General features: G+C 46.7%; 1 protein-coding gene across 1 annotated transcript; it reads left to right on the top strand.

The window, feature by feature from the left end:
• Positions 1-28,035: 28,035 nt before the first annotated feature.
• On the top strand, positions 28,036-126,548 carry LOC119399282 (protein farnesyltransferase/geranylgeranyltransferase type-1 subunit alpha). Its single transcript, XM_037666099.2, has 3 exons — positions 28,036-28,389; positions 93,253-93,492; positions 122,359-126,548. The coding sequence occupies exons 1-3, from the start codon at positions 28,060-28,062 to the stop codon at positions 122,722-122,724; spliced, it is 936 nt and encodes a 311-aa protein (XP_037522027.1). The 5' UTR covers positions 28,036-28,059; the 3' UTR covers positions 122,725-126,548.
• Positions 126,549-144,179: the final 17,631 nt, after the last annotated feature.

Here is a 144,179-nt window from a genome sequence, read left to right as displayed (position 1 = left end):
TTTCACTGTGGCTTTTCATGTGTTGTCCGCGCCATCTTAGAGTTGTAAAAAGATTAAATAGTAAAGAGATAAAAATAGAGATGTACACCCCGTGATTATGTGACAACAAAAAAACGTGGCGCTCGGTAAAAATGAGGAGTTTTTTCACAGCTCTGTCCGCGGTACAGTGTTGCAAGTGAATCTCGGTGTCGTACGCATCGTGATGGCGCAGCGTGGCATGCCTATATATTGGCTTCGTGAACTGAGAATAAACAGTTGGTAGTCTGCGCTCTTTCCTGTCTCCCTTCTTCTTTCCTGCTGGTTGCGCAGTAAGGGCGCGTTTACAAGCAGGAGTTAACATGAAAATCATGAAACGAAAGTAATGTATACCATGACTTACGTGCCGCGCTCATGGTGCACTGGCGGACGTTTCGCTAGCTTGATATACACCAAAACTGGTATTGCGCGACCTCGCTGTGTGACGAACATAAAGAGCAGGAGTTAATATGAAAATCATGAAACGCATGCCATGTATAACATGACTTACATGCCACGCTCATGGTGCATGGCAGAAGTTTCCCTAGTTTGATATACACCAAAATTGTTATTGTGCGACCTCACTGTGTGACGAACATAAAGAGCAGGAGTTAATGTGAAAATCATGAAACGCATGCCATGTATAACATGACTTACGTGCCACGCTCATGGTGCACTGGCAGACGTTTCCCTAGCTTGATATACACCAAAATTGGTATTGCGCGACCTCACTGTGTGACGAACATAAATAGCATGAGTTAATGTGAAAATCATGAAACGCAAGTAATGTATACCATGACTTACGTGCCACGCTCATGGTGCACTGGCAGACGTTTCCCTAGCTTGATATACACCAAAATTGGCATTGCGCGACCTCACTGTGTGACGAACATAAATAGCATGAGTTAATGTGAAAATCATCAAACGCAAGTAATGTATACCATGACTTACATGCCACGCTCATGGTGCACTGGCAGACGCTTCCCTAGCTTGATATACACCAAAATTGGCATTGCGCGACCTCACTGTGTGACGAACATAAATAGCATGAGTTAATGTGAAAATCATGAAACGCAAGTAATGTATACCATGACTTACGTGCCACGCTCATGGTGCACTGGCAGACGCTTCCCTAGCTTGATGTACACCAAAACTGGTATTGCGCGGCCTCACTGTGTGACGAACATAAATAGCATGAGTTAATGTGAAAATCATGAAACGCAAGTAATGTATACCATGACTTACGTGCCACGCTCATGGTGCACTGGCAGACGTTTCCCTAGCTTGATATACACCAAAAGTGGCATTGCGTGACCTCACTGTGTGACGAACATAAATAGCAGGAGTTAATATGAAAATCATGTCATGTATAACATGGCTTACGTGCCACGCTCATGGTGCACTGGCAGACGTTTCCCTAGCTTGATATACACCAAAATTGGCATTGCGCGACCTCACTGTGTGACGAACATAAATAGCATGAGTTAATGTGAAAATCATGAAACGCAAGTAATGTATACCATGACTTACGTGCCACGCTCATGGTGCACTGGCAGACGCTTCCCTAGCTTGATATACACCAAAACTGGTATTGCGCGGCCTCACTGTGTGACGAACACAAATAGCAGGAGTTAATATGAAAATCATGAAACGCATGCCATGTATAACATGACTTACATGCCACGCTCATGGTGCACTGGCGGACGTTTCGCTAGCTTGATATACACCAAAATTGGTATTGCGCGACGGGACTGCGTGATGACCGTAAATAACAGGATTCAATATGACAATCATGACGCGCATGTCATGTACTGCATGATCTAGACGCCACGCTCATGGTGCGCTCGCAGCCGTTTTGTTAGCTGGATATATACCAAAATCAGTGTGCCATGACCTGAGTGCGTGTCGAATATAAATAGCTGATCACGAATCGTATATATGTACCAGAATGCACGTTTCATTAGCATGGCATATACCAGAGTGTACATGCATGCATTCATGGCAAACTTGCGATATATAGTGAACTAGATTTCACGACATGAATGACTTCGTTTGCCTCAATGACAAAGAAGACGATATATGCAGCTGTTTGCTGGCTGCTTTGCATTACTTCGATTTCCACATTGCGTGGGATCTGTCGGCTTTTTTTTTATGTTGGCCTAATGCCTCTACTTCGATGAAATCTCTTACTACAGGGAGAAAAAAAACGTTAATTAATTCTCAGCTCAGTTCTCTGCCCTTTACTGCAGACTGTCCTTAATTTTTCCCAGTATTTATGTTTGCCCTTTCTCTCTAATTTTCTATCTAACCGTCTCTTACTTATTTCAATCGCGAATATGTTCAGCTTTCCATTGTTGTCCCTAAAACCTAAGGCTTCATGTAGGCTCGTGCCCAAACGTACACTTGGGTGGATATGTCCACATTCAATCAGAACATGCTCCGCCGTTTCCTTATCTTCCCCGCAGCATGTGCATTGTTGTTCTCCTTTACTGAATCTCGCTTTATAACTACGCGTTCTAAAGCAACCCGATCTCGCTTCAAACAGTAAAGCGCTTCCCCTTGAATTATCGTAAAATGCCTTCCTCATTATTTCATTTTTGTCCTTTCGGTAGTTACTCAAAGCCAGCTTTTTTTCTCCATAGCTGCCTTCCAGTAAATCCTCTCCGCCTCTCGGACTTTTCGCATAACGCTCTTTGTTGACATATTGCTTACACTACTAGCCGTATATCTACTATTGAGCCTCTTAATTCTTCTTCTCCACTGTGTGTCCACGCTCTTGCTATACAAATAACGGAACACCTTCTCGGCCCATCTACTCTCCTTCATATTGCTTAGCCTTTCTTCAAACCTTAATTTGCTCTGAGCTTCCCTCGCCTCAAAACCTGCCCATCCCATATCGCCCTTTACAGCCTCATTTGTCGTCTGCCCGTGAGCACCCAACGCGAGGCGTCCCACGGTCATTTGATTTACATCCATTCCCGACTGCACCTCAGCCCTCATGCACACTCAAGGAGGTGTAAACCTCCTTGTGCACACCACTGAGTTCCCAAAAGTAAGCACCGGAACTATTACACCTTTCCACAGACCTCGAAGCACCTCGTACCTATTGTATCCCCACAACGGTCTGTGCTTCATTATTGCAGCATTCCTCGTTCCTTTTGCTGCCGAGGCTTTTACAGCAAAAGCTGTTATGATATCACAGCAAGGGCCGTTTTTGGCGCAGTAGTTGTCCGCCGCCGCCGGTGTCCGTAACCACTATCGCTCGAAATAAAAAAAAAGAAATGAGAAAAAATTTCCGAGATGGAACGAGATTCGAACCCGGGCCCTCTGTGTGGGAGCCCAGTATTCTACCTCTGAGCCATGCCGGTGCTTGCAACTGCTTTGTCAAAAGACCCTATGCAGGCTTCATGTCGGGAAGGAACCACATTAACATATGTAATGTAGCGTGGTAGAAGAGTAAAACAACAACTAAGCGTCACATCAGGACGTCTTGAGGAGCTAGTTGGTTCATACTATGCAGGACAATTTGCGCTAAAGTAGAAAGGACAAAAAAAGCACTTTATACTCACCATGTACAGCATGAATAACAGCGGGGACAAAGGACATCCCTGTCTCAGCCCCTTGCTAATCTCAATTGACGTTCTCTTTGCTACTCATTCCTTTCCATTCTATTCAAACTGTATTTTCTCGGTATACCTCCCTCAAAAGCTTTATACAGTCGTCGCCTATGCCCATTCCTTTCAATATATCCCACAAAATTTCCTGATTAACGTTGTCGTATGCCCCAGTGATGTCTAGAAAAGCCACGTACAAAGGCCTATTTTCTATTTTAGATATTTCTATACACTGAGTGAGAACAAACAGGTTAGCGTCTAACCGCCTGTCGACTCGAAATCCGTTCTGAAGTTCTCCCAAAATATATGCCCATGTTTCTATTTTCATTTTTACTGCTTGCATCGCCAAGCTGGATAGTACCGATGTAAGTACCGATGTAATGGTAAAGGTTAGGAGGGTTGCACAGGGGCGTGGCCCGCGAGATGACGCCAGCGTCGAAAAGGCAGCGCGTCCATCTTTGTGATCCCCCTCGCCCTGCCGGCCCGGCAAGCAGTCCTGCGCCTCCTCTATTTTTCAGTGCCTGGGCGAACACTCTCCTCGGGCCGTAGAGCGCGCTCTCCGCGTCCGCTCGCCGCTGCCGCGTGTTGGCGCTGTGCAAGTAGAATAGGGGAAGCTGGCGCTGAACGGCCGCGCGTACCACGAAGCTCACGAATTCGTGTTCGCATCCGAGTTTAATTACATTTGTCCTTCTTGCAGGCTTTCACAGGTACAGGGGGATGGAAAAAAACGTGAACATAGCGGCGCGCTGTTTTTTATCACGCTTTTACCGTGGTGGCAATAAAAAAGTCACAGTTTCGCCGCAACGGCGAAGCAATGAATGCGATAGCAATAAATTGTAATGTAACGCGAAGAACGGAAAGCAGCTCGAAATTGCCAGCGCGTCGCTCGAGCCCAAAGGACGCACGAAAAGAACGCACACAGGACGAGCGCGAACTAATGCGTCACAGCTCCACACTTGAAGCGCACTGCTCAAACATAAAGCAGGACGCACGAAACGAACGAACAGGTACACACAAGACGAGCGCGAACTAATTGTCACAGTTGTTACTTATTTCTGTTTGAACAGCGCGCTCCTTTCGCAAACGCGGCCGCTGCAGCGAGCGAAGCAAAGCACCCCGCCGGCCGCCCCTTCTTTCCTCGAGATAAGCGCACGAAAGCAACCACGCCCTGTAGAGCGAAGAGCAACGGCGTTCGCAGAAGCGGGGCGACGATCTTCAAAGCACGCCACACGCGCGCACGTCGCGCTATCTATGTGGCCACTAAGAAAGCATGCTGAATTACATGGTGTATATAAATAGCTCGCCGTTAGCAGGCTGAAAGACGGTGCTGTCGTCGCCTAACGTCTAACGCGGCGGGCTGCAAAGCGAGAGGTCGCCCGTTCGATTCCGCGCGTCGGAAAGAATTTCTTAATTATTTTTCGTTGTGGCTTTTCTATATATATACATACTTATACATATATGATGAATGACGGCGACGGGGACGGACATTTTCCAGCCGAGACTGTCCATATAATTGCTATCGCAATAAAAGATGCTTCATGAGTCATCCAGGCTATTACCACTTGAAAATAAAAACGAAACAGCAAAGAATGCAGATACCGCATGTTCGCATCTCTTTCCGTCCCCGCTGTACGTATTCCGCAGGCAGTCTGTCAGGCCGTGCTGCCGGTTCAATACTTGCATTCGAGTTTGATAGTATTCGCGTTTTATTTTCTATTTCAGGCTATTCCAACCGCCCCAATGCCTTAGTATGTCATACTGTTGTGTTCCACTCTGCAAATGGAACTGAAAGAAATCACGATTGTCTTTTTTTTATTTCCCTTTATTGACAAAGAAAAAAATCTCACAGGGTCCCTTATGCATTCATCTAAGACTACTGAAAGGCGAAAGCCATCTTCTTTTTCTTCCAGTCAATGTATTGAACATTCGCTGCCTCCCTCCGAGATAGCCCCGCCACGGTGGTCTAGTGGTTATGGCGCTCGACTGCTGACCCGAAGGGCGCGGGATGGAATCCCGGCCGCGGCGGCTGCATTTTCGGTGGAAGCGAAAATGTCTGAGGCCAGTGTACTTAGATTTAGGTGCGCGTTAAAGAACCCCGGGTCGTCAAAATTTCCGGAGCCCTCCACTACGGCGTCTCTCATAATCATATCGTGGTTTTGGGACGTTAAACCGCAGATATTATTATTATCCCTCCGAGATATTTCTGCGCCTAACGTGGCTTTTTTACAGCCTCAAGGATCAGAGGCAGTGCAAGCTTTCTGCACATCAGCGGAGGCATGCACTGCCTCCGTGATCGGCCCATTTTGACCAAGCGAAGATGTAATATGAAGATGTCACGTTATGTGACGTCACGATGATGTCGCAAAATTTTATTCTCTGTGACGTCATATGATGGCGTCATCACGTAATTATGTTTTGCATCACTCGTGCTGACGCCGCCGAAGGTCAATTTTCGCGTTTGATGAGGCATCTAAGGCTTTCGCCTTAATACACTGTTCGGCTGTTCCATGAAATTTCAGCTGCCGCTGGCGTTCGGTAGAGGTGGCTTGCAGTAATTAGGCGGGATAATTGGTCTTCTGATACATCTTCAAACTACACTAGAACATGCAGCCGTCGTTTACGACGCGAAGATTTCATAGAATATAAGAAGCGATGCCTTAAGGATGCAGTGGCGTCACTCTTTGCAGACTACCCTTCACGTTTGCAGCCCAAGGTAACAACTGAACCAAGCATAGCAAGTGTCCCTAAACGTGACCGTGTTGCGTCCGAACAGTCAACGAACGCATGTACGTAGTACCAGTAGCAACGCTGCCTCGCGATCGCCGCCTGCGCTGACATTAGGTCGCAGCGCTGACATTAGGTCCCGAAGCTGAACAGTCGGAGCCCATGGACACCACACGCGCTACCGGCGAAACAACCGACAATCATTATGTACAGTGTCACAATAAATGGGTGAACAAGGCGTAGCAGGCGGCCCCATGCGACAAAAGCGTCCAGGTCGACAGCCATTCGGTCTCTATACTTTGCTCACTACCGAAAAGAGCAAATGGAAGAGAAAAGAAAGATACCTGAGGCTACAACAATCCATCGACAAATACAAAGACGAGCTCAAGCAACTGACAACAGGCAGCGCCATTTTTTACGCCTTTCACATTGGCTCAAGTTGAGAGTCGGCACTACGACTTTATACTTGAACGACAGCGTCCGTTCACACATCGGTCAGTGTTGCAGGAAGCGCGCGGTATATGTAGCTGTTTTTGTTTGTACCACGATTTAACTGGTTTAAGCTTTGAAATGGTCGAATCACTTGGCATAGTTCCTCTTTTTCTGGCACCAGCTGTTGCTTTCTCCCGGTGGCAACAAATGTAATTCTCAAAAGCTTTACGAAGGGAACGGGCGATCACGTATATCCCTGAAAGCAGTCTAGTGACATTTCATGCTATTTAGCGCATGAACTGCAGGCTTGCGTATAGTGTGCTACACCAGTAGACGGTAGCACGTATCAGGGAACTTTAGGCGCCCGTGCTTTCAGTATTAGCTCTTGGCAAATGCTGCTTTCGAAAATCGACTTTCAGACAGTCAAAAACCGACTCTCACTCAAGCAAACGTAACGGTGACAAAACAATTTTTCTCGCATCCCTGGCATGCGCTCTCTGGTATCGGGCTAGCAAACGACGCGCGAGCATAATAATAATAATAATAATAATAATAATAATAATAATAATAATAATAATATCTGGGGTTTAACGTCCCAAAACCACGATATGATTATGAACCACGATATGATTATCCGGAAATTTCGACCACCTGGGGTTCTTTAACGTGCACCTAAATCTAGGTACACGGGCCTCAAACATTTTCGCCTCCATCGAAAATGCAGCCGCGGCGGCCGGGATTCGATCCCGCGACCTTCGGGTCAGCAGTCGAGTGCCATAACCACTAGACGACGCGCGAGCATCTTGATCAAATAGCCGCGCAAGACACATGCCTTCGAATGGGCTGGTTGCCCAGAACGACAAGTGCTTCATGATTCCAGTTTACAAGTGTTCATTATACTCTAAACAACGCGAATACAGCCGAAAACTGAACCATATAGCAGCTTCGAATGCAGCCATGGCATTCGTTTCCGCGAGCGACGACGCGACGGCAGGTCTACTACTGTGGCGGCGCCCGGCGGCTAAAAGCCGCTAACGCCGACGGTGGGTTCCCATTGCGCTCCGCTCCTTCGCCCAGGCACAGAAAAATAGAGGAGGCGCTGAGCAGTCACATGAACGTGGTCACGGGTGCGCGTCCGTGCGAGATACCTGAGGTCCAACAATGGTGAACTGTGCCGTATTTGGTTGGTACAACCACTCCAAAAAGAAGCCTCGTGACGATAACGCGTCTGATGTCGCCTTTTTTTCCATACCTAAAGTTACTGTAAACCAATGCAAGCACACGAAAGACGTCACGCAGCGATGAAGAGTGGAGTGGTTCCGACGCATCAATCGAAAAGACTTGGATGGCTGCCTGTGAGTGTCGAACCTGAAAAAGCGGTGCAACATCAACGTTGGCAGGTGGCCGCTGTGTCATTCAAATAACAACAGCAAAAAACAAAGTAGCATTGGAACAAAACTAGAAAAATTTGGGGAGCTTAAGAGTCGAACGCGACAGTGATACCCTTAGTTTTAACAGTTTTTCAGATGAAAAAACTATTTTTCTTAACCGCACTCGTTTCGAAGCACGATCGCTAGTTCTCTCGTGTTCGTAGGACACGGTAACCTGTTGAGGTCCGGGTGGAATGCGAGTACATGGCCGCTTTTGGTCGATCGGCTAGGATTCAATCAACCGAGACCGTAGGTTATCTCTGGATGCGCAACTGCCTGACGCGCGTCGTTGGGCCCTGCAGCAAACATCATTTTCGATCACAAGCGGCTTGGGCTCAAGCACGATAACGAACTATGCCGCTTGTTCATCCCACAGGTGCTTGCAAACGGTGAAGCCCTTCCGCACAAAGAGAATTCATGAAGCGACACTACCGCGGCGACAAAAATGGTTCGTCCGAGCACTGCGCAAGGGGAATGTGAAGCATGAGAACCACTCACACTTCTGACGACGACGCGGCAGCCGTCTCCGAGGTATCGAACTTGTGGCTGTTGGACCCATCCACTACTCACGTAATTGTGGGCGTCCATCAATTTATAGGCAGTCCCTTGTTCCAAAGCTTGTGCCGTCAACAAGGTAGTCCTTAATGTCCGTGAGCTCGATACGATGATGACACTTCACGTCACGCACAGCTTCAGCGTTGCTGAAGTCGAACGGGTCGATGCCGCCGCAAAGGTGAACCTTATGTTTCTAGTTATTGGGTATAACCATAGGCGTGCGCAGGGTTCCCCATCAGGGGCGGCGAAGGCTCATTGCAGCGCCCCCCACCCTACTAAGTCAATGTATGGAGCAGATTTTGCGCCCCCCCCCCCTCTTAGGTGATTCGGGGGGGGGGGGCGGCTGCCCCCCTGTGCGCACGCCTATGGGTATAACGTTACGCAAAAATTGACACGGACACAAGAAGAGACGTTGCAACACACACGGGCGCAAACTTTCAACAATTTGTTTCGCAGCAGTGTTCCCCTTTTTGTACTTGACGAACATAAATGCGCATGTCCCAAGGAACAACATCAGACACGTGCGCACCCACTCAAAAAAGCAATTCCTTTTGCTGACAATGCTATGGAAGCCTCACTGACGCAACTATCTTTCAATTGTGAGATATTATGGGCTTCTATAATCAATCGCGTGGTTTCATTTCTACTTCTTGCGATTATGATGCACTCATCGAACATAGGCTTCAAGGGCGTAGCCAGGGGGGGGGGGTGGTTCAACCCCCCCCCCCCGAAATTTTTCAGTTTTGCTTGCGCATATATACACGCACACATATAACCGCACGCACAAACATACATAAGGTATGGTTGAACCCCCCCCCCCCCCCCGAAAACAATTTCTGGCTACGCCTCTGATAGGTTTACATCTACAGTCTCTGAAATGGATAGCCAACCAACCACCTGACTGATTTTTAACATTATTCGCGTGTTCGCGCAGCCTGTCGTTAATGCAACGACCTGATTGCCCAACATAATAGCGGTTGCAAGTTAAAGGAATTCGGTACACAATACCTTCATTGTATGCAACATACTTGGTGCGATGCTGCTTACCGCAAAACTTCTTTTCTCTGCCTTTCTTAGTAGTTAATTGGCATAGCTTAGCGAGTTTGTCGGAGGCGGAAAATAACACTTTACAAACGACCCGGTCGGCTACCTTCTTTAAGTTGTGCGATATTTTTGTGAATGTAAGGCAATACCGTGGTTTTCCCTTTTGCTTTTTCTTTCTGGGCTTGTTGTGTCGCATTACTAGCAACCTGTATATTCCTAAGCAGCTATTCGGCAACAGAAACCAACAGCTGTCTCGGGTACCCAACTTCATTTAGATGAGTGCACTGTTGGCTGAAGCTATCAATTTGGTGGGAGCATGATTTGTCTAAGGCGTTCTTGAAATAGAGCCGCGTTGCAAATGAAGTTCTGCTCAGGGGGGTGAAACTTCGCGGTTTTTCTGTCCCGTGACCGCAGCGATCCTAATGTTTGGGGGCTGTACTACCTACGAGCATAAGTGAACGTTGTTGTTTCATTTTATACTTATTACCAGGTTACTTATTAACTCCCGAATTTTTAATACTCAAGTGAACCTAAAGGTTGCAGTTCGAGGTTGCGAAAATACGAGCGCCACCCGCAGTGGAAAAAGGGAACTGTGCCGTCCTATCTCTCACGGCGAAAAAGGGGCGTTTCTTGTCGCGCGCCTATGTATGCTACGGCCTGCGGTGTCCCAAAGGCCGCTTTTACCACCGTAAAGTTTAAGCGAAACTGGCGAAACCTTTGCAAGGTTCAGCGAAACAGACGCATCAATGGATTCGCGCCGTTATCACAAATTGTGCTGTGTTGAGTGGTGTCGAAATTGTTCAGGCCACACCGGCATAAAATTCTTTCGGATCCCGGTGGACGAAAGGTACGATCTGCATGATGCTCGTTTTGTTTTTCTACAATTGCACGGCATATCAGGATGCGGTTGCAGCAGTACCTGTGTAGTTTAATTGAGCATGCACGTGCATTATTTATTTATTACATTCTGATTGTCTGCTCTGCGGCTTGAATTATACTGTACGCTTGAATTTACTGTATGAATGGTACGTTTAGGCAATAAAAGATTCCAACAAACTCTCCTCTTTATCCATGTCTAATTTATGTGTACACGTAAACAAAAACAAAGTCTTACTTAGAATAATTGGTGCAAGAACAGGTGGATGGGCAAACCTTAATCAATCAGAACGCAATGATTACCGTTTTATCATGTGGCGGGTTGCGCAATAGGAAGAAGGTCGCGCACTCGCCATCTGAATACCTTCCACTCGCTCAATTTGGCTTGCTGGTGCATCCCAATTGAATTTGGCGCTAAATCCCCCCCCCCTCCACCACTCGTATCCTCAGTCCTCATCAAGATGGCGTCCCCCAGTGCGTGTCTGCAATGCGCCGCCATGTTTTAGTACCGCCCCCAAACACCAGGCGTTCGTCCGGCGCTGCGAGCGAGTATCGCGTAAGGTCCCTCCATAATTTTTTAGTATCGCGTGCCATGGATGGTATAGGAAGTTTCACTCCCCTGTTCTGCTTCAAGCTTCTGCTTGGTGCTGCGGCACCTTCTCGGCCCGTGGCAAGACAGCAGTTGTGCGATGCGCAGCACAAAAGCTGCTGGCGTTCTTGAGGAACACTCAGCTTAACCAAAGCTCAAGCTCGGCCAGGGGGCGCTGCGTCGCACGCGTTTCGCCGCCTTTCTTGCAAAAACCGGTCGCTTCTCTCCCCGCACCTGCCTTTTGACTGCGCTGTCTCGGTACGTTCACGCACCCTGCACGCGCTGTCCTCTGCTCGCCGTGCACGTGCAGTTTCACGTGTTGCTTGCTCTGAAGGTTTAGAAAGATCGCAGAGATTGGAAAAACGTTTTCACGGTGGGAATCTCACCAGAGGAGGGCGGTTGATCGACCACCTTTGCGGGGCCGAGCAGGTCGTCAAGGATATGCTGTTTGTGCGAGCGCTACGCGCGTGCCGATGCTGAACGGGCTTAATTCTTTGACAAGAATAGGGAGGTGACTGCGCGAGTTCTGTAATTATGTTACCGGTAAAACGCACCTTTCGGCAGTCGTGTCTACTCGGAGCTGTCAGCAAACATCCACCACGCTTTCACGTGCGTTTTCTATTGAAGACTTTTCGATTGCTTGGATGCCAAGTTTGTCGTGCGGCTTTAAATTTATTATGAGCTTAGTGTGAAGAGCATAACTTTACATCTGCCCTGTTGAGTCACTGGCTGCATCGCAATGCGCAGTGTTCAGTTTCGTGGGAGTTTCACTTTTGCCGAGGTTTGCATCGGATGACAACAACGTTGGATCGCAAGTTTAATGCCACCTTGGATTTTTTAGAGGTCCCTTTGACAACATATAATGATACGCGCAAAAAAAAAAATAAATATTTCATGCCCACTTCGACCACGCATGTTTCTTGCAGAGGCGTGTTTCATTTCGAATAATATCGACGCCTGATCACGCATCGTGTTCGCTTATTCGAATGTCGCTTTGGTTGTTTCGACAGCTCGCTTGGCCAGCATCATACTATATATACAGAGGCGTAGCCAAGGGGGGGGGGGGTTTCAAACCCTCCCCGAAATTTTTCAATTTTGCTTGCGTATATGTACACGCACACATACAAACGCACGCACGAACATACATAAAGTATGGTTGGACCCCCCCCCCCCCCCCACGAAAAAAATTTCTGGCTACGCCCCTGATACTATACAATACCCACTGGGATCGCGCATGTTTATGATTATGCAGAGATTTGTGCCCGGTGATAAGTGCATCTGAATTCGCGAAGCCATCGAAAATTTAATTGCCGCCTTGGTTCTTTCTTCAGCTCGTTTCCAAAGCGGCAACTGTATATTGCCGGCGGCTCACGCGCATGCAAGGCTTTTTATTACGTGCCGAACGCATGACATTAATACGAGGCACGCCGTGGTGGGGAACTTCGGATTAATTTCGGCCACCTGGGGTTCTTCAACGTGTACGTAAATCTAAGTACGCCGGTGTTACTGCATTTCGCTCCCATCGAAATGCAGCTGCCATATGCATGAGTCGAACACATGACCACGATCTTATCAGCGCAACACTTCAGCCTGCTAAGCAATCACGGCGTGTCGCATGCAAGGCCAATATAAACGCTCAGTGCAAACATACAGCTTAATTCTGTTTACAGGGAGCCGCGACGGCAAATGTACCGCAATAAGCTTAACTAAACACTTAGTACTCACGGTACGTTATTTAAACTGTGGTGTAATAAGCCCACAGCTCCGCTGCTGTCACATTACAAGTGGTTGACTTGGAAAGCCAGCGCGCAATCTCGAAACGTACAGCTGCTGTCTATTTGTTCTAGCTTCGGTTCACAAACGCACTTCTTTTTCAAATGAGCACGATCATCGCGTTTCTCCCCTTTAATAGTTCGTAATACTGTGTACGACAAAAATTGCTTCAAGGTGACAAGACCGCGAAAGCATCGCCTCTGCTCCTCGCACTGCTTGCATTGGAAACGGTAGAACTCAGTTTTCGGCTGTTCGTCATTTTTAAACTTTTGTGACAGTTCACAATGCAGCAGGACTGCATGCCTGCTTTCGAGTACGACGATGGAACGGCACCCATAGCGTGAAAAATGCGAGATAAAAGCCCCGCGGAGCACGTTCTTCTTGCGCGCAATGGGAAAACCAAGCAAGAGCGACCCGTCCGAGCTACCGGAGCTTTCCCCTCTCTCCGCTAGGGCGGCGGACGGCGCTGCGCAAGCTTGAGCGGCTAAACAAGGAAGCTTTTTTTTTCTTTTTTTTTTCTTCGAGCCTGGTGGCAGACATGTCACCGCCCCGTTTTAAAGGGGACGCTCATAGCATCCATCCATCCATCCATCGTTGGAGGCCTATGGCTCTTTTTATGCATATATGTGCGTTTGTGACTGTACGTACTATTTGTGTGTATATGGTGTATATGTAATCATTGTATATACCATAGTCATCACCCGACACCTGTAGTAGCAAGCCAAGCGACAAACCAGGCTAACTTCTCCGGGAATTTCATTAAAGAATATTATCTCTCTCTCTTGAAGCAGAGATTTATAATTGCCCGCTTGACTAATTTGGAACGCGCGGAGTTATAAGGGAGAATGAGTTTGTTAGCTCGGGGTTCATACCTCCAACACCAATGATTGTCATTAAAAAAGAATCTAATCAGGGGCGTAGCCAGAAATTTTTTTTCGGGGGGGGGGGGGGGGTTCAACCATACTTTATGTATGTTCGTGCGTGTGTTTGTATGTGTGCGTGTATATATACGCAAGCAAAACTGAAAAATTTCGGAGGGGGGGGTTGAACCACCCCCCCTTGACTACGCGACAATCTAATGTCTAAAAACCTCAGGCTTAAGTCTGTGGGCATCTCGTGGGTGATCTGTAAAGGTTTCAGACATTTTTCCGCGATTGACAAAGCCTTTGATGCCTCTGGGTCAAAATCGCTTGAACTGTATTCTAAAAGAAACAGAGCTTCTTCAATTTTATCTGAAATCTACATATATTAAGTGGGAGGACGGCTGCTTTCTTCAGAAGAAGGGTATATGCATTGGCTCCTTCATAGCGATCTATTTTTATCCCAACTGGACAAAACACTGGCAGACGAATTGCTATCTACAATGGTGTGCAAGGGCTTCAGATACGTTGATGATTATATGTTTCTTTTAGAATGCAGTTCAACCGATTTTAACCAAGAGGCATCAAAGGTTTTGTCAATCGCGGAAAAATGTCTGAAACCGTTACAGATCACCCACGAGATGTCCACAGACTCAAGCCTCCGGTTTTTACACATTAGATTCTTTTTTAATGACAATCATTGGTGTTGGAGGTATGAACCCCGAGCTAACAAACTCATTCTCCCTTATAACTCCGCGCATTCCAAATTAGTCAAGCGGGCAATTATAAATCTCTGCTTTAAGAACGCCTTAGACAAATCATGCTCCCACCAAATTGATGATAGCTTCAGCCACCAGTGCACCCGTCTAAATGAAGTTGGGTACCCGAGGCAGTTGCTGATATCTGTTGCCGAAAAGCTGCTTTGGGATATAAAGGTTACTAGTAATGCGACACAACAAGCCCAGAAAGAAAAAGAAAAAGGAAAAACCACGGTATTGCCTTACATTCACAAAATATCGCACAACTTAAAGAAGGTAGCCGACCGGGTCGATGTTAAAGTGTTATTTTCCGCCCCCGATTTACTCGCTAAGCTATGCCAATTAACTAATAAGAAAGGCAGAGAAAAGAAGTTTTGCGGTAAGCAGCATGATTGATCTCATAGAGCTGAAACAAAACTGATTCCCCCGCCTTGCGAACTGCGTGCCCCTTAGTCAAAAAGTGGCCCTTCTCAAAGAAAGCAGCAAGTATGCACCTTATTCATGCGTCCATTAAATCAAGCCACCTGCATTTCCATGGTTTAATCGCATGATCAACGTCTCGCACGCACGTACAGCCACGGGACTAGGCTAGGTACATCTCGCTTGGAGTTTCCTAGGGACAGCACCAAAAAGTGGTCTGGCAACGCGGGCATGTTTTGGTGGCTTTTTAGTCGCTCCCCTAAAGCGCCACCAAAACATGCCCGCGTTGCCAGACCACTTTTGGTGCTGTCCCTAGGAAATTCCAAGCGAGATGTACCTAGCCTAGTCCCGTGGATCTACGTGCGTGTGAGACGTTGATCATGCGATTAAACCATGGAAATGCAGGTGGCTTGATTTAATGGACGCACGAATAAGGTGCATACTTGCTGCTTTCTTTGAGAAGGGCCACTTTTTGACTAAGGGGCACGCAGTTCGCAAGGCGGGGGAATCAGTTTTGTTTCAGATATGAGATCACTGCGCAGGCATAGCCGCAGAGTGCATTAGGTTTCATTTTTGTGTTAACCTTGCTAGCGTATCAAGCGCATTAGTTTACGAAGCTGGTTCTTTTTGGACGACGAAGTTTGAGACATGACCGGAACTTGTTTCGTGGTTATAGAAAAGCCAGCTTTTCCCAAAAGGTGCCTTAGAAAAAACGTTTAGCTCCAATATTCCGCGATATAGACACCGAATAGTCAATATTATTTCTTGTTTTAAGGGAGTGTCTAGCGTTACGTCTACGTAACGGTACGAGCCGTTGCAGTTACGTCTGGACGTAAGAATAACTAGTCTTAAAAGTTACGTCCAGCCTGGCAATACAAAACAGCCCGTTAGACCTACCGAACCGATTGGCCTCATTGGCGCAGCGGCTAGCGTGTCGTGCTCGGAACTGCGAGGACGTTGGTTCGAACCTCGCTGCTGTTTTTTTTTTTTTTTTTGTCTTGTCTCGGGTGTTCTGAAGTCTGTTGCCACAGAAGCGCGACGCGGCTCGTGGATTACGTGCGCCTCCGCCTGCCCCGAAGGGGCAGGCGGAGGCGCACGCAGGCGGAGGCGCGCGGGCTAAACAGCGCGTGGCCGCGACAGCAGCCAGTAGCGCGTGACCGTGACCAGTGGCGCACAGACGGGGGGGGTTTGGGGGGTTGTAACCCCCCCTGAGGCCGACCTGACCCCCCCCCCCCCGTCACTGCTTCACGGTCATTGTCGCCGAGAATCCAGCGTACACGTTCACGGGCCTTTCAGACGTTATTTCAATTCAAGAGGTGGTCTGAGGTCGATTTTCTCTCATTTACTCGAGAAATACGTTGTATTCACCCATATACTCCTAAACTGAAAGAGCGCAAACCGCGTGCTCTGTGGCTCTGCGTTCACTTCCAGTGAAGCGGCTTTGGACGAAAGAAAAGATGCTTTCACGGGTCGTCAGTTTGACCCGTCTTCTTTTCTTGCCCCCTCTGATTATTGCAATAGAGCAAGGAGATATTTCGGAATCTCCGAAACAAGCTATTGTTTTTTTTTTTATTTGTTTGATTCTCGGGGGAAGTCTAAAAGGGGATGTGTACAATGATAATGCGCCGCGTGACTTTGCCACAGACGTCGGTGCACAGTGCATGTGACATGAAAAAGTATTACGTATAGCAGCTCATCCAGCTGTGTACGCAGTGCTACATACATGTTTGTCCAGAACAAGAGTTCGCAGTGTTGTTTACCGTTTGTAACGTTATTATCCGGTTCACACGGGCAAATCTAATGCACTTACCTGCACACATGCAAATTATACCTGGTTCACTGGGACGCTTCTAATGTAATTAGATTAAGATATCAAGTGCCTAAATACCATTAAATTGTCGGTGTCACATGGCTTGATTTAATGGCACTAATGGCGCGACGACGAAATTGCGCAATAAATATATGTTGGTTTTGTCTTGAATGTGCAACTTCTTTCAAATTCTACGTCATAAAACTCATTTTATAGAAATAACAAGCGCTTTCATGTACATTCAATGCCTTACTCGCTATGGAAACGAAACTCGCTTAAGCGTGATGAACATTTCCTGTTGCGATGCCGGTGGCATTCTCGTTACTTTTTTTTAAATCCTTGATATTATAGTGAACACGAATTGTGTCCGTCACGGAGCACCTTTGTTTTCCTTTAAATAGTCAATAACGTACGCTCTCCTTGCCGACAAACGTTCTTTTTTCATCATATAGATGGGCTCTACAAAACCACCCATGTAACACAAAACCTCTAAAAGACGTCTCGAAACGGCTACGGACGGCTATAAACGTCTTGGTTTACGAGAAGATCAAGAATAGATATTTTTGCAAAATAAAGCACAATTGCCTCTCAAATATGCCTGCGTACTGTTTATTACCGTTTTCAACAGCTACGACATAACCAGAGTACATTCTGCCTATGAAACACAAAACCTCCATAAAACGTCTTTAAAACGTTTAAAACCTCCATAAACCTCTATAAAACGTTTTATAGAGCTTTCGTGTTTCGTGGGTGGGGGAAGTGCGCGCGCAACGACTATATAAATGATTCTTCAAATGTTTTGTCCACGAGCGCAAAGACGCCAAAACGGCATGTCTAAAGAGCGGTGACTGTCGCTTTAGTGAAAGAAGAGACGCAGAAAACAAAGCCCTCAAAATAATTGGTTTCGCTCCGCAAGGCGCGTTTCTATCAGCAGTTTAAGCCAAGGCGGCTAAGGCCGCGCAACGCTCGCGCAACAGCGAACGATGGCAGAAATACCTATTGGCAGGAATGTTCACTATAAATATTGAGCAATAGGCGGGATTATTTTGTGAGAACCGTTGTGTCTTTTCTGTTGAATAGTGACGCTGTGCTCAGCTCGGTCAAGTGAAGGGTGAGGCTTGTTTCAGAATACTTGTTCCTTCCTCCCCCTTTCCCCTCTTCCTCCACTAGTTCGCACCAGCCGCCAGTTCGCGGCGGCTGCGGCGGCTCGATCGGCAGCAGAGCTAGGCGACGGCCGGCGGTGATTTGCGTTTTGTGTAGCGTTGTCAGCTTTTGTTTGTGAACGGATTACGGGCTGTTTGGCATCAAGTAACGGTGATCACACTGTCTGTCGCATATTTTCCATCAGTGTTTGGTGAAACAAGCTTTACTGTGCTTTTTGCGACGGTACGTTCGTCGGTACGTTCGTTTCAAGAAGCGATTGTTCTGCTCACCACCTTCGTTGCAGCCAGACAAACAGCTAAGAACGTGTGCACGTTCGGATAGAGTGCTTTTTTCGGTAAGTGCACCTGACCTTTCGTCGTTTTTACTGAAAGGTTTTAGCATTGTGATTAAACTGTGAAGAGTTCTTTGCTAGGTTGAACCGCGTGGTCGAACGCGAAACTATAGTATACGCGCCGGTGCGAATCGTAAGCCAGACTGACTCACCCTATTTTGAGTAATTATGTTTTGCGCGTTACAGCTCGTGGCTCCACGCACGCACGCTAGTGACAGGCCGACATAGTTTAGGCAAGCATGCTTACAACTACGCCGGCCTGTCGCTGACAAAGTGCAAAGCTTCTACCGTAGGCGCCTCGCCTGTAGGTGCGGTTATGATTGATTGTCGTTTCTTAATACATGACAGCATTTTATCATATCTGTAATTGGAAATGTTTCTTTAGAGTGACTTGATGATCTGTTATTTGTTGTAAATCCTACGTAGCTTACTTGCTTTCTCTGTATGCAGCTTTTCTTCACTGCTGTTTGTGCAAGATATTGGGCCTGAGACCACGCCAGCTAATGCGGAAGCCAGTGCAGTTTCTTTGACGAGACTTGGAGTGCATTCATGCAGAATTTTATTTACGTCGCTGCCGTGCCACTCAGCTTCACCTTGTGCGGTCACCTTCCGGCGTGTTTTGTGCCACATTTGGTTGTGCTTTATTCATTAATAAACCGATTTGACAACATCATGGGATAATTTATTGTTGCTGAGAAGCGCGATTATTTATTTGCGCGCCATCCGCTAAACATCATTTATGTAGTACAGTATACGATGTTGATCCCCTGCGTACGTGTTCAAATTTATTATAAACCGATGTCTTTTACATGAAAATTGGATATGCATGGTGTGCTGAAGTAGCCAATAATTCACGCGGCATATATGAGCGACCGCAACAACTTGATTCGGTCCGCAATAAACGCGAGTAAACTCAGCGTCGAAAACTTATATATGCAACAGTGGGGACATGCGTGGGTGAACAGGTATGTACGTGTGTTAGTGATATTGCTTGATTGTTTGGTCACTTGCTCGACGACTGACATAGGAAGTGTGAGAAAAACAGGAAAGTGCTCTCGCGGGAGCTCTTTCGGTCCCTTCAATCTCTATCTTCCTATGGTAGCCGTCAGGCTGCCGACCAAACATCTGCAAAGACAGTTATATTAGTTTATTTTATATTTCGAAAGTCCAAAATTTCGAAAACGGCGAAAAAACAAGAACGTCTATAAAACGTCTTATCTTGCTCTTTTCAAAACGTCTTCTAAAGACGTCAACTAGCGGGACATTAGCACAGCTATCAGACGTCGGATAGACGTCTACGGCTACGGGAATGTCTTGACCAAGACGTCTATTAGCCCTTTTTGATAGCCGTTCAAGACGTCTTTTAGACGGGAAATAGCTTCTTTTGTGTTACATGGGCACGCCCTCTGGATGAAGCTTTTTCATCTAGCGGCCGTGACAAAACACAAAATGAAAATGAAGGCACTCATTCAACGGCAAGCTCTAAAGTATATAGCCACGTGTCACCGCTAAAATGCCCTTTATATTCACGGTCTTACCAATTAGCGCCACTTTTTACGTGCAGACGAGCTCTAACGTAATTCTAATTGGCAGGACCGAACCAAGGTAACTATCGATCCTCCAAAACGAAAAAAAAAAGGAGAAAAGCATTTGAAGCACTTGGGCCCTTCCAGAGACATATGGTGCGTATCTTCTTTTTCTGCCTTATCACAATGCATTAATTTTGCTAAATATGCAAACTTTCTCATAAAGGTTTCACTATTTGGAACCCTTTGCCCATGTCTGTCGCCATGGCAAATATAACAATGAAACACATCGAGGAACAAGCTCTTAATTCATTGCAGCCGCAGTCAAAACTCTTTCACAGATACGTCTCAACGACTGTCATTCGAGCGTCAAGAGGTCATAAGTCACAATTATTCTCTCATCTAAATTTATCCAACGAGTTCACCCTTGAAACAGAAGACTCCCTGTCGTTTTTAGATGCCCTTGTAATTTGCAAATGAAACTGTGCAAACACACCTACACAAGTCGATATTTTCAGTTCACTTTAGAACCCCACAAAAATCCGCAATACATCAGTAGTAAAGATATTAATGCGAAGAGCCGGAACGCACTGCAGCACACAACTTTAGAAAGAAAAACAAGAAAAACGCGATATATTCAGGAAACGCGCCAGGAACGGCTACCCAAAATCTTTTATTCAGGAAGCATTTCGCTTCCAAAAACACAACGACGCAAGCTGATAAATCCAGTAACAGGTGTCCCCTAATCAACATCACGATAGAAATACATATCTCCGCTATCCGTGGCGCCAGCAAAACCATCGCCCGTTTCCGCGGCCGGCTGAGTCACGTGACAGTAAGAACGCGAATGGCCCGTCGGCTCTTGCGCTTTGCCGCCTTTGTGCCATATACACGTGCAGTCCGAAACGGGAGGGATAAAGACCTGACCGAAGCCAGTTCGAAACCGCTAACGGTGGAACGGTGGCGCGCGCGCGACTTCAAAGCGAAACGACATGTTCGAAAAGCCGCCGGCGTACTAGGCTGCCGAAAAAAGAAGAAAAAAAAACGGTCTTGTTGACACCCCAGTCCTCCGAGCGTGTGGCCCGTAGCCGACGATGGGGACCGGCGGTTCGTGAAAATGCAGCCTTACGAACACAATAGCGCGTTCTCTGCCTTCTCCTAAAAACCGGCCACCGGAAGAGCGTACCCAAGCCATCTTCAACAAAACTGATTGTACTGGCTGCGACGCGAGCTGCATCAGCGGAACTGAGAGAGACGGGAAAGACGTTCCCAATCCATCGCAGCTGAAGCCAATTACCGGAAATGAATGCTGGCAGGACTTCGCTTTTCCCCGCGCAAAGCACAAGAAAAAGAAAAGGAAAAAAAGATGCATGCGTACAGCCTCACAGTCCGGCACTCCTAGTATCCCCCTTTCCCTGTCTCTCATCTAACAGTGCACCTCGACACATCCCCACCCCTTTTTACTCTTCAACTCATTCCCACCGGTCAATCCCTCGCACTCCTCTGTTCTTTGACCGAAGAGCACTGCCGCCGCCTGCCTCACCCTTTCATACCCACCAAACAAGAAAAGAAGCCCTGTTCATCCCTCCCTCGACCGCTCAAGAAGGAACCGTATGTATTCCGAAAAGTAGGGGAAAATGTTCACTCAAAGTTCCAAAGATAAGAGGGCGTCGGCGGCGCTTCGAAAAGAGTGTTTTTTGTTTTCTTCGGGGCTTGCGTTTTCTACAGGCAAATGGTGTCGCCAGCGGGGTGGCCGCGCATTTTTTTTTTAACTTTGTTGACAGAGGACGGACGAGCTGTATTGAAGCGGCGAGAAGAAAGGCAACCTCGTACGCGGCTCGTTCGTCAAAGCGACAGCAAACCCGGGAGGCCGTACAGCTCGAGCACATGGCGATATTCGTTTAAGCACATACACTGTGGTTCCTGCATTTATGAGCAAGCCTTGGCGCAAGTAGTGTGTGCGTCGACAGCCATGCCGCAGTACCGCGCGCACGCAGGGACCCCAAGCAAGCACGAATGCTATGCGAAAATCCATACGTTGCGAAGATGGGAGGAGTAAGACGACGGGGCAGAATGAGTAATATATTTCAAGGACGCGTGACAAGAAAAAAGGGCTTTGGAAAGTGCGAGAGTTATATTGGGGTGCCACGTTTTCTTTCTCTTTTTTTTTCAGACAACTCTCGCCCTCTCTCTTTTTACCACTTCTTTTTTCTATGTTGTACATCGGACGGAAGCTACGAAGTTTGATGTGCCCCCATGCACACGTTCAGTTCGCTTGCTAGAACTTGCTTCTGTGTCTGCTGCGCGAATCTGCGTCGAATGAGCTACCACATCACATGCATTTCGCTGAAGCGCCAGTCGAACACGATCCTCACCTACTTCCCGAAAAAGAGTCCGTGTTCAGATTCAAGAGATGCAGCGACAGCACCGGAATGCCCGATTGCGGCCAAAAAGGAAGCGATGACTCAGCACTTATCGCCTTCAGATGCGTCAATCGATCAGTCACTTGTCACTGAGGATACTTCAGTCGCCGAACCTGTGCGCCCGAATGACATGGCAAAACGGTAAGCCTGGCTACAGTGCAGCTGCATTGAGCTGCACGGATATACTGTTTATAATGAATGCCACAAAGCTTATAGTAAATATTTACGATGCACTTTCAGATTTGTAGTTTGGCGAGGCTTGAAGGAAGTATAATATAGGATGTTCTGCTCACATTGTGCACAACATTCTCAGTTGCAGAGTTCTTTAATCGCTAAAGTTGCCAATGGAAGCTTGTTTGTATGACATTTCCTGATTACTGTGGTAATCGGACACAAGACACGATAAATGGGACACAAGAAAGGCACACGGCGCCGGGTGTCCTCGTGTGCCTTTCTTGCGTCCCATTTGTTTGCGCTAACATATATAGTAATAATTTTTTTAACAGCAATGCGCGACCGCCAGCAGGCCGGCACGTCAGCACCCTTATCACTACCTGGAGCTGAAAAACTAGCAAAAATAAGTATTTGCCATTGCCAGGCATCTTTGTTGGAACTATATTACGCGTTGCTTTATTCAATTTGCCATTTATTTTCTCCGTGCGCTGCTTCACTGAACAGTTTCTTGGCCCTCTCAAGTTTTTCAAGGTCTTGCTGTAAAACGCTGAAAGATCATCATCATCATCACATTTGATATTATTATTATTATTATTATTATTATTATTATTATTATTATTAGCAGTAGTAGTATTGTTATTACTATTTGGTATCTCATATTTTCTTTGTCGTTGCAATCCTCCAGCCTAAACAACGAAATGGTGTATTATGCAATGTGCCTGCACCCCCCCCCCCATCCCACACTCCTGTAGGCTTCTCAGAATTTCAACCCCCCCCCTGAGAGAATTCCTGGGTGCGCTACTGACCGTGACCCTGCCAACCGGCCATTGAGCGATAGCGAAATGGCCGCACTCGCGAAGCGAGGGCGAAGCCACGATTAGTTTTCCGCGCCCGAAGGGCGCAGAGGGCCTTCACTGAGCAACAGGAGAATAATGTACTCACGTCTGTGGAAAACCACATCCGAACTAAAGTCCCTAGATTTTTCCCTGCTCTTCAACAGGGAAAAATCACAGTATGTACGTGTGTACTAGGCGCAGCGATGCAGATTGCTTATTTTCTCGTCAGATCAGTGGAGTTCCCGGTGCCTACCGAACACATCGGGGTGATGTATAGGACCAGACAACACTTTGCGCCACTGAAACCTGGCGATACTCTTTCCGGCAACTAATTGCGGCCACAGGTAGCAAGCTTCACAGCGTGGCATTTAGTTTTCGTCGCATTACACCCCTGTGTAGCGGTAAAACTTACAAAGCAATTCCTTCATTGTGGAGCGCAAAGAAATCTGTGCTGCGCACGCCGCCCATATTTTGACTCGTACCCTGCTTGTTTACGCCATGCTTGCACTGCCCCTTGGATTCAATGCACTATATATTTACATTATATACACGTGCTACAAGATGACAGATTCACTATAGTCAGCTTTATGGCATTGCAGCTGTGTTATGCCACAAAGCATGTACTGCGCATCGGTGATTCGTTGTGCAGCGAAGCCCACCAGCAGGGAAATCGTAACTGCCACATACGTTACCTGATGCTTTGTCTTCTTTAATTACAAAAAAAGGCGCCCATGCAGTCTCCAGTCACCGTACGAGCACCCAAACGTCTAATAAATGCGCAAGTGCATAGCAAAGGTTTCTTCAATTCTTCTACCGGCCAGGCAAACGAATTAGCAGCAACCCTCTACATTAGAGAACAGACCAAGCCACTTCTTGGAATAGCTTGGAATAGTGTAATGGAGAAACTTAATTATGCCGACAGAAATTATTACAAGATACCAATGAATCACGTGGCCTGAATTCAGCGTGATCGCATAGTGTCAACTTGCTGCAAAATTGCGACGAGGCGCCGCTACGGATGTCTACTTCAAACGCCAGCTGCTACATTTCGTGCCAAATAATAAATGCGCAGATGAAGCATTTCTTAGCGCTGCTGATAGTCTTAATGGATGAATAAACTTTATTTCGGTCCCTCTTAAGAATCTGTATAAATTCAAGCGAACACACGCGAGGTAACATAAAGCAGGGCATACACAGACATTTTAACGCAACGCACACTCTCGAGTGCCTCAAGTTTCACCTCACTTGACGACATCGGACACATCGGATTCGAAGGGGATCGCGAATAATTCGATATATCCATTACTACAAATGGAAAATACGCCTGTAAGCTTTCAATTAACAAGTCTAGGACAGTCTCATGAGATGACTGATTTTTAAGTTGCTTCGAAGCCGTAAATGTTTTATCAACCACTTTGCGGCAGCGAACCCTTCTCGGCCACGAAGGCCTAGAGCTTCACAGCGTGACATCTAGTTTTCTTCGCATAACGCCACTGTGCAGCGGTGAAGCTTAACAAGGCAAATCCCTCATTCTGGAGCGCACTGAGTTATACCAGGCGCTTACATCGGAACACCACTGATACCTTGAAGAGTGAACTTGTTGGCTAGTTGGTTCAACATAACTTAAGGGAGCAGCGCGAAAGACAGGGACAGAAAAGGCACACACCCACCCACACGTAGCGCAGTATGTGTGGTTGTGTGTGGCTTTTATGTCCCTGTCTTTCGCGCTTCATCCAAACTGACAGCAGAGTCGATGTCTTAGCAATCTCAGTCACTTCTAGGCGAACGCTCACGAGGTAACACAACAAAGCATGACACAGATACACAAAATCTTTAAAGAAGACACGCCATCAAGTGCCTCTAACTTCAAGTTTCAACTCGGCCTCTCGTTGCTCTCGTCTGCTCTCGCCAACTTGACTAGGGAATTTCTGGGTACACCACGGCGCTAGTTTTGCTCGGCAGCACAATGTAGCCAACATGAAACACGCTTACACCGCTAACATTGGGCGATATTTAGGTGGCTTTTTAGTCTCGTGCCACGGTCACGGCCGGTCTGGAGGCGCGCGCTCGCTCCAGGTTAAAATAAAATTTGCTGGAGTGGAGGAGGCGCCCCTCAGCTGAAGCCGCGTGCCGCCATCTTGCCATAGGCAGAAAGCGCGCCTTCCGCAACGCATGGTGCAGCTACAGTGTACTAGAAGTGCAGCGGCCGCATAGATGTTCTAGCTGTTCTCTGGCGTGGTGGCGTCCGGACGTTGTTGGATACATTGTGCGTTGCGTACGCCTGTATAAATCGAGCGAGAAGGTACTCTGGGATGAAGTTTCAGTTGTAAGCAGAACATTTCGAGCTCGATGAAAACTTCTCTATATGCCGGAAAACATGCTGACAGCCCGCAATCTGTCTCTAATTTCACATCTGACGGTCATTCTTTTTTCCTAACCGGTTTCGTAAGGACTCAAATGTTCGGAGCACGTCGGGGCAGGCTGTTTGACGGGAAGTCTGGAAGCCAAAAGACGGCGATCGCATATGTTAGAGGCACTTTTCGCCAAATTGTTTCGACCGGACTAGGCTGCGACCTGGGAGTTCTTCGACTAGCTGTGCTTGACGCATTTGTAAAACACTTGCAAAACCCAGTGATACACATTCTTGTGCTTGTTGATACCACTGGTGCGGAGCGCGAATAGGAAAATAACGCACCGCTTGCTATTCATTGAAATTATATAAATAGGCGAGATTCGCTATCGGTTGCCCTGTTCGTGCTATAAAAGGGTAGCTCGCAACTACGAGGGTACGTCATTTGGGCAATATACAAGGACCAGTTTTTTCTTACATTCGTGCATTTTTTTCGTTATATTTGTATTTGCTTTATGCAGTGCAGCGAGTAAAACCAGCAGGTCTGAACTGTGCAGTGCTCTTTCCAGCTGCAAATAAAGCGACCTAACCGATCGCCCAGGGGTACTCCGGCCGTTAGATGCGTTCAAAGTGAAAAAAAGTTGTTGAAGATATTTGACAGTTGCATCACTTATACGGCAGCATTACGAAGAAATGCTTCATGTTTTCCTAGAAGAGATAAAACAGCTCAAGATGAAAATTCTGCAGCAGAAAAATTGCACACTAACCAAAAAGACCGAGGCTCGATCCTCAAGCGATAATAAAGGAGATCAAGGATCAAAAGCTCATGTCTGAGTCGGGCAGGGCGATGTTCACTGCAGCCTTCCCCCATACATACAGCAACCCCTAGGGCATGAAAAGACCAGAAAGGCACGTTTCCCATTCCGAGCTGCGGGCGTTTGCATTAACGCTGCACTTCTATGCTCCATCAGCTTACGAGTATGTACGCACGAAGTTTAATCGCGCGCTGTCAGCAGAGCGCTCTATACGAGAACGGTGCACAGAATTCCATCAAAGGAAATGTTGCTTCACAGATGAGTCACTGTCTCGAAAAAGCTAGCCCATATGCCGCACAAAAAATGTACTGTACTTTGATTGTTGATGACAAATGAGAAAACAAGTTTAGATTGTGGGCGACTAAACGGTTAGATATATGCGGACTTTGGGACTGGAATACATGATGACAGACTATGCTCGTTGGCTTAAACTTATGACTTATGCCACTTGGGCGTTTTTAATTGATTCATTGACAGGGTGAGACAGAGCGGCCGAGCCTACGAAATAGTATCGAAAAAGCTTTATCTATTGAAATAGTGTCGACTGCAAGCTGAATGCCCTTGAAGCACGTCCATGCAAAGCCAAAACTATTCGTTTTGGAGATTTTGAGCTTGTCTTGAGAAAAGAGATGGCTTTCAAGCCTTGACGAATATATATCCTTCTCGATGAGCATATCGAGTGTGGTGCTTTGGACCCACATTTATATTCCGCCCAAAGAAAGTGGCCAAACTCCATATATGCATATGACTCCTTCACATGACGAACGAAATAAACAGGAAAATGAAGGCCGAGAAGTGAGGTCTGCTCTTACGAGGATAATTATTTAAAAAAAAAAAAACAGTGATACGGGCCCTTCGGTGTGCATGCTTGCAAGGAAAACGCCAAAAGAAACAGAATAAAACTGACCGCATTCTTATCTGCGATTTGGCTTCTTATTCTTGACAACTTCTCCCTTAATGTTCGCCATTATAACCATTAAAAACCACGGCGGAAAGACGCGGTCAGCGCGGCGGGCGCGCTTTGGCTCCCGTTTCTTGCCTATGGCAAGATGGCCGCCGCGCGCGCGGCGCGGCTTCACTGCGGCTCATTGATAAGTATAGGCGGCCTCCACTCCAGCAAGTTTTATTTAAACCTCCTTGGTCACCACCAAGGAGGTTTCACCCATAGTATTGTAGGAAACTCTATGGTTTCACCCACCACCCTAAAACCGGGCGGGAGGCGTGTGTGTATGAAGGCTCCCATCACCAAGGCAGAGCGAGCGGCGTCCGGAAAACAATAGAGAATTTTATTGCTGGGTTCCCGCGGGCTTGGGGGCGCGCGGGCCCTTGCGCTCTTTTGTATTCTCCGTGGATGCGGCAGGGAGTACAAAGGAACGCAAGAGCGTGCGTACGCAGGTGGTTTGGGGTCCCCAGCACTAAAACTCTAGTGGCGCAACTCTGCTGGTAGCACATACAATAACTCTAATCTGCTCTTGGCATCTTTCTCCGTCCCAATGTGCACTTGAAAAAACCCGCGCCCTGGGTCACGTGGTTGGCGGCGATGGCGGACGACAAGTGGGTGCTGTACCGGGAGCGGCCCGAATGGAAAGACGTGACGCCTGTGGCCCAAGACGACGGTGAGCGTCCGGTGGTGCGCATAGCGTACTCGGAGCAGTTCCTCGATGTGTTCGACTACTTCCGCGCCGTGTTGCGCTCGAACGAGCGCAGCGAGCGGGCCCTGGAACTGGTCACGGACGCCGCCTCGGTGAACCCGTCCAACTACACGGTGTGGCACTATCGCCGACTCCTGCTCAAGGACCTGGCTGTCGACCTGGCCTCCGAGCTGAGCTATATCCACGCCGTCATCGAAGAAAACCCCAAGAACTATCAGGTACAGAGCCTACTCGAAAAGTGCTCGGCTTGAGCGCAGTGACGGCACAAAACACCTACGGCGCGTGTTTTGGTTTCGCGGGTGTGCCATTTTTGTGCTTGATTAATTTTATACCAAAAGCTGTATACGGCGAAACAGCGAGAGCGCTGACGGTGACATGCCGCCTAGTATGCGAAATGCCACACTTGCGATCATTCTTGACACGAGGCCAGCACAATGCGTACGCCAGAGCCGAATATGCGTGCCCTTTGTTTATTTGCCACGACGCTGAGGATGTTCGCTTGTTTCTTTACTTCTTCAGCGACAGAACGCGCCTCAGCCTGCTCTAGTCTGCGAGCACTGTCATAAAGACTACCACTTTTATCTCTGGTAGCCGAACCAGGGCCAGTGTTCGGGTCCACATCTCTGGGGAGAGCAGTACATGAAAGACAACAAAAACAGCACGAAGCACAGGACGGAGATGGACCTGTGCTTCGGGCTCTTTTTCGTTTTCTCTGTACAAACCGGCCCAAGTAAGCACTGCACTACATCAACGACGCGAGAGGTAAAATCATGCCAGCACTCAAATGGGCAGTTGGGGCATGACACCGCTATCAAACATCGATTGGAACAATCGGTAACAACTCACAGGGTTACGATAACTAACCTGCATGAAAAGGTGAAGGAGGCTCATGTCGGCAGCCATGTCCCACCCAAGCAGCAGTCTGTCGAAGGGATGCTTAAAGGGACACTAAAGGCAAATAACAGTTTATGTCGGAATGAAAGGTCAGTGTTTGAGAACATCAGTATTATCAGTAGCAGTGCTCTACTAATCGAGAAATTAAGGTAAATGTAGGACACGACATGCGCCACCAGTTTTGGAACGAGCCCGATGAGGTCAAGAGTCCCGAGCATAGGTCGGCAAAAAAATTGGAGCTCACTCAGACTCACTCAAAAAGTGTATTTTGCCATGAGGGCTCTCTTGCACTCGCCAAAAGTTTCCTCAACTGGACTCACTCGAACTCAGACTCGCGAAACTTTTTTCGACCGGACTCATTCAGACTCACGGCTTGACCTGAGCCTGAGTGAGTCGACTCACGAGTCTGTTAGCGTAAAATCTGCTTTTTCAATAATGCGTTTCAACGCTCTTTAATGCCAATATCTCACATAATCAGTGCTCCATAGTATTCTTTTTGATCTTCCACCTTCAAGTACGAATAATCAGTGCTTTGAATCCAGTGAGGGCATTTTTATCAAGAACTTACCATGAAAGAGTTTGCGGAGGGATGTCATGGCTCCCCCACCCCATACATCACGCCTCTGATCGATAAAAATATATTGAGTTGGTGCATGAACGCTAGTGTGGTTAGATACAGTGGCCAGGGGGTGGCACGCCGGTCCCATGCCCCCCCTCCGAAAATTTTTTTTTGCCATGTCATACAGAGCACAAAATGACACACCCACTTCAGATCAAGGAGGTGCCCCCCCCCCCCGCCGAAAAATATTTCTGCCTATGCGTCTGGATATGTCTGAATGGACTTACGTATCAACGTAAGCCGATATAAGGCTGATATTAATGCTGAAGATGAGTAGATAGGTCCATAGATTGACAAAAAATGGTGGAGCTAACTCAGACTCACTCAAAAAATATATCTTGTGCTTAGGGCTCACCCAGGCTCAGACTCACCAACAGTCTCCTTGACTGGACTCACTCGGACTCATACTCACTAAAATTTTCCTCAACTGGACTTGCTCCGACTCAAGCTCACCAAAATATTACTCACCCGGACTCACTCAGAATCACGGCCCTGAGTCTGAGTGAGTCAACTTATGATAAAATAAGAACATTCCGAGTATTGCAAGACGTAACAAAATGCTGCTTGTGCGTTTCTGTTTGATTCATGGAAACAAGAACTTGCCATTACAGTGGAGAACGGCGCGGTTTGAACAAAAGTTCCGTTTTCGCAGGGCTGCACTCCGCTCGCTTCTCAGTGGTAGTTTCGTTATTGCGTACTGCTGCGTGTGCCTTGCACGCTTGTGGAAGTCACTTTAACAGGAACTCTGACAGAATGCCGTGTCCACGTGACGTTGTGCCCTTCAGAGCAGAGACCACAGCGTAGGCTACCGGGCAGTAAAGGCGGGCAGCATTGGGCGAGGCAAATGCTACGTTGGGAGGCCTTTTCAAGCACGCGATTTGAAGTGCGCTGTTGCTGTGCGGGCCACTAAAACGAGATTTTGATTACAAATGAACATTTCCTTGGCACAAAACAAGCACTGCGAGTTTTCTGGAAGGCTATTTCAACGATCAACGTCAACTTAACATTTGCCTTTAGTGTCCCATTAAGCAATGCCTCCCCCCCCCCCCCCCCCCCCCCTGGCATCAGTTGACAAAGCTGGTTGCCAGGCCAGATGCTTGAATGAATCCAACGGTGGCGCTTGCTCGTTGTAAGCCAGAAAAAATGATGTTTCCATGGGATCACACGCATGTGTCTACAACGTAGAAGCTGAATGCACAGACAGGCCTCTGCTCACATTGAAGAAGCCAGGTGACGAAATCGGCAGAGTTCCAAAAAAAAACCTGCACGTAAAGGCGAGGTTAGCTCATTTGGACAACAATGTCATGCCTGTTCTGTCGCAGTTGTCACCTTATAAGAGAATTTAAAATTTTATTTGTGTGTTTGGCCATTTCAATGTCGGGCTTGTTTTAAAATGTCGAGCATTTCTCTCATTGCAAAGGAGACTTTTGATGAAAAATGGGCGACTATGCAAGCACTGCATCTTGGCAAGCAGGGAACTTGAGTTGCAACCGGAATTTCTCCTTTTCTGCTTTGCTCGTCATGATACTAGAGGTCTTTTTTGTAATGTACTAGCACATTTTGTGATGTTATGCCTAGGAACTGTCTGCCTGACTAATTCTGGTGAGCTAGTTAAAGAATTCCAGGTTGTCGTTCTACAGTTATGCCCACTTGATTTTTGCATCCAGAAGGTGTCTAGAAAAGGAGGGAACATTTGTGGATCCTTTTCTGGTTTGAACGAGCCAAGCAGCTAGGTTGAGCTTTGCAGCAGGAAAGCCATTGGCAGAAAAATTTCCAGTGGAAAGGAGAGCCAGTGCTTTTGTGCCATCACAGTGACGATAACGTTGCAGGATTTTTCACTTACTTGGACAGCAGAGAACACAGAGGCACGACCGCTACTCAAAAGTGTTGCAGTTAGTTGCCATATTCAAATTCTGTTTAGGCGACCTTTCCTGCACTGCTGCTTTAGCACTGGTGTTTTGAACACGGGCAGCCGCAAACTCCATTTAACTACCTCGTCCCAAGGGAGACTCCCTTACACCGAGGGAGTCAAACAAAGCGTTTCACAAAGGGAGTTTGGCGATCTCCGTTAGTGGTGCAATGGAGCACTCTCGTCCCCAGTAATCTGTAGCTATGAAGAAAACTAAACCCAAACAGTGGCACCCCGTAGGGCCTGGCCCACCCAGGGGAAAGTCGCCTTTTCCTATCTCTCACTTTAAATCGTTCCTGTCCTCTCTTCTGTTTACTTCCAACTTTCTTGGTGGCAAGGGTTAACCTGGTGTGGCTATCCAACCTTAGGTAAACCATATCTGGTTATAGTGGTGGTGTACAGCTGGTGTTGGCAGGATTTGTACAGCATTTGCTGCCACGTCCCCTTGTTGGTCTCGGTGGTGGGTGGCTGGCACTGCTGCCGAAGAAAATGCACGTGCTATGTTGACCGCATCTTTTCCAAAACCAGATCTTGCCCTGAAAAGTGTGTGGACCAAAGCAGCAGTGAATATCTTTGCAAAGGCCCATGAGCCATTCCCTTAATACCACGTCATCCACAGAGTAGATTCAGATAAAAAAGCAAGAACAATATTCCTGTTTTCGATAGCAAAAACCCTGTCTCGCTAGCTAGGACCAGGATAAAACTCATCTAACATGGCCAGTGGCAATCTGCTGCTCCAACTGCGAGACCGCAAACAATACGAAAATCTTCCCAAACTTAAGTCCTTCAGAAACATTCCTGTCACAATCACTCCACACCGATCCATCAACACCATCCGTAGTGTCGTTTCATTTGAAGATCTTTTGAATCTCGCTGACTCCAAACTTCCTGGCGACTGGAAGCGACAAAACATCGTCAAGGTACAGAGAATTAAAATGAGGAGTGACAACACCGAAAAGCCTGCCAAGCACGTTATATTATCATTCGGGTCAAGTGAACTTCCAGACACCGTAGAAACAGGATACGCAAAACTAAGAGTCCAGCCATATACACCCAATCTACGTAGATGCTTCAAGTGCCAGAGATACGGCCACAGCTCCCATGTTTGTAAAGGACTTGTGCGCTTCGAAAGAACACACAACTGTGAAGATGCAGCTCACTGTGTCAACTGCGGTGGTGACCACCCAGCGTACTCACGGTCTGGTGCTGCGTGGAAAAAGATGTTATGTCATTGAAATTCAGGGAAGCCAGGAGGAGATGCTCACCATTTCATGGAACGACCTATGCCGATGCGGCGCGTCAGGGGCCAGCGTCGCACCGGCCTCCGCCACTTGCCCGGCCTGTGCAGGGTGAGCCATCGGCTGTGGCGCCTGCCTCCAAGGCGGCTGTAGTTCAGTCTACAACGCCGACTTGCGAACAAAGCCCGGTGACTCCAGGGTTGTTGGGTCTCAAGGCCTCGTCTCACCAGGCAAGGTCCGAAACTCGGACTACAAGCTCGCGCGTGTGGGCATCGAGTGCCTCCCAGGAGGCAATGGGCACGACGTCGGCACCTCTGGTGTCGAAAGAGCGGCGCAGCTCTTCTGACCGTGCCAAAAAAGCAAGAAACCCCATCACGAGGCCAGACGATAGTCCTGTTTCCTGAAAGAAAAAGCAATGCACGTGAACACTCATCACTCTCTCACAGTACACACACCATTTTATGTTTAATATGGAGCTACAAATAATTCAGTGGAGCATAAGAGGCCTTCTTCGAAACCTCGATGATGCACAGGAACTCATCCGCTAGCTTCGTCGAAAAGTGCTGTGTGTACAGGAGACATTCCTAAAATCGAAGCATACTAATTCCCGCCGTCACTACGCCATCTCAAAGGACCGTGATGCTGTGGCGTCATCTGGTGGCGTAGCAATTATGGTAGACAGAAGTGTTGCATGTACACATTTAGGGCTTCAAACAACCCTTGAGGCAGTTGCCATACGAGCCATTCTTTTAAATAAGCTCATCATCATTTGCTCACTGTACCTACCACCACGTTATCAGCTCCATAAACGTGAACTAGAAACATTAACAGATGAGCTCTCAGAGCCCTATTGGATTCTTGGGGATTTCAATGCACATAATGTTCTGCGTGGCGATTCTCGTTGTGATGCTTGAGGACGTCTTAATGAACGGGTCATTTTTTCCTCTCGGTTATCTCTCTCGAATACGAAGCAGCCCACGTATTTTAGCCTCGCAAACAAGTCGTACCCCGCCATAGATCTTAGCATTTCATTGCCGTTGCTTTTAGCCTATTTTAAATGGAATGTTTTTAAAAAGTCTTATGGAAGTGACCATTTTTCAATAATACTGAGCGCGCCAAACCAAAACAAGCGTCTTCTGCAGGCCCCTCTGTGGAAGCTCAAGTCAGCCGATTGGGAACGGTTCCGAACTTTTACTTGCCTGACGTGGGCTGAGATGTCTGCCCTAGCAATAGAAGACGCTGTCAAGTATTTTACAGCTCTTCTGATTGACGCTGCATCTAAATGTATTACCGAAGGCAGCTTCCAAACACAGTGTTCCCTGGTGGAACGATGAATGCAAGAAAACACGCAACAAGCAAAACACAGCGTGGAGGTTGCTCAGGGACAGCGGAGAACCTAGAGAATTAAAAAAAATGTAAATTCACAAGGAAGGAGCACACGCTGGCAGGCCTGAAGACAGAGCTGGCAAAAGTTTTTGTCTAGAGTGAAGGTAAACTCTGGCACAGGGTTAATAAGGTACACGGGCAAGAAGCACACCCTTTGCTTAACGTGCTGGGTGTCACCTCAGAAGACCAAGCAAACCTCTTGGGTGCACACTTCAGCATGTCTTCAGCTCGTCGCACTACTCTGAAACTTTCCAACGCTATAAAGCAAGAATAGAGGCACAGAAACCAGAACGGAAGTGTACGAAAGATGAAGAATACAATCAACCTTCCTGCTTAGCTGAGCTGCAGGCGTCGCTAAACTGCTGCAGCAAATCCTCCCCACACTCCAACCGGGTAGTATATGAAATGTTGGTGCACCATCTCCCGAAACACGGAAAACTCTGCTTTCCCTTTACGTATGGTTTTTCGGCATGATTCCTACTTCCTGGAAAGAGGATATTGTAGTTCCTGTTCAGAAACAGGGCAAGGATCTATCGTCTGTCTCTAGTTATAGGCCTGTAGTTCCGACAAGTTGCCTCTGTAAGCTTTTCGAAAAAATGGTAAACCGCCGACTAATACATTTTCTGGAATCAAACAGATTGCTTGACCCATATCAGTGTGGTTTTCAAGAGGGTCGATCCAGCACTGACCATCTCGCATGCATTGAGGCACAAATCTGAGCCCCGCAGGGGCGTCTGCACAAGCAGAGCAGTGTCACCACGGACCCGAGCCAACGGGGGGGGGGCTGTACCCTTCCCACACCTAGCCGTGCGTGGCTTTGCCGTGTCTGGGGACAAGGGGATTCTGGGGGTTCAGCCAACGCCTGGTGATTGGACCTTTAAAGGGCCCCTAAACCACCTCCGATATTTTTTGAAACATTTCAAGCAAACACGCGCATCATGTGCTGAATGCCGTCACGATCAACGATACCACACGTGACAGTGCTCTCAGCCGCGGGCGCACCACAAGTGCCAAGGAACAATGCCTTCTCCCCTCTGGGCCTTTCCGGCCTCCCTAGTGACGCGTGTGACGTGAGCATGTTGAATTTGTGATGCGGTCTTCAGGCAATGCTGCGATTGGTCAAACAAGAACCTACGACTTCCGGTTAGTCTGCAAGCAGCTGCCCGCGCTCCTTGCTGTTCTTCCTCGTGTTGCCGACGTGTGCGCGCTTGCGAATCGGCGACTGCGGCCCGTAACGCAACTGCCAATTTGCTGGCTACCAGTGCAGTCACGTCTAGCGGTCTGATAAGCTGCGTGGACTAATCCGAAAGTGTTTTGCAAAGGCTTTCGCGCATCAGAGTGCGGTGCTTGGCTAGAAAAGCGCCGACTGGAAAAACGAAAAGATGTGACACGTGTCACCTTACGGGTCCATCGTGTTGGCGATCCTTTGAAGGCGTGCACGTAACGCAGGGTCTATACTGGCACAATTCATAGGAGCACTGGCCGGCATGGCAGCAACAGCAGTTAGCGGAGAAGCACGAAGTTGCCGGAGTCGCAGCTATCGGAAGTGCCTGCTTTCGAAGAGCGCATCAGTGATGATGGTATTTCGCGTGAGATTCAGAGGGGCACTCGGCGAGGAGAGCAAAGCGGCTTTGGGAAAGGAGACGAGCAGGGTGTAGCGATAGAAAGAGTGAAACGAGTGATCGCAGTGTTTCGATCATCAAATGCCTGTAACTCCACTGTTACGGCACCATTTCGAAAAATTCTCCTGGCTACGTGTTCGTTGCAGACTTGTGCACAAATGTCACACCACAAATAAATTTCGACCTCTGGGTGGTATAGGTGCCCTTTAAGGGGACACTAAAGAGCAAAACGATTTTTCTCATATTAGTAAAGTGCTCTTTCACGATACCAAAAACACCTTGCTTGCTGCGAGAAGACGCTTAGTAAACGAGAAAACGCGTAAAAACAAAAAATGGGTGACGACGCCACCTTGATGTTTCCGCACCATTCGCCGTGACGTCACGTTTTGACAGCGCCTCCTAGGGACTACGTAGTTCTTAATGGGTAAAAATGAAGTACAACAAAGTTCGGGGTAATTTTTTGAGCCAATGGCACCAAAATACGATAAATAAACTTTGAAATCCGTGACATCATGCGGGGAGATTTCAGTGCGAAATTTTAAAAATGAAACGTTGAACTGGATTTTCTCCTCTATTAATAAACCTATGATGGAGAAATTAACAACTTCAGAGTTCTCAGAGTAGAATTTATCGATCTAAACCGATTCATTGTTTCTCTTTAGTGTCCCTTTAAGGCACCTAGGCAGAGGCGACACGCCCCTTTGGCCCCGGCTTCATGTAGCACGTAGCCCCGGCTTCACGTAGACCCACAAAATCGGCAGTCGCCTTTTTCTATCCCTCTCTCTGATCTTCTTGTTTCCTATTTTATTTCTTCTCTGTCCGGTCTCCTACTCCCTCCAGTTCCCTGTTTTCGTAGGTGGCCTGGGTTAACCTTGTGCAAATAGCCAACCTCGGTCTATGCGCATTTTGTTATAGTAGCAGTGTACGACTGGTGTCTGCATGTTTTCAATATCATCAATCTTGTAGCATCTCTATGTAGGGCTTCATGGTGAATGGCCGCCATAACTGCTGAATTGAATTCCTGCAACATGGCAAGTTGGGCCAGTTGGTTAACGTTCGTGTTTGAAAATTTTGTTGAAGAGCACTGAAAAACACAGACTAGAAGAAACGGACAGGACAGCATTTACACTCACAGGGGAAGCCTGTGAGTGTAAATTTACACTCACAGTCCATATAAAATCTGTGTTCTTGTGAAACAAATTGTTCAGTGGTTTCGCTCGGGCCGCAAAATTTTTTATGAAGTTTCTGAAGTGTCCGGCAAGCCCTAGGAAAACTCTGAGCGTGTGTACACTATCTGGCTTCTTCATGTGCCTTTTACAAAGCTCCACGGATTCTTCCTTAGTGCTTTTAGTAAATCCATCCAGGACGCGTCCAAGAAATGTAATTTTAGATGCGACGCATCTCTTGCTTGGGGGTATGTAAGGCGGCGTGGTAATCCGCACGTGCCGTGGTAGTCCGCACTCACACTACGCATGCGTGCCTCTCCTCCTTCCCTCTCTCCGACAGCTGTGCTTTACTGTTTCCACTTCACTACCAGCGCCTGCTTGCGCTTCTCCTGCGTTCTCGCTTTTGCTTTCGCGGCGCATGCGCTACTCTCTGTGCTACTGTCCTCCTCTAAGCGGTTAGAGCGCAGCGCGCGTTCAGTGCAGCGCTTGCTTCGGTTGACTCCACTTGACTCCATTGGTGCTTCCGATGAAGCGTGATGGAAGCAACAGTCCCGTCAGTGAGTGGGCCGACGCAAGCACGCATCAGCATCAGCCCAATTGCGTCCACTCAAGACAAAGCTGCGAAGCGAAGTGCAGCAAACTACCATTCACGGCACATGCATTGATCACGTCTTCACCAATTTCAAGATCCACCCACTGCACCCAGATCCCCTCACGGTTTACTTCAGCGACCACAAAGTCATCCTCATCAAAGCAAAATGTACACCTCAAGTACTAGACGCTGCTCAATAAAGACCTTCGTTAACCGTTTCACCTTCGTCTACATCGTTAATAACACCGTTAATAACGATCCGAGGTCAGTAGCATGCCCAATGAACGCCAACGAAACGCGATCGTGCAAGTGCTCCGGCTTCGCCTCGCCTCATGGTCCCCTTTAGCGGGAGATGGTGTAATTTTTTTTGTCTTGGGGAAGAACTCACTCTTCTTAAAATTTACTTTCAGTTTAGCTTCGCTCAGTGCGATCAAAACAGCAGTCAGATGTTCAGCGTGAGACGATTCATCTTTTGTATAGACTAGAATATTGTCGACATAGACGTTGCAAAATACTCCAAGAAAGGGTTTCAAGACGCCATTCATCATCTTTTGAAACCAGGCAGCGCTGTTCTTCGACCCGAAAGGTAAGCGATTGTACTCGTATATGTCAAAGGGAGTGACAAAGGCCGTGTACATTTTCTATTCCTCTTCGAGTGGTACCTGCCAAAATCCTTTGCAAAGATCTCTTGTGGAGAACACTTTGCAACCTTCCGTTTCCTCACTTATTCCATTAATTCTTGGCATAGGAAAAGGGAATTGGTCCGTTTCGTGATTCAAAATTCGGTAGTCTGTACATAGTCTCAAAGATCCATCTTCTTTAGGAGCCAGCGTAATTGGTGAGGCGAACGTAGACACCGCTGCTCGTACTATGCCAGCATCTAGCATATTTGGATCTCGCTTTTCAACCAAATTTTCTTCTCGTGTGACATGTTGTAAGGCTTTCTCCTGACCGGTGCAACGTCTTTCAGCTTGAAAGGAACTGAAAATTTTGTTTTTGCTGGTGGATAGTTGCTTAAAGGGACTCTAAAGGCAAATAACAATTTATGTCAGAGTGAAAGCTCAATGTATGACAACTTCTAAAACGGCAATATTATCAACAGCAGTGCCCTACTTACCGAGAAATTAAGCTAAATGTATCACATGATGAGCGCCACGAGTGGGACATTTTCGAAGTGATCCCGATGACGTATGAGAGTCTGCCTACAATAAATCACTAGTAATCAAACTAGCAGCAATAAAAAAGAACCTTCCGTGCATCGAAAGACGTAATAAAGTGCTGTTTGTTCGTTTCCGTTTGATTCATGGAAAAAAGAACCTCTGTGGCGTTGCCATGGGGAACGGCGCGCGTGGTTCAAAGGTTCCGTTTTTCGCCGAACTGCGCTTCGCCCAGCGCCCTGCTTCGCTCACGCGGTCGCGTCTCAGTGGTAGTTTTGGGATCGCGTACTGCCGCGTGTGTTTTGCGCGCTCGTGAAAGTCGCTCTGACAGAAAGTTCGACAAAATGCCGCATGCAACGACGCCGGTACTACGAGCCCTCAGCAGCATACCGCGTTCATCGGGGCTCAAGTCGCTGAATTGGAGCCCAGTGTCGCGAGCCAATGTATCGTTGTCAAGTTCTCCATCCACATTCATTGCGGCGATTGCGGCAAGCTTCGGTGGCTTCAATGGCCGTTGTTGCTGCTGTGGGTCCCGCTACTTTCGCTCTGCTGCTACTAGTGTCGGCGGCCGTGCATTAAAGGCAGGCAACGTTGGGCACGGCAGCAGTGACGTATGAAAGTCTGATTTCAGGCGGGTGATTTGAAGTGCGCTAACGCGATGCGGACCACTAAAATGTGATTTTATTTCAAAATAAGCACTTGCTTGCTGTAAAAGTAGCACTACAAGGTTTCTGGACCGCTATTTCAACAATCAACGCCGACTTAATATTTGCCTTTAGTGTCCCTTTAAGCAGACAAGTTCGGGGAACTTGCGGCAGACGTCGTCTTCACATGTAATAAGGCAATCTGCGATACTCAAGGAGGCGCACGTCTCTTTTGCCACAGTCACTTCATCATTCCAATTAAGGTTTAACTTTAGGGTCTTCATATCAGGTCGGGAAAGTAAAAATTTGTAGTCACACCCTTTTACTACGAGAGCGTCAATGTCAGCATTCTGGCCTTGAAAAGAGACACTTGTTCTCACCCATTTATCGTAAATTTGTCTCGTCCCATCAAAACTTTGTACTTGTACCGACCTCCCTCGAATAATTTCTTTCCTCTTTACAAGTGCCTCATTTATGACAGACACAGATGCCCCACTATCTACGAGAGCATCAACGTCTTCACCGTTTACCTTTAGTTTGATATACAGAATGTTAAGAGCCGTTAGAAAAACAGTCTCCAATTTTGTCGTCAGGTGGGACTGTGCACCCTCTTTTATTCATTTTTGTTTCAGCTGCATCTGGACGCAAAGAAGCCATATGCTCTTGGTCGTTACTGGCATCGGAGATTACATTGACCACTCGGTTTCGACCATGCCAATTGTCAGGATCACGTGACCTCTAAGGTGCCCTGTCGGGATGGTAATCTGGCCGACATGGGTTCTGGGAATTCGAATCAATTGAGAGGTTCCTGAAAGAAACTAGAAGTTCCTCGACAGTTTTTGGCGATTGCACTTGTGCCTGTCTCTGGAGTTCCTTAGGAAGGCCGTGAATAATGAGCGGAACTATCGCCGACTCTGGAAGTTCCGGGTTTGCCATTTGAAGAAGCCACCTTTTCTCATAAAAATACTCTAGGGGCCTTCCTGATAGAAATTTGTAAAAAATTGCTTGGTCCCACCTTTCAACGGGGTTTTTGTCGAAAGCTGCCAGGAAGCTGCTTTCCCATTCATCCCATGTGTCTGTCTCATGTCCAGCGTAGTGAAGCACGTACCACTTTCCAGCCAGTTCGGTAAGGAATGGACGCATGTTCCTGATGCGATCACTGGATTCTTGCCACGAGTTGTCCTCACACGCGTGTTCGTAGAGCTTGATCCAGGTGTCCGGCCTTGTGCTTTCACTATCAAATGGATCAGGCTTTGCTATCTCCTTGTTGGGTCTTTGTTGTGCCTGGATGACGGCAAGAAGACTATCCTCGAACTGCTGCTGTCGCTCTGCGTGCTGCTGCTGACGGTGGAGCATTTCGATGAGGCATGAGCCAATGGAATAATCTTCTTTGCTTGGCGCAACCCTTGACGACGCTTTCAAAAGCGGCCGCATGATGTATTCTTGAAACTCGGAGTACTTCAGTTTCATCTTCACTGATGGTCGGTTGTCGATCTCCTCCGGCATCTTCCCGGCTTTCTGAGCGACGAACTCACGTAGTTCGGAAGTCGTGATACTTTCAGGCAATTCATATGTTTCTTCATCCAAGTCGCACGTCGAAAAATATGGCCTGTCACTTGAACATCGGGATAAAGTCAAATTTATCCACATAGTTGCGTTCTTAATCCTGTCGACAACTGCGCCAATGTAACATTCCAACACTGACAGAGACAGGAGATTTTTATTCTTCTTCTTTTTCGTTCCCCCGTTTCCCCACCAAAGCAGTTCTTCGTCGTCTTTGCGTCACTACACCTATTAGATGACCACACGATTTTTGCAAAGCAGACATGAGACAAGACTTAACTATTCCCCTCTTTACTAACTTAAAGTGCCCGGACATGTAATCTAGCACTGGCTTAGCACTTCTTTGGTGGGAGCACCAGCAAATGTGTTCCCTATGAAGGACCAACTTTAAATCCAAGAACTGCAACTCGTTATTTTTACGCAGCTCTGTAGTGAAAATAAGGCCCATGGTTAAACACCTTTAAAACATTCACTACCTCTCGAGAGGAATCTGTGTTATGTGTGAATATCAGGAAGTCATCTACATACCTGAAGGTATATTTAGCAATTCCAGAAATGTGCCGCTAAATTCCCCTGTCAAATTTACTCACAAATATTTCACTAAGAATAGGTGTGACAGATGACCCTATGCATATTCCAGATCACTGGATGAGTAACTGATTATCCCATGATACAAAAGTATACATAGAACGGTAACTTCAGGAATGCTGCTATGTTGACATGAGATCTTTCGCAAAATTCCATTTCATCATTTTTAGTAGTTATGCATTCCTTCACAGTCACCATCAGTTTGTCATGAGAGATAGAATAAAACAAATCCTGAATGTCAATGCTGCAAGCGTAGCTATGGCATGGATTACATTGTGAAATAACCTTGCCAATTGCACTGAATTTTTTAGGCGATAAGGATCATTCAAAGTGAGGCCTTCCAAGTTTTTCTCCAAATAACAGGACACTACATTTTGCCAGGTATCCTTCTCAGAAACTATAGCCCTAAACGGAAAACCAGACTTGTGTGTCTTGATTGAACAGAACACCTCTAATTCCAGTTTTTTTGCCTTCCTCACCGGAGATGCCAAATCATGTAAATTCATATCATTCAGGAGAGCCTGCGCTTTTTTTACGACACTCTTGCTTTCTTCCAAGGCTGGTAATAAATTCTTTTGCATCGCTGCAGCACCCTTTTCACAAAACTCCCCTCTATCTAGAATTACAAGAAAGCCTTCTTTATCGGCAACAGCTAAATGCAATTCATTCCTAGTCATAAATTCACAGACCGGTTACAGTTCATCTTGATTCTTACTAACGTCCACACACTCAGCACCGCACCTTGCTTTCTCGTAGTCGGGTGCTTGCCTGGATACAGTCCTCGCAGTGGCAACCTTCTCGGCACTGTTCAGCACTGGTTCGATGCAATATTTTGGCCCAAAAGCTAGCAGCTGTGTGTAGGCTTGGGGCACTTGAGTCTGGCTCAAGTTGAGAACCTGTCCTTCCTTTCTCGCCGTGTTTTTCCTTGTCAGTAGATGAGGCATAACCACTCGCCACAGTCCTTCCGCTGTTGCGTCGCAGAAGGACCATCTCAGAATAACGCAGAAGGACCACCTCAGAATAGCATGCAGTCAGAAGAAAGAACAGAATTGGCATCGATCCTACAGGGAATGGTGCAAGACCAGCAATGCAACAGCGGAACCTGCTTCTAGAACTCCGTGACAAGGTACAGTTTGTGAAACCGAAGAACCTCGTAACTTTTGGCGACATTCCCGTAACTATAACACCCCACAGATCCATGAACTCTGCACATGGAGCCGTATCAGACGTGGATCTCCTTGACCTAACCGAGGCTGAACTCCTCGGAGGGTGGAAGGATCAGAACGTGACGAATGTGAAGCGAATTGTCATCAGAAGGAATAGTCAGGAAATCCCCACTAAATACTTGATACTGACCTTTGCCACTAGTGAACTTCCACAAAGCATTGAAACTGGCTACACAAAGACACTTATCAGACCAAACATCCCAAACCCTCACCAATGTTTTCAGTGTGAAAGATTTGGCCATGGCTCTCAGAGCTGCCGTGATCAACCTACCTGCGCAAAATGTGGCGTCCAAGGCCATGCCTCGGACACCAGTAATGAAACTCCACACTGCGTGAACTGCGACGGCGACCATGCTGCATATTCACGTTCTCTCCCAAACTGGAAAAAGGAAAAAGATATATCATTGAGGCTTCGAGAGAACATCTCATTTAAAGAAGCACGAAGAAGGTGTTCGGCCTTTCACAGCTAAACTTATGCTGATGTGGTGTGTGAGGGGGCAGCGTCGCATCGGCCACCACCACTGTCCCGGCCCACGCAAAGTGAGCCACCGGCCGTGGCGGCTGCCCCCGTGGTGGCAGCAGTCAAGTCTGCTCCACCTACCAAGCCACAGATCCTGGCGACTCCAGGGTCGTCGGGTCTCACGACCACGCCTCGCCAGCCGAGGTCGTAAACACGAACCAGCAGCTTGTGTATGCGGGCGTTTAGTGCCTCACACGAGGCAATAGACACAACTCCGGCACCCCTGGTGCCGAAAGAGGGGCATAGCTCCTTGGAGCACACTAAAAAAACTAAAACGCCGATAACGGGGCCCAACGATGGCCCTGCTACTTAAGTTCCAACTTTCCGCTTAAACAACAGCCACTTCCTTTTCGTACACACAGCGCTGCTTGACTTCCAATATGGAAGCACAAATTATACAATGGACTCCTTAGAAACCTCGACGATGTCCAAGAACTTTTGCACAAACATTCACCAAAAGTTCTGTGTGTACAAGAAACACACTTAAAATCAAACGTACTAACTTTCTACGCAGTTACAAAATATTCTGAGAGGACCGGGATGATGCCATGGCATCATCTGATGGTGTAGCCGTTGCAGTTAGTCAGGGAATAGCATGTAGACACTTACCACTCCAAATGTTCCTTGAGGCAGTGGCTGTTCAAGCGGTTCCTTTGAGTAAACTGGTCACCATTTGCTCTCTCTACATACCTCCACACTACCACCGGCAAAAACATGAATTCCAGTCCTTAATTAATGCACTTCCAGAATCTTATGTGGTTCTTGGGGGACTTCAATGTACATAGCAGCCTATGGGGTGACTCGCTGCAATGCGTGAGGTCGTCTCAATGAACAGTTCCTTTTCTCTTCTGGTGCCTGTCTCCTGAATCAAAAAGAGCCAACATATTATAACCTTGCTAGCAACAACTACTCATCCATAGACCTCAGCATTACATCTCTATTGCTTTTACCCCTACTAAAATGGAAAGTCATTAATAATCCTTACAGAAGTGACCACTTTCCTATAGTTATGAGCTCGCCAATGACGACTGAATGTCCTCCACAGGTTCCCAAATGGCACATTGACAAAGCCAATTGGGAACAGTTTCAAAAAGTTACTCGCTTAAGTTAGACTGATGTGTGGTTTAAGCATGGATGCAGCCGTAGAGTACTTTACAGCTTTTCTCGCAGATGATGCAACTAAGTGTATCTCACAAACAACTGGACTGTCCAGCAAACGACGCGTGCCATGGTGGAACACTGAGTGTCGAAATGCACGCAAAAAGCAAAACAAGGCATGGAGGTTGCTTTGGGACTCTCCGATAGTCGAGAATCTTGACAGTTTTTAAGAACATAAAGTCTCAAAGGAGGAAAACGCGCCAACAGGCAAGAAGGGGAAGTTGGCAGAAGCTTTTATCAGGCATCAATTCATATACACAGGAAGCTAAAGTCTGGAACATGGTTAGTAGGGTAGCAGGACGACAAGCATATTCACTCCCTCTAGTAAACGCACAAGGCGACAGCTTGGAAGACCAGGCAAATTTCCTCGGTGCACACTTCGAACAGGTGTCCAGCTCGTCCCAATATACTGAAGCATTCCAACAATACAAAACAAGAATAAAAAAAAACAGAAAATAGAGTGAAAATGCACAAAACACGAGGAGGCATACAATGAACCTTTTGAGCTACAGGCATCACTGAACTGCTGCAATAAATCCACCCCAGACTCTGACCGTGTAGTATGTTGTTATGAAGGAATGGGTTTATTTACAGATGAGATGAAATGATATAGAAGCAGGAGGAGCGTAACTGCGGGTCACGACCAGTCCAATTCCCCGAACCACACAACCAGCGCCAGCTCCACTACTCTTGTAGCGACAGAGAAGAGACCGACACCCGTGTTGCCCTGGTTCAACACTTCTTCCTTCTTTTATTGCGTGCTCTCGAGCAGCCCCGCCTTACGCCCGCTTCTTCGCGCGTATTGTGCACGGCACGGCGTTTCCCGCCAACGTTTTCCCGCGGTAGATTCAACATCCTTCCGGGGCCGCGCTGTGGCCGTTTGCTTGCGAGAGGTACAGCCGACTAGCAGTGCGCCGGACTTGCTGGTGGTTTGGGTGGGCGCGTTCGAAATACCTGTTGATGCCGTCCCTGCCTGGAAACGCCTCGACCACTCTGACGAATTCCCACTGCAGCGGTGACACGCTGTCGTCATTGACATTGACGAAGACACAAACGCGCAGTCGCGACGAAGACGATGGCTCGCAGCGATCGGAGCGCTCGAGGCGCAAGCCTTCTTTCTTTGTTTCCACAGTCGGAAAAGTTCCTTGTGTTTCACACGCCTTCGCGAGTCCTGCATAGTGGAACCATGCCAACAGTCGCAAGTTCTTGCTGGTAGCCCCTCGACGTGCTTGCTGGTTGGGAGGTGCGATCGTGTCATAGCCCGTGCTTCTTCAGATTCCACGCAGAGTTGCGTTACAGTGTGGTCATCTACTGTCACGCCTCCCTGATCTTGAGATGTCAGTGAGAGGCAACGTGGAATGCGAAGGCCAGAAAGCTGAGGATGTTCCGATGCAGTCTTCTTCCACAAGTCCTCGACGTCAGGTGGTAGAGGCTCCTCCCAATCGATGCCTTTATCGAGCATGTTGTCCAAAGACGGTTCACCGTATTCATGGGATGAGGCATCGAACATGGCAGAGACCTTTGTAGTCACGGCCTCCCTTCGGACTACCGCATGAGGAGGCAGGTAGTAGACGGTCTGTCCAAGGGGTGCCGACGGCACTACTCTTTCCGTTTGGCCTTCCTTAAGGTACTCACTGATGGTGGCATGGCATCCCTTCAGAACTTCTGGGTGATGTTCCAACCGCTGAGGCTGACGCTTGAGCCTGGTTTCAGCCACACTTCGGTTAGTACAGGACGTGAGACCTGGCGTCTTGATCATGAGCGTCACGACGTAGCGTCCTGCACTCTTGTGTATTGCGATACGAAAGTGAACGAGTGCTGGGTGCTGGCTGACGTCGTCTTCTTGTCCGTCAGTTATACCGATGGCGTCCAAGCGCCACATCTCTGATACATCTCCAGGTCGGACTTCAGTGTGCCAGTCGTCGGAACAAGCCAGGAACAAGGCAGTTGCACTGATGTTACGCGGTGTCGAAGGATGGTAGATGTTAGCGCACATTCCTTGAATGACCCAGCCAAAAATTACACCATTTCCCGCTAAAGGGGACCATGAGGCGATGCGAAGCCGGAGCACTTGCACGATCGCGTTCCGTTGACGTTCTTTGGGCATGCTACTGACCTCGCGTCGTGGAACGTGAAGAGGAACGCTACGCTCGTGTTGGCTTCCCTTAGCCCGGCCGTTAATTCTCACAGGGCGAGCCGGGAACGCAGTCGGCAGGCGTGCGAGAGGGGGGCAGCGTAGGAGAGGAGAGAGAGGGGGAGGGGACGCGCATGCGCTGGTGCTCATCGCGGCGTTGCACAGGAGAGAATTTCGGCATGTCTAGCCCGCGTTCCAGAGGAAGAGTGGAAAGGGGGAGGGGGGGAGAGGAAGTGGAGAGAGAAAGTGGGGAGGGGGTGTGGAGAGGAGGATGGAGAGGGTGAGTGGAGAGGATATTCGCATGCGCAGTAAGGGCGGTCACGCCGCACACCACCACCACCACCGGATTGAACTCCGCCATAAGATAGTTCGCATCTAATATGGTCTCAACTGCACACAGATTGTCGGTGAAGCGCTCGACGCGTCCGGTCACTACCCTCCAGTAGTGGTCTGAACCGATCAAAACGCTTATCGTAGAGTCTTGAGGTTGGTGCCCTTGAACTTCGTCAGCAAAGGTCAGATTGCGGTCACGCAATATATTGATGACGTTTGGCTCTAAAGCTGGACCCTTTACTGTGCAGACCTCTGGCACCTCCAGAGCTTCAACATCGATGACGATCGGCTCAATACTGTCGCGGGCGAAAGAAGACAGACAACCAGGAGTCGACGTCTGCCCCGGAACCAGAGCAGCAAAAACGTTCTCTTCTTTCTCACACCCAAAACGTGTATGTGCCACAGCGGGATGGTATGTGTCATTACCCCCTCTCCCAAAGAAGCACCGTCTCGATGCTTTATGTGCGGGCAAAAGAGAAAATGGAGAAGGATACTATACAAGCGAAATGAATGTGTCGCGGCACAAAATAACGTAGTCTGCTGCTATCAAACAATGAGTCAAATAACAGGAAAGAACAAAACAAAAAAGAGAATACAAGAGGACACGCGTTAAGTCGTCAATGGAGTCAATGTCACTGCACAATCGAGTCACAGCGAGAAAAGTACGGTTTCAGCCTAGAAACATGGATGACTTCAGTTTGTGGAAGACGACGGGAACGTCGCGAGGTGCCTTCTGGGAGAACCTCATAAGTAACATCGCTGACACGTCGTACAATCTTGTAAGGGCCGAAGTAGCGGCGCAGCAGCTTTTCTGAACGGCCGCGCTGTCTGATGGGGGTCCACACCCAGACTTCATCACCAGGATTGAAGGTAACTTCCCGGTGACGAAGATTGTAGCGGCGTGCGTCTGCAGTTTGGCGACACTGAATACGGCATTGCGAGAGTTGACGGGCCTCCTCGGTGCGTTGAGCGAACATCGCAGCATCCGTGGAAAACATTCCTGGGTTGTCGGGGAGGAGCATGGCGTCGAGCATTGTGGTAACCTCTCGACCGTGGACTAAGCGAAAAGGGGTGAAACCTGTACTTTCTTGAATTGCAGTATTATACGCAAAAGTGACGTAAGGCAGGATATCGTCCCAGTTCTTGTGGTCAATGGCTACATACATTGACAGCATGTCTGCAATCGCCTTGTTCAGTCGTTCAGTCAGCCCATTTGTTTGTGGGTGATAGGCCGTTGTTTTGCGATGTTCCGTGCCACTTAACCTCAAGACTTCTTGCAGCATCTCTGCAGTGAAAGCTGTCCCACGGTCAGTGATGACGACAGCTGGCGCTCCGTGACGAAGGACGACGCTGTTAACGAAAAAATGGGCGTCTGCTGCGGTAGCTTTTGGAAGTGCCTTTGTTTCGCAGTACCGTGTTAAGTAATCGGTAGCGACCACAACCCACCGATTTCCAGACGAAGACGTAGGGAATGATCCCAGCAAGTCCATGCCAATCTGATGAAAAGGCGCCTTCGGTGTGGCTATTGGTTGTAGCAGTCCCACTGGTCGTGTAGGTGGTGTCTTACGCCGTTGGCAGTCGTGACACGTTCGAACGCAGTGCTTCACAGCCTTCGTGAGACGTGGCCAGTAGTAGGAGCGGCGAATCCGTTGCAACGTGCGCGTATAGCCAAGGTGTCCGGACGATGGTTCGTCGTGACAAGCACGTAAAATGTCGTCACGAAGCGTGGTTGGCACAACTAGCAGGTATGTAGCTTGCGTATGATCAAAGTTCTTATAAAGGACTCCATCCCGGGAACAAAAGGAGGCTAGCGAGCGTGCGAAACTTCGAGGAGGGTGGGATGTGCGCCCTTCCAGGTAGTCAATGAGCGGGCTGAGCTCCGAGTCGTCACGCTGTTGCTGAGCCAAGCTGGTTGCTGACACGGCAGAAAGAAAAGTGTCGTCGTCTTCAAGGTCATTGTTGGCATTTCCGACTAGTGCACGTGAAAGACAGTCAGCGTCGGTGTGTTTCCGCCCAGACTTGTGTACGATGGTGATGTCGAATTCTTGTAGCCGAAGGCTCCATCGTGCTAGACGACCTGAGGGATCCTTGAGATTCGCGAGCCGACAAAGAGAATGGTGGTCGCTAACTACCCTGAATGGGCGGCCGTACAAGTATGGCCGAAACTTTGTTATGGCCCAGACAACAGCTAAGCATTCTTTTTCCGTAGCAGAATAGTTTTTCTCAGCAGGTGATAAGGTTCTGCTCGCATAAGCAATCACGCGCTCTACGCCATTCTGCCACTGAATTAATACAGCGCCTAGTCCGACGTTGCTGGCGTCTGTGTGCAACTCTGTGTCAGCGTTTTCGTCAAAATGACCCAATACAGGCGGAGCCTGGAGATGGTTTCTGAGGGTGTCGAAGGCATGGCGCTGATCCTGACCCCAAACAAATGGGACGCCGTCTTTTGTAAGTTGATTGAGGGGTTCAGCGATCTTCGAAAAATTTTTGACGAAACGCCTGTAGTACACACACAGCCCCAGAAATCGGTGTAGGTCGTGCTTATTTGTGGGCACGGGAAATGCGGCAACGGTGCTGGTTTTCTCGGGGTCGGGGCGGATGCCGGCATGGCTGACAACGTGGCCAAGGAATTTCAGTTCTTCGTATCCAAAATGGCACTTCTCCGGTTTGAGAGAAAGCCCAGCTGTTCTAATTGCGTGAAGGACTGTCTGCAGGCGCTGGACGTGTTGTTCAAACGTGTCTGCGAAGACCACCACATCGTCAAGGTAAACAAGACATGATTTCCATTTGAGCCCTGTCAGAACCGAATCCATCATCCTTTGAAAGGTGGCTGGCGCTGAGCATAGACCGAAAGGCAGGACCTTAAACTCGTAGAGGCCGTCAGGAGTAATAAAAGCAGTTTTTTCGCGGTCACGCTCGTCAACTGAGATTTGCCAGTAGCCACTACGTAAATCCATGGAGGAAAAATATCTGGCGTTGCGTATACGGTCCAAGGAGTCATCTATTCGGGGTAGGGGATAAACGTCTTTTTTGGTGACCTTGTTCAATTTCCGATAATCGACGCAAAAGCGCAACGTACCATCCTTCTTCTTTACAGTCAAACCTCGATATATCGAACACGGACATATCGAATTATTGCCTATATCGAACGGTTCCTATATCACGTGGGAAATCGCATGCATTTTTAATTTTTTATTTCGAACGAAGTTTGACGTATAATGGATATATCGAACTCTGCCACCCCAAACCGCCCGCGCTCCGTTGACAGGCGGCGAGCTTTCCCGCAACTCTCGAAAATAGCGGTAGCGCGGTGGGCGTTTACGACTGCTGCACACATCGATGGCGCCGAGTGCGCCACTTGAACGTAGCGGCATACGCACGCCGCAGCCTTGCAGCAACGACTCACTGCACTTGTTGCACCAGCTCCTCCTTGATAGTATCGCCAGGCATCCGTCGCATCGGTCGTTGTTGTGCTCGTGTGTTAGGCCTGCCGCGCGTTGTGGTGTGTGTAGTGATGGCTGCAGACGCGAAGAAACGGACGACCCTGACTTTTGCAGCAAAACTGGAAGCAATCCAGCGCGTTGAGAATGGTGAGAAGAAGTCGAGTGTCGCGGACGGGTTAGGCATACCAAGGAGCACATTGAGTACTCTGCTCAAAAACAAATCCGACATAAAGGCCAAGGCCGAGAAGAGTCAGCACTCGGGCGCGCAGCGTGTACGCAAAGCTGCTTTTGAAGATGTTGAGAAGTCTCTCCACAAGCGGTTCATGGACGCAAGGGCCCGAAATATTCCTGTATCGGGGCCGATGTTGCAACAGAAGGCAAAGAACTTTGCATTCATTCTCGGCGTCGAGAATTTCAGTGCGAGTAGCGGTTGGCTACAACGTTTTAAGACTCGTTTCAACATTGTTGGGAAGACTGTGTCGGGAGAGAGTGAGGACGCCAATGATGAAGAAATTCAGAAGTGGCTTGATCATGAGTGGCCCAAAGTTCTCGCCAAGTATGAGCCGAGCCAAATCTTTAATGTTGACGAGACGGGCCTGTTCTGGCAAATGCTTCCGCGGCAAACGCTGGACACTCGCGGGGACAAGTGCCACGGGGGCAAGCAAGGCAAGGCCCTTGTGACAGTCCTATTGGCTGCCAATATGGATGGGAGCACGGAGCTGCGGCCACTTGTAATTGGCAAATTTAAAACCCTGAGGTGCATGCGGAACTGCCCCAATATTCCGGTGACTTATGCCTGGAATAAGAAGTCGTGTATGACGAGGGATATTTTCCTCAAGTGGCTGAAGGCGTGGGATTCGGACCTGGTGCGTCAGGGACGGAAGGTATGCCTTATCGTCGATAACTGCACGGCACACCACACCGATGCCCAGCTGAGCAACATCGAAGTGGTATTTCTGCCGCCCAACACCACTTCGAAGCTCCAACCGTTGGACCAGGGCATTATCCGCACATTTAAGTCTATCTGCAAGCGTCGGCTGATCGACATTTTGCTTGTAAGACTCCGGATGGGCCAAGATCTGAAGATCGATCTTTTGGGTGCCATCCAAATGCTCAAGGCGTCGTGCGAAAACATCAAGCAGTCGACGATAGCCAACTGCTTTCGGCATGCGGGCTCCGGTGGACGCACTGACGAAGCATCAGTGGAAGAATCCGAGGAAGCTGGGTTGGCATGCGCAGATGAAGAAAGCGAGCTCGCCGAAACGTGGAGCAAGCTGGAGAGCTTTGTTGGTGCGGAGCCGCAAAGCATGTGCATAGAAGACTTTGTTGGAGGTAACGACAGCACTGGTACAACGGCGGAGCTAACGGATGTAGAGATCGTCGCCGAAGCTACCGCTGAGCAGCCGAATGAAGACGCTGCCGAGGTGGATCCCACAAGCGCTGATGGTGCCCCGCTCCCGACATCAGCTGAGGTCGTAGCCGCTTTGGCCCTTGCGCGCCGCCACTGCAGCGCGATTGAAGGCACCGGCCTTTCACTTGTGGATCGCCTGGACTATGTTGAGGACGCAGTCGTCAAACATGCCATTGCCAACAAAAAGCAGGCTACTCTTTTTCAGTATTTTAAGCCAACACAATAAATACTTTGTTTGAATCTTCAAGTGAGTATTTACTGCACCATGATTGGTTCGTTGGTTGTTTTCCACAAGTTCTTGACGCATTTTTTACGTGATTTTTTATATCGAATTCTGGATATATCGAACTATTTCGCGATCGCCGTGCCGTTCGATATATCGATGTTCGACTGTACTAACACAACTGGTGAAGCCCAGGGACTAGTCGATGGCTGGATGACGTCGTCTTTAAGCATCTGCTGAACTTGGTCACGTATAGCGTTTTGTTCCTTTTGCGATACCCTATAGGCATGTTGTCGAATGGGTTTTTCGGTGGGTTCGGTGATAATACGATGCTGAGCAAGCGGTGTCTGTTTAACCTTCGACGTTGTAGCAAAGCAGTCTTGAAATGAGCTGAGTATACGCAGAAGGCTTTCTCGTTGTGCTGACAGTAGACCCTGGTTTACGTCGAGAGTGCTCGTGAAGTCCTCGGTAGAACGGTCGCCAGACGAAAGTGAAACCAATGTTGACGAACCCTGGGCGTCTGCAGTTTCCTCAAAGTAGGCAATGGCGGTGCGTCTGGCAAGATGACGATATTCGTCACTGAAGTTCGTGACCAGCAGGTGAGCTCGTCTGTTGCTAGGCTGAATGATTCCTCGGGTAACGCAGATTTGTCGTGAAAGAATGAACGACAAATTGGCCTCCGCAATTACACCGTTTGACACGTCCTGTCCCAATTCCACAGTGACAAAGAGACTGCTTCGAGGCGGCAGAGTCACAGAATCATCGGCAACACGTAATGCTGTTTCCGGTAATTGGATGTTGTCAGTTGTAGCATGAAAACGTTCTTCGAATGACACAAGTAACTCACGGAGGTCAATGACTGCGCCGTACTCACGAAGAAAGTCTATTCCCAGGATGACTGGCCGAGAGCACACAGGCAACACTAGGAAAGACCCTGTAAATGTCGACGCACGGATTCGAATACGTGACGTGCACATTCCAGTCGGCCTCACCAGATGTCCACCTGCCATGCGCAACTGGGGTCCTTGCCACGGTGTGGTAACTTTCCTCAGTTCAGATGCAAGTGCGGCGCTCATAACAGAATAGTAGGCACCGGTGTCAACGAGGGCAGTGACAGCATGGTTGTCCACGCAGACGGCGATGTCGGCAGAAACTATCCTCTGTCGGAAAACATTGAAAAACGGGAATGGTCGTCGTCGGGCCGTTGCGTCGAGGGAGGTTCTTTGAAAGTTCGTCGGTCAGCGACTTCACCCCCAGAAGTCGCGGCTCCTAGTTTCCCCTGCGAGGACTCGGAGACCGGCTCCTGAAAGGAGTGTAAGACGACGAGGGCAAGGTAGGTGATGTAGACCGGCGAGGCGATGGCGATCTCGATTGGCGGCGCTCAACAGTCGAAGGAATTCGCTGGCCCGTGAGATACGCCTCGATTTCGCGGGGGCGCTCACCGTAGCGTGGGCATCGAGCATCAGGGTGGAAGCCGCAGAGACCTAGTTGACGGTACTGACAGTTGCGATACACGTGAGCCGCTTCGCCGCAGTGGTAGCAGAGCGGACGATTGTCCGACGTGCGCCACACACTTGCCTTGCTAGCACTTTGTCTCGATGCAGACGGCAGATATGTGGGTGCGCTCGGAAACCTTGAACCGGGAGGCAGACTCGAAGCGGTGTCCTGGAATGGGTGCGTAGACTGGTCCATTGTCCGCATAGAGGGACCTGTTGCTGGTGGTGCAAAAGATCGCAGTGCCGCCGCATACGTCAGGACGGGAGTCTCAGGTATTGGTGGTGCGAGCGGCGCAAGAGGTGCGACCGCCTGCCTTATTTCTTGTCTGATTACGTCCGCGAGTGCAGTCACAGGTGGTTGGGCTCCTACTGTATGGAGTTGTCGCAGTTCGTCCCGCACGATACTTCGTATGAAGTCTGCGAGCGCCTGCCTCTCGCTGTCGGATCCGATGGAGCATGCAGTGGCCGTGATGTCGTTGCGTTCGTACTGTGACGACCGGTGCTGGAGAGTACGCTCCATCGTGGTTGCCTCCCTGATGAACTCGGCCACAGTTGTCGCTGGGTTGCGCACGAGTCCAGCGAAAAGCTGTTCTTTCACCCCACGCATCAAGTGCCGCACCTTCTTTTCCTCTGACATGGCAGGGTCTGCGCGCCGGAAGAGTCGAAGCATGTCCTCAACAAACATTGAGACTCGCTCGTTCGGCCGCTGATTCCTGCACGAGATGGCTTGTTCAGCTCTCTCCTTCCTTTCGGCGTTGCGGTACGCGTCGCGGAGCTGCCGACTAAACTCTTGCCATGTCGCGAAGGAGCCCTCGGGGTTTTCGTACCACGTTTTCGCAGAGTCTTCCAATGTGAAGTAGACTCTCCGCAGCTTGCGAACTTCGTCCCATTCGTTGATGCTGGCAACCCGATCGAAGTGGTCGAGCCAGTCATCAACATCTTCGAAAATGTCTCCATGGAATGGTCTTGGTGTCTGTGGCGCATGAAAAACATGCGCGAGGGGAGAACAATGGGCATCGGTAGTTTGACTCGCCTGGCTTGTTGTCGGAGTCGTCATCTTTTCGAGTCTCGATGACAAGGGACCAAATTTGGGGGGTAATCCTCGCAGACGGCGGCTGCTTCTTGCTCTGGGAGATGTAGCTGTCGCCAAGGTGCTAGGAGTGACGGCCGACACTTGTGAGCCAAGGTACAGGTACCCAACGCCTCCACCAGTAATGTCGCGGGCGAAAGAAGACAGACAACCAGGAGTCGACGTCTGCCCCGGAACCAGAGCAGCAAAAACGTTCTCTTCTTTCTCACACCCAAAACGTGTATGTGCCACAGCGGGATGGTATGTGTCAATACATCCACAGAGCGTGACGTTCACTCTTCGGCACTGGTAATGTCGTGGGTGCTTTGACCCGCCAAATGTATAGACATCCATTTCTTCATATCCAGTGGAAGGCAGGCAAAGCTGCTGCGACAAGTCTTTTCGGATGAACGTTCGTTGGCTGCCGGTGTCAAGCAGCAGTCGCACTGGCACACAGCCACGGGTTCCGGATGCCCACACTGGCTGTTTGTAGCAACACCGACGACGAACGCGTGCTGCTAGCAGGAGCCGTTGTTATGTGCTTTTCTCGCTGTGTGGCCGCCTCTCGGTTTTCAGCTCCAGTCGATTGTGGACTGTCGAATCCTCGTCGGCCCCAGATGTCGCACAGAGCATAAATATGGCGTCCTGAGCACCGGTCGCACTTAAGCCAGGCTGCGGTTCGGCAACTGCGAGCAATGTGCCCTTGCTTCCCGCACCTGAAGCAGCAGCTATTGCTGGATAGGCGCTGGTGCTTTTCTTCTGCAGATAGCGCGGCCCGGCAATCACGCGTCAAGTGGCCTGAGATGCTGCAAAGGGGACATATTGTCTGTGCAGGCCTTGAAGTGGCACCTGGCGATGATGACCGTGCTGTCAGGGCTAGAGCGGACGGTAGATGTGGCGGTGATGAGGTGTCCGCAGCCTTGCGGTTCGTTGACGGTCTCCCTGAAGTGGCCTTCTCGTGTGACGCTCGACTCTCCTTTCTACTTTCGACTTCCACTTGAAGGAACTTCAAGATCGCCTTGACTTGCTCGTCTCTCGATTGGACTGGAGAGTCCGCGGCGTCTGTGCCGGTCTTTGTGCGCTTTCGGTACTGGATCGCCAGGTCCTCTGGCAATTAGCGCATCAGCACCCAGTGCAAAACAACCGCGTACTCTGAAGACGGCATGCCAAGACTTTCCAAACAGCCGGTCCTGAACTGTATTTGTTCGTATAGGTCACGCAGCCTTGCTACTTGCGACAATGTCTCGATTGGTTCGATGGCAAGGAGGCTGTCGATGTGGTCGTCGATGAGAAGATCCTTTCGCCCGAACCTTTCGGGGAGCACCTTGACGGCGATGTTGTAATTCGCTTCTGTAAGGCTTATTCCTTCAATGGCCCGCTTCGCAGCGCCGGCCAAGTACATCTTCAAGTACTTGAACTTCTCGATACCGGTGAGATCGGGGTGCGTGTGAATGGTCGCCTCGTAGTGCTCCCAGAACCCCTGCCCCTCACGGTTGTCGCCGCTGAAGACGGGCACTTGAAATTTCGGCAAGGCGACTCGCAACCCCGGTGCTCGTGGTCTAGTGGGATCGGCGAGGTCTTGACCGATGGCCTCCGAATGGGCAGCTCCCATGGAGCTGCTGGCTCCGTCAGTTGTAACCGCATGCCTCGGCTGGTTGGTTTTGGTGACGGTAGAACCAACCGCTGCCTGCGCGTTCATCGCGGACCGAAGCCTGCTGATGGATTTCACGATCTTCTCTTGGTAATCCAGAGCGCCCATAATTTCCTCATCGAATTCGTCACAGTCAAGGGCGTCGGCGATCTGCTTGTCCAGTTCGGCAAGAGCAGTGTCTTTGTCACGAAGCCCGTCGATGAGTTCCTGCAAGTCGGCAGATGACGGTACTGTGCCTTGCAGGAGGATCTCGGTGGCCTCGGACGGGAGTCGGGTAGTGGCACCGCGAAGGGCGCCTCGATGCCTACGTAGCTTGTCCATCCTCGGTACGGTACGTAGGATGTCGGCCCTCTCCCAGGTTTCCGGCACCAATAATGTAGCGACAGAGAAGAGACCGACACCCGTGTTGCCCTGGTTGAACACTTCTTCCTTCTTTTATTGCGTGCTCTCGAGCAGCCCCGCCTTACGCCCGCTTCTTCGCGCGTATTGTGCACGGCACGGCGTTTCCCGCCAACGTTTTCCCGTGGTAGATTCAACAACTCTTCCTCTTCTTCTGCGTTCCGCACACTCGCATGTTTCCCTTCCCCGGGGGCAGACGAAGCTCGCTAAGCGAGTTAAAGATGCCTATGATGGTACTGCTTGAGTCGAGCCACATGAACAACTTGTGTAACGTGCAAACGCCGGTTAGTGGCCGTCACTTGGGCAGCCACGTAGTGTACGTCACGTAGACGAGCGACTATCACCAATGGGCCTGAATAGTTGGCTAGTAACTTCCGGTACCGGCCTTTTTTTCGAGCAGGAGTCCACAGCCAAACATAGTCACCAGGAGAACTTAGCTTGTAATAGCGTGGTACAAATAAGAAGTAGACACGACACGACAGACAGGTAGGTGCTAAACTTCCAACTTTTTATTCATGACCTTCGCACCCATCTTATACATGCGCAAAAACACAACTCATCCAGCACGTGACCCTGAATCAAGAAACGTCATTTCCTTTTCCATCAAAGAAATTGACGGCAAGCTTACAAACAAGTCTCCCATTTGTGCTATAGCCTCGGCTTCTTTTATGTCACGTGCAATCTGATTTCTAAACCGGCCGATAACCACACAGCTATGCAGATTAGGGGAGCACCCACACCTTTTGCAGTGCGCTGCTTGGAACCCTCTCACTGAAAGCCTATTTTTTGCATTGTAGCTGTGCTCACGTAGTCTATCATTCAGACACCTCTCGGTCTGTCCTATGTAGTATTTCCCTCACGATAATGAAAACTTGTAAACTACACAGCACTCGCAATTAACAAATCTAACTTGATGTTTCTTGTCACAAGCTAAGTGAGCGACTTTATTTGGGCATGTCAACCTGCAAATGTCCCCCAGTTTTTTAGGGCGCTGAAAAAGCGACGCGGACATTAGCTCGATGGGCTACTTACAAGCTAAGTTCGTGGATGACCAACTCGCCCAAACTACAACACTTCTCACCAGGAGAAAAAACTTGCAAGAATATGCTTGGCATCGTAGTGACTCTAGCTTTGTTCTTCCGAGGACAATGTTCTAAGGCGCGCAAGTTGACACGCTTTTTCGCACAACATAATGTCTGAGCAATGGAAAGATCTTCCTGATGCGAGAAAGGTGGTAGAGTGTCCAGACGAGGGTTTCGTGCATAAAGCAGGAAGAAAGGTGTATACCCAGTAACTTCATGCTTGGCGGTATTGTATGCGTAAGTTATGAAAAGCAAGAGGGCGTTGTTATGATCGGCCTGCCTGGCTTGGCGCCGCTTTGACGCATGAGACGTTGCGGCTAAGACTACCCTGATTTCTTCCGGGTCAGCGGTTCCAGAGATGCCCCAAGAGCGGCGACAACACGAAGGTCGTTCGTCTAATATTCTCAGGTTGTCTGCGCCCCTCGTAAAACCCTTTGGGCACGCCTGACCAACTGACAGTTTAGGAAGAGTTGTTGGCCGTCGAGGCGGCTTGCTTTGTCGTCAAGGTGCCCCGGACAAAGGACCCAGCGTCTGGGAACCGTCTGCGGATGCATTTCCCACGTTCCCCGTGGTGCCTTGTTGCCGCTGTTTCCACAACACGTGGCCTGCCTGGCGCCGCATACCCATCATTGCAACAGACTACGAAATTGACTTCCACGTAAGACTCAACGTCTTCGTGCTGTGCCATGTGTGCGCGGTGGGCAGTGTTTTTCCCTCGCCATGGGACGAACTGGATGTGCCTCTTTCTCCTTTCGTGGGTTGGGAAGGAGGCGGCGTTTCACCTTCCCCTTTTGGGGGCGGAGGTGAAGATGGAAATTTTCATTGGACTGTCTTGGCCTCCATTGTTTTTTCCTACAGGGAACCCTGGGAAGGCCAGGACATAAAATGCGAGCGCCGATGCGCTCCCGTCGAGCTCTCACAAGTTCTCTCAAGCTCTCACGAGCTCCGAGAGCTTCCATGATGCTAACCCCATCATGTAGCAACACGCTACCTGTAAATAAACGTTACTGTTAACAGCTCCGGGCTCCTCCCCTCGACATCTCCCCGGGACTCTAGCTGGCTCCGGTCCTCTGGGCAGAACCCCGACTACATCAACTGGATGGCAGCGGTGGGATGCTGCTGACAACTGGAACACTCCAACTGGTTAGCAGCAACGGGATGACCCATGCTTGACTCGGGCCTCAACGATATGGTGAGTGCTTGACTTTCTTTGAGTTTTGCCAGGTTTTAGCTTTTGAAGTTTTCTAAATCTGTATGTAATCTTCTGTGCGTATAGGCTTCGTTGTACCGCTACCATACGTCACAGCTATTCACCATTTTAGCTTTCATGTTCTAAAACTGGCAGTGTTTTACCGTGCGTCTAGGCTTCGCTTGTTCGCTACCTAACGTCACGGCGGGTAGAAAGTCCTCACTCGTGAAGACCATGGAGTTGGTAAAGAAGCTAGAGAGACCAGACCTCTTACTACTGTGTGAAGAGCTGGGAATTAAGGTTGGGAGAGAAGAGAGAGAGTCACAGCTGATTAACGCTATTCAGGAATGCGGGGCGGAGGATGATGAAATTGAGGAGTGCTGGGAGGAAGTTGAGAAGAACAAAAGATGGGCTGAAGAAGACAGGATAAATGAGAAAAGGCGATTGGCTTTAGCACTTTATCAGGCATCAAGTAACCCGAATAATGGGATAGCACCCTCAGATAAGAAAAAGAAAGGCAGTCCTGCTAAGTCCACGTCTACAGTGAGCCACTCAGAAGATCGAAAGAAAGAAAAGGCGTTTAAGGCTAGGAAGCCGGTTGTATGCCACCGTTGCAAAGAGCTAGGTCACATCGCAATCGGCTGCCGCAAGCCTAGGAATGCTCTCTGTTTTCGGGACAGCAGCGACAATGATCTGGAACCATTGAAACCCCCCATTCAGGAATTAGTTGAGGAAAACGTACCGCGGGACTCTGCCGCAACGTTTGATAGTGTACATCCGTACTCTTCGACAAATGAGGTGACCACAGGGGAACGCCCGTGCGCATGGCAAGTAGTTGAAAATGAAAGTGTGTGTTTGCCATTAGCCCGCGTTGAAAGTGAGGGACCGTTCAGACTGCTCGCCCCGGAAACTTTGGTGTCCCAAAACCTGCCCGAGCATTATCCCTCTCAGAATGATGTGGATATGCTTTCGAAAGGCCTTTGTTTTGGTGACGAATCGGCGGCAGCTATGACGGATCCGATGGCCTGCGAGTCTGCTCATGAGGTTCCGGAAGCAGAAAGCGCTAATGAAGCAGACTGTAAAAGTTCAGATGATGAGGCGCTTAGCTTACCACGAGAGGAAGAGGCGCTCAACATAGCGCGAGGTGATGAAGCGCTTAGATTAGCGCGAGGTGATGACTCTCATCAAGGAGAGACATCTAATGGCGAGCCGGCTGGTTTAGCAAGTGTCGATTGTAGCGTTGTTTCTGAAGTGCAGACAGCTAGAAATAACGCCGAGGATAAGCCAGTTGAGCCGCCTGGAGTTTGGAGCAATGTACTTCCGAGTATTATTGCCGAGTCGGGGAGCGTTCCGTGCCGCCCTGAAAGAAAAAGGCGCCAGCGAAAACTTCGGGGAAAGGGGAAAGGTCCAAGTTGCCTCGAGCGGAGGCTGGAAACCCCGAAAAGGTTCTCTAAAAGCCAAAAATTGCGGGTCTCGCACAAATCGAGATTGGGTATGAAGCGTGTCGCGAGGACCAAGAAAAAGAGACGCCGAAGTGGTCGCCTGGTTTCATCATCCTTTTGGAAGGCTAAACGGTGGAGCAAAGCGAGGTGGTGCGTACGCGACTGTAACGACAAAGGTCCTCCCCCAAGTTTGCGAGAGAGTGACCGCTGCTCTGGGCGGCCCACAATGAGGAAGCTTAGGCGTCCGGGTGCGTCTTTGTCGGAGTTCGGAGCCCGCGGAACAAAGGTCACCGCCACTGTGTGCTTCGGACAGGTTGGCTTTTTGTCCCTCCGTCGCGATCTGGCCCATCGACAACTGTGGTATGCGCGTCCCCCCAGAGCACGGCTGAAAGGGTGCCGCATGAATTTACGCAGTGTCCCGAAGGATACTAAGAATTTGTTTTGTATCCAGTTTTAATATTGTTTTGTTTAGCTGTCTAACGTTTGCATGTCTGCTGATGAGCAAGGACTGTGTTGATTTTTGAAAGTTTTATTTTCCTCCTCATCTTAACTGCAGACATTGAGATATTTGCTAAACTGCTTGTTTGCTTACATTTTGCAAAAGCTAGCACCCGAGTAGAGGGTTTTGCGCTAATTTTAACAGAGAAGTAGGCTGAAGGTAAAAGCCTCTGTTTAAACCTTCTGTTCGTGCAGTGAAGTGTAGGTTTTGTTTCTCTGTTTGTTTTATGTTTTACGCGCAAGTTTATCTTAACAGAGGAGTAGGCCGAAGGTAAAAAGCCTCAGTTTAAACCTTATGTTTTTGCAGTGTAGTGTAGGTTTTTGCTTTTGTTGATTTTATTTTATCCGCATAATGTTCGGACAGTGTAAGGCTACCAAGAATTCCTCTTGTATCCAGTTTTGAATTGTTTTGCTTTTAATGTTCGCGTGTCTGCAGATGAGCAAGGAATATGTCGATTTTTGTAACTTTTATTTTCTTCCTCATGATAACTGCAGACATTAAGATACTTGTTGAACTGGGTGTTTGCTTACATTCAGCGAAACTTAACACCCGAGTGGAGGGTTTTGCGCAAGTTGATTTTTAACAGAGAAGCAGGTTGAGGGTAAAAGCCTCTGTATAAACCTTGTGTAAATTGCAGCACACTTGTTAGTATGCGCATCAGTGTAGTGTAGGTTTTTTGTTTCTCTGTTTGTTTTATTTTCATACGCGCAAGTTTGATTTTGAGTTTTACTTACTGTGAGAGGCGTAATCCGTTAACTACCTCCTTTCGTTTTGTTTCGCCCGTAGCACCTGCGTGCCTTGAACGCTGTGAATCTCTCTGGGAAATGATACAAAACGTTAGGCTGTTGATTTGCTTCGCACTTAGTAGGTCTGAGTTTGTTATGGCTTCGTTATCTGATTCTTGTTTTTCACGAGTGAGCGCACCAATTGTAAATTTCTAGGGAGTTTTACCAAAACTGTAACCTGGCATTTCTCGAGGTCAGTTGAGTGCTCTATGTTTGTTGTGCCTCGGGTCTTGCGTGGTTCGTTTCTGGCGTTTGCTGGCCATGGCTCAGGTCCAGAGATTGGTGCAGCCTGCGTCAACGTCTACAAGGGAGCAGATCTACGGTCTCTGCGGAGTGCTTTGGTGCTGCAACCCCTTCGAGACCTCCTGTGACGGTGGACGGGCTGTTATGATCGGCCTGCCTGGCTTGGCGCCGCTTTGACGCATGAGACGTTGCGGCTAAGACTACCCTGATTTCTTCCGGGTCAGCGGTTCCAGAGATGCCCCAAGAGCGGCGACAACACGAAGGTCGTTCGTCTAATATTCTCAGGTTGTCTGCGCCCCTCGTAAAACCCTTTGGGCACGCCTGACCAACTGACAGTTTAGGAAGAGTTGTTGGCCGTCGAGGCGGCTTGCTTTGTCGTCAAGGTGCCCCGGACAAAGGACCCAGCGTCTGGGAACCGTCTGCGGATGCATTTCCCACGTTCCCCGTGGTGCCTTGTTGCCGCTGTTTCCACAACACGTGGCCTGCCTGGCGCCGCATACCCATCATTGCAACAGACTACGAAATTGACTTCCACGTAAGACTCAACGTCTTCGTGCTGTGCCATGTGTGCGCGGTGGGCAGTGTTTTTCCCTCGCCATGGGACGAACTGGATGTGCCTCTTTCTCCTTTCGTGGGTTGGGAAGGAGGCGGCGTTTCACCTTCCCCTTTTGGGGGCGGAGGTGAAGATGGAAATTTTCATTGGACTGTCTTGGCCTCCATTGTTTTTTCCTACAGGGAACCCTGGGAAGGCCAGGACATAAAATGCGAGCGCCGATGCGCTCCCGTCGAGCTCTCACAAGTTCTCTCAAGCTCTCACGAGCTCCGAGAGCTTCCATGATGCTAACCCCATCATGTAGCAACACGCTACCTGTAAATAAACGTTACTGTTAACAGCTCCGGGCTCCTCCCCTCGACATCTCCCCGGGACTCTAGCTGGCTCCGGTCCTCTGGGCAGAACCCCGATCACATCAGCGTCCCAGTTCCCGTGGTCAGCATCAACATACATTGATAGCACATTCGTAAGAGTGCGATTCATCGTCTTGTTGAGACCACTAGTTTGCGGATAGTAAGGAGTGGAGTGACTATAAGAAGAACCACAAAGGCACAAAAGTTCTTCAACAACGTCGGCGATAAATTGCCGTTCATGGTCACCGATTATCCGTGGAGCGCCATGCCGCAATAAGACCCGTTGTAGCAGAAAAGTGGCCGCTGAGGCAGATGTAAGGGCCTCTGTTTCCGTATATCGAGTTAAATAATCCACGCACACGACAGCATATCGGTGGCTGGATGGGGTCTTAGGAAGTGGTCCGAGCAAGTTGATGCTGACTTTTTCAAAAGGAGATGTTGGTGGTGAAAGGGGCTGTAAATGACCTGCCAGAGCAGTCGTGGCTTGCCTGTGGCGCTGACAAACAGCGCAGCCGGCGAAATACCGTTTCATGGTCTTACAGATTTTCGGCCAGTAAAACGTCTTAAGAAGTCGGCGTAGCCCACGTGCAAAACCAAGATGACTGGACATTATGTCATCTGCATAGAACGGAAAACGACTAGAAGCAACCAATGGAAGACCGTCGGCAGAGTAGTTCCTCTTGTATAGCAAGCTGTTGGAAATTGTAAAACGCTTTCCTGGGGAATCGTGTGCGGCTTCCAGTACGGGTTTCGAGGCAGGGCCGCGTTGTTGTTCGCTCTTGAAGTTGCCGAGATAGAGAAAGTCGGATGAGACAGAAACTAAACGGTTATCAAAGTCGTCGTCGGCATTGGTGTCCACCGAAGGAAGGCAGGATAGGCAATTGGCATCCGTGTGACATCATCCACTCTCATAGGTCACAGAAAAGCTATACTCCTGGAGGCGCAACGGCCAACGAGCCAACCGGCCAGACGGGTCGCAGAGTCCAACGAGCCAGCATAGTGAGTGATGGTCAGTCGCTATAGCGAACCCTCGGCCATGCAGATACGGTAGGAACTTCCGAATGGCGAAGACAACTGCTAAGCGCTCGAGCTTGGCGACGGTTTAGTTCTTTGCTCTGGTCAGTGTCTGACTGGCATAAGCTACGACATGCTGGTGGCCGCTGCAGATTTGGACGAGCACAGCGCCAACACCAAGTCCACTAGCATCAGTATGCAATTCTCTGAAACCTTCAGGATGAAAATGCTTTAGGATAGGTCCTGAAGTAGAGCAAAAAAAATCGCCAGGGCTGCGCGGAAAGCGCAACACAGTCACAGCGAAAGCTGGAAGAGCGGCCTTTCTAGAGCCCGTCATAAACTCTTTCATGGCTACTAGTACAAGTACACTAGCAAAGTACCCACGGAGTGGGTTTGGTGGCGGCATGGCGAACTCCCGTTTCAAGCACGTCTGTTTCATCTTGCAGATTGCCGTTATCGCCGGCTGCCTCGATGTTCTGATGCATGATCCTCCAAGCGATGCACTGTGCAGGCTCCTACCATGATTCAGCGGCGCTCGAACTGGTGACAGTGCCCGATCTTCGACGGGGCAGGAATGCGCTGCTGCTGATCATGGGAAGGATTTTCCGTCTATTGACGTGCTTTCGTTCAACCATCTGTACTGCTCACGGCATAGTACAGCGGCGGTGCTGGCAGCGAGGATGCCCAAGGATATAAGAGCGGCAACGTGGAACCATCACTTCAGTGGGTCCGGTGGCGGCATGGCAAACTCCCGTTTCAAGCACATCTGTTTCATCTTGCAGGTAACATGCAATTACAAATGGTACCGAAATGATAACCACTGTTTGTTGCTGCTACCGGACCCTCTGAACTGTACTGCCGTTGTGACACAACTGGTCAACTGCCTAAGAATGTCATTATTGTTACTTTGTGGCGACGTAGAGACCAGTCCCGGTCCCAAAGTTGATGAAATGCTGTCGCAACTACTGGCTGGGCAAGCTCGCATCAACCAGGAATTAGCTAGCCTATCTGAAACAGTTGCATCATTTGAATGTCGTCTAATGAATGTTGAGACAATGGTGGCGTCTATGTCAAACATTATACCACGTGTAAGTGAACTGGAGCAGACCGTTGGCACGCTTCAAAAACTAGTTGGTAAGCTTGACCGTCACAACGATGAGCTAGAGAACAGACTTCGTAAAAACAACTTGATAATTCATGGTTTGCGTGAGACACCTTCCAAGAAGACTGACCATCTGCTTGAGTCTGTATTGGATCTGTTATCAGTTAAACTCGGTGTAAAGTGTGACGACACAGAGCGTTGCCACAGGCTTGGAGCAGAAAGAGGAGATAAACCTTGGCCGGTAATCATTAAACTAATGCATTTCAGGTCAAAGATTGCTACCTTGAACAACGCACGAAAACTTAAAGGAACTAAAATTTACATAAATGAGGACTACTCTGCTCGGGTTCGACTGGCACGTAAAGCGCTGTGGCAGAATTCCCAAGATATGCGCGAGAATGCTGGGAAAGTGAAGCTTAAGCACGACACACTCACAATTGATGGTGTTCATTACATGTGGGACATTGATAAAAATGTCATTGTCAAGGTTTCTACGCATTCACTTTCAGCAGGGTCAGTCTCTGTGAAATCGGCTTCTGCGCAAGCACTTGGTAAGAACTCAGCTTCCTGCGATTCTGTTTTCGCGGAGGCTGATTGACGTTGTGATCAGAATATCATGGTCCTCAATGTAAATTCGAGGAGTATACTAAACAAAATTGAAGCTCTGAACTGTTTAGTGGAATGCCACAACCCATCAATTGTTTGCCTTACTGAGACTTGGCTAACTGATACTGTTAATGATAGCGAAATTTTGCCTGCTGGTTATGCACTTCTTCGGAAAGACAGGCATGTTGGCCGTGGAGGAGGTGTGGCAGTTTTAAATAAATCAAATCTTGAATTTTCTTTATTACCTACCTTCCGGGCACAGAAACTATTTGGTGCAAAATATACATTAAATGTATCGTAATAGTTGTTGGTGTCCTCTATCGCCCTCCGAACTCTGACGATGTTGTTCCTGCTATTAATGATTACCTTGTCAGTAACAAGTTGTACGATTGTAAATTATTGTTATCTGGAGATTTCAATCTCCCGTACGTTAACTGGAACTTACTTACCCCAACTGGGCGTGATAGGGCGCTTTGCGCTTCCCTGATCGACCTGGCGGTTTCTTTTGGGTTAACTCAACTTGTAGATACTGTAACACGCGAGGACGCAATATTGGACCTTGTTTTTGTAAACCAGCAACTCTTATCGCACGGCATAAAATGTGAAGTCATCGAAGGGTTATCTGACCATAAAGCTGTTGAAGTTACCTTGAACTTAGTGTGTCCCCCTCAAAGACCTGAGATCAAAACTGTTTTGAACTTCAGTAAAGCTGACGACACTTCCGTATTGGACACTTTAGCCTCATCTTTTGATGAATTTGTATGTTGTAGCGAATTTTGCAATGTAGATACGCTGCTTCTTACGTTTTGTGACATTGTGCATGAATGCCTATCAAAGTACGTGCCTCAAAAATATATTAAACGGAACCCAAGACATCCATGGTATAATAGAGATATAATTCAGCTCACTTGTCGCGTAAAGCGCTTACGTAAGAATCGTCATTCCAGGTGTAAGGAAAATGTTTCTTCATTTAAAACATTGAAAAGTAAATTAGGCACTAAAATGAAAGAGGCTAAGAACTACTACTTTAGCAGTACTTTGGCTACATTTATGAAAAAAATCCATCCAGGCTCTGCAGATCGATTAGTCCTGCATCGTCTATACCTTCATCATTTATTGTTAATGACCAATCCTGCTCAAATCCTGAAGCTATAGCAAATGCCTTTAATAATTACTTTAAATCTGTTTTTTCTACTGATAACAGCATAAATCCTTCATTTACTGCATGCAAAAACCTGCCTGCTCTTCCTGATCTTGAAGTGAGCTCCTCTGGAGTACATAACCTGATATTAAATCTTGATGTTACGAAAAGCTCTGGCCCAGATGGTATTCCAAATATGTTTCTAAAAAGGTATTTAGAGTGGTGTGCTAATTATCTTACTGTAATATTTAAAAAATCAATAATCTCTGCAACAGTTCCCCAGCTGTGGAAATTCGCAAACGTCGTGCCTGTATTTAAGTCCGGAAACAAGCAAATAATACCAAATTATAGGCCAATATCTTTACTTTCGACCAGCTCTAAACTTTTGGAGCATATCATTCATAAATACATTGTAGAATACCTAAATGCACACAGTATACTTTCCCGATCACAGCACGGCTTTCGTGCTGGCTATTCTACTGTCACACAGTTGCTTGAATTTACGCACGACATTGCTTCTTCCCTTAATGACCGAGGACAGATTGACGCCATATTTATTGATTATTCTAAGGCCTTTGACTTGGTTTGCCATGCTAAACTTTTAGTTAAACTTGGCACATTTTTTGGTGACAATAAGCTAGTTGACTGGATAGCAGATTACTTGCGGTTACGCACACAATTTGTTACGTTTAACCGCACGAAGTCATCTGATGTACAAATCACATCAGGGGTGCCCCAAGGTTCGGTGCTTGGGCCGCTCTTGTTTATTATCTACATAAATGACGTAGCAGAAATTATCGATGACACTCAAATTAAACTTAGAATGTATGCAGACGACTGCGTTATCTATAACGCCATCGCAAATGTTGAAGATCAGGAAGCGCTGAACAGTGTTTTTTGATTGTTTTGTAACTGGAGTGAAACCTGGCAAATGTCTATTAATTTCAAAAAGACCGTAGCCATGACATTTTCAAATAAGAAACAGCCTCTTAATTTTATATATACTAATGATAGTGTCAGTCTAGCTCGTGTCACGGAGTTTAAATACCTTGGTGTAACTTTGACAACAAATATATAATGGCACACGCACGTCGAAACAATCTGCAACAAGGCTCTTCGAAAGCTCTGGTATCTCCGACGCACGTTAAGCAACTCGACAACGGAATACAAGTTGACAGCGTACAAGACCTTGGTCAGGCCTATACTCGAATATGCGTCGGTTGTTTGGTCACCTCACCACAAACATGACATAGCTATGTTAGAATCTGTTAAAAAAAAGCAATAAGGTTTATTTTGTGTCGCTATGACCGGCGGTTCCCGCCTAGTTCGCATGCGCACGTTTTATCGCTGCAGCCTCTCGAACATCGGCGCACTTGCGATCGAATCATCCTCCTGCATAAGGTAGTTCGCACCGGCTTGAGTGTTCTAGCACCCATTTCTTTTGTTGCAGCTTCTGCACGCCATACGCGACGATTCAATTCCCTAAATATTATGCCCTTTAGAGCTAGTCTTGATTGTTTTAAGTTTTCCTTTTTTCCGTGGATCTAGGGAATGAGCTTGATGGGTCTCTGCGCAGACTCGATGCTCAGGAATTTGAAAAGGAGTTGCGAAATCACGTATTTTGTTAAATTGTATTTTTTTTTCATTGTGTTGAACATCTGTATCCACTCCTGCTATGTCTCAATAACTGAGACAGCAGTATTTGTAAAGGAAAAAAAATGCCACAAATCATAATTTTTGTGAAATTGGGAAGCACCCACAACAACATTATTCATCATTCTGTGGAGAAGCGAGGTACCATCTGTAAGGCATTATGTGCATTTTGTTGATGCGACGGTTGATGATGATAAAGAATTATGGCTGATCCCTTTGTAATGGGTAGCAAGCTTTAAACAACCCAATAGTTATGTAATTCGCATTGTTTGGCGCCCGGTCGTTATGTAACTCTCCCACCACGCTTTATAATATACTTTAACGTGAGAAAGAGAGAATTAACTTTACTGAGACCCTGAGGAAATGGATCATGGGAGCCTTATGGGCTTCCTTGGCAACAAATAGAAGTGCACTTGTGAGGAACCCACTACGCTATAAATCATCATAATTTTTGTGAGGTAGGGAAGCAGCCACTATGCAATTTTTCATCATTCTGCGGAGAACTGTGGTACCCGCTAAACACCTGTAAGGCATTATGTGCACTTTGTGGCTGATGACGATGAAGAATTATGGCAGAGCCCCTTGTGATGGGTTTGCAGCATTTAACAACCCACTTGTTGCACGATTCGCATTGTGTGACGCCTGGTTACATAATTCGTGTTATGTGACACATGAATGTTATTTTACTCTTCTACCACACTACATTACATATGCTAATGCGGTTCCTTCCCGACGTGAAGCCTGTATAGGGTCTTTTTGCAAAGCAGTTTCAAGCACCAGCATGGCTCTGAGGTAGAATACTGGGCTCCCACGCAGAGGGCCAAGGTTCGAACCGCGTTCCATACCGGATATTTTTTCTTTAGTTTTTTTTTTTCTTATTTCGCGCGATAGTGGTTACGGGCACTGGCGGCGGCTGTGGCGGAGGACAACTGCGGTGCCAGCAACGGCCCTTGTTGTGATCTCATAACAGCTTTCGCTGTAAAATTTCAGCTGTTGAAATGCAGCCTCACATGTATCATCCCACAAGTGCGGCGCGTCTTTATGGAAATTGTGCAAAATTCTTAATAAATCGGCGGAAATATGAGCAAAGACGCAGAAAACTTCGCAGGTCCTTCACGTTTTGCAGTTGTTCAAAGTTACGAACCACTGCAGTCTTCTGTACGTCCGGTCGTATTCCTTCTCTGTCCACAAGAAAGCCTAGTACGAGGGCTTCATGTTCACCAAAATGACTTCTTTTTAGTTTAAACAAGGCCAGCTTTCTGTATGCATTCAAGCATAATCAACAAGCGGTGATTGTGCTCTTGAAAAGTGTTTTCATAAATAATAACATCATCTAAATAGCACATGCAAACTTCCCACTTCAGTCCACGGAGTACTGTGTCCATAAATCTCTCGAGCCCCGCCACGGTGGTTATGGCGCTCGACTGCTGACCCGAAGGTCGCGGGATCGAATCCCGGCCGTGGCGGCTGCATTTTCGATGGAGGCGAAAATGTCTGAGGCTTGTGTACTTAGATTTAGGTGCACGTTAAAGAACCCCAGGTGGTCGAAATTTCCGGAGCCCTCCACTACGGCATCTCTCATAATCATATCGCGGTTTTGGGACATTAAACCCCAGATATTATTATTATAAATCTCTCGAATGTCACTTGAGCATTGCACAAACCGAAGGGCATAAAGTTAAACTCAAAAAGACCTTATCTTCGTCAGACATGGTCGTACTGACAATTCCGCAAAGTTTCAATACAGCCTCGATGTAGGTGGTACAAGTTTCACCAGGTAACTGAGCTCTGCGTGAAAGCGTCTGCTCAGCCTGCTTAATCTTAGTTGAGTGACATAATGCTGCGCTAAAAAAACACACACCACAAAGTAAGGAACGCAAGACGACAGGACAGGCGCTACTCACAACTTTAATGAAGACTACAAGATGGTGGCACATATATAAGCATCCCAATGCGCAAATGCAACATCACAAACCATAGGGGTCGTATCATATCAAAGATTCGAAAAAATTATGTTTCGCATTGTACAGAAAGACCGACGTCTGACTGACGCAGTCATCATTCTTCTCTTTGATATAGAAAGCCTCGAGAAGTTCACACGCTGTTTTATCATGGCTTCTGTGCAGAATCCTCACGTCACTAAATCTCGGCACACAAGTGCAGGTCTTACAATGCGCCAAAAGGTGCGCACTAATATCCTTCTTTAGATTGTTTGCATGTTCCCTCATGCGGTCATTAACACATCTGCCTGTTTGTCCCACATAGGACTTCCCACAAGTTAGTGGTAGTTCATACACCACCCCCGTAGCACACCGAGTGGCATGCTTAACCTGGCAGCCCGTCTTTGAGGTGCCCATAATGCGGGGCCACAGTTGGGCCAGCTTGTTGGGTGCGGAAAAAACCCACAGGTACATCGTACCTGTGAGCCACCTTTTTCAAATTGTGGCTCACCTTATGCAAGTAAGGCACATCTGCCAGCCGTTAGCCACTCCGCTCACCAGCTGTAGCCGCGTTTTCTCACGCCCCTGCTTTTAGTTTGCGGTGCAGGGAACTTGCCACAGATGCAATGACCGAATGAGGGAAGCCGGCTTTTGATAACCGATCCAATTGGTGAAGAAAGCTGTCCCGCATCTTGTGCTCACAAGACTTTTTGAGCGAGGATCCCAGACACAGTGTGGCAGTGGCCCTCTTCACCATACTTTTTTTCTAAATTAGAGTTCATTGGAATGACAGGCCCGGCACTGAAATTACTTTGTAACTATTTAAAAGATAGAGAGTACATTGTGTCTATATCTAGCACTTACTCGCACCCTAAAACAAGTAACATTGGGGTGTCGCAGGGATCAATATTAGGACGTCTGTTATTTTTAATATACATTAATAATCTTTCACAATGGCTAAAATCATCTGACTGTATTCTTCACGCTGACGACACTACTATTTTCTGCTCAGACAACCACATTGATTCATTAATCTGCAAAGCTTAACCACGACGAGGACAACAAGTTACCTGGGGCCGACAAAATAAACTACAGATTAATGCTACAAAATCTAAGTTCGTCATCTTCTCTTCTAAGCAAAAGCTTTATTCAGGATCTCCATCTTTAACCTTTGCTTCAAACACACTTTATCCTACTGACAATGTCATGTTTCTCGGTATCACATTAGATAAGCACCTAGAATTTGATGAGCATGTTTTATCGTTAACAAGAAAGACAGCTTATGGCATTAGAATAATAATTAAAGTTCACATCTTTGTTTAATATAAAAACACTAATCTCCTTTTATTACGCTTTCATTCTTACGTATATTATTGCATATAGTCATGGGGAAACACTTATCCAGTCCATTTATCGCCATTGCAACATACTCAAAATCAGGCTATTCGCATCATGACGCATAGCAGCTGCCGTTGCTCACCTCTAACGGTATTCTGTCAGTGGGAAATCTACTCCCTCGCAATACTAGTCCACAAATCCATCAACGGAAAGCTCCCATTCCCCATAATCACCAAAAGCCAGTATTCTTACTCTTTGTCAACCCGTTTTGCTTCCAGCAATGGCTACTCATTACCGAAACACAGAACTAATTATGCTAAGTTCCCTACTAACTTCTCAGCCACACAACTCTGGAACTCATTACCGTGCTATCTTTCTCATTTCCATGCATTCAAATTCAACCTTCAGAATTATCTGCATTCAGCATAGTCATTTCATCATCCCCGCTTTCTTTAGCAATTTTTAAATAATCCAACCATGTTACTGTGTTAATGCTTCTTTTATTTGAGTGTTTACTTTGTGTACATATTTAGCTGCATTAAACATACTTTTGTTTACTCATTCCTTATGGGAGGTCCCTTGTACAGTCTGTTGACTTTGGGACCTCCCTCTGTATCTGTACAATGCCCAGTTGTAACTACCGTTATTATGTGCAAATAAAGGACTCTGAACCATTGCTTCCTTGCGGTGTCGTGCCCATCAGAGCTTAGGAGTGTTTTGAAGCGACTCTTGTACGTACGTATGCGGTGCCATGCTTGAACTTTTATTTATGTTAGCTGGTGATGTCGAATCAAATCCCGGTCCTATGAATAAGTCGGAGGCCGACACATTTGCTCTTGCCCTTAGTGAAATACGTGATCTGAAGGAAAGTTATAAAGCTTTGCTCTCTAAACATGCTACCACCGAGATCGAAGCTAAACGGCTGAAGCGTAAAGTAGCAACACTTTAAAAAGCCAACGCTGTTTGTATTGCTGACGGGGCGGATGCTGACGCCCTTCGTGTCGTGTCCGACAAAATGAACGCCAACGAAATTAAGGGTTTAAGTACCAAGGTGAATTCACAGGAAGAAATCAACGCTACTCCGTCTGTGACCGCCCCTTCTGGTTCGGTTGACGCTTTACGCGATGTGACGAGCCAGCTGTCGAAAATTATGAATAGGTGCGACGATGCAGAAAATAGGTTCTCTTTTTTGGCCTTGAAGATGACCCCAATGAGAACTGGGCAGCCTCAGAAGATAAGATAGCAAAGTTCTGCTAGACCACCTAGGCATTTCCATAATAAGTTCACAATTAGAGCATGTGCACAGGCTGGGCAGATTTAACACAGATAGACGAAGGCCAATTATTGCAAAGTTTACATTTTTCAAGGACAAAGAGCTGATTTTGTCAAATGCGCATAAGCTTAAGGGAAGTAATTTTTACATACGTGAAGATTTTTCTGCGATAACGTGAGAAGCTCGCCGAAAGCTTCTGGAATACGCAAAGGCTTAAAACAAACCCTTTAATTAAGCTATCTGTTGATAAACTTCGCATTGACACTAACACCTATGTTTTTGATAATTGTAGCAATGTAGTTGTGCTGTCTATGAGATAGCTTGAGGCTAACATGCGCACGCATTAAGCGGAGTCAGTTCAAGTTGCCATCTTTATCTGTGTCTTTTACTAACATTTGAAGCCTACTGCCCGAGAGGGATGAGTTGTGTTCTTACTTAGATGATAGTGATACAGACATATTAATACTCACGGAGACTCTGCTTTATCCCGACGTAACCAATGAAGAACTGTTCCCAGATAAGGGCAACTATAACATATATCGATGTGACCGTGTCGATAGAAGAGGAGGCGGCGTGTTAATAGCAGTAAAAAAAGACAGTGTCGTTATTTCCCCTCGATACTAACCTTTCTATAGATAACTTGGACTGCACGCGTTACAACTTACGCTAAAATACTTATAGGATCATGTTACCGCCCAACGAATGCCCACTCCTCTTTTATCAAAGATATACGTGATAACAAAGAGCGAGCTACACAACTCTATTCAGCTGACATAATAAATATACCTTTTTGGCGATTTCAATTACCCGCTCATTGATTGGTCTACCATGTCTACCACGTGTCACGTTTTGTCAAATTTTCTCGAATTAACTCTCGTCTACAATTTATCACAAGTTGTTCACCAATGCACCCATGGTACAACATACTGGACCTTGTTTTCACTACTGCACCAGAGACCACTGGAGCAATTTCTGACGTAGAAGGATTTAGCGACCACAAGCTCCTTAATTTCAAGATCAATCTACCCGTAACTTTTACAGGCTCAGTGAGCAAAACAATACGGGATTATAACCGTGGTAATATTGATCAATCCAGCGCAGAGCTAGAAGATTTTTATCACGTGCTTTTTCTGCCATCGTTTGCCTCACGGACCATGAATGAAAACTGGATTCTTTTTAAACAAAAAATATTAGAGTTGACTAGTTTGTGTCGCTAATCTCTATATACAATGATAAAACTAACCCTTGGTTTACTAAACATCTTCGAACATTACAAAATAAAAAGAAACGTTCATATAATACCACGAAACGCAATGATCCTTTGTCCTACAGGGATAAATACAAGGTGTGCTTACAAGACTACTGTAAAGCTTTAGGCGCAGCAAAGAAGAAATATTACTCGCAGGACTTGCCCTCACTTCTCAAAAATAACCCAAAAAAGTTCTGGCAAATAATTTCACCCTACAATAAGTCTTCTAATCGCGTTACAATACACGATACTGAACAAACTCTGCTTTCTGATGAAGCTTCCGCGATTTCTTTCAATGCGTATTCTAATGTGCCATTTGTTCCAGATCAACCTTTCCCTTTCATGGCTCCAATCACCGTCACTGCCGAAGGTATAGCGAAACTCATCACGAATCTTAAAGTTTCTACTTGATCAGGCATTGGTAACATTAACTCTAAAATACTGAAGAACACTACTGCTATTTCCAGTTGGTTCCTGTGTCTCCTATTTAACCAGTCTTTATCATCAGGTGAGCTGCCTAAAGATTGGAAGATTGGTAATTCTTGTATTTAATTCCAGTGACAGGCACTCTACCCGTAATTATCGACCCATTTCACTAACATGCATATCTTGCAAACTACTTGAACATATCATAGCTTCTCATATCTACGATCACCTTGAATCAAATAACTTTTTGTCTTTCATCAGCATGGCTTCAGAAAAGGCTACTCATGTGACACTGAGTTATTCGAATTGACGACTGACCTTCACTTCAATATGAACACTAACGATCAAACCGATTGCCTCTTCCTTGATTCCGCCAAGGCATTCGATACTGTCCCTCATTGTCGTCTAATTTCTAAATTCTCTGCACTGTGTATTGATTCATTAACCCTGTCTTGGTTACGCAATTTCCTCTCCGCGTGAGCAATTTATCCTGGTCAACCACATTTCATCTAACCTTTGTGACGTCACGTCCGGTGTTCCCCAAGGCAGTGTAATAGGTCTCTTACTTTTTTAAATGTACATTAACGATTTGCCCGCTAATCTTTCATCCTCAGTTATGTTGTTCGCCAACAATTGCACCATATACCGCAACATTAGATGTTTTAATGATCATGCTGCTCTCCAAAAAGACCTTGACCTAATCTCCTGGTGGTGTGAAACCTGGCAGATGTCCCTTAACACCTCTAAATGCAAGTTAATCTCGTTCTTTGGAAGCATACTAACTCAGCATTTCACTATACGATTAATAACATCATTGTTTTGGCTACCCCATCGTACAAATATCTCGGCGTTCACCTTTCGTCGGATTTATCCTGGGCTACGCATATAGCAGCCATTTCATCAAAAGCCTCTCAATCTCACGGATATCTCTTCAGAAACTTGCGCAACGCTCCTTCTAACGTACTATGTGCATTATCATATATTACTTATGCTCACCCACAACTAGAGTATGCATCATCCACATGGTCACCACATCAAGATTACGTAGTCCGTATGTTGGAAGCCATCCAGAGTAGGCCAGTGAGATTCATCTCTGGCAACTCTGACTATCGTTCAAGCCTTACCCTAATAAAACAAGACTTTCAGTCGGTGGAAGAATGCCGCACCATTGCTCTGTTGCTCCGTTTCACAGGTACATATATAGTAATAAATTTCACTGTTTGCCACTTCATTCTGCTGTGCGCACATCCCGACGCATTCACAGCGCACATAGTTTCATGCGCATTCATGGTCACAGGCATTTAACTCATCATCACTGCCTCGAGCCATTGCACATTGGAACGATCTTCCAGATCACATTGTATCCATCCCTAACCATGAAACATTCCGTGATAACCTGATTTCGTTGCACTCTAGTATTGTTTAATGTTGTTGCACCTTGCTGTTTGTAATCTTTGTTTTGATTCTTTTTCCTTTCTTTCTTTTTTTTTCTTTTTGTCTGTATTTCTTTTTATGGCTGTTTTGTAAATACTGATGCCCCCCTCACTCAATGCCCTTCAATGGGCCTGTAAGGCATTGTGAATAATTAAATAAATTATACCATAAAAATAAGGAAAGAAAAAGGGAGGAAATGTCTTGGACAAAATTTAGATACCTAATTAGGCTATTTTCTTTCAGAGACGACAAGAAAGAGCGAGACGTTAAAAAGTACGACTTTTCTGGATATTTGCCTCTGGTTTGCAAAAATAATAAAGCCTGAGTAAAATATGTCTGCAACATTTCCTCCGTATACTACAAAAGAATACAGTGCCGAAAACCCCGTGTAAATCTGACCAAATTTGGGCACTCTAGGGCTTCTCAACGTGCACATGTATTCTCTATGGGCGCTCACACTGGTGAACCCTCTTAACTAACAAAGTTAACGCTGAAATTTGCAATCTTCATGGCTGGTGCACATCTGATGCTGTCACACTTAATCCTACAAAGGCTGTGCTCATTCTTTTTCACTCTGAAAGGTGGCAAATCTTAGCACAGAATGACATAATCAACAGCAACTGTTTAATACAGCATGCCAATCACACGAAATTCCTGGGAGTAGTCATAGATTCTCACCTGAAATTTAATTTACATGCATACAACATTGTTCAGAAAGCCTCATATAGATTGCATGTTCTTTGGAAATGTTGATACTTTTTTTTTCAGCAGAAGTATAATGTTTATTACGCATTCATTCATTCACATAAACTACATACATGGGGTTGCACATACAAATCTCAACTTCTGTACAAACTATCCGTAAAAGAGCTCTTCGCATAGTAATGCTTAATAATATTAATATCAGAGGCGACGATTTGTTTAAAAATTTTATTGTATCAAGTGTCCACAATCTAGTTACAATATTGCTTCTATAATATACAGAATATTTCACGGTAATCTCAACTTACTGTCAGTGTGCCTTTGTCATCACCAGTTAAGGAGTGTTTTTCATGCTACCGACCTTTACTACCTAAAATAAATACTAATTACGGTCGTCAAACATTGGATGGAATTCAGAGGAACTATAATTCGGAATAGCCTTACTACTACTCTAAAGACAGCCCCACTCCTTCACTCTTTCCTAGCACAACTGAAAATTCACTCCATATCAATCCATCCTGTCCTAATAATTTGTAGTCATTATTCTCAAGTCTTCAGATTTGCACATATACGTATTACGTAATGAACTCCTTTTGTTTTAATGACATCAAACTGTCGCGTCATTTATGTTTTTATGGTTTCATAACAGTGACCATTTGCTGTCAAACTATATTAGGTGTTAATATCTCTGTTTAATTGTGCTTTTGATCTTAATTATTCTCTTTCCATGTTGCTGCCATTTAGTGTTTTTGATGTTCTAATGCCGTTAGGGACCCTTTAATAATTTTGTTGGGTCCCTGAAAGTGTAAATACATGTACCTCAAGAAAGACAAGAGGAAATAAACTTGAACTTCAGCAACATCATGTCAGTTTTAATTCTGCCAAAACACCCACCACAAGGTTTTGTTTTTGAAACCTAGACTTGGTCAAAGAAGGAAGAAGGGAGACAGGATCGAGCACAGATTACCAACTGTTTGCTGTGCGTTCGTGAAGCTGATATATAGGAATGCATGGCACTGTGCCATCACAATGCGCAGAAGCATTGCTGCAACAGGTCTTGTTTTTGGCCCCTTCTTTTCCTCCTGCCCATAAAGGACCTGCTTCGCAATATCAGTCTTTTCACTGACGGCTGTGTTATGTACTACACAATCACCAGTGTTGAAGATCACATCAGATTCAGATTCAGTTTTTTTTTTTTTTTTCAGATTCAGATTTTTTATTGATACGAATACAAGAATGTTACGTGTGTTTAGTATACAAAAGGAGGTCCCAAAGTCAAAGACTGTATCGGGACTTCCTGTTAAGGGCAAATTGTGGTAAAACAGTGTTAGAGGCAACATAAGCAATAATCGAAAGTATAAACTAAACACGTTTGCAGCAGAACATTAAACATATATCTATATATACTAAATGAAAACAACATATACACAATAAAACAATATGAAACGATGCATAATGCAAGCAGTATAACTGAAAAAGAATACAAAAAGCTGTAATACATGAAATGTGGACATTGAAACAAGGTGAAGCTATGGAAAGGAACAGTAATACTAAGCATGCATAATGTGTGATTTTAGTTCTGTCTTAAATTGATGCAAGTTTCTTGCATTTTTTATAGAAGCTGGTAGTGCATTCCATAATGATATTGATGAAAATTCAGCAGTCAGTTTACCATAATTAGTTCGTACCTTAGGCAAAAGAACGTTGTTGTTACACGCAAATCTAGTATTACTATGGGCAACCAGGTCAGTAGATGAGAAGCCGATTGGAGGTATTGTCTTGGTTATGTATTTATAGAAAATGATACCTAAGTTGTAATTGAGGAGCTCTGAAATGGTTAAGATGTTGTTATCATGAAGTAGGCATTTACCGTTAGAAAAACGTGAACTGTTAGTAACGATTCTTATGGATTGGTTCTGTAATACTTGAAGGGAAGCGAAATGAGTGTTATAGGTGTTACCCCAGCACATTATGCCATAATTAATATGAGAATGAACGAATGAGTAGTGGAGTGACGGTAATGTGGCACGTGCGAAGTATGAACGAGTTTTAATTAGGGCGCGGATACCATATGCTATTTTCTTTTTGATGTGAGAAATATGATCTATGTATTTGAAGTTAGAGTCGAGAGAAATTCCAAGAAAAGATGAGCAGGGACTGGGAGAAATAGAGTGCGAGCCAAAAGTCAAAGAAGGAAAGGATGCTGAATATTTTTGATGCGATGAAAATACTACGAATTTAGTCTTGAATGCGTTAATAGTTAACAAGTTAGCACTGCACCAACTTGAAACATTTTTCAAGTCAGTGCTTAGCTTGTCAACGAGAAGTGAAATGCTTTTGTCAGAAGTAAATATGGTAGTGTCATCGGCATACAAAATGGAATTAGTGGAGGATAGACAGTTAGGAAGATCATTAATATAGATCAAAAATGGGAGCGTTCCCAAAATGGATCCTTGAGGGACACCAATGTTAGTAGATAATTCTTTAGAATGTACATTAGAAATTGACACAAGTTGAACGCGGTTATGTAGGTAGCTTTTTAGTAGCACTAAAGCAGGACCACATACACCGATCGCTTCAAGTTTAGTAAAGAGAATGCTATGATTTAAACTGTCGAATGCTTTTGTTAGATCGATGAATACTGATCCTGCAAATAAACCTTCGTCAATGATTTTTTTAGTTGATCGGTTAGATGAATGAGTGCCAGATCAGTAGAGAAATGATTGCGAAAGCCGAACTGACAAGGGGACAGAATATTAAATTTATCAAGGTAATTTGATAGGCGTACTCCAATCAACTTCTCAAGAACTTTACCAAAAAAGGGCAGAATGCAAATGGGTCGGTAGTTATTAATCACTGTGCTATCACCTTTTTTAAGAACGGGGATTATTTTACCGCGTTTAAGCTCATTAGGAAATACGCCAGTCTTGAATATCAAATTCGTAATGAAACACAAAACATCGGAAATTAGGTGCGAAATTAATTTGATATGAGCAGGCAGGACTTCATCAATTCCTGCACCGGTGGATTTGAGGTGTTTTAAGACATAATGTATTTCTTCAGGAGTGGTGGGAAAGAGGAAAAAAGAGTGAGGGAGACGTCTAAGTGGTGTGATTTGTGTGGGAGAGGGTGCATCAACGCTAAAAAAGTAGGAGCAGAAAGCGTCAGCTATGTCGATAGGCGAGTTAAGTTCAATGTTGTGGATTACAATTCTGGATACTTGGTGTCGAGAATTCCTGTTTAGAAAGCAGTTTACAATGTCCCATTTTAGTTTAGCATTATTACCTGCTTGCGATATTTTTTCTTCGAGAAATGAGCGTTTTGCAGCTTTTAATTGTTGGTTTACAGCGTTACGTAATTTTTTGTAGCGGGCAATTAACTTAGTGTTAAACGGCTGGCTTTTGGTTTTCTTGTAGAGGTTATCGCGCTTGCGTAAAGCTGCTAATAGCTTATGAGACATCCATGGGTTATGGGAAAATGCTAAGATTTTTTTACATTTCTTTTTGCAAGTGAATTTTTGAATATGCGATATAATTAAAGAAAAAAATTTAGAAAACGCTTTCTGGGGATCATTGCAAGATTTAACCTCGGTCCAGTCTAAGTCAGCTATGGCAGTTGTGAAACTCTCTTTATCCAGAACATATTTAGAATGGGGAAGAGTACAAAGACGAGATTGACGATTGAAGCGTAGGAGCAATGGATAATGATCAGTAATGTCAATGTCGAGAACTTTCACCTGCGGAGATGTTAGCGAGTTGGAGAAAGCATAATCTATCAGCGTCCCAGCACCACTGGGAACTTGCCGAGTAGGAACGTCAATTAAGGATTCGAATCCATAGCTTTGCAGTAGACCGGTGTAATTAACAACAACAGGTGAAGTGTAATTGAGTAAGTTAATGTTGATGTCACCCATTAAAGTGGCAGTTTTATTCTCAAGAGAAATGGTATGTAGGACATTGTCAAGATTAGAAAAAAAATCTTCGGCTGAGGATGAGGGAGATCGGTAAATGCAGCCAAATATGAAATCTCTCTGATCGCAAGATGGAGAGCAAATAGCGATTTCAATCCAAACTGATTAACAATTAGTTACAGGCAAGAGCAAATCATGTCTTCTCCTATAAGAAAGACCAGGAGATATATAAATGGCCGCACCACCATGACTGCTAGTTGGTCTATTACAGTATTCCGAGTTGTAATTTGGGAAGCAATAGAGATTTCCGTCATCAACTGATAACCATGTTTCCGTTATGGCAATAATTGAAAAAGAGTTACTATACGAAGAAAGGAGATTATCGATTTCATCGAAGTGTTTACGCAAGCTCCTAGCATTAAAATGAATGATAGAATTATATCCACTTATGAACGAGTTAACATGATCTGGTTCTATAGAGCATCCATGTTGATGCGATAAAAAATGATGCAATCAACATATTGTGCTAGGCTTAGTCTATTTTGGACAAATCAGAGTCATTGCGAATGCGCAGAACTCGGCTATTAGTAGTCTTTCTAGCTTTAATTTGACAGTCGTCCGTCCAGAGAAACATCCAATTCTTTTCTTTTTTTAGTGTTAAGGCTTTGGAAAAGAGGACCTTGTTGCTTGGGGTCAAATGATCATTGATAAAGACGGGGGCGTTAGAAGCGCCAGTGATACCAAGGTCACTAACACAGAGCTTCGCCTTACGTGCTTTACTGATGAAGTCAGATTTCTTAGTCCAAGAGCAGAAGCGTGCAATAATGTTTTTTTTTATCATTAGAACGTGTGGGCACGCGATGCACAATGTCGAGATCACCAGGCGATACGGGACAGCCAGCTTTCTCCCCTATCATTTTCACGATTACACTGCAGTCTTCCCCCTGGGAGCAGGGAACGCCCTTGATCTCCACATTGCTCATGCGTGAGTATTGTTCGATTTCTTCAACCTTGCGGCTGAGAGAGTCATTCTGGGTTTTTAGTTGCTTATTCTCATTTACCAATGTGACATTTTGGTTACGTAGGTCCTCGACAAGTTCATTCAAGTGCTCTGCACTCGATTGTAGGGATACAACTTCTTTTTTCAATTCTGCAACATCTATACCCGATTCTTTCATCTTGAGTAAGAACCTGCCGAAGACCTTCTCAGATGTGTCGTTAGCCAAGTTGTTAATTTTAGCCTCGAGTTCTTCAATTTTTTTTTTGAGAGTTCAGCATTAGTTGGCATGGTAAATACTCTTGATTACAAAAACGATTGAAGACACAGGAAAATAAAATGTAAAGCAGAACGCAGTTGTTGGCAGCAGCGACAGTGGTCAAAAATAGGAACTATTACAGAAAAGAGCTTGAAAGAATACCTGCATGAACAGGGAACTCTGCTTAAGTTGTAGCTCGTGCAATGCCACTGCTGCCGATGAAGAGCAGGTGCTGGTGCCGGCAAATTTATAGGGCTTGCTCTCAGGGCAGAGACCTCCAGCGGTGAAATCGTCCAATGCTAGCAGCAGGCCACGATGTGACCGCGCAGTCGCAGCTTCACCACGTGTGGATGATCCAGCACCTTCCAAGGGCAATGCGACGATGCAACACCACGAAGATAACCACCGATGAAGCAGCCGGGATGGGCGAACAATGGGCGGTCAGGATAACTGCATGAACAGGGAACTCTGCTTAAGTTGTAGCTCGTGCAATGCCACTGCTGCCAATGAAGCAGCAGTGGCATTGCACTGCTGCTTCGTTCTTAACAATGCATTTTCCAACTTTTGTACAAGTGTAACAAGTGACAAATGAACATTTAACTGTCACAATGGCCTTCTTGACACGTGCTGCACTATTATGTCCCCCTTATTATTTCAGAGGCACCCCTCTGGGAAAAGCTTCTCGTGTACAAATATTTTGCGACGTGGGCAACACATGCCGTTCAAAGGACAAGGAAGATGAGGTCGCGCGGCTCGCATTGTAAGATGTGTTCAATCATCAACTCACACAGCTTGCCTCTTGAGTTCAACCACTTGTCATTGGTGCAAGCATATCGAAGCAACCTGTCCTAAAGCCCTAGCTCCTTTAGGTTATCCAAAGCACTCGTTGAGTCCAGCTCCCAAAGAAACAAAACTGCTCACTTGTAAAACTCTGGTGGAATTTGAAATATGATATAAAAAAAACTAGAGCTGTGCGAAGAGCAATATTTTGGGTGCAAAGCGATTTGGAATATAAAAATTTGAGTGTGAATCGAGTAGAATATTTCTTGAATATTTTTTTAATACTCCAAAGTGAAACTACAGAAAAATAATGTTGCAGAAAATCCCTCAGCAAATCTGCGCATGCGCGAACCTTTACGGAACGTAAACTACTCGCCGGATAGCCTTTACATTTACGGTCATAACTCGCAAATCCGCCTTCGTTCGTGGCTACTTGCAATATCCTCTTCGCGGAGACTCCAGCCTCCGAGTCGAAGTGTGCCGAAGTGCTAGCTCCACTTACGATCTCCTTGTTTCAGCCGGATTACCGAGGCTAGAGCCACCTAGAATACCGAATCCGTAGATGTGAGATACTTAAAACCCCTGACAGGCTGGATAGGCGGAGCCATCTAGCGGGGCCAAGGAGAACCAGGCAAGCACAAAATTATTATTGCAGAAACATCGGGCATTCTACTTACAATGTAAATGCCTTGCAGGGGCATAATTACGAATGAGTGGACTTTTTAATCATTTTTTCCCTCAATAACACTAAGCGAAAACAAACGTGCCGATGACTGGTTGCACGAAGCGTCATAAGATGTCGACACCATTGTCCGGTAACCCGGTATTGCTACCCGGGATACTACACGCGCTAAAAACCTGTCTTACGATTTTGCCACAGCGGTACTTCAATATTATCTAAATTAAATGTAGTTTAAATGCAGTTATCATCACCATTTAGTGGTTTTGCGCAAACGTAAAGGTATACGTTTACGTACGTACGTAAACGTTTACGTATGGCGAGCTAAAACTTTTCTAAAACATGCGTTCCGGTAACACGGTAACGTTAAAAAGTATACGTACAAGCTAAATGTCCCTATTTTAGTTACTTTGTTTAAGGAAATTATAGTATGGTTTTTCCTTGTTCACTTCCAGAAGATGTCATCCCGAGTGGTTAGGTTTAAATGCCACAGAATAGGCAGACTTTATCATCCATCGCACGTGCTGCAGTAGATTGTGGAATTTTGCTCAGACAGCATGGTGTTCCCGTATCTTGGCGTATCTCGTGTGGCCTATTAGACCACAGTGGCAATACATGTCAAGTAGCTTGTCAAAAATAAATCCATACTCTCCCATTACCGCAAATTTCACGGAGCACAGCTTAGATTTCGGGCACAAAGGACCAGTTACTGAACCCTGTTTGTTATTAACCACCCATGAACTGGGATCCTAATGATTCTGTCAACAGGCAGTCCCACACAACAGACAACGAAGGCCTAGGTTGTACTGAAAGCATAAACGGGATCAGACTAATTCTATTTGGACAGGTTATGCTTCCAGTTCTGTAACTAAAGTATCAGGGAAGGCCAGATTCATTTGCATATTTACGGGGACATGTTTGATGACCTGAGCTCAAGGCACTAATGAAACTTAGGGCTGCTGCAGAAAAACAAAGAGCAGTAATCTAATTTTATGTTTAGGAGTATTCTAGGCAAACATGCATGCATGTTTACATAAATCATTTTTGTGGTACAACCACGCTTCGAGACATATTTGTGTTTGAAAATGTGGGACAGGTTGTTATGGCTCCAAAACGTTATGATGCTCCAGAAGCTATGCCGAAATGGCGAGAATAAGTTCAAGAGAACAGACTTTTGGGCTAGTTGGTTTGTTACGTTTATTGAAGCATAGCGCTGATAATACAGGGACCACAGAAGGAGGACGCGACGTGCGCTACTCACAACTGAATCTTTATTTCGGAAAACATGTACTTATATCCTCTTCAGACCCCGCTTGCATTAAAATGCACCTTTGTTTTTTTCCCGGTTTTCGAAATTCGCGCCACTATTAGAGCCAACATTCTTCATTCTTGGTGCAATCGCATGCTCTATCATGTGGTGCCATCTGGTCAGCAATACACTGGAAGCATACTGCAGTGGAAGCCCCGTTTTCCCGCGCACGAGACTAAAAAAGTCACAGTTTCGCCGCAAGGGCGAAGCAATGAATGCGATAGCAAGGAACTAATGCTATACTAAGTGAGGCTCGCCAATAGATACTCTCAGTTTGAACAGCGCTTCTGTTGCAAAGGTGGCCGAAGCAGCGAAGGAAACTAGCGCGCTTCAAGTGTCGAGCTGTGACACTTGATAGTTCGCGCTCATCTTCTGTTTGTTCGTTTAGCGGCGTCCCTGAGCTCGAGTGACATTCGTACGCGCCGTAACATGAGCGCGGACATCACGGTGAAAGCGTGAAACATTCCTCTACCCTGCGCCACGAGAAAACCGCGCGAGCAGACAGTGGAAGGGCAAGGTTCTCCCATGCGCAAATATAAGAAGAAGCGAGCGAGCTCGCCGACGACATTTAAATGCGCCCGTCGGGCTCCTAGCGCCACCTCGCTGGTAATGAAGAAACGCTTATTATCGCCTTCTGTCTCTGAGTCCGTCCAGCGCTAAATGGTGTGTATATAACGCTCGCCGTTAGCTACGTGGAGGATCTGCGTTTCGTGGCGTAGTGGATAGCGCCGCTCGCTGCGGAGCAAGAAGTCCCTGGTTCGATTCCGCGCTTCGGAAGCATTTTTCTGTGTTATTTTTCTTTGGGGCCTTTATATATATATACATACTTATACATATACGGTGCATGACGGCGGCGACGGCGACGGCAAAATCCAGCCGAGACTGTCCATATAATTGCTATCGCAATAAAAGCCACCAAAACATCGCCCAATGTTAGCGGTGTAAGCACATTTCATGGTGGCTGCCCTGTGCCACCGAGCAGAACTAGCGTCTTCGTGTACCCAGAAATTCCCTAGGGAAGTCGCCAAGTGAGGTGACACTTGAGGCACTCGAGAGCGTGCGTTGCGTTAAAATTTCTGTGTATGTCCTTTGTGTTACATCGCGAGTGTTCGCTTGAATTGATACAGATCGTTAAGACTATCAGCAGCGCTAAGAAATCCATCATCTGCGCATTTATTATTTGACCTGAAATGTAGCAGCTGGCATTTGAAGTAGACATCCGTAGCGGCTCGTCGCAATTGTGCAGCAAGTTCACTATATGCGATCATGCTTCAGGCCACCTTCATTGGCATCTTGTAATAATCTCTGTTGGCATAATTAAGTTTCTCCATGACACTGTTCTAAGAAGTGACTTGGTCTGTTCTGTAATGAAGAGGGTTGCAGCTAATTCGTTTGCGTGGCAGGTAGAAGAATTGAAAAAACCTTTGCTGTGCACTTGCGCATTTATTAGACGTTTGGGTGCTCCTACGGTGACTGCGTGGGCGCCTATTTTGTGATTAAAGAAGACAAAACATCAGGTAACGTATGTGGCAGTTACGATTTCCCCTGCTGGTGGGCTTCGCTGCACAGCAAATCGTCGATACCGTAATGCCACGGCTGCTGGATAAAAAGCGCACGGTAATGCACAGTACATGCTTTGTGGCATAACACAGCTGCAATGCCGTAAAGCTGACTATAGTGAATCTGTCATCTTGTAGCACGTATATATAATGTAAATATATAGTGCATTGAATCCAAGGGGCAGTGCAAGCATGGCGTAAACAAGCAGGGTACGAGTGAAAATATGGGCGGCATGCGCAGCACAGATTTCTTTGCGCTCCACAATGAAGGAATTGCTTTGTAAGTTTTACTGCTACACAGGGGTGTAATGCGACGAAAACTAAATGCCACGCTGTGAAGCTTGCTACCTGTGGCCGCAATTAGTTGCCGGAAAGAGTATCGCCAAGTTGCTTCAGTGGCGCAAAGTGTTCTCTGTTCCGATACGTACACGTTTCACACTACCAGGTTGATGAAAATTAAGTAATAGGAAAACATTAACGGCTTCACAGCAGCTTTAGAACGAACAATTGTCTCGAGGGACAGTCCGAGACGCCCATCAACGGATCCTTCTAGAATGAATATTTAAGTTTCAGACAGGCATGTTATGCATTTTTAATTACGGGTATATCGAACTATTTAGCGATGCCCTTTGATTCCGATTTATGCGACTTTTACTGTATATACACTTAGCCGACAGTGTGCGTTCGTAAGGTATTGGTCGCTTCAGCGAAGCATTATGTGGTGAGGAGCATTGATTTTGCGGGCGTAAACAAATACTTTTTTTATTATATGATATTTACGAGATGTTGGTGCTTCTGTATAGCACCGGCTACTCCTTTTCACTGGTGATAGGATATGTCAAAAGCACAGCAATTAAAAAAAAAATTCATAAAGAACAGCTAGGCAGAGTCCATATAAGTCTGTATACAACAGAAAAAAGTCACAGTTTTGCCTCAAGGGCGAAGCAATGAATGCGATAGCAAGAAACCAATGCTATACGAAGTGAGGCTCGCCAATGGATACTCAGTTTGAACAGCGCTCCTGTTGCAAAGGCGGCCGAAGCAGCGAAGGAAACTAGCGTGCTTCAAGTGTCGAGTTGTGACACTTGATAGTTCGCGCTCATCTTCTGTTTGTTCGTTTAGCGGCGTCCCTTGAGCTCGAGTGACTTTCGTACGCTCCGTTACATGAGCACGGACATCACGGTGAAAGCTCGAAACATCCCTCTTTCCCTCACCTCGAGAAAACCGCGTGAGCAGACAGAGGAAGGGCAAGGTTCTCCCTGCGCAAATATAACAAGCGAGCTCGCTGACGACTTTTAAATGAGTCTCGCCGAGCTCCTTGCGCCATCTCGCTGGCAATGAAGAAACGCTTATAAGCGCCTGCCGTCTCGGAGTCCTGCCAACGGTAAAGGGTGTGTATATAACGCTCGCCGTTAGCTACCTGAAGGATCTGCGCTTTCTGGCGTAGTGGTTAGCACCACGCGCTGCGGAACAAGAGGTCGCTGGTTCGATTCCCCGCTTCGGAAGCATTTTTCTGAATTATTTTTCTTTGTGACTGATATATATATATATACGTACTTATACGGTGCATGAAGACGGCGACGGCAAAATCCAGCCGAGACTGACCATATATAATTGCTATTGCAATAAAAGTTATTCACAATGGTGTTTTATACATCTGCTTGATACCGCACGCATGCGATGGGAGCCATATGTATGCATATGCGACATATACCGGTTGAGGATGGCCTAGATCCATCACCACGATGTGTTCGGTAGGCACCGGGAACTCCACTGATCTGATGAGGAAATAAGCAATCTGCATCGATGCGCCTCCTAGTACACACATGCTGTGCTCAGAGAGGCCAGCTTCGGCGTGACGCGCTCGTTCGTGTGGTGGCTCGATCGCCGCAAGCATTTGTTTAAAACAAGCAATATTATTGATTATTCGCTGACTATCATGCAATATTCGAGCTAAACGTTTTTCCAAGGTACCTTTTGGGAAAAGCTGGCTTTTTTGGAACTACAAAACAAGGCCTAAACAGCAGCTCATGTGAATATATAGCATGCTAGCTGTTCCGATCATGTCTGAAACTTCATCGTCCAAAAAGAACCAGCTTCGTAAACTAATGCACTGAAACAAAACTGACTCCCCCTCCAACTGCTCGCCCCATAGTCAAAAAGTGGCCCTTCCCAAAGAAAGCAGCAAGTGTGCACCTTTATTCGTGCGTCCATTAAATCAAGTCACCTGTGTTTCCATGATTAAATCGCATGATCAACGTCTGCACGCATGTAGAGCCACGGTACTAGGTACATCTCGCTTGGAATTTTCTAGGGACAGCACCAAAAAGTGGTCTGGCAACGCGGGCATGTTTTGGTGGCATTTTAGTCGCTCCTTTTTCCCGCTTTGAAACATGGCGTCATTCTCGTCTTCGACGTTCTGCTCACGGCGTCCAAGTAATTCACAAATTGCGCAATAATCATCGTGCCATATTTCTTAATTGTTGTTTAAGTCTACCTAGGAAGGGTTTAGGGATAACTTCCGCACGTCATGTAACCCTGAGGGCGAGTATTTTTGTTATCACAAGTTGTTTTCTTCAAATGTGCATTATAATGCACACTCGGTCTGAATAGGTGCTTTTAAATGCGAAGCATTTCTTAGTGAACTTCTGCGAGTTTGAGCGTATCCATCCATCCATCCATCCATCCATCCATCCGTCCGTCCGTCCGTCCTTTGGGCTCTCCTGGCCCTTTCTTTAACAGGACATACATCAAAATTGGTATGGCGTAGCGTGACTTCATGACGAACATAAATGACAGGTCATAACATGAAAATCATGATATTCTTGTCATGAACGACATGATTTACATGCCACTGTTTTGGTGCTCTTGCGGCCGTTTCGTTAGTTTGATATATACCAAAATTGGTATGGCGTGACAATAGTGTATGACGAACACAAGTGATAGGTCCTAACATGCAAATCATGACACGCATATCATGTACAGCATGATTTACATTCCACGCTCATGGTGCGCTCGCGGCCGTTTCGCTAGCTTGATATACACCAAAATTGGTATTGCGCGACGTGACTGTGTGACGGCCGCCCCTCCTGGTCACCTAAGAGGGGGGCGGAAAATCTGCCCCATACGTTGACCCCCCTAGTCACCTATGAGGGGGGGGGGCGAAATCTGCCTCGTACATTGACTTGGCAGGGGAGGGGGGTGCTGCAATGACCCCCCCCCCCCCCCCCCCCGTTGGGGAACCCTGCGCACGCCTATGCTCAGCACCATAAGTTCCGGTGCATCACGTGCAACATCGTTCTTTACATCACATCCGTGCGAGATTTCTGCAGGCAGTTTCACAACAAATAAGCGTGCTTTTCGCGAGCAAATGTAAAATTTCGTTATAGGCCTCATGCGCTCACTTGATGGCGCCACCGCTCTCTCAGGGCACAGCGCCAGGGCACAGCGGGCACAGCGCCCGGCGCGTGGCTCGAAGTTGTGTGCGGTGAACGTCGATGCGTGATAATGGCAACGAAAAACGAGCCCCGCTTGCTTTTTTTGCGGCTACGGAGGAATAGCAAACATTCCGGAATACTTAAAACGAAGTAGTTCGCTTCGGCGTGGCGACTTGTAAGCCGCTAATCACGTTTACTACTGAGATAACTGCACAGTGCCGTCGGTCCATCGAAAATATTCGGAAAATCTGTTGTACAAATAAAGAGCATGGAGTACGACGTGCATTTAGAAGTGAGTAAACTTTTTTTCCTGGCATACGATCGATAGAAAATACTTTTTATGTGCAGCCTCGCGTGTCTCTTGTCCTATGACCGGCGCACTTTTGCATAAAGCTGGTGAAACGACATATTAGCAACAATAAAAAGATAGAGACCACATGAAGTGCCCGTCTCTTACTTTTCTAGCGCTGTTAGTACGGCGAACAGTTTTCTAAATTATATTTTTGAACCTGTGCAACTGTGTTTTCATCTAGGTCCTCCGATCATAAAGCCGATCCTGAGGCGCCTCACCCCGACAGTCGTGTACAGCCGACAAAGTGGGCAATGCAGATGACTGTTTTGCGTCGAAATGGTTGCCACAAATCTCCGATCGGGCTAACAATAATAAAAGGAACAAGGGAACCAACAATGTGTCAATATTACCTGCAGCAGTAGCGTAGCGAGAAATTTTTTTTTTTTTTTTTTTGGTGGGGATTCAATCCTACTTTGTGTAAGTTTTTCCGTGCGTTTGTACGTGTGCGCATATACATACACATGCAAATTAAAAAAAAATTCGGAGGGGACGGGAGGGGGTTTGAATCCCCCTGATTACGCCAGTGATTCGAATAGAAAGTGAAACAAACTGCGCGAAGAAAGGACGCGTTTGCTTATCAGGCGCGCCGAGCGGCTGCATTCCAACGTTTTCGCCGATCAGCCTCATACGACTTCCATGGAAGATGATAAAATTGCACCTTCGGCAGTTTCCCGGCCGTGTCCTTGTAGCTGTTATGACGTGCGAAATTGCCAGAGCAGACAGAAGTCAACTTTTTTTCGCCGCGTACACGCGTTTGCGCTGCTAGGGGCCATTGCCAACCTGCTGCGGCCAGGCGCGGCTGTGCGGAGGGAACAGGGACATTTTGCTAGCAGCCGCCACAGTGGGGCTGCATGTCAGATTTGAAACAGCAGCGCACGAGGCCTATAGGCGAGTGTCGTTCGTTTTTCGTGCATTGAGACCCTGTGTGCATTATAATGCACACACTGTTGTGCAAGAACTGTTTGCAGTACAGACGCAATTTTTCTCTGGTTTAATACAGCATGTGTGTCCATTCCAAAAACGTGTTTTGATTTCACCTGTGTGGCCACAAATTTGCTCAGGTCTCAGGAGGATATAGCAATGAAAAAACAGCAAGCATCACCTCAAAACCGTATCACAAGCGCAAGCCTGCATCATCCAGATACGCGATTTCCTTTCCACTTAGAGCAATCGAGAGTGCGCTGACACAATTGGTATTTGCTCTAGCAATCAACCAGGCCTCGACAATCTCCCGCGTATCCTTATCAAAGTTTCTAAACAGAACTTACCACTCATTGAACAAAGGTCGGCGGCCGCAGTCATTACAATGCACTGATAAATGCCCGTCGCGGTAAGAGTTAAGCTTCTGTTCGTGCTCTCTGAACCTATCATTCAGGCATCTGCCCGTCTGCCCGAGATATACTTTGCTGCACGAAAATGGGAATCTATAAACAACACTCTGTGCGCAGGCCACGAAAGGGCACTGGTGCTTCTTCGCGCATCCTCGGCGTTTCTTCTGAAGGGGCAAAGCGGAAGTAGATATGGCGCTTTCAGCTCCACAAAAATTAATGAGCTTTTGTAAGGTTGCTGACCCCTTCATAACGTAGAGGTGAGAGCCCGCCGCTCTCACCTCTACATTTTCATGTTTTGGCGCATATGCGTCTTGGTTTTCTTTCGAGTAGCTGTTATTTCATTAAACTGTTGCTAGTCCCAGCATGTGTGGTCGTCAAAACTTCTCTTCTGGTGTACATGTCTTTCAAGGCTGGATTCGTCGATTTTCCAAGCTTGTACCAACAGGCCCAACATCAGACTCTTCTAAAAGTGGGCAGGGAGCAGTGCCTCTTTCCCAGCGTGGTCTACGAGATCCCCTTGTCGTGTGGTAGAAGTTACGTTGGCCAGACCGAACAGTGCCTGAATGACAGGCTAAGACAGCATAATAATAACGTCAGAAATGGCAGAGAGGGCCACCTCGCGATACACTGCCGGGATTGTCATTGCGTTCCGGACTTTAGCGCCTGCGCGGTAGTTGGCCGAAGTCCTGATAAGTCAGTACGATTAATTATTGAGGCTAAGAATATAATCGAATCAGGTGATCTATGCGTCAGCGTTGCCTCCATTTCATTATCGCCAAAAGAGTTACGCTACTTGAATGCGACTGCGCATTGAGGCACGATGACTGCGCACGTGGTGTGTAAATATGTTCTGTGCTCTTTCTAAATAAATCTATGTTGGAAGTGGCACTCCGTGTGTGTGTGTTCCTATTCTTCGTCCGTGTCCTATTCACGCCTTATAACTTCAAATATGAATGATCATGTTGCAAGGTGTGGCTTAACGTGGTCTAAATGACAGTTTTATGTTTAAGTGAAAATACCGGCGTCGAGCTTTTACAGCTTCATTTATAAGCAGTATGACATTTCACTGCTGTTGTTAGAAGGTGAATCGGTGTTTGAAGCGGGCCACGTTTCGCCTGTGGCGTAAAACAACATAGAAAAGAACAAGTGATACTGGCTATGGGCTCACTTAACAGGCAATCTATAAGCAAGGGCAACCGGGGGGGGGGGGGGGGGTGCGCAGACAGTGGTGGAAGTTATGTCGGCGAGACTGGTAACTTTCAGCAAAGACTCAAACAGCGCATGCATGATGTAAGAACGAAGGTTTCATCGAACGCGCAGGCCGAGCACGTAGAACCAACTGGCTATAGACTGCGGCGATAGGGCAGAAGTAACAGAAGGTGAAAAGAACTGCACTTCTCTGTTTGTCATCTTGAATCTCTGACAATCCAGACAACGGCGCACGCGTAATGATGGCAACTTCCCACACCTGCACGCATGTTGCTACGTCATATTTTAAAATATGCATAACGGGACTGCATTCATTTTTCATAGTGAACAAGGCTTCCTTGCTTTTATGTGAACATGCCTCCCCCCACCCCCGCCGTTGTCTCCGCCTATGGGGCTGTGGATGAAAAGTGGGTGCTGAGCCTCACGCAGTGGTAGTTAGATAAATTTGACATGAGAGTTGGTATGGCTGGAAGAAAACGTCACAAAAGTTGTGTTGTAGTGTAGCGAACACCTTGACTCACGACGAGCCAAGAAGCACAAATATAGGCGGATGGCGCTTGCTTGCCGTGCAGTCCTGTATTGGGTGTTTTTCTTTCTTGCTCTGCATATATGTGCACACAGTTGTTTGGTCATGACACACCAGAGAAATTTGGAATGCGACTTACCAGCGAATTTTAGTGCATAGGAATGAGGGCGGCAAAAGGTGCTGACTCAGTGTGCTAGTAAGAGGGCTAGTGCAGACAGTGACTAGCGAGAGACAATGGATGCGAGGGAAGCCCAATGTGGTGATGCAGGTGTGGCACCATCGGCGTGTCGTGGTCGAGTGGCTCCAAGACGGCTCGGGAGAGAAGGCCTTCACGGAAACAATCCTGAACATGGACGCCAAGAACTACCATGCCTGGCAGCACCGCCAGTGGGCTCTGGCAGAGTTTGGGCTGTGGGACCGAGAGCTGGACTTCACCACGCAGCTGCTCAGCAATGACGTGCGCAACAACTCGGCCTGGAACCAGCGCTTCTTTGTCATCAGCCAAACGGTACTGTGCAGCCTTTTGCGCACCGCAGGTTGGACAACGTCCGACCATTTCTTATGCACTGTGAATGCATTGGTGTCCAGTTGAACACCCAAGCCAGCATGCAGCAGCAGCAGCTTGCGGTGCCAACGCTGCTGTGGCCACTGAAGTTACTGCATAGGAAACCTCTGGGAAGCCACAGTTGCACCTTAATACGCCATCTTGGGCGCAAGAGTTAACCCTGTCCATGTTGGAGATGCACAGGCATTTTTTTTCTGCTTTCTTTCTGTTCCTTATTATGTTGCAAAACTCGATTGCTCAGCTCACATATAAAAGTCTTGATTTTACGCTTACTTTTTATCTTTCCAGTCATCACCAAGCCAGATAGGCATGGAATTTCTGTCACACTTGGCTCCCTAGCTCTAACTGTGGAAGGAAGCCAATAGACCTTTTTCAAGCAATCCCAGAACCCCCTGCGGGCGCGTGAAGCACTATGGGAAAAGTGTGTACGGCGAGCCCGCCTGCTGTTCCGCCGCTCGCTGCTCGTTGGCGCCGTGGGAGCACCAAACGAAAAAAACGCGTCGCTGCTGGTTGACTATTATTAAATCCTAAATCCTACACATGTCTGAACGAACCTGCATGTATCTCTGCGCATCAAATGCGAAAGGCATTATGCAGTCAGTGTAGGTATTTACCGAGCAGATGTATACCGGATGTAGCAGTTAAGCAGCATGCGAGTTATCACTTGCCGATACATGCAGTCAAAACGTGCTATCGTGAGCAATGTAAGTTGGAACACCGAATTCGTATTTATTCAATGATTACTTATTCACAAGCCGCTATGGCATTTAATATCATAGCGGCTCATGATCGGGTTTAACAAAACTGTAGAGAGCTGTTACAATGTTCAGTTATACAGATGATTATTTAAATTTAATTGAGAAGTCACGCGCTGTACAAAAAAGTGAGCACATTCTAAACGTGTTTAAAGAAAAAGGGATGGGACTCGAATTCACTTGCGAGATGCCTTGCTCTGATAATTTGCAGTTTCTTGATACATGCTTTTAAGTTTCACTACGGTGCATGTGTGTGGGCAGTATAGCCCGCGTTCAGCGAAATCGGTGTTTAATTTCGCGTCGGCGCATTCGAATATTGGTAAACGAGGAGTTGTGATGTCATGATTACGCACGGCATTGAAAAAAAAAAAAAAAACTTGCGCACACAAAATAAGCAGTAGTTTCCCTCTGCAAAGTGATCAAAGAGGCGGGATATCCTGCGTATCATTGTATCGGTTTGCGAAAATCTGTTTGCATGGCAAAGAAAGATTAACACGGACGTCCTCATTTCGTAAATAATGAAGAAACTAGAAATATTGCAGTTATTCCATATATGTATAAGAAGTCGCATGGCCTGAAGAACGTAGGGAAGCGATGTGGGGGTGAATGTTCTGTTTGCCGCCCCAAATAAGCTTAGTCGCATTAAGGTCGCAGGGGTCTGCGGCGGGCAAAGAAAATTGCGGTCAGAGGCATGCCAATTGTTTTGTAAATTGTGTAGTAGTTAACCGCAAATTTCTCCTTCTTGTGTCCACATGTACATCGGCCAGACTGGTCGATGTAATAATACGCGATTCAGGGAGCTTCGAAATTCATTGAATGGAGCCGTCTCATCTCGCATCGCTATGTCAGTCATGAAAATGTAATCGCATCTTCGGAAGCACAGTAATTTTTTATACCATCAACCTAATCGGACAACGCGAGAAATTTCGGAGGCACATCATGTCACAAATAACGCCCCACTTTGTGTCAGTCAACCTTCTCAGTCGTTGCAAGACAAGGAATTCATCTTTATTAATCGACTGTAAGCACGCGCCTTGATTGTTTGACTTTCAGTTGTGTGTGAGCGCAGTTTTGTGCATTTTCTTTCTTGTACTGCTCCTTTCTTTTTTCTCTCTAAGTATTATTCCAACCAGTAGTTATAGCACCAACGAAGGTTAGTAGGCACTTATCGTTCGTTACATATAGGGCGCGAGCGACGCAATGAATGTATCTCATTTCCCCAAATGCTGACTACACTTTGTAGTGTACGCTTTAAATATCAGAACCTCATACTGTACTCGTCGACAGTGTCGATGCACGTTGATTCCAAATGCATCCGCGAATCATAGACCGCTCCTGCACTTCATAGGCAACCGAGTTGTATTTCTTTTTTTCATTTATGCCGTATAGCGCACTGGTGCCAAATAAATAAGTAAATAAAAGATGACGCTACTGAGCCGCTCAAATGGTCCAACAGTGGGACAGATGGAAATCGTCGAGAGGCCGTCGCAGCTAAACACTGAAGTTCGTGATTAAATTGCGCAGTAACATGTTGCACCTTGCCAAATTCACTGTGTCTAAGAAGTGCTGGCACGGCGCAAGCGGAAAGCTACAGCGCGATGCCCGCGCACTCGCCGCGGCGGCTGCGGCGGCATACACACATTTCCCATGAGCGATTGCGCGCCCATTGGTGGCGCTCGTGTGCTTGAAAAAGGTCTAATGCAGCGAAGTATTTTCAACCGGTTCGGGTTTGCTAATGACTGAAAGCAGCCGTGCAACACCAGCATTTGGCATGCATCTGTGCAATCATGGCCTGCAACAAGTGAAAGAGTTATGTACGTAATTCAACAGCGTTGCCGGGTGTCCAACATTCCCAACATTCCTTATGTTTAAAGGTACCGACAAATGGCCAGAACGTGTGATAAGATCCTGGTAGAAATGAAAAGACCTTGAAATATACCTTTTCGCGTTGTGAGTAGGATTTATATTTTAGGGGCGAAGCTCCTTAAGGCGGCACCCGTTCGTCCCTCGTAATCGTCGTCATCGTAGTAGTGCGTAACAAGTCTTACGCTTTGACCTCCAAGGTGGTGCCGGTGGGAGATTTCTCCTCTGCGTTGTTGAACAATAAAAAATTCGCAGCGTGCGCGTTAACTAAAAGCCGAATTCTTCTGTCTCTCATTCCCCATTAGCAGCCATTGGCATGTTCCAGTAGGAAACGTTAGTAGAAGTAGAAGTGTAAGTGTTAGCTAAAAGCCGACTTCTTCTGTCTCTCATTCCCATTAGCAGCCATTGTTTACCTCCAAGGTAGTGCCTGGTGACATTTCTCCTGTGCGTGATTAAACAATAAAAATTTTGTTCAAAACGCCGTTGATTGATGAAATAAACCAACGAAAGACGCCAGATGTTTTGTAAAAGCAGAACGAAAGAACGCCAGATGTTTTTCTTAAAGTGTAGTAGTAGTAGTTGTATGTAGCCACCTCGCCCGATCGTCAACGGGCGAGGTGGACCGGCAACGGCGCGAGGACCCTGCCGTACGAGAGTTAAATCACACTAAAAGACATACTTTGCGGGCGATACACTCTAGTGAGCTTTCAACTTTTCGTCTTAATGTACATGATAAAGAAATTATTTCTACGAAAAACGCAAGGCACACCTTGAGCAATATATTTGGTTTTGGTACGCTAAATGGAACCATGAGGCGATGCGAAGCCGGAGCACTTGCACGATCGCGTTCCGTTGGCTTTCGTTGGGCATGCTACCGACCTCGCGTCGTGGAACGCGCGTCCTGTCTTCCCTCTAGCCTTGCCTTTAATTCGCACAGGGCGAGCGGGGAATGCGGTCGCTCTTGGCGCTCTTTCGCTCGGGAGCGGACTTCTTCCTTGCATTTCACCGATCACAAGTGATAATGAAGGGACCACGTAAACCAACAGTACAATAAAAGTTTGATGTTTAATATATACACGATGTTTCACACTCTTTATATTATGTACTGGGTGCATTTCACGGAAGAGTTTCACGGTTTACAGATGATTCCCTCCGTAGCTTCGCCCCACTCATCATCATTCACCCCGTGGATATGCTGTGATTTTTTTAAATCGTCCTTAAAAGTAACACTAAAACGGTAAAGTTACGTTGTCCCTCTTAACCAGGTTCGAGAGCGCGCTCTCAAAAGGAATTGGGTCTTTTTTTGTCCTCGGGTTGTAATACCAACAAATGTGTTGGTCGTCAAAAAGCAGTTTTAGATCCAAGAACTGCAGGCAATTGTCCCTAGCCAGGTCATGCGTAAAGGTTAGCCTTCCAGAAACCGACTGAAAAACCTTGAGTACACGATTAACTACGCTATCAAGGTTATCTTATGCAGACACGTGCAGTAACACTAAATAGTCGTCAACATAATGGCAGATTTTTACAACATCTTGCCCAGAGATTAGTTGTTCAACCCGCTGGTCAAACACTGACAGATAAATGTCGCAAAGTACGGGTGCAACAGACAAACCTATACAGACTCCTGCCTTCTGCACGTAATATTTTCCATTAAACTCAATAGCCCTAGAATTGAGGTAAAACATCATCATTTCAAGGAAATGCTCTGTGCTGACCCCCGCCGCATTCTGGAAGGCTACTTCTCCAGAATCTTGTTCTTTCTGCCTGACAGTGGCGAACAAACCATCGTGCGGGATTGCGTGGAATAGGTCTTCGATGTCAATCGAAAACCCTGTAGTAGTCATCGGAAGACCTTGTTCCAAGAGGCTGGCAACTTCCATCGAAGAGCGCACTAGAAAGGGGTCCTTGCCCACGATCAGTTTTAGGTTCGAGTGAAGGAAGTTCCCGATTGTCCTTTGCCAGGAATCTCGTTCTGACACGATGGCTCGCAGGGGACAGTCTGGTTTATGTGTCTTGCCAGTGAAGATCTCGAGATGGCCCTCTGCTTTGCTTTCTACAGTCTTCCTTAGCGAATCCAGGCTCATGTTTTTTAGTAGTTTTACGGCTTGACGTTTCTGTATTTTTGGAAGAAAATCAGTTTTCTTGAAATTCTTACTCACTGCTTCAGTAGCTTTTCTGTTATAAGTGGCGGTGGGCATTACTACGAAGCCGCCTTCCTTGTCTGCCTGTAAGATGGCGATGTTTTTCTTGAGGTAGCTAACCACTTTTGTTAGGGTTTTCTTCACCGGTTGTCTACTTGCAGTACGTTGCAAGCAGTACATGCGTATACCATCTGCAAAATATCAACAGCTGATATAGCTAGGATGGTATTTTAAATGAATTTTCAAGTTTGCGTAAGCGATCGACACCCTTGTGCTATTGACACCCTGAAAGGCGACCTTCGGTGTCCCCCCAACTTCCCTCACGTGACCACGCTGCAACAAGTTATGACGTCATAGGCGTCATTTTTTTGCCGCGTTCGCTCCAGCAGCCTACTTCTCGGTGACTGCTCGCGAACCGCGCGGAATCACAGTTCTGTGTGCTGACGTGATCGAACGCTGCACCCGCTAGGTGGTGATAGCTGCAGCCATGTTGCACCCGGAGGCTTATCGTTTTTGAAACCGAAACACGCTGGTCGGTAATGAGGAGCCTGTAATTAATTATCTGTCGCGCATTGCATCAAACGATGTGCCGTGTTGTGATTAACATGTCCCCAGCAACACATTGCAGCAAGAAAATGCGAGGCCAACATTTTTGTGTCACTACCCTTTAATTACACCTCATTAAGATAATTAAGCGGAGCCAAGGTAAGTATAAATAAATCTGATTAAGCATAGTCTAACACGGTAGCGCCTAAGTAATCAGATCATAATTAAGCGTAATTAAGCCGAACGTAATTTCAACGATTGCAAGCAATCCAAGTCGAATTGTCCATGAGCCCAGAGAAGCCAAGCTCAGGACGATAGTAATTACTCCTGACCGAGTCGAACCCAACTAAGTTTAATTAAGTACAATTAGTTTTAATTAAGACTAATCCCAGTGATGACTCATTAAGTAGTGTGACATCGAACCATACACAACCAAGATACTCAAGTTTCATGTGGCATAATTATGCTAATTAAGCCTCATTATGCTCTAATTAAGCTGAGCCAAGGTAAGCCTAAATGAAAAAAAGCACAGCGTGCACTAGAGGCGCAAGGCTGAGTCACAGCGGAGCTGATGGTCTCCTAGCAAGTCTGGGCTTAGGTCAATCTCAGTGTGATGAGTAAAGGCGGGGCACGAGGCGCGTGCCGAACGTGGAAGCGCGGCAACGGTGCGCGAGAAGCAAAAGTCACCCGATGGCACGCGCACCAGCCACGTCGACGCAGAGGATTGGCCAGATGGGGGCTCGTGGCATGCGACCCGAGCCGTGATGGTGAACGACGAAGGATGATCGTGGCACTGGGCTGTGGGGCACCGGACGGAGAAGATCGAGGAAGGAGCAAGCGTCGCACCCGCGGCGAAAGCGGCTGGTACTCGGTTCTGGAGGTGGCGGAACGCAAGGCCCGGGGAGTGGCCGTCGACCTTGGAAGGCTCCAAGCGAGGCTGCCCGGACACGTCGCCCCTCACTACAGCAGTTCCGGGATCGTCAGCAGCCCTTCTCTTCTCGGCAGGACGGCTGCCGACCACAGGTCAGTCAAGGAGACGCCCGTCACCAGTGGAGTCCCGAAGCAAGGAACCAAGGCCCAGTTAGGCCTAACCTCGACGGACCGAGGACGGAGAAGACCACTGGGGACGCACGCGACGAGAGCAAGCGGTAGGCTGGACGAAGGCGACCGACAATGAACTTCGAAGACTACTGAGGACGTCGGCGACGGCCTAGACGAGGGATGGACGCGACGGGAACTTCGAGTCGTCGCGACGTACTGTAAGAACATTCTCGTCTCGTACCGCAAGGCCCATAGTGGCCAGACTGAGTTGGACACGTAGCTAAGCATAGCTAAAACGCTTTGTTTAGTTAATTTCGGTTCTGGGCATGAACTGACATGTCGCAAGAATGTAAATAGGTTTTTGTTATATTGCTCAGTGTTCTTAACGCTTTTTTCTTTGTCACCTTTTCGCTCATGATAAACTTTGTTGTTTTTTGCCATCCTACCACGGTCTCCTGAGCCCGTCTCACTCTCTCCCGATCCGTTTTTGCAAGCACCCCCGAGATAACACGTGACAAATAATTGGCGAGCCTGCCAGGATCCAATCCTGCCCAGTCACTGATTCTCGAGTGGTGCGAAGATGGATTGGGAGAAGTTGGCGGCCGTGGCCAAGGACTTGGGCATGAGCAAGGAGGAGACGCTGAAGTTCTTTGATAACGCGGAGCGAGTTGAGCAGGAGAGAGCGCGCGAAGAACAGAAGAGAGCGCGCAGAGCAAAAGATGGAAAAGGAAATTTTAGAACTTAAGGTGCGTTTGGCACTCGCGAACGAAGCATCGCGAGACGGTGCAAGTGTAGGTAGTGGCCCATCGACAGCATCGGCCATTACGAGAACGGATAACTGGGCTAGTTTGTGGGAACTCATGTTAAGGCAGGTAGCGCAAAGAGACACGGACACAAGCGAAGAATAAGTGCACAGGACAAGCGCCATCTAGGACAAGCGCTTGTCCTGTGCACTTATTCTTCGCTTGTGTCCGTGTCTCTTTGCGCTACCTGCCTTAACATGAGCATCGGCCAATTCACCATCTCCCGGACGAAAGCCTGTCTGCCCTCGTAAGCTAATGGCACCCTTTGATGAGCGCAGGGACGACTTGGATGCGTATTTGCATCGCTTTGAGAGGATCGCAATAGGGCAGGGCTGGGAGAGGGGTGAGTGGGCCAATGCTCTGAGCCTTTGTCTCGCGGGAGAAGCACTGAGTGTGTATGGCCGCATGCCAGCAACAGAGTCATTAGACTATGACTTGGTAAAGAAAACTTTATTGGAAAGATTCCGGCTGACCGCCGAAGGGTTTCGTGAAAAATTCCGGTCGTGCAAGCCGGAGAATTCCGAGACTGGCAAGCAGTTTGTCTGTCGACTGTCGAACTACTTTGATCGATGGATGGAATTGTCAGAGACAGCAAAAACTTACGAAGGCGTCCGCGACAAGGTAGTTGGAGAGCAATTCCTCAACCGGTGCAGTGGCAAGTTGGCAGTATTCTTGAAAGAAAGAAAGGTGGGCACGGTAGAGGAAATGGCAAGGCAGGCCGACCAGTTCATGGAGGCGCAAGGGCTGAGAAATCTTGGAAAGGGGGTCGGTGAAAATACTATGGCAGCAGAGGGAGAGGCTAGAGAACAGGTCCCAATGAGCAAATTCAGGGCACAACAGCGATGTTTTTTGTGCAACCGGCCGGGACATATTGCCGTCAATTGTCGTACAAAGATAAGCCACAACGAAAAGGCAGTGACGTGTGGAAAGTGCCAAAAAAGAGGACACAAAGCAGAGGATTGCAAGATAAAGTCAGTAGAAAAGGCTGCGTGTGTTTTGAGATACAGAGATGAGGGACGGAAAGAAACAGGCATGCCCGTAGTAGAAGGCGAGGTGCAAGGGCACAAGGCTACAGTGTTGCGAGATACAGGTGCTGATACCGTGTTGGTACGGAAAAGTTTAGTGGCACCGGAGAATATGACAGGGCAGGTAAAGCCAGTGGTTTTTGTGGACAGAACAATCCGGTATCTGCCAGAAGCTAAGATACAGGTAGCTACACCATTCTATACGGGGCTGGTTACAGCGAAGTGTGTTGAGGATCCCCTATACGAACAGAATAGAAAGTTGGGCGAGTTGGTGTATATTCATATTTAAAGAAAAGCGGCGCACAAAAAAAGACGGAGACAAAGAAGAGAACCACACACAGCGCTGCTACTCACAACTGAAAGTTTATTCAGAGGAACAAAAATTTAAAAGGTAAAAACCGCGCATGACAAGTGAGGTACAACGTGATTAGGTGATACGCTCATCAATAAAAGTAAACTCTTTTTTGTGCAATGTAACCGAGGTCTGGCTTACACAAGCATCACGTGACTTGTTAATATGATAGGCTTCAGAAACCTCACGGGTGAATTGATCGTGGTGCTTAAAAATAATAACTGTGTTAGACAGAACAGGTGTGCACCCACACGTGGCACAATGCGATGCCAAATGGGAAGGCGAGCCGTTATGCAAAGAGAGATAGTGCTCCCGCAACCTTTTATTGACACAGCGGCCCGTCTGTCCGACATAATGAAGGCCACAAGACAAAGGAATGCGGTACACCACCCCCACAGCACAAGGCACATACTTATTTCTATGGTTTACGGCACATTTCTTTACATCTGGCTTGTCCTTCTTGTCTAGCTTATTTGACACCAAAGCACATATCTTTCCCAGCAGCGCTGTGTGTGGTTCTCTTCTTTGTCTCCGTCTTTTTTTGTGCGCCGCTTTTCTTTAAATATGACCCCTATACGACTTGGTAGTGGGAAATGTACCTGGTGTGAGAAAGGCTGATGACCCTGATCCATTGTGGAGAAGGACTAAGAAAGGCGTGGAGCAGAGTAAAGATATTAGAGATTTGGGGCCGGCAGAAGGGGAGGATCCAAAAGTAGAAATGGAAATGGCAGCAGCAGTGCAAACTAGGGCCTCCAGTAATGTGAGAAAGAATACGAGACCACTACAAGTCACCGACATTAAGGGGTTGGATGTATCAGCGGAGAAGTTCAAGGAATTGCAGGAGAAGGATCCATCTATTCGAGCGTGCGAGGGGAAATTAGGAGAGATTATGAAAAGGAAGAAGAGTGGCACAATTTGTGAAGCAGAAGGGGCTGGTATATCGCAAGCGCGTATTTAGCTCGGGTAGAGAAGTCCTGCAGCTGATGGTGCCGGAGGAGTTAAAGGATACAGTACTGAAACTGGGTCATGATAGTATTATGGCCGGGCACCAGGGAATAAAAAATACGCTAGAGAGGATCACAGAGGAATTCTTCCGGGTAGGAGTGCAAAGCGATGTGAAAAGATACGTTAATTCGTGCGATGTTTGTCAGAAGACCGTTGCTAAAGGGCGAGTAGGTAAAGTTCCACTGGGTAAAATGCCGATTATAAAGTCACCGTTTGATAGGGTGGCTATCGATATTGTAGGGCCAATCAATCCAGTGTCAAGTAAGGGAAATCGATATGTTCTGACCCTGGTAGATGTGGCTACCAGGTATCCTGATGCGGTCGCGTTGAAAACCATAGACACCATTCAGGTAGCCGAAGCTCTGGTGGACATGTTCTCAAGATACGGCATACCAAAGGAGGTACTCAGCGATAGAGGGTCGAATTTTACCTCAGAAATGATGAGGGAAGTACACAGATTGATGTCCATCGACCAGAAATTAACTACACCGTATCACCCGATGGCCAACGGGTTGGTGGAGCGGTTCAATGGAACGCTGAAAACTATGTTGAAAAGGATGTGTAAGGAAAGGCCTAAGGATTGGGATAGGTACCTGCCGGCACTCTTGTTTGCATATCGGGAGGTACCGCAGGCCAGTCTAGGATTCTCGCCCTTTGAGATGCTGTATGGAAGAACGGTCAGGGGACCAATAACAATTTTAAAAGAGTTGTGGTCAAGGGAAGAGCTTGGAATGGAGGAAAAGAACACATACACATATGTGCTACATCTGAGGAACCGGCTAGAAGAAACATGCAAAATAGCTCATCAAGAATTAGAACGAGCCAAGCAAAAACAAAAGACCTACTATGATCATAAAGCAGTGCGGAGGGCACTAAAGGTAGGAGATAAAGTTCTGGTACTGCTGCCCACGGAAAATAACAAAATGTTAATGCAGTGGAAAGGGCTGTTTACCGTCACTCAAAAGAAGAGTGAAATGGACTATGAAATTTCAGTACATGATCAGAAAAAGGTCTTTCACATCAACATGCTAAAAAGGTATGAAGAAAGAATAGAGGACAGGAAGGAAAAAGAGGAAGAGATAGCTACCATATGTATGGTGATTACAGAGGAAAACGAGGAAGAGGTACCTACATATAATAGGAAGAAGACTATGGGGGTAGAGAAGGTGGCAATAAATCCTTCCCTGGAGGGCTCACAGGCCACAGAGCTAAGAGATATAGTGGGTAAATTTAGTGAGATTTTTTCAGATTTACCTGGGCGTACTGAGATAGTGAAATGCGAGCTCCAATGCTCCACAGAAACACCCGTGTATGTCAAGCAGTACCCTTTACCCATAGCTATGCAGGAAGCCATCGAGAAAGAAGTGGATGAGATGATAAAGCAAGGCATAATTGAAAGGGCCAACTCTGCCTATAACGCACCCCTGGTAGTAGTTAAAAAACCAGATGGCTCAAACCGGGTGTGTGTAGAAGGAGACTAAATAACATCCTGAAAACGGATGCGGAACCTATTCCAAGGATTGATGTGGTGGTGGCTAAAGTGGCAAATAAAAGATATTTCTCGAAGCTAGACCTTTCAAAGGGGTATTGGCAAATACCAATGGAGGAAGCGTCGAAAGAAAAGACAGCCTTTGCGTGTTCCAGGGGGTTATTCCAATTCAAATACATGCCTTTTGGGTTGAAAACGGCAGCGGCAGTATTTACAAGATTGATGAGGCAGGTTTTACAGGATGTGCCCCATGTAGAGCATTATATTGACGATATCTTGGTGGCGACGGACACATGGGAACAGCACCTACAGGCCTTGGAGCAGCTGTTTAGGAAGATAAAGGACGCTGGGTTGACAGTTAAACCTACCAAGTGCGAATTAGGGTACAACACTATGGATTTCTTGGGGCACAAATTAGGGTTAGGCCATGTGGGACCAAAGCAAGATATATTGGACAAAATCCAAGCAGTGGAAAGACCGAAAACGAAGAAACAGGTACAATCATTCCTAGGCTTGACAGGGTTCTATCGCGAGTTCATACCCCATTACACAGAAATAGCAGGACCGCTTATCGAGTTAACCAGGAAGGGCGCGAATAATGTGGTGAAATGGGAGGCGGTGCATGAAATTGCATTTGAAAGGTTAAAGCGTGAAATGTCACACTCTCCCATATTGTTGGCTCCAGATATGCAGAAAGAGTTTGTGCTACGAACGGATGCGTCGAATAAGGCACTAGGGGCAGTACTCCTGCAAGAGAAAGAGGGAATTCTCCACCCCGTGTTCTTTGCAAGTAAGAAGCTTAATAGCGCGGAGCAGAATTACTCCACTATTGAAAAAGAATGTTTGGCTTTGGTATGGGCAGTAAAAAAGTTTCATATCTATTTATTTGGGAAGCCCTTCAGAGTGCAAACAGATCATCAACCCTTAGAATTTTTGAGCAAAGCAAGGTTAACGAACGGAAGGGTGATGAGGTGGAGCCTGACCTTGCAGGAGTATTGTTTCCACGTGGAGTATATCAAGGGCCGATAAAACGTGGGGGCGGATTTTATGAGCAGAGCCATGTGAATTAGATTACAGTGTGTCGCGAAGTGCGAACTATGTGGACATTGGGGCATCGAGAAGTGGGGACGATAGCAGTGACTACACGTGGACAAAAGTGCAGTGAATAGTGAGTAAGTGTGAGACGAGGTCGGCGGAATATGGAGCTAAGCAAGAAAGAGGCCAGGAGGAAAGCACAAGGTGCGAGGCTGCATCATATGGATGACGAAAACAAGTTTTTTTTGAAGAAAAAACTCTTTAAAAGGGGGCCCAATGTGATGAGTAAAGGAGGGGCACGAGGCGCGTGCCGAACGTGGAAGCGTGGCAACGGTGCGCGAGAAGCAAAAGTCACCCGATGGCACGCGCACCAGCCACGTCTACGCAGAGGATTGGCCAGATGGGGGCTCGTGGCATGCGACCCGAGCCGTGATGGTGAACGACGAAGGATGATCGTGGCACTGGGCTGTGGGGCACCGGACGGAGAAGATCGAGGAAGGAGCAAGCGTCGCAGCCGCGGCGAAAGCGGCTGGTACTCGGTTCTGGAGGTGGCGGAACGCAAGGCCCGGGGAGTGGCCGTCGACCTTGGAAGGCTCCAAGCGAGGCTGCCCGGACACGTCGCCCCTCACTACAGCAGTTCCGGGATCGTCAGCAGCCCTTCTCTTCTCGGCAGGACGGCTGCCGACCACAGGTCAGTCAAGGAGACGCCCGTCACCAGTGGAGTCCCGAAGCAAGGAACCAAGGCCCAGTTAGGCCTAACCTCGACGGACCGAGGACGGAGAAGACCACTGGGGACGCACGCGACGAGAGCAAGCGGTAGGCTGGACGAAGGCGACCGACGATGAACTTCGAAGACTACTGAGGACGTCGGCGACGGCCTCGACGAGGGATGGACGCGACGGGAACTTCGAGTCGTCGCGACATACTGTAAGAACATTCTCGTCTCGTACCGCAAGTAGAGTGTACTAGAACTGTCGAGTGGCGTGAACTTGCCTCGCCGCCTGATGCCTTCCGCGTCGACCGTAGTGGCGGCGCTGCAGTCGCTCGGTACTGAAGGCGCGCAGCGCCGCGCGCTAGAAAGGGCCGCTAGAACTGCTCGACGCGTCGGCGGCACCCGGCTAATCGGCACTGATGTGGCTTTCGTTGCGTGTCTATCATTATTAAGCGTAGGAATCGTCGTCGTAAGCCTTGATGGACGACACTTCAAAGATTTTTATGGATGCTTGCTTCATATATGCCTTTGGGAGATACTGCAAATCAGTTCTTGTAGCCGAAGTGACTGCTGGAAAGTACGCAAAATATAAAAATGAAAACGGGCTGACACCGACCGTGAATATTCACGATCTCAGTGTAATTGAGCCGAACTCATTGCTGAGCTATTTAGAACAATTACTCTCAATTAACTAGACGCCGAACGACTGCCAGAAGAAAGAGACAGAGGAAACAAAAAGGGCGTACCTTATGCCGATTTCTTTGTTTCAATGCTTTCTTCTGGTGGTGATTCGGCGTCTAGTTTATTCAGAGTAACTGAGCTGCTCTAATGGAATTTAACTGTGCTCAGAAAGCTGTGTGCTGATATTGTGCCGAAAGCACACCGAACATTTACCGCGCGTTGTCGAAGCTGCGTGTACGGTGCGTATCTTTACAAATGCGCTGTAAATATGACTTCGACATTACGAGGGCTCAAAGGTATTGGAACTCAAAGTTAACTCGACCGGTACAAATAACGGTCGTCCTCAGGTGCCTTGCACGGATATTGTTATTAATTGCTAGGCGCCGGGTGGGGAGGGGATACTTTACTGTCCGTATTTGTGCGTGTAAATATATATCCACACACACACACACACACACACACACACACACACACACACACACACACACACACACACACACATATATAAACATAATCTCGCAAAACAGAGCACCACCGCCCCTCCTGGCTTCACTTTTGACACTTTACAGATAAAGCAATGAAATTATAATACAAAACGTTCTCAAAAAGAAGTTTTTCTAATGACATCGATAGAAGATCAGGAAATGTGCAATATAAGCTGTCCATTGAAAATGAGAACTGGCTGTAATGAATTTAGCAGAATAACCGACGGGCTACATTTACATCTGCGCATTTTAATATGCTTGAGATAAGCCCGGATGCATGAAGTTTGTGCATCGGAGGTGAACACGCGCCTTCGGCTCGGCTTCCTGGCTCGCCTTCCTGGTATTTTAAGCCCTCAGATGTCGCATAACCAATGCATCGTAACCGCGGAAGCATGCTGTTGAAACAAGATAGCCTTTCGGCATTAAAGAAACAGCGAAAAACTGGCAGAACTCAGCCGTCACTAATATAAATGTTGCGATAGAGTCATTTGTACTCAGGTTACTCATGAAACAGTCGAGCGCATTGGAGCTCATACAGAGATCAATGCTCTGGATATATGGTAGAGACTGCCGGCAGAAGAATTGTAGGCTTTTTTTCGTCGCTGGTTCATTAGTTCTTCGTTGTCAGTGTTCGTAGTCAATTATAGTGTAGCGTGGCTCGAAGTGCTGCTTGCAAACCGCACAGCAATCAGTGAGCAGCTAGATGCATGTGCGCAAAATCCGATTGTCGCCTTCTTTGGGGGTCGGCAGGCTTCAAGAACAGGGAATACCTCGGAGCAATTTTGGCACGCCTGCATATTCACTCTTGCACCATGGCGCGTAGCAGGCGTTGAGACACCGATTGAAGCTCAGTAATGCATTAAAGGTGCTCAAAACGCGCAATTACACGCTTTCATAGGCTGCGACGAGCGCGCGCCAAATGCAGACGCTCTTAATTCACAGCTTCAGTACAAAGTGACTACAGCGCCGCCGCTACGGTCGCCCGTCGGAGCATCACCCGAGATGCGGCGCGGCCGCTTCGTTCGTTCCACTGCCCCCTTCTAGTACACTGTACCGCAAGGCCCATAGTGGCCAGACTGAGTTGGACACGTAGCTAAGCATAGCTAAAACGCTTTGTTTAGTTAATTTCGGTTCTGGGCATGAACTGACATGTCGCAAGAATGTAAATAGGTTTTTGTTATATTGCTCAGTGTTCTTAAGGCTTTTTTCTTTGTCACCTTTTCGCTCATGATAAACTTTGTTGTTTTTTGCCATCCTACCACGGTCTCCTGAGCCCGTCTCACTCTCTCCCGATCCGTTTTTGCAAGCACCCCCGAGATAACACGTGACACTCAGTCAGGCTTAATTATGTCGAATTAGGCATAATTAGCATAGTCATGCAACTTTAAACTCAAGTATGGTGGGCTTGGTTCAATGTCACACAACTTATCAGCCCTAATTACGCCTAATCATACTTAGTGCTATTACACTTAATTGAGATTAAATAAGATCGACTGCGTCAATGGTAATTAGTACCTTCGTGAGCTTTGCTTCACTAGCTTCATTGGGAATTCGACTTCGATGCCTTGGATTAATTAGGGATAATTAGGTCTGACGTAATTAGATTTCAATATGCTGGAATTAATTTGACGATACTATTCTTAACTGTGCTTCATCAGATTTGTCTATACTTACATTCGCTTTGCTTAATTAGCTTAGTTAGGCATAATTAACATAACTTTGCCACATAAATTTCGAGTATATCGGCTGTGTTTGGTTCAACCTCACACTACTTATGCAGTCATAATTAGGAGTATTAGTCAACACTAATTACACTTACAGCTAATTGTGCTTATGCTCGATTCGGTCGGTAGTAATTAGTATCTTCCTGAACTTGGCTTCTCTGGGCTCATGGATTATTCGACTTGGATTAATTGGCCACGATTAGGTTTGGCTTATTTAGACGACTTAATTATGCTCTGCTTAATTAGGAGATACCACGCCCACCTAGGTTTAATTAGGTTTGGCTACACTTACCTTGGCTTAACTAGGCTCATCTTAGCTTAAAGGGGTCATAAACCACTTTTCAAAGTAATGATCTAATGACCTCAGTATCGTAGTTTACTGCCTCCAGAATCGATTGCCGCAAAAATTTCTCGAATCCGTCAAGGATGAGTGGAGTTAAGGGTGTTTGGCGCACGTTCTCAGTGCTTTCTCTCATTTCTCGTGCCGACGAGCGCACTGGAAGCTGCACGGGAAGGGATGGCATGGGGGAAAGAAGTTACGTCAGCGCGCGTCATGAAACGCGATCGCTCTCCCGCTGTGATTCGCATGCGCGAGGGCGGCTACCGTGTAAAGTTAGCAGACTGAGGAGTGCGGCGCCGGCAAGTGGCGGCAACCCGTGGCAAGAAGCGCATCTGATCCGAACGTCGCTCTCGATTTATGTCGGCTATCGGCCAATGAGGATGCTATATGTCTTTTGCGACACGGAGAAGCAGATACGCGACGTCAACCGGCAGACGCCCCGCCCACCGATGAGAGTGAGAACCGGCCTCTGTTTGAAAAGGGGGCGCCTGAGAAAACAACAACTTCGCGCTCCGCTTGTGGACTTTACGCGGCGCGCACGACTGCAATATTTGGCTGAGCAGTTCATAGCCGTGTCAGCTTTCTGCAGGATGTGTTCATTCAACAAGCGCAAGGGGTGCTTCATGACCCCTTTAACTTGGCTTAACGCGGCAAAGGCAAGCTGGGCTGAGTTGTCTGGTGTTCGCAAGCGGTGTCACCGGAAAACTGAATTATGATTGGCTTTATTAGGCTACACGATGCTAGCTATGCTTAGTTAGGCTAATTAAGCGATGTAAAAAGTGATGTGCGCCCAGCGCTCGAGCCGGCCCCGCCGCAGCCGCTACGAAAATCAACGGCACAGATGCGATGGAGCAAAGCAAGCGACACCCATTTGACGTTTTGTCCAAGGTAAATGTAAATGGTAGCGAAGCTTCCATAGAAGCCCATACGTTCAGAAAATGGCGGCTCATCAGCTGCCCATGGGGCTTAGCGCCATCTGTGTGAGGAGGGAACACTTCGGCGGAACAAATAATAAAGTGGATGTGATGCAATATCCGGTAAAAAAGTGACGTCATTGTGTTGTCACTAGTGCGAAATTTGACCTCAAAATATTTTTCTTAGGCCCCTGATCGCTAAGGACTCGCGCTACGGCGAGCTGGCAACCTCTTGGCGAGTGCGCTTGAAGACAACGCTAGCTAAACTAATATCGACCCGTGACTAAACAGTGGTGTTTAAGTGTACCGCCGTTCAATTCGCCTTGGCTTTACTAGGAAACCTTACGGGTGAGAAACAGCGCTAAAAAGACGGGACAAGAAAGGACACGAGACGACGGCGCTGACTAACAACCAAATGTGCTTTATTCCTTCAGTCAGCATAAATATACTTCACCACTAACGTAATGAAAATACAGAAAACTCAGCCTGCGCAGAAGCAGTAGGGCGATCAACGAGACATGAATTCTATCTCCTTCGGAAGGAGGGAAATCGAGGGGAAGCTTACACATGCCTCGCCGCTATTGTAGATGTGATAAGCTTCTGAAATGAGGCGCGCGCGCTCGTCATGGTATTTTGACAAGAAAGTGGTATCGTTAAAAGATGGATGGCAACCGCAACTGTTACAGTGAAGAGATAACTGACTATCTGTAGCTTGTTTTTGAACCTTGTTCAAATGCTCGCGCATGCGGTCATTAGCGCACCGCCCCGTTTGCCCGACATAGTAACGCCCGCAAGAAAGTGGAATCTTGTATACAACTTCTTGACAACATTCAACAAACTTCTGCCTGTGCTTCTTAGTGCATCTTCTTTTCTTCTCTTCTTCTCGGTTGACTTGCTGGCACAGGCTACCAAGCTTATTTTGGGCAGAAAACAACAGCCTAACGCCTGCCCTGCTGACAACTTTCTTGAGATTGTGCGCGACTTTGTGCACGTACGGAATAACCGCAACAGTTTGCTTCGAGTTTTTCTCGGATTGCACAGCAGCTGAGCGCTTGTTTTTAAAGCCTGCTACGAGGCTTTCGGCAATGTTAGTCAAAAGCGTTGCTGGAAAACCTGCGAGCTTCAGGCGTGCTACTTGTGAAAGAAAACTTGCTTCAACTTGGTGGTCACAGGACCTGTCTAGCGCCGCCTTCATGCAAGCTCTTGCAATTCCGCGTTTAACAATCTTCGAGTGCGCAGAGGAAAAAGGGAGAAGGCTCTTTTGAGATCTGGGCGCATAACTCCAACATAAATGGCTATTTGAGAACGAGAGTTCCAAGTCTAAGAAGCGCAGTTTGCTGTCTGAGGGATGCTCAGTGGTAAGTTCAAAAGAACTTAATTCCGTGAGGAACACGTCAAAAATTGTAGCAGCAGCAGGCTGCGCGTCAGAAGGGTTAGTCCTGTAAAAGATTAAAAAGTCATCCACGTATCGCATCACCTTAACCGTGCTCGTCTTAGCTTGCTCTCAAGATTGCGGTCATAGCTAGCTAATAAAATGTCACTAAGAACAGGGGCGATGCAAGAGCCTATGCACACACCTTTCCGCTGTATAAAAAGCTTATCTTCCAAGCAGACAAAGGTGGATCGCATATAAAACTTTAAAAACTCTGAAAACCTGTCCACAGTGATTCCACTTGCGTTTTGAAACCTAAGAGCCCCATATTTGTCAATACAGTTGCTAACTTCTGTACACACATCTTCCTGAGGCAACGAATAATATAAGTCCTTGATATCCACGGAAAAGGCACGCACGCCCACTGGACACTCATCCCGGAGAAAGGCAGAAACAGTACCTGGCGTCCTTATGAGGTAGGGGTCGTCGACATCAAGGAGGCACAAAAACTTTTGCAGAAACACTCCCACTTCTCGTTGCCAGGTTCCGCGCTCAGAAACAATGGCCCGGAACGGGCACTGTTCCTTGTGGGTCTTGGCGCTGAAGAAGGCCGAAAGGCTGGTCTCTTTGCAGGCCTTTACGGAGGATGCCAGTTTTGCAAGCCCGGCTTTTTCGCATAGTTGAACGGCCTTTGTTTTTACCTTCGCAGGAACCACTCCTTTTACTTCGTTGAAGTTACCAAGAATGGCCGCGTCTGCTTTTTCTTTGTAGAGACCTCGAGGCAACACGACGAATCCTCCTTCTTTGTCGGAATCCTCCTTCTATGTCGGGCAAACGGGGCGGTGCGCTAATGACCGCATGCGCGAGCATTTGAACAAGGTTCAAAAACAAGCTACAGATAGTCAGTTATCTCTTCACTGTAACAGTTGCGGTTGCCATCCATCTTTTAACGATACCACTTTCTTGTCAAAATACCATGACGAGCGCGCGCGCCTCATTTCAGAAGCTTATCACATCTACAATAGCGGCGAGGCATGTGTAAGCTTCCCCTCGATTTCCCTCCTTCCGAAGGAGATAGAATTCATGTCTCGTTGATCGCCCTACTGCTTCTGCGCAGGCTGAGTTTTCTGTATTTTCATTACGTTAGTGGTGAAGTATATTTATGCTGACTGAAGGAATAAAGCACATTTGGTTGTTAGTCAGCGCCGTCGTCTCGTGTCCTTTCTTGTCCCGTCTTTTTAGCGCTGTTTCTCACCCGTAATCATGAACCAACCAGCCCAAATGCGTACCCTTCTAGGAAACCTTATTCTTGGAGCTTTTATTCTACGTTCGTGTCATCTTCCATAGGGTGAATAAAGTAGGCAGCAGCGTACCTCTCATGTTTGCAACGTTGCTGATGTTTTTCGCACATGCGCAGGGGACTTAAAGAGCGCACTGCATGTGTGCTTCAGTTCTAATGAGAAGAAGTGACTCCTGGTCACGCCAAAATAATGATATTTCAGTTTTATTCAATGGTCACAATAACACAATTTTATCACACCCTACACAATGCGCAACAAATGTCGTAATAAGTACAAAAAGTGCGTACACTACATGCACTATGTTTTGCCTTAGGTTCCGATAAATTAACCTTACGTGTAACGTATCAAGACATGCGAATTGTAGCGCAACAGATAACTTAGCGATCTGCTCACCGATAGCAGGAAATAAAGTAGGCACTGCGTGTTCACGAAGGAAACCGGGCAGCAGGAATACTGATCCATGAAAATCCAGCAAGCACACTACTCCGAACCGTTGCCCCGCTGTCTTATCTAGAAGAGAAGGCTCGCCAGGCATACGCGTGTTGCTATTGCATCCTTGGAACACCACATCGTTTCCGCGAGTACCGAGGAAAGCGTTCGGTGTGAAATGTTAGCCGCGTCGTGCCGTTTCCCGTTGAACACCGCAGCCAACACGTTCACCAACGATGAAACGCACCTCGAACTTCGCGAATACCAAAATCAAATTCTCACCACAATAATTCACAGAACGCATGCAAGTGCGAAACACCAGAACACGTGAGGGGGTGTGTCGTTGCAGACGAGTTTACGAGCGCGCCTTTCGATGCACCGCAAGGGCTGCACTGAATAACAATGACGTGCGCCTCTCTTCAGGGGGCGCTAAGAAAAAGGTTTTTCGTAATAATTAAACACTATCCTACGTTCTTGGCTCATTGCACCTACATAATATTGTTCACGAAATAAATGTAATTTGTAAAACATCAAGATTGCTTGGCCCTTGAATAAAACTTGGTTTTTTGGTATTAGTGTTTGTTCCCTCCAAACATAGTCGCGCTTCAATCGCAGCACCCATAATTCTCCTTGCTGGTGTCGTTGGCAATAGATTCTGAACCGCTTTTCGCCCGAAGCTTCGCGACCTATTTGAATCGACCTTGTTTTGTCTACAAGCTCCATAACCACGTCAGGCAAAGCGACATGAGAGGCCACCTGATATGACGGGACGTGCATGCGCACCACTGCTTGAGGGGTAAGCTCGACAGCAGGTGCCGCGACGGTAGATTGCGCGTCGATGCATTCTGCCACGCGATCCCGTGGTGCGTATACTTTTGCTCACGCCTGTACCTGTAACACTGTCGGCAGTACCGTGGATAGATAGAAAAGAATCCGCGCTTCTATTGTTTGCTTACTGAAGACACTACAATATCTTTGGAAGAAATAAAACAGGCACTCGCCTTGTTCAAGGAAAAACAATCATATATTGACGTTTCGGGGCCGCTACGGGTCCCTTGTTCACAATGAAGAGCATGCAAGAGTGCGTAACTATTTATGGAATGGGTGGCGCAGAGTGCGCATGTATATCTCGGGGAGATTACCTCGTGTCCGGTTAATCGCGTGTTTGGTCGTTTGACTGTGCAGTGATTCTAAGAGTAGCCGTGTCAATAGGCGCTTCTCTGTCGCAATTATGCTCGCAGAATCTGAGTCGATGATGTGGTTACTGTTTAAATGATGATCCGCTAAGGCGTTCGAGCTTGCATTGCCTTTATTGGCATCGTTCTGGTGCTGTTGGACTCTTCTATTAAATTTCCAGTTTCACCTGTGTAGAATGCGTCACAATCTTTGCATGGTATCTTGTAGATAACCACTGGAAATCTTGAGCTTTCCAGACGGTCTTTCACGCGTACGAGTGGCCCTTGAATAAAACTCACTGACGCCTTGCGCTATTGTTCCAAGTATCCAGTTCACCATGGAACAAGAATATAATGGAATGATTGCCTTCCTCGACGTTCTTGTGAGACGGTCAGCCAAAGGACTTATAACCAGTGTGTATCGGAAGCCGACCCACACAGGTAGATACCTAAGGTTTGACTCTGCGCATCCTATAGGGCAAAAACGCTCCGTTGCCGATGCTCTTTTCTCTCGCGCAATGCGCATCTGCTCTGAACCCGGTCTGCGCAAGCAAGAGCTAGCGGTGGTAAGGAAGGACCTCTGCAGCAACGGCAACCCCTCGCAGCTCCTGAGGACTCAACAATTGCGGTCTTCAGTTGCCTGCCTTGAAGAGGCTCGTGAAGCTGACAGGCCAAAACGTGCTGCTGTGCCCTATGCGCAAGGCGTCAGTGAGGCACTTTCAAGAGTGTATAACACATGCAACGTAAAAATCGCGCATGTGCTGACCAACAAGCTAAAGAAAGAACTCGTACGCGTGAAAGACCGTCTGGAAAGCTCAAGATTTCCAGTGGTTATCTACAAGATACCATGCAAAGATTGTGACGCATCCTACATAGGGGAAACTGGAAATTTTAATAGAAGAATCCAACAGCACCAGAACGATGTCAAGAAAGGCAATGCAAGCTCGAACGCATCGGCGGATCGTCATTTAAACAGTAACCACATCATCGACTGGGATTCTGCGAGCATAATTGCGACAGAGAAGCGCCTATCGACACGGCTACTTTTAGAATGACTGCGCATTCAAACGGCCAAAAACGCGATTAACCGGACACGGGGTAATCTCCCCGAGATATACATGCGCACTCTGCGCCGCCCATTCCATAAATAGTTACGCCCTCTTGCATGCTCTTCATTGTGAACAAGGGACCCGTAGCGGCCCCGAAACGTCAATATATGATTGTTTTTCCTTGAACAAGGCGAGTGCCTGTTTTATTTCTTCCAATGAATCCCCCTCGCCTGACGAGTTTTCGTCGAACCTTGGACTACACTACAATATCTATTTCTACAGCAACACCCGCTGGACAGGGTGCGATTACTTAGCTGGGGTTTTGTACTTCGCATTTTGTAATGCATATGGAAAAGGATATTGCAGTAGTTATGGAGGTTTTATTGGACTTACTATCACATTTTACAACAATTATGGCTTGTCACAGCCCATATGGAGTGCCCACTGGAGTCCGAGGCGTATAGCGCATTTTGCACGTCGCACCATGAGAATTCAAGTAATGTGCGTTGGAGGGCTGCTTGGTATGACAGTGAACCTGAAATAAACCTGCGCAGGGCACGGGACGCAGAGAGGATGGGCGCAGAGAACTACCAGAAAGCATCAAACTTCCATTTCTGACAGCGCACATGCACGCAAGCGCAGTGCGACACACCGTCTTGAAGGCCCTTTATCTACCCCAAAAATTCAAGCTCTTCTTTATGTAGATTAACGGAAGGTTCTCTAATGTACTTATCAGGACCAAGCTTCAAGATGAAGGACGCTTCCAGTACAGTAGAACCTCGTTGATCCGTTTCCAAAAAAAAAAACGTGAAAAGTAAACGTACCAACCGGGAAAACGTACGATCCGAATCCAGTAAAAATTGAGGCTGACAAGCCCATTTGAGGTGCAAGGGCAAAAAACATTTATTTCTCAAGAAACATAGTGGGTCTCATCGATTTGCGAACTTCTGGCAGCTTGCTGGAAGCCAGAGGTCAGCCATCTAGTTCCGGTCCTGACAGGAAACAACGTCGTGGTCACGTGTGTTGAAATCCCGGGGCAAAATCGAACCATTATTTAACTGCGCAAAAACCGAACAGTAACACAAGAGGAGAGGAAACCACAAACAGGCGCAGACTATCAACTGAAGCTTTGTTGCAAGAACAAGGCAATATAAAGGACAGGATAAAAAGCAAGGAAGGGCAAAGGGGGAGGAGAGAAAGCCAAGAGGGACACATATCAACAAAAACCCAGGGCACATCAACCATAGCACGCCCGCCATGCAGGACCAAGATAACATAACTCTTTTTCATGAAAAGCAATGGAGGGAACACTGAGGCAAGACTCAGATTGCTTATGAATGTGTGCGGCCTCAACAAGTTCACGCGCTCTTTGATTTTTGTGGCGGAACAACACAGAAGTGTCACTGAAGAGCAGTGAGCAGCTACATTTCTAATAATGCGCTGCTAAATGAAGGTCAGAGTGGCCTTTCAGAGAATTATAATGTTCCCTAAGTCTAACATTTAGACATTGTCCCGTTTGGCCCACGTATACACGATTGTAAGACAGGGGTATGGAGTAGACAACACTGGTGATACAAAATACATAGTTATGAACATGACTAACATTGCACTTATCCTGCGGCACAATCTGTCGATTCGCCACACGTCGGTCTACCTTGGCACATAAAGTGGATAGCTTGTTCCTGGCAGAAATTACCACTTGGACATCATATCGTGATGCGACCTTTTTTAGGCGGTGGGTAAAACCATGCACATATGGAAGAAGACCAAATTTTTTGCGCTGCGCCTTCTCTGCCAAGTTGCAACCATCAACGGCACCTTTTTTGATTTTATTGATCAACTTATCGAAGCCTTTAACAATACATCTCGTGGGAAGCCAGCTTGGCTCAGTTTTTGCACCTGCCCAGAAAAACTGGTTTCAATAAATGAGTGCAGGATTTCTTCAGCGCAGAACTGAAGCAAGAGAGTGCAGTGGCATTTTTTACCAGTTTCATGTGGCCCGATTTGCAGTTCAACACAGGTTTGACAGACCTAGGGGCGTAGAACCAACAGACATACGTGGGCGAGAGCTGCAGCTGTCGTTCGAAAAATTGGACGCAATGGTCCTTTAAGCATTCGGAAGTAAACTTTAGGCCAAGACCAAACTGCTCAAAACTCTTAAGGATACCTGCCGACATATCTTGAGTTCCCTTACGGAAAAAAAAAACAATATAGTCATTTACAAAACGAGAGACCATTATTACGGATGCTTGTAAAACCGGTTGTAGCGGCCGATCGACTCTACTTGGAAAAATATCGCTTAGAACCGGTGCCACCCTAGACCCAGTACAGACACCTTCCTTTTGCAGGTACATCTCACCATTGAAAGAAATAAAGACCCCAGGTAAAAAAACAGAAGTTCTGTGAAAGATTCAACTGACATACCACTTAAACAATGAAGACAAGTTCAGCGTTGTGACACGTAATGCATTCCTTTACTGCGGTCAAAAGGTGATTATGTGGGAGAGAATAAAAAAGGTCCTCGACATCGATGCTTACGGCGTCACAATTAACGGGGTTGTCATCACGCAGGAATTGCACAATCATTTCTGAGTTTGAGATAATGTATGGATCATCTATATGGAGAGACGATAGGCAAGTCTGCAAAAAACTACACACAATGCTGCCACGTGTCGCGTTCCGTGATTATTGCGCGAAAAGTTATACCAATCTTGTGCGTTTTTGCTGTGTAAAATACTTCAAGCTGCAATTTGTTGGCCTTTTTTACAGACTGCGCAAGTTTCTGCAAGTTCATATCTAGCAACAAGGCAACAGCTTGTTTTTTCTAGCAACAAGGCGAATCGACAAATTGTGCAGCAGGATAAGCACAATGTTAGTTATGTTCATAACTATGTATGCTCTATCACCAGTGTTGTCTACTCCATACCCCTGTCTTGCAATCGTGTATACGTGGGCCAAACGGGACGATGTCTAAATGTTAGACTTAGGGAACATTATATTTCTCTGAAAGGCCACTCTGGCCTTCATTTAGCAGCGCATTGTAAGAAATGTGGCTGCTCACCGCTCTTCAGCGACACTTCTGTGCTGTTCCACCACGAAAATCAGGGCGCGTGAACTTGTTGAGGACGCGCACATTCACAAGCAATCCGAGTCTTTCCTCAGTGTTCCCTCCGTTGCTTTTCATAAAAAAGAGTTATGTTATCTTGGTCCTGTATGACGGGCGTGCTATGGTTGATGTGCCCTGGCTTTTTGTTGATATGTGTCGCTCTTGGCTTTTTCTCCTCCCCCTTTGCCTTTTCTTGCTTTTTATCCTGTCCTTTATACTGCCTTGTTCTTGCAACAAAGCTTCAGTTGATAGTCTGCGCCTCTTTGTGCTTTCCTCTCTTCTTGTGTTACCGTTTGTTTTTTGCGCACTTTCATAATGGATCATTACCAACTTGCCCAACTTACCACTCTTCTGCAAAATCGAACGCCGGGACAACCAGCGTAAACTTAAAAAAGCGCTACCGCCGTAGCAGCAAGCGAAACTTAGCGCCGCGTGAGCGTCGGTGTTTTCTGCATTGCCGCTTGGAAATTTGGGCTAGGTTTGCCCACGGCCGCTAAATAGAAAAAGTCTTTTTTTTTTTATTTAGCGGCCGTGGTTTGCCGAAGAGCGCAAGTGGTATTCTCGAGCATACGCATTTTTGATACGATCACGTGCGTTCGCAAGATCGCGCGCCCCGTCAGCAAAGAAAATTGTCGCGCCGCTAACGGCTTAACAAGCTCAACTCTGCGCATTGCATGTTACAGTCGCGGTACAACGCGATGCGAAATCTCGCGAAAGCGACAGCTGCTCGCGGCTATCGCGTACTACGTCGCACACACGCACTGATCAGTTTGTGTTCCGTCTTAACTTGAGACATGCAGCGATGTGTTCGCCGCCACTCTAATTGCACCATCTCACACGGCGGAACGGGCTTTAGAAGATAACGCCAGGCTAATGACAACCGAAGTTGAAGTCCCCAAGCGCTCGCTTTGCGATCCGTCGAGTCCTCACAAAGATGGCGGTGAGCGCGCATTGTCTCTTTTTGGCGTCTGATAACTAGAAACCTTCCAGATATCTTGCAGAACATATTTGTCCTGGCACGTTCTGGCGACCCGCGGGTAAGGTAGAACTGTCCGGCCAGAGAAAAAAAAGTCACAGTTTCGCCGCAAGAGCGAAGCAATGAATGCGATAGCAAGAAAAGCGGCCCGTGATGGACGCGCTGCTACGCTGCAGAAACAGCTGCCCCCCGGCAGCAACTGCCGCGTGAGCAGACAGAGGAAGGGCAAGGTTCTCCCTGCGCAAATATAAGAAGAAGCGAGTTCGCTGACGACTTTTAAATGCGTCTCGCCGCGCTCCTCGCGCCATCTCGCTGGTAATGAAGAAACGCTTAGAAGCGCCTGCCTTCTCTGAGTCCTGCCAGCGGTAAAGGGTGTGTATAAACGCTCGCCGTTAGCTACCTGAAGTGTCTGCGTTTTGTGGCGTAGTGGTTAGCGCCACGCGCTGCGGAACGAGAGGTCGTTGGTTCGATTCCGCGGCTCAGAAGCATTTTACAGCGACAGCTGTTATGAGATCATTTCAGCGGCCGTTTTTGGTGCCGTAGTTGTCCGCCGGCGCCGGTGTCCGTAACCACTATCGCTCGAAATAAAAAAAAAACGAAATTAGAAAAAAATTCCAGGATGGAACGGGGTTTGAACCTGGGCCCTCCGCGTGGGAGCCCAGTATTCAGCCTCTGAGCCATGCCGGTGCTTGAATCTGCTTTGCAAAAAGGTCCTATACAGGCTTCATGTCGGGAAGGAACTACAATAACATAGGCAATATAGCGTGGTATAAGAGTAAAATAAGCACCAAGCGTCGCACAACGCGAATTCTGTAACCAGGCGTCACACAATGCGAATTGCGCAACGAGAAGGTTGTTGAATACTTCCAACCCAATACAATGAGCTCCGCCATAATTCTTCATCGTCATCAGGCACAGCATCAACAATGTGCGCATAATGCCTTACATGCGTTTAGCAGGTACCACGGCTCTCCGTAGAATGACGAAAAATGGCATAATGCCTGCTTTCCTACTTCTCAAACCTTACAATGATTTATAGCGTAGTGGGTTCCTCGCAAGTGCACTTGTATTGGTTGCCAAGGAAGCCCATAAGCGCATGATCCATTTCCTCGGGGTCGCAAAAAAGTTCTTCGCCCCCCCCCCCCCTCTCTCTCTCCGACGTCAACGTATGTTATACAGCATGGCGGGAGAGGGAAATAGCGACCGGGCGTCACCCAATGCAAATTCCATAACTGGTGGGCCGTTTAAAACTTCCAACCCACTACAAAGGGCTGAGCCATAATTCTTCATCGCCATCAGTCGTCGCGTCAACAAATTGCACATAATGCCTTACAGACGTGTAGCTGGTGCCTCGCTTCTCCGCATAATGACGAATAATGGCATAGTAAGTGGTTCCCAACTTCATAAAAATTGTGATTTATGGCGTAGTGGGTACCTTGCTGGTGTACTTGTATTAGTAGCCCCAAGAGCGCTTAGAATGGGCTCCAGAAACGCCGGTCTTACAGCTTTCGCTGTGACTGTGCTGCGGTTTCAGCGCAGGCCTGGCGTTTTTTCTGAGTAATCTTTCTTTACTTTTATATATACATACATACTTATATACAGATACGGTGCATGACGACGGCGACGGCAAAACCCAGCCGAGACTGTCCATATAGTTGCTATTGCAATAAAACTATAATTGCTATCGCAATAAAACGCAATAAAAGTGCGCCGCGGGTGGGCGGAGCAACCCGAAAATGAACGCGCTCTGAGAGAGAAGTGTGGAGGAAACGACGTCTTATCAGCCATATCCACTGGGCACAATGGCGGCGTTGGTATGGTTACGTGGCGCGGCGTGTTGTGTAACGGCGGCGGCATGCGCGTCTCTGTATAGATCTCGTGGCGGACTGGAGGAACGGCAGCATCCATTCTTAGCGCCGCATTGTTAGCTCCGCAGCGTTCTCCCAACTGTTGCTGTAGCCATGGGTTCTGAACACAAGTGTGTGGAAGGAGTGCGCATCTACATACTGTGCTACGGATGAAGGACTTGCAGTGTAATAGGTCATGGTACCAGCGAAATAGGCGACGGGGTCGAGATGAAGAAACACCCTCTCGTCCCCGTCTCCTATTTCGCTAGTACCATGACCTGTTATTCTCGAAACCAACTAACCCAACTTTCCGCCTTAACTGGGGCTCTTCGATTTTCCACTTCTGGCTACCCGCGGGCTACCAGAACCAGCCAGAGCGCGCTCGTTTTTCTCGGGTTGCTGGATGGATGGATGGATGGATGGATGGATGGATGGATGGATGGATGGATGGATGGATGGATGGATGGATGGATGGACGGACGGACGAATGTGCTCAAAGTGCCAAAAGTTTGCTAAGAAATGCTTCGCACTTGAAAATAACACATGACGTTGAGTAAAATGTAAGTGTAAAAGATGCAGACAGTGGCTGAGTGTGCAATTGCCTTGGGCGAGAAGGATGTTCTTATCACTAATTATCTTTCAGGTTGGCTTCACTGAAGAAGTTGTGGAGCGGGAGTGCGCCTATGCCATGGAGTGCATCCGCAAGGCACCGCACAATGAGAGCCCCTGGAACTACCTGCGTGGTGTGATTGACGCTGCAGGAGGTGCCGAACGGCCCGAGGTGCAGGACTTCTGCAAGAGCCTCTACGAGGGCAACTGCCGCGTAGCCTATTTGCTGGCCTTCATGGTGGATTCGCTGGCTAGTCGTCTGGAGAACGAGCCAAAGTTATTAGAGCTTGCACTCAAGCTTTGCCGCGTGTTGGCACAAGAGCAGGACGTCATTCGACGCGAGTACTGGAATTTCATGGCACGTGACCTTGAAGCCCAGCACAGACGCAGCGAGGGATGACGTAAAGGTTTAATTGTGGTCTGGCTAGTGCGTTTTGTCTTCAGCCAATGTTATTTGGGGGAAAGTTACGTTGACACAAAAAGTGTGTATGGTTGAAAATTAGCTGCTGTGCCTGTTAAGGCTGAATATCAAGGATTACCTTTGTACTGCAGTGGTATAATTACAAAGGACACTTCACACCACAGCTTCAGATATTGCAAACAGTGCTGAGCACTGTGCATAGAAAGTTGCATGACATGTATTTGTACTGCAACGACCATTCTGGGGTTTTAGCGCGGTGGGATACATTGCAAAGGAATAGAACATAATGGCACATAATAAAGATGTACCGGTTACAAAATCTGCATAAAACTGGCGAATCACTATGAAAATAGGGTGACGCAACCGTTAATATGGGTATTATTTTTGGCCCTGAAGACACGGCGAGGCGACCACACTTGCGGCACAGTCAAGACGAATCCCCACAACCGATGACGAACACCACATGACCATGAACAGGGAGTAAACTCGACTTGCTGCGCAACCAGCAGGAAGGAAGGAGGGAGACAGGAAAGAGCGCTGTCTCCCTCCTTCTTTCCTGCTGGTTGCACAGCAAGTCGAGTTTACAAGTATGAACCCACTAGTCTGCAAAGAAGTATTCATCAACATGGAAACACTGCTTTCAGCAGCAAAGTATGTTTCAGTTATCAAGAAAGGATAAAAAGAACTGTCACAGGTCTACGCGAACAGTATTGCTGCTATGTTTATTGTAGTCTCCTGACTTTTCGTCGAAGAAATGAGTAAAAAAAAAAAAAACGAGTTTCAGCGTAAAGGCAAATCAATTAGTTTAATACGAACAAAAGTAGTGTAAGCCCGTCGATACGTTTTTCAGGAGACTGTATAAGAATGCGTAGGAGCTGTGAAATGAAAAATATTATAAAATGAGTTCTAGTGAAATGCACACTTTATGTCAGTGCTTTTGCATGAAAAAAAAATCGCGCAGTGTTAGCTCAGATATTTTTTCACGGCTGATCAAGATAAGGCGAGTAATAGACCTTTTTTCAAGCAATCCCAGAATGCCCTGCGAGCGTGCAGAGCACGATGGGAAAGCCGGCTGTTCGGCTGGTCGTTGCCGCTGAGGAAGCACAAAACGAAAACAACACGTCGCTGCTTCTTGACTATCCTTAAATGGTAACGTGACTATAGAGACATAGAGTTTGGTACTTTAATACCTAGAGGGGAATCTGGCGCTAGTGTCTATGCGGTCTCCTTCAGCGGCGCTTGAGCCACCATGGGAATGATGGGAAGGACAGGCTTCGGATCTGCTTCGGATGGCTTTCGTTCTTGAGATTCGCGACGCTTGTTTGCCGAGTGTAAAACAAAGTGTTATGAAGTTATTTCCAATTAAATCTTGCTTCATTCTCTTGCACGTAAAGCTTAATGCAAAAAGCTTGCGTGACCTGAGATGGAAGTGAAACCTGGGCAATTTCAACCACAAGGGTATGCATTGCTCTGCAGCTGTGTTCCAGATTTGGCATCACGATATAATGAATTATTTTTTTTACAACACTTGAAAACAGACACGCTTGTTACCCCCTCGAAAGTACGCAACATCTATTGATGGAAATAACAGTACTGTATTGAGTGACAAACACCTAACGTGTCGTCTGCTGCGATGTAAGGTGTGTCTGTCTAAGTGGCCTGCCCCCAACGCATCTCTCGTTTTATTGTGAAGTCGAATTGGAGGAGCGTGACGGTGCTTCTACTTAGCTTCACCGTCGTTTTGCAGTCGATTTGAACGAGTTTCTTCAATACGCGCTTGTAAAGAAACGTGAACTCTGTGCAGTATTCTGCTCTGGCAGCGGTGAGTGCACGACGCTTTGCTAAAACTGTCAAATACAACCTGTAAAGCTGCAACGTCGCAGTAAACCAAGAGAGCTAGTGGTCCTCAGCCTCTTTGAACAACAAAGGCACTGCTTGAGTGCTTTGCAACGCACGCCACTACCGACGCTGCGCGAAGAACGAAACTGAAACTATAGAAAAAGATCTGTAGACAGTTCGCTAGCTAACGCTATCCAATCCGAAGCGTGTACTTCCCATCATTCCCATGGTGCCTCAACGATCGCAGCGCCAGTTTCCTCTCTAGGTTATTACAGGAAACTATGACTGCACATATCGGAACGCAGCTGCATGAATCGCTACACATGAAATGTGAAAGTCAGTCTAGGCGTTACCGAGCACACATATGTAGCAGCTACGGCATGCGCGTCACGGCGTGCCGGTATCGGGAAGATGTACTATCGTAAGCAATATTAGCTGGAACACCGATTAGACCTTTTTCAACCGATCCCAGAACCCCCCGCGGGCGCGCGAAGCACTATGGGAAAAGTGTGTACGGCGAGCCCGCCGGCTGTTCCGTCGCTCGCTGCTCGTTGGCGCCGTTGGAGCACTAAACGAAGAAAACGCTTCGCCGCTGGTTGACTATTATTAAATCCTAAGTACTACACATGTCTGAACGCACCTGCATGTATCTCTACGCATGAAATGCGAAAGGAATGATGCGGTCAGTGTAGGTATTACCTATCGGATGTGTACCGGATGTAGCAGTTAAGCAGCATACGAGTTATCACGTGCTGATAAATGCAGTCAAAACGTGCTACCGTGAGTAATGTGAGCTTGAACACCGAATTTGTATTTATTCAATGATTACTTGTTCACAAGCCGCTATGGCATTTAATATCATAGCGGCTCATGATCGGGTTTAACAAAACTGTAGAGAGCTGTTACAATGTTCAGTTATACAGATGATTATTTAAATTTAATTGAGAAGTCACGCGCTGTACAAAGAAGTGAGCACATTCTAAACGTGTTTAAAGAAAAAGGGATGGGACTAGAATTCACATGCGAGATGCCTTGCTTCTGATAATTTGGAGTTTCTTGATACATGCTTTTAAGTTTCACTGCGGAGCATGTTTGCGGGCATGCAGTACAGCCCGCGTTCAGCGAAATCGGTGTTTAATTTCGCGTCAGCGCATTCGAACATTGTTAAACGAGGAATTGTGATATCATGATTAAGCACATCATTGGAAAAATACTTTCGCACATTAGATGAGCAGTAGTTTTCAGCTGCAAAGTGATCAAAGAGGCGGGATATCCTGCGTATTGCTGTATCGGTTTGCGAAAGTCTGTTGTCATGGGAAAGAAAGATTAACACGGACGTCCTCCATCCGTAAATAATGAAGAAACTAGAAATATTCCACATATGTATAAGAAGTCGCATGGCCTGAAGAAGGTGGAAGCGATGTGTGGGTGAAGGTTGTGTCTGCCGCCCCAAATAAGTTTAGTCGCATTAAGGTCGCAGAAGTCTGCGATGGGCAAAGAAAAATGCAGTCAGAGGCATGCCAATTGTTTTGTAGATTGTGTAGGAGTTAAGCGCAAATTTTTCTTTCTTGTGTCCACATGTACATCAGCCAGATTGGTTGATGTATTAATATGCGCCTCAGCGAGCTTCGAAATTCATTGAATGGAGCCGTCTCATCTCGCATCGCATTTTCAGTCATGAAAATGTAATCCTATCTTCGAAAGCACAGTAATTTTGTACTATCCACCTAATCGGACAACCCGGGAAATTTCGAAAGCACATTATGTCACAAATAACGCCACACTTTGTGTCAGTCAACCTTCTGAGAAGTTACAAGACGAGGAATTCAGCTTTATTAATCGACTGTAAGCACGCGCCTTGGTTGTCTGACTTTTTGTGCCTCTTTATGACACGCGCGACGCACTCCCATTTCTGTATATATGCTTTTTTGTCACGCGTGCAATAAACTTTCAGTTGTGTGTGAGCGCTGGTTTGTGCATTTCCTACCTTGTACTGCTCCTTTCTTTTTTCGCCCTAAGCATTATTCCAACCTGTAGGTATAGCACGAATGAAGGTTAGTAGGCACTTCTCGTTCGTTACATATAGGGTGGGAGCGACGCGACGCAATGCATGTATCTCATTTCCCCAAATGCCGACAACACTTTCTAGTGTACTCTTTAAATATCAGAACATGACACTGTACTCGTCGACAGTGTTCATGCACGTTGATTCCAAATGCATCCGCGAATCATAGACTGCTCCTGCACTTCATAGGCAACCGAGTTGTATTTTTTTTTTTTTCATTTATGCCGTAAGGAGCACTGGCGCAAAAAAAAAAAAATAAATAAGAGGTGACGCTTCTGAGCCGCTCAACTGGTCCAACAGTGGGACAGATGGAAATCGTCGAGAGGTCGTCGCAGCTAAACACTGAAGTTCGTGATTGAATTGAGCAGTAACAAGTTGCACCTTGCCAAATTCACTGTGTCTAAGAAGTGCTGGCACGGCGCAAGCGGAAAGCTACAGCGCAATTCCCGCGTGCTCGTCGCAGCGGCTGCTGTGGCGTACACACATTTCCCATGAGCGCTTGCGCGCCCGCTGGTGGCGCTCGTGTGCTTGAAAAAGGTCTATTCAACGGATATTCTGTGGGGAAGCTAAGGAAACGCCGGAGCATGTTCTGATTGAATATGGAGGTATCCAGCCAGCTGTGTATATTTGGGCACGACCCTACATGAAGCCTTAAGTTTTAGGGACCTGAACACACCCGCGATAGAAATTAGTAAGAGGCGGTTACAGTATTGGTCGCAGAAAACTAGAGAGAAAGGAGAGAATTAAACAGCGGGAAAAATAAGGTCATTCTGCCGTGAAGGGGCGGGCTGTGAAATAGTTTTTTTTTTCTAGGGTAAGATCGATTTCATCGAAGTAGACAATGCATTAGGCCAACATAATGAGGAGGAGGAGGTATGAAGTTTATTAGCAGAAACCAGATGGTTTAGGTGGCCTCCCGTGAGAGGACGTCAAGGGCTTGCCTCGGAGAACGAAAATTTTGTTCGTCGTGCCTGGTGGCAGACATGTCACCGCCCCGTTATAAAGGGCACGCTCATAGCATCCATCCATCCCCTATTACGAGCACGGGCATGCCTCTGTGGTAGAACACCCAAGGTAAATGGTAGCAAAGCTTCCATAGAAGCCCATATACGTTCAAAAAATGGCTGCTCATCAGGTTGGATGGATGGGTGGATGCTATGAGCATACCCTTTATAACGGGGCGCTGACATGTCTGCCACCAGGCTCGACAAGAAAAAAAAAGAAAAAAAAACTTCCTTGTTTCATGTTGGCCTAATACCTTATCTACATGATTAAATTGATTAAATCTATGTTATTATACCAAAAAATATAAATTCACGTCCATCTCTCTGCCTCTTAAGGCAGAATGACCTTATTTTTCCCCCATTATTTATTTTTGTACTTTATCTCTACTTTTCTGCCACCAATACTCTAACCGTCTCTTACTTATTTCTATCGCAGACGTGTTCAGCTTTCCATTGTTGTCCCTAAAACCCAAGGCTTCATGTAGACTCGTGCCCATTGGGCTTAGCGCCATCTGTGTGAGAAGGGAACACTACCGGCGGAACAAAAAATAAAGCGTATGTGACGCAATATCCGGTAAAAAGTGAGGTCATTTTGTTGGCACTTGCGCGAAATTTGACCTCAAGATATTTTTCTTAGGCCCCTGATCGCTAAGGACTCGCGCTACGGCGAGCCGGCAACCCCTTGGCGAATGCGCTTGACGCCAACGCTAGCTTAACTAATATCGACCCGTGACTAAACAGTGGTGTTTAAGTGTACCGCCGTTCAATTCGCCTTGGTTTTACCAGGAAACTTTATTCTTGGAGCTTTTATTCTGCGTTCGTGTCATTTCCACAGTGTGAATAAAGTAGGCAGCAGCGTACCTCTCATGTTTGCAGCGTTGCTTATTTGCTTCGCACATGCGCAGGGGACTTAAAGAGCGCATTGCATGTGTGCTTCGGTTCTAACGAGAAGAAATGACGCCTAGTCACGCCAAAATAATGATATTTCAGTTTTATTCAATGGTCACAATAACGCAGTTTCATGACACCCTACACAATGAGCAACAAATATCGTAATAAGTACAAAAAGTGCGTACACTACGTGCGCTATGTTCTGCCTTACGTTACGGTAAATTAACCCTGCGTGTAACGTATCAAGACATGCGAATTGTAGCGCGGCAGATAAGTTAGCGATCTGCTCACCGATAGCGGGAAATAAAGTAGGCACCGAGTGTTCACGAAGCAAACCGGGCAGCAGGAATACTGATCCATGAAAATCCAGCAAGCACAGTATGCACACTACTCCGAACCGTTGCCCCTGTGTCTTAGCTAGAAGAGCGGGCTCGCCAGGCATATACGCGTGTTGCTATTGCATCTTTGGAACACCGCATCGTTTCCGCGATTACCGAGGAAAGCGTTTGGCGTGAAATGTTAGCCGCGTCGTGCCGTTGTCCGTTGAACACCGTAGCCAACACGTCCACCAACGATGAAACGCACCTCGCAACTTCGCGCACACCAAAATCAAATTCTCACCACAATAATTCACAGAACGCATGCAAGTGCGAAACACCAGAACACGTGAGGGGGCATGTCGCCGCGCGCAACTCTTAAACGACGATACATTGCAGACTACCGATCGCAGCGCTGCAGGTGGATTGACCCTGTTTGGGCTTCACTTTCTGTGCATTGGTGCTGCGGCCGTTCCGAGCCCTCCCCTGTTCTAGTACACTCCACTTCTGTCGCGGGCTTCAGCTTTCCATAGTTGTCCCTAAAATTCATGGATGGATGGATGGATGCTATGAGCGTCCCCTTTATAACGGGGTGGTGACAAGTGTGCCACCAGGCTCGACAAGAAAAAAAAAACCCTTTACTCTTCTTTTTCTTTGTGTTGGCCTAGTGTCTTTACTTCAATTAAAACTATCTTACTCCGGAAAAAAAAAACTTAAGTTTTCAGCTCCGTTCTCTGCCCTTTACGGCAGAATTTCCTTATTTTTTTTTCCAATATTTATTTTTGTCCTTTCTCTCTAATTTTCTGCCACCAATACTCTAACCGTCTCTTACTTATTTCAATCGCGGGTGTGTTCAGCTTTCCATTGTCTCTAAAACACAAGGCGTCATGTAGGCTCGTGCCCATATGTACACCTGGGTGGATATGTCCACATTCAATCAGAACATGCTCCGCCGTTTCCTCATCTTCCCCGCAGCACGTGCATTGTTCTTCTTCTTTACTGAATCTCGCTTTATAACTACCCGTTCTAAGGCAACCCGATCTCGCTTCAAACAGTAAAGCGCTTCCCTTTGAATTATCATAAAATGCCCCGCTCCTTATTTCATTTTTGCCCTTTCGGTAGTTACTCAGAGCCGTTTTTTTCTCCGTAGCTGCCGTCCAGTAAATCCTCTACGCCTCTCTGACTTTTCGCTTAACGCTCTTTGTTGACATATTGCTTACACTACCAGCCGTATATTTACTAGTGAGCCTCCTAGTTCTTTTTCTCCACTGTGTGTCCTCGCTCTTCCTATACATATAACGGAGCACCTTCTCTGCCCATCTACTCTCCTTCATATTCCTTAGCCTTCTTCGAACCTTATTTTGTTCTGAGCCTACCTCGCCTCAAAACCTGCCCATCCCATATATCGCCCTTTACAACCTCATTTGTCGTCTTCCCGTGAGCACCAAACGCGAGGCGTCCCACAGTCCTTTCATTTACATCCATTCCCGATTGCACCTCTGCCCTCATGCACACCACTGAGTTCCCAAAAGTAAGCCCCGGGACCATTACACCTTTCCACAGACCTCGAAGCACCTCGTACCTATGTATCCCCACAACGCTCTGTGCTTCATTATTGCAGCATTCCTCTTTCCTTTTGCTGCCGAGGCTTTTTCCTGTACCTCCATATACCTGTCACCCTCATTTATCCATAGTCCGAGGTACTTGTATTCGCTCACCCGCGGTATTTCTTGGCCCTGTATTGACACCGCCTGATCACAAGGATCATTGAATGCCATCAATCCACATTTTGTTACACTAAATCCTAGTCCTAGAGCTTCCCCTTCCCTTCCGCATATATCCGCCAGCTGCTGTATATCCTCTCGACTGTCAGCAAATAAGACAGTATCGTCAGCTTAAAATAATCCTGGAAGCTTCCAAGTATAGTGAACTAGAATATACTCTAGTGGCACGACCGGCCGGGCTCCCGCGTCCTCTTTTTACACGGACGCCGCAAAGATGGCGCCACTGCTACATTTCCTAGCAGCTTTGGCTGCGTTGTCGGGCCGTCGCGGGCCCCTTCAGAATTGCAGCTGCGGTTAATTCTAAAGCGTGTGTTTGCTTTCTGGTTCTTACAAACATCAAACAGCCAGGTTGCTCACTGCATGACTCAGTGGCTTTATTTTGGCCAAGTACACATATTTTTTCATATTTACCGCACGCGCTCAGGACATTCGCTAATCAGTGATCGCTCATTATGGGCATACAACCCTATTTCATTATAGTTGTGGTGCAGGCTTATTATATTGGAGTTCATGGTTGGGGATACAGTGCTCATATCGAAAATAAAAACGGACACCACTTTGTTAATTCTGATGATTAAAAGATGACTAAAAGATTACAGCTAGGGCATATGCAGAAGGAGGTCCCGAAGTCAAAGACTGGAATGGGACATTATTTTCAAACTATACACAAAAACTATGCTACAGCAGTTTATATATGCAGAGTGCAAAGAACAATAGCTGGTTTTTAGCATGAATAATATAATTAGGGAATATAAAATGTACGTAAAATGTGTGTAAAATAAAGGTACAGGAAGCACTGCGCGACAGTGAAGATTTATAAACCTTGCAAAGGACATGAAGTACAAAGGATAACTTGGAGATGCATATGCATGACACATAATGTAACAGCATAAATCATGTGGCACACATATACTGGAAAGGACATTTCCATGACAAGGATTGTAAACAATAATATAAAGTGTTACAAGACAAACAGGCTAAATCAGACTAGAATAAATTTTAGGACACTGAAAGTATAGTGATGGATATATGGGCTGGACAAAATATATGGGCTGGACAAAAGACATTATTTTAGCCAATGGCGTCGGCAATGGGGTTCAAAAGAAGCACTTGAACCCCCCCCCCCCCGGCAAGCCACACCAGCGCTTTCCCTCCCCGACCCCTACGTGAGATGGACAACAAAAGATTAGACAATGCATGATCGATTACAGTGCTGGAGCCGCCAAGAACTGAGCAAGCAGGGGTATTAATAAGACATTCGTAATTAAAACCATGAAAACGAGATGAATAACAGAGTTCAGGGATGAGTCAATTAATTTATGTAAATAACACATGCTTAACATATTTTTCTGTTATCTGCAGATAACCTTGCCCATTATTTGTTCGCGAGAAACAAAAAAAAAGTCTGAACCTGAGGAAGAAAGTGATTGGTAAAGGCAACCAAACATGAAATTTCTGTTATCGATGTTGAGAAAGCTAGATTATATAAAATTCCAACCAAACTGATTCGCAGTTTTGAATATTTACCGTGAGGTCGTGTCTATGTCTGAGCAGGATACCTGACAAGATACAGACAGCTGCTCCACCATGGTCCGTGCGTGAAAATGCAGCAGAACACTCCAAAACTTGTAAAGTAATGAAATTGTAGCCGCCGACGAAGCGATTTGCGTGATTCGGGCAGCCGCGCTGTGGTGAACTACTGCGCTGAGTGACACGTGCCGCGCGGCCGCTCCGGCGCGCCTAGGAAAAGGCGCAGTGGCGCCACGAGAAGTCCTAGCGGCCGTCCGTGGCGTTTCGGACCGCCGAGAGAGGTGGCGCGGCCTGCCGGTCGTGCCTGTCGTGCCACTAGAGTATATTCTAGTTCACTATACTTCCAAGGCTTCATGTGCAGCGCTTCATGTATAACGGGGCGGTGACAAGTGTGCCACCAGGCTCGACAAAAAAAAAAAAAAAACCCTTCACTCTTCTTTTTCTTAGTGTTGGCCTACTGTCTTTACTTCAATTAAAACTATCTTACTCAAGAAAAAAAAAACTCATTGTACAGCGCCATCTGCCGACAATCCCATAAGCTCAATCCGCCATGTTTTGTTGAGCGCGAAAACGAAACCGGTCGCATACCGTAGCCTTTCAGGTGCTAGCTACTAGTATTCGTTCTGCGATGACTTCCCAATGCTTCGTACGCTGTTCAGGCAACTAGGGAGCCCTGACAATGCCTGGAACAAGGTAAGACTGTTTTTTAAAACAATTTATCAGCTACCTGAACGAAGAAAAATAATGTGCCGACGCACCTGTCAGGTTGGTCTAGTGGTTACGGTGTTCGACTGCTGACCCGCAGGTCGCGGGATCGAATCCCGGCCTCGGCGGCCGCATTTTCGGTGGAGGCGAAAATGCTAGAGGCCCGTGTACTTAGATTTAGGAGCATGGTGAAAGGACTGTCTACCGCTCGGAAGAACTTTTCTGATTGTGGTGAAAATGAGAAGATCGTTCGTCACGTCGACGGCAACGAGCATGATTTTGCCCCATAAAAAAGGAAATGTATTTTTAATCCGATGTTGAAAATTGTGAAAGAATGACTGCTAGCGTCACCCAACAGCGATGTGGTCAATCTACTACACTGCAAAAACTGTCCTTTAGATTCCTTCAGATCCACGAACAAGATCTACGTAGAACTTACAGATGGCTCTCATTATATGGAAATAGGGAGTACATGTTCGTAACTGCCAACGGATATATTGCTTTATTTTTATTTAGGGAGAGAGTGTTCTAGAGTCCTAAAGAAAAAGAAAGTCCTAAAAGTCCTAAAGTCGAAAAGTCTTAAAGTTGACTGCGCTGTTAAGTTATTTTCCAACCAAAGACCGTCACGTGGCTACTTTTCTTGCGATAGCAATTATATCGGCACTCTCGACGGGTTTTTGTCGTCGCCGTCATGTTCAGTATAAAGTCCAAATTGATAACATCCCACCGCGCATCGTAGGTTCTACCCGTGAGTAAAAGCTCGCGAGCAGCGGCGACGATCGCGGCTGATGCAGAGATCAAACGAGCTGGCCTATCTGCGTCACTCGGAGGGCGCATGCGATAACACCCGCCCCCCCACCCCTTTTTAGACCTGCCGTCGATGCTGCTTAAGCAGAAACGAAACGGCCCGCCCGTCTTGAATGAGCATAGAGGGATGCGAGGGGGGGGGGGGGCTGCTTCAGCAGCAACTGCGAACTTTGATCCTAAAAGCGCGTTCACGATCGCTTGCGCGCTCACTATCTCGCAGGCATCAGCAAACGGCTCGTATACTCTTTTACGCGCGCTCTCAACGCGAAGAGACTGCGAAAAGCGCACCTTTCCCTGGAGCGGCCGTATTCTCTTACACCAACGTTTTGTATAGTTACGCAAGATCGGATCCAAAAGAGTTAGCTGCCAGCCTTCCTTCGTATAACATTACAATTTGTTGCCTTCGCATTCATTGCTTCGCGCTTGCGGTGAAACTGTGATCTTTTTTTCTTCAGACACGATGCGTTTACAGAAGGCCTGGGGAGCGTGCAACTACCACTGTTCTCTATGTGAGCGGTTTAAATCTTTAACCTTTTTTTCAGGTCAACCGAGAGTGGTTAAATTTGTTGTTTTGTGCATGTTACCCTCGCGAGCAACGAGGGTAGACAATATTTTGCTGCCGTCCTGACATACTGGCAGACTGTCTGCGTCTGTTTACCGCGAAGTAGGCATGTGCGAATATTCGAGCACTAGGAATGTTCGAAGGGATATTATAGTATTCTAATTCGCTTCGGCACGAATTTAAGGTTCCGAAATTTCAAAGTATTCATAATGAACGAATAGGCGTATATTGGACGGCATGTAACCCACCTGTGAAGGTGGTTTCACTGCAGCCTGAAAGTGCAATGCCGTGAAAGCCCCTAACCAACAAAATTGCGCAATGCCGCGAAGCCCCACTTCAAGGTTAAATTAACATATTACTCCGGCATAGATTAATCATTTTCAGGGGCGTAACCAGAAATCTTTTTCGGGGGGGGGGGGGGGGGAGGTTCAACCATACTTTATGATGTATGTTCGTGCGTGTGTTTGTATGTGTGCGTGAATATATGCGCAAGCAAAATTGAAAAATTTTGAGGGGGGGGGGGGGTTGAAACCCCCAACCCTCCTCTTGGCTACGCCCCTGATCATTTTTTAAGTTTAGAAGCTTGTTATACGGGCTTATATGTTATAATATGTTATATGTATAGTAATTTTTAAAGTGTGACGTATTTTATCGGTTATAACTTGCATCTTACTGAAATTGAAATTCTGCTACTATTTGATGCTACTAAACGCTACTAGCGCTTAGTTTAGTAGCGTTTACTTGCAGCAAAAAGAATGACAGTCTCACATGCCTCGTTCCAATTAAAAAAAAAAAAAAACGCTGTGCAGGTTAGTTGGGCCTCGACAATATTTATGCTAATTTTTTTTTATATATAATGTGTGATACATACTATTCGAACTATTCGATTCAAAATTATTCGACGTAATCACTGCTCGCTTCGAACCAAAAATTTGCTTTTCGGACATCCCTACCGCGAAGGCTTCTGTGCGGCGTTCCACGGTGCCTAATAGACAAGGACACAAGGAACATGCGGCGCTGCTTCGTATTGGTGAAAAGCGTCCCTTTATGAAAGTCTCCTTTCGGGACTGTGGCACGGGAGTACAAACCGGTTCGCTGCAGCGGCGGCGGCCTGCGCATCAGCTTCTCTGCAGTGCACGATTGCTAGCGGCGTTTCGAAAACAGATGAGCAACTCCGCCACATAGAAGTAACATTTACAGTAACTCTAGGGTATAGTGTTCTAGAATATTGGGTAGTGAGCCCACTCTCCGGGGAGAGGGTACGTTGCCGCGGCGCAAAAAATGTAAACGAGTTTTCGTTTTCCTGAGTGCCCGCGTGGCGGCGCTACCATCGTCAGCAATGGGAGCCTTCGCGCCTTCGCCCCGCTGCTAGCTGTAGGGCTGCTGCTGTGTTTCGTCGTCGCTGCAGGTTTTCGGCCGAGCATTGCTTCGTCAATACGTTTCATTTTTCAGTTCCTGTAGTTGTGAATAATGTAGATTGGTAGCAAGACTTGTTCACGGGCTGCTTTTCATGTGAAGAACTCCATGCAGACAGCATTTTAGATGTGCTGACCATTGTGAAAGCAAGGCTTTGGCAAGAGGTTGGGTGCCCAAGCCATGCCTCAATGCTCTCTCAAAAAATAATCCAATTCTATGTTGTTACGCGACTTCATTTTTACATTAAGGGGCTAAACACAGACAGAGCAGGCAAACGCCAAAAAGCAAAGCACTTAAAGATAAGCCGCTGCTCTTAATTTTTTTTCCTTGCTATAGAAGATTTTTTAAATTTTATTATTGTTCCTGCGTTTAGATTTTACAAGTGTAGGTTAAACTCGAAGTATGAATCTTTTCTGAATATTCTTTTTCTGTTTCACTGACCCAAATACAAGAAAATGCGATTTGAAAAACAAGCAAGATAGTATGTTGCCACTCGCCATGCATACTATAGCAATAAACCCTTGAATAAGTGCCAACTCTGCTTAATTCAATTGTGAATGGTGGCTTTGGTCCTTGGCGTACCATCAACAGTGCGATTAATATGATCTACCAGAACGTCAGCAGATCTGTATAAATATGCATGTGTTTGAATGGAAATGTGTCTATTATTTGTCATTTTTTGTATTTCTTCTGATTCAGTGTCTTTACTTATTGTGTGAGCAATATGTGTTGAGTATTCATGTGCTTTTGTGAACTTTTTAAATTTATGCTATGATAAGTATGCTATTGAAAATATTTAGCGTCTCTTTGTGAGTATTTTTCTCGCATCTATTGGGCTGTTTTAGGAGACATGCTTTTTGCCGCACACGCTGAAAGTACAAAATGAGGCAAGGCCCTCTTCAAGCTATTTCGGCTTTTTTCCATCTGTTTTCACTTTGAAAAAAAAAATGAAAGTGATTGATACGCATGGCTTTTGTGGAGTGAGGTCATTGTGCTGCCCCACCAAATAAACTTTTCACTTATTTCCGTGAACGATTGTTGTCTACATTTTTCCACACCTTCATTACAAATTCATTTTTCTAAATACAGGAGTGCGGACAAATAGTTCTGTAGAAAAGAGTGCAAATGAACCTTTTAGGCATATTACAGTGTCAGCAGAATTGCTAACTGAATTTTGCACTCAACTGATAGCGGTGTTTGCATGCAATTCATTACACAAATATAATTTCCAGCATGTGAGGGGTCTTCAAGAAGCAAAATCTGATTGCATGGTCTACCCTTACTTTCGGTCTTTTATTTCTTGGGCATGATTAGGATAGGTCTTTCCTGCTGTGCACTCCCACACATTTTCTTGCACTTTTCAGGAGAATATATCAACTGAGAGCGCGTAAGGTGCTTAAGTTTGTAGTAATATTGTTTTATTTAGTGAGAGTATGACCTCACTAAAGATACTACCGAGTACAAACGCTAGCATGAAAGTATTAGTCTCTTTTATCTAAAGGCAATCGATGTCAGTGCACGTTAAAGAACCCCAGGTGGTCGAAATTTCCGCAGTCCTCCACTACGGCGTGCTTCATAATCAGAAAGTTGTTCTGGCACGTAAAACCCCATAAATTAATTATTTATCTAAACGCAATAAAACTGCGAGATCTTTTTTTTAAGCGAGAGCTCGTACTGCAACACAAAACTGGCGGTTTACAGCATATATTGCATCCGGCGCCCGCTGATGACGCGCTCATGTTTAGCGATACTTCAGGCGCCAGAACGACGGCCAAAGCAAGAATATGCTCACGCAAAAGAAAAAAAGCAACGAAAATGGCTATATACAGGGGTTGCACAAGAATAGTTTGTGCTTGAAGCGCTGGCAAACTAACCTTCGCGCTGAGGGCAGCAACGCGTCGCTTACATTGCAGGTGGTGGTGGCGCCATCTACCAGGTGAGACATAAAGTGCGTCAGTGCACGGCCTCCAGTCAGCCCACTACCCCTTTCTAGAACACTTTATCTAGGGTGCAGTAAAGCTTTAGGGTGCAGGCGCTCGCAGCGACCCGTAGCGGCCGCCGCTACGGTCGTCGAAAATTAAAGGAGGGAGGGGGTAAGGGCACCGGTACCCTCATAGGCGTGCGCAGGGGGGGGGGGGGGGGGGCAAGGGGGCGAGAAGGGGGGGCGCAAAGTCAGCCCTATACATTGTAGGGGGGGCGAGAAGAGGGGCGCAAAGGCAGCCGCATACATTGACATAATAGGGAGGGGGGCGCTGCGACGAACCTTCGCCCCCCCTGAAGGGGAACCCTGCGCACGCTTATGGGTACCCTGTTCCTCTTAGATCCGACCCTGGAATTTTCGTGGTTGTTGCAATTTCATTCCGAGCTGCGTCTTGAGAGGTTCGTGCATGCTCGCGTGCGACTGCAAATCTTTCTAGCCTCTCCAACGCAACATGCCTAAAAAGAAAAAGACAACCTGCTCCATGACGTTATGCAAAAGAACTCGTGCAATGAAAAGGCATCGATTCTCATTCAGAGCTTCTACGGATCCAGTATGCCTGCAAGAGTGGGCGAGAAACATCAAGGGAGGTCCCTCATGTGTACATAAATTTCATTTGACTGTTCGCTGATTCTTACTTTTAATTAATTATTTTTCTTTTTTATATGCACCTATATTTTCCTTTCACTGTTTACTCACATTCTGCGCGAAAATATCTGTCTTTGCGTCTCATTCACTGTTCATTTTATTTTTGTTCTTGATATAACCGCTATAATTGTCAATGAATATTTCAATCATTGTACTCAAACCTTACTGCGTGAAAAAGAATGTTGATCAACTAGAACGGAAACCCCGAATCTCCTACCTGGCACTGCTCCTACATGTTTGTTCTCTACGCCAGCATGTGCCGTTCAGAAGAAGCTAATCTGCCCGCATAGTCTCCAGAGTTTTCTTTTCTTCGTTTTACAATTTATCAGCGCCATGTGTGGCCTACACAACGAGCTTATACCGAAACTACAAAGCTTGGTTTCAACGGGAAACTCCATAGAGCGCAGGCTCACACACGCGAAAGCACGCCAGCGAGCGGCAGCGCCGTCTGCACGCTGGATCGCGCAATCTTTCCACCTGGCAGGCGCGCTCACGACACTAAGGAGACCTTCCTAGCCCGTATAGTTCTGCGTTCGTGTGATCGTCGTGCCGAGTTCTGTTTGTGCGGTCGACTTTTAACGCGCTGCCTCGCATTGTGTGTATTGTGTGTTGTATGGCAGTGTCTCGTACGCCCAGGGCGCACGAGACAAAATGTGGCAAAAGCGTTCGGCGCACCCATATAGCCGCTTAAAACTGGCTTGACTTGGCTTGAAGCATATAAGTAGGTGGCGGCAGAGTAGCTCGGCTGGAAATTTTTTTAGGCGGCTTAGGTAGTGTGGTTACCGTAGAGTTTCTCACTAACTTGTGAAAACTCTATGGTGGCTTGTTCTCCGTGATGGATGTTGGTTATGACCGTGAGCTGTGTGCGTTAGCGAGAACCGCCTCTGCCCGTGGGGACGTGGTCGACGTGGTCGCGTTGTGTAAGAGTAGAAGGTGATTCATATGCAAGTCGTTGCGCTTTTGTTACTTCCTGCGATGTCGTCGTGTTCAGTAGACGCTTTTATGAGCGGAGGGACCTTCTCCGCGGCGCTTATAGTAGGTAACGCCCAACGTTACTTGTTGGTAACGTCAATATCCCGAAGTGTTGGCCGCCAAATCTATAAGCATTGATAATGAGCTGTGCGAACATGAAATAAAAGCCATGTGTTATGCGATTTTGCGTGGATGTGTGGTAAGTGCGTGTGTTGAGTGATCGAGGATCGATCGCTATCAGTTGGACTGTCATTTGGGCGAATTACTTGAACAAACACTTTTATTTAAGCTTCGTCTTGCGTAACTGCGCGCGACCGATACGGAATGCGCAAGTTGGCAGCGACGGGATATGAACAGGCGTTCACGCGACGTTATTGACCGAGTGGCTGTTTAACGATGCTGTCGTCGATGATGACAATCGTTTTTATAAGCAGTGTCTGTTTAGCTAGTTGTGTACAAATGAAAAGGGAAATAAAATAGATATTTTATTGCAAGGAGCATTGTCTAGCTTACATTCACAACACCTAAACTTCTTTCTAAATGTCAACATTGCCGCAACACAGTTGTGTCATGCGGTGAAGTGCACGGAATGTATTGCAGTGAAGCATACATAGTACGCGCACGCGTGTGTGTGCCTTAATTATACACGCGCCGTCCTTTGTCTCATTAATTAGTGCTGATGCGGTGGCCAGCATCGCCATCAACTCCAGCCTCTGTAACGAGCCCATATCAATTTACTCTTTAAAAAAATGTGGCAAGCGATTCGCAAGGCAGTAATTCTTCTAACTTATTGCAGCATTAATTCAAAATTGTTGCATCGCACCCTTAAAGAAGTGCGAAATGCCTATGACAGACCCCAGTGGTACTTCAGATTTCGTGCCTTCACATATATATGCTCCAAAATGAAAATGATTATTAAGGACGCATATACTCAGGCTAGGTATAGGAGATGATCATCTGTATTTCATTAATTTTCTCTGAAAAGTAGTGGCTTATGGTTCACATTATTGCGTTCTTTCGAGTAATCAAGAAAAATAGCTATTGAAGAATGGTAAAAAATTATAGGTGCAGTTGGTCAAGGAAGCAAGTTGAGCTTTGCAAGAAAATGATTTATGAAAACTATGCTGTGCCAGAAATAACAGCAAGGTGGCATCAGGAAACTTATGGTGACCTGCGATTATAGCATGCGTTGAAGCATCTTATAGGGGCTGCTTGTTGGAAATAAGGGGTGGTAATTAGGCAAGTGCCTGTCATCAGATGGGGAGATGCATCATCAAATCTTCAAAAAATAGCTATCAAGGGGATGCTAAAAATTTCTTGAAGGAATTAACACAACGCAGTACTTATTAAAGCCTCCAATTTAATGAGGTTAGCACTGGGGCTAGCAGGTACCTTAAATGAGCTGGCAACTTTAGTAATACCCCTCGTAGGTCAATAATTATTGGATTCACAGCATGCTATGGATGAGATAGGATTATGCAAATGGGACAATTAGAAGTAATGAAATTATTGAATATAATTTGTTAATAATGCCTGGACAGTCTTAATGCAGAATGAGGTTTCTATCAGGGTGAATTTACTTTTGCTAATGCTTCTGGTGGCATCATTGCAGTTTATATTCACTGGCTTCATGCACTGTATATCAAGCACCACTGATGACACTCTGGTTTTTGCAAGGTTATTGTACTGTTTTAAAAAAATAACATCAAGAAACTACATGCTTTCTTACAGTTTAATCAGGCATGTAATTTGGGACTCTTTAGTGAATTGTATAGGGGAGGTCTGTGTACAGAATATCCATGGTAATCATTTAACGCTCTGTTTGTTTGCGTAATGTTTCAAGCCTCTTTTTCTATTCAAAATTGCTACGGAGCAAGAAAAATCGAACACCAGAATTGGTACTTGGGTAAAGCAGGTAGTAAGAGCAAGCTCAATCGCAAGCCGTTCAGGAGCACCACTGAAGGAACTAATACCTAGAGGGGCAAAACTTCCATTGCACCAAGAAGGGGATGGGAGGAGGGTGCAGGTAACGTTTCAAGAGGGCATCTCCTCACCATCATCCTTCCCCAGCCACGAACTTGTACTGTCTACGTTTATCAGACTCCTACTAACACAAGACAGACTAGGTATAAAAGTTGCTTCTTTATTGCAAGATGGCACATCAGACCTTTTCAGAATTCCCTCACCACAAGCCGTTAAGATTGCCTAAAAGCCTTTCCGTGTGCGGTGTCCCTTTTTTGTTCCCACACAGTTGTCGCAAGCAAAAGTATGCAGCTTGTCACAGGCTAGCTGGTGCCACACAGGGATGGCTCCAGCCATCATGATGTGTATTCCACTGGAGCTGTCAGACACTGTACATTCATGGTCTGGTGTGCTTGTTTAGGACTTTAAAGATGTAAACAGTGACCACTTCTGTTTTGTCCCTTGCACACTTGCACAAGAATTTGACACAGACGTTAGTTCTGGCAATACTGCCACAGGTGGTAAGAGGTACCTTGAAGTTGTAAACAGTGACTGCTTGTGTCACACACCTGCACAAGATTTTGACAGAGACGTTAGTTCTCGCAATCCTGCCATGGTGGTAAGAAGGTGTACAACCACAGGAACACCATGGCAAAGCAAGCTGAGGTTCATATTGAATATAATATTCCACTTGCAATACAATGGTAATTAAGTACTCTTGCATTCATTTGCAGTGTCAGGCATCACATCATTCGGCCTAACCCTGATCTCCTTTACTTATTGTCTACATAGTTTTCCAGGTTGGTGACAGTACAGAAATAAAAAATTCTTTGTGGGAGCACCACATTTTAATCTCACAAGACTCCACTGAAGCACTTACAACATAGGAGAACAGTAATATCCTAAATGTCAGCGCTTTTTGTCCTAACATAGTTAAGCTGCTTGTTACCTTCGGCCTGTGATCTTACAGGAGCTTCAGCATATGCCCTGTTGTCATCTTGTGTCAACGATGCCGCATACAATAAATAGTTCAACAAAGCTTATAACTCAGCAAGATGTACGTGCATAGCTTCAGGGAGGTAATAAAATGCAGAAGATGACACTCACGACAAGAAACACAGGATATGTGTTAACTTCCATCTATCTTTATTTGTGGCTTTGCCAGCAAATATGTAAGGAAACAGACTAGGGGTGTGCGAATATTCGAAATTTCGAATATTTTTCGAATAGTGTTTGCTATTCGATTCCATTCGCACTGGAATTTTACTATTCGAACCTATTTGAACTTCCCAAAAACAAATACAATCAACGTCCGATTGAAAGTGACCCCTTTAGATTTTAATATGCTTCACCTCATTACACTCTCGTTATGCGGCAAAGCTGCCTTTCAATCTCCGTTACGGTCGAACATTGCCAAGAGACAGTCAACGTCCGAATGAAGTGGCCCCAGATTTTGAATATTCTTCACCTCATCACACACCGGTATTGCGGCAAAGCTGTTTTTCAAGCTTCGTTACAATCGAACTTTGTCAAGACACAATTAGTCAACTGTCCGATTAGAAGTGGTCGCTAGATTTTCAATATGCTTCACCTCAATACAATCTCGTACTGCGGCAAAGCTTCCTTTCAAGCCTCGTTACGGTCGCAAATGTATTAACTCAAGAAAACGCTGGTTCCAACATGGAGATGAAAGATCTGGCAAAGTTGGAGGCTCAATTAATGCTGTTTTGGGCCTGAAATTTGGGCAGGAAGTCCGAAAAATAGGACGCCGAAGCTTTTTAGCATCCAAAATTTCAGATGTTCTGATATATCGACGTCTACAAGGCAGATTTGGAACTCCAGACTTGAAGGGAGCACGCCCTTGTCCGCCACATCAGTTGGGCTTCCACAGGAGTTGAAAGAGGAGGAGAGGCTGAGGAAATGGCATCTTTGTCTATCACGTGTAAAGTGTTGTCGGCAACACTTTGAATGCACCAAATCATGTACATAAATAGAATTCGGCCTCTACATTGCCTCATCCTCGATAAGACAACTATGAAACACCATCCGACCAGTCCTTCATCAGCCTAGCGAAAAGAAACACTTTCATGTTGATATCTCATAAGAATATGCTTAGGAATCCTCTCTAACCTTTTTTCTGCATTTTCACTTCGAAGCATTCGAAGAATATTCCAGAAATATTCGAGAAATATTCGAAAAATATTCGATTCGATTCGCACTCGCACTTTAATATTCCAATTCGCTTCCCACCCAAAATTTTGCTATTCACACAGCTCTAGAACAGACACATGCGCAGTAGGGCAAGGTGCAACGTCACAGCCATTTAACATTAACAACCATCACAAGAGAATGCTCAAGAAACTTTTCTGCCTTTCCGAGTTTCAACAGATGGGTCACTAATACACACATCACTCCTTCCCCATCATGAAATGCTTCCAACAGTTCACATGCCATTCTCTCACCACCCGTGCCTCGAATCCTTACCTCATATTTATTCTCAACTGACATGCTCTGCCACTCATGCAACAATAAGACAGATTTGCCTGTCCACTCTTAACAGCCTGTAAGTACACTCCTAAGAACTCCCCCCCCCCCCCTCTTCCACCCTCCACCCTCCCATTGGTCATAGGCCAGATGGGTCATTATATTATTCACCTAGCTACACAACTGTGCTTGTCGAACATGAATATATGTGAACCATACAGTTGCTTTGCAATAAGCAAATGTAGTACAAGTACAACACTCTCTATGAAGGCTTGGTTAAAATAGTTTACGATCATGGCACAGAAGCGTGAACTGTTGGGCTAGTTGGTGAGACATGTTTTGAAATAGAAGAGTGAAAACTTGTCAATGTGAGTGAAAACAGCTACCCTAGAAAACTTGTCGATGTAGCACATCAACGAGTTTCGCTCTTCTATTCCAAAACATGGAACAAAAGCTTTCTCTAGGAAACA

Source organism: Rhipicephalus sanguineus, chromosome 7 (assembly GCF_013339695.2).
Source record: "Rhipicephalus sanguineus isolate Rsan-2018 chromosome 7, BIME_Rsan_1.4, whole genome shotgun sequence".
Taxonomy (NCBI): Eukaryota; Metazoa; Arthropoda; class Arachnida; order Ixodida; family Ixodidae; genus Rhipicephalus; species Rhipicephalus sanguineus.
This window is presented reverse-complemented; position numbering and strand designations above follow the sequence as displayed.

Coding starts and splice junctions, on each gene's coding strand:
- LOC119399282 (XM_037666099.2), top strand. CDS start 28,060: ATGGCGGACGACAAGTGGGTGCTGTACCGGGAGCGGCCCGAATGGAAA. Junction 28,390..93,252: donor AAAACCCCAAGAACTATCAG/GTACAGAGCCTA, acceptor GTGGTGATGCAG/GTGTGGCACCATCGGCGTGT. Junction 93,493..122,358: donor TCTTTGTCATCAGCCAAACG/GTACTGTGCAGC, acceptor ATTATCTTTCAG/GTTGGCTTCACTGAAGAAGT.